The sequence below is a fragment of the Rattus norvegicus genome, chromosome 3 (assembly GCF_036323735.1).
Source record: "Rattus norvegicus strain BN/NHsdMcwi chromosome 3, GRCr8, whole genome shotgun sequence".
Lineage (NCBI taxonomy): Eukaryota > Metazoa > Chordata > Mammalia > Rodentia > Muridae > Rattus > Rattus norvegicus.
Genome location: NC_086021.1, coordinates 185,171,003 through 185,284,737, shown reverse-complemented (window position 1 = coordinate 185,284,737; position 113,735 = coordinate 185,171,003). Strand labels below are relative to the sequence as shown.

Genomic DNA, 113,735 nt, shown 5'->3' with positions numbered 1-113,735 from the left:
AATATTGATGGGTATTGCATTGAATCTGTAGATTTCTTTTGGTAAAATGGCCATTTTTACTATATTAATCCTGCCAATCCATGAGCATGTGAGATCTTTCCATCTTCTGAGATCTTCTTCAATTTCTTTTGTCATAGGCTTGAAATTCTTATCATACACATCTTTAACTTGCTTGGTTAAAGTCACACCGAGGTATTTTATGTTATTTTGGACTATTATGAAGGGTATCATTTCCCTAATTTCTTTCTCAGCTTGTTTCTCTTTTATGTAGAGGAAGGCTATGGATTTATTTGAGTTAATTTTATACCCAGCTGCTTTGCTGAAATTGTTTATCAGGTTTAGTAGTTCTCTGGTGGAACATTTGGGATCACTTAAGTATACAATCATATCATCTGGAAATAGTGATATTTTGACTTCTTTTTTTCCAAACTATATCCCTTTATCTCCTTTTGTTGTTGATTGCTCTGACTAGGACTTTGAGAAGTATACTGAATAAATAGGGAGAGAGCGAGCAGCCTTGTCTCATCCCTGATTTTAGTGGGATTGCATCAAGTTTCTCCCCATTTAGTTTAATATTAGCTCCTGGTTTGATGTATATGGATTTTACTATGGTTAATTATGGGCCTTGAACTCCTGTTCTTTCCAGAACTTTTATTAATACGGGGTGCTGAATTTTGTGAAATGCTTTCTCCACATCTAAAGAAATGATCATGTCGTTTTTATCTTTCAGTTTGTTTACATAGTGGATTAGATGATGGTTTTCTATTTATCCAACCATCCCTGCATGCCTGGGATGCAGCCTACTTTATCATGATGAATGATTGTTTTGATATGCTCTTGGATTCGGTTTGCAAGAATTTTCCTGAGAATTTTATGTCAATGTTCGTAAGGGAATTTGGTCTGAAGTTCTCTTTACTTGTTGGGTATTTCCTGCCTTCTACTCATCCTGGGTGTGTTTGCTTCTTTTTGTTCTAGAGCTTTTAGGTGTGCTGTCAAGCTGCTGATATATACTCTCTCCTGTTTCTTTCTCCAGGCACTCAGAAGTATGTGTTTTCCTTTTAGCCCAGCTTTCATTTCATCCCACAAGTTTGGGTATGTTGTACTTTCATTTTCATTAAATTCTAAGAAGTCTTTAATTCCTTTCTTTATTTCCTCCTTGACCAGGTTATCATTGAGTAGAGCATTGTTCAATTTCCCCTTATGTAGGTGTTATTTCCTTATTGTTCTTGAAGACCAGCTTTAGGCCATGCTGGTCTGATTGTACGCATGGGATTATTTCTATCTTCCTCTATCTGTTGAGGCCGGCTTTATGACCAATTATATGGTCAATTTTGGAGAAATTACAATGAGGTGGTGAGAAGAAGGTATATCCTTTTGTTTTAGGATAGAATGTTCTAAATATCTGTTAAGTAGATTTGGGTCATGACTTCTGTTAGTCTGTATTTGTCTCTGTTTAATTTCTGTTTCCATGATCTGTCCATTGATGCGAATTGGGTGTTGAAATCTCCTACTATTATTGTTGGAGGTGCAATGTATGCTTTGAGCTTCTCTGAGATTTCTTTTATGTATGTAGGTACGCTTGTATTTGGAGCATAGATATTTAGGATTGAGAGTTCATCTTGGTGGATTTTTCCTTTGATGAATATGAAGTGTCCTTCCTTATCTTTTTTGATGACTTTTATTTGACAATCGATTTTATTCGATATTAGAGTGGCTACTCCAACTTGCTTCTTCAGACCATGTGCTTGGAAAGTTGTTTTCCACCCTCTTACTCTGAGGTAATGTCTGTCTTTGTCTCTGAGGTGTGTTTCCGGTAGTCTGCAAAATGGTGGGTCCCATTGTGTACCCAGATTGTTAATCTAAGTTTTTTTATTGAGGAATTGAGTCCCTTGATGTTGAGAGATATTAAGGTGTAAGCGTAGGGTCCGGGGGGTGTACCTGGAAGAGAATGTTGGACAAGAGACACGAAGAAGGATGCCAAGACAAGAGTCTGATCAAGGTGACAATTTTATTTTTCTCCAAAGCTGAATTTATACCATACATAGCTAACAGAGGGAGGGGGGAAATATTAAATATTTATGCAGGTCAAGGACACAGTATTCGTGTGGTCAGGGAATAGGCTGCTGTTGACAAGTTGTCAGAAAGGTCACAGGTTTTTTATATCTCTTAGTCAGCAGGATGTTGGTTTTAGCTTTATAATATCATTCATCCTGACCACAAGATTTGTATTAGTCTTCTGCAGCTGTCTGGGGGTTTTCCATGAACCCAGTCATACTTAATTCTTACCATAATAACAGCGTCAACAATGGAGGGATTCAAGAGCATTGTATGTAGGCTCTAAAGGTCAACAATAGCTGAACAATTAGTGGTGTTAACAAGGTGGATATGAGGGTGGTTATCAAAGGGGATGAGTTAAAGCATGCTTTGAACCATCCCTGAGTGTTTTCACTCTTCCTTTTGGTTATCCCTTCTCTCATCTTGAGCATGATATCACAATTTGTACAACCTGAGTCCCCAAGTTTTCTCTTTATCCATCACATTAGTCCTTTGCCTTTCTGAGTGGATCTGATTATTGGTTTATAGGTAGCATTTGCACAGAAATAATCTCCTTGTGTTCCCTGGTAGAACTCCTCAGTAGTATAATTCATTTACCGAGGTCTAGTCCCATGAGGAGGAAGGGTTGTTATACGTTGCTCCTATAGTCTTAAATCTCTAAGCAGGGCAACAAAACAAAACTGGTGTTGAACCCCACATCAATGAACTCCTACCCTGTTTCTTCCATTGATGGTTAACATATGCTTGGGGTCTCCTGCAAGTGACACCTCTGGTCATGGAATGTACATTTTATCACAACCCTCCCAGCCCAGGGACCTCTTTCTCCCATATGGGCAGTTTGCTTTCACCAGCACTACCATCATGGGTTCAGATGTCCCACAACTCAAGTCGTGCTGCCAACTGACACAAATCAAAAGCCAGGTTGGGCCACCCGAGGTTGAGCATTTTGGAGGAACCCAGGGAAGTGACCTCATCTACAGATCCGGTAGAAACCACAGTCCAGGTGTGACAGACCTGCACCAGGGGGCACAGGAGTCCACAGGGAGTGAAGAGTCTGCAGATTTCACATGGGATGTATGCCCCAGGCCTGCAATACTCTCCACCATAAGGACTATCTGAGCTATTAACTGTAGGAAGAAGGGTACCTTCCACCAGGATTCCAGAGACTGTGCCTGATGCCTCTAGATGTATATCCAGTCAACAGTCTGGAAATGGTTAGGGGTCTTTGGCTTTCCTGGAGCTCATGAGGCAGACGGTTTGTGTCAAATCTCATATTGAATTGATTGACGGGTTTGGAGCCTGAAGAAGAGATTCCTGTCAGTGAGTTGGCATTCCTATAGCAAGGGCCCAGTGAACAACAAGGGCCTTTGGATATCAAACAGGATCTCAAAGGGGTTTGGTTTAAGTGGTATGGTAGGTTTTTTTTTTTTTTTTTTTTTTTTTTTTTTTTTTTTTTTTGTTGTTGTTGTTGTTGTTCAGAACAGGGCCAGGGGTAAGACCATCATCCAGTCAGACCCAGTCTCCAAGGCCAATTTAATTAAGGTTTTTAATTTTAGGTTTCTGTTCATCCTATCTGCCCTGAGCTCTGGGGACAGTTCGCACACTAGAGCTTCCAATTAGTGCCCAGTATCTTTGCAGTTGAATATTGCTGCAGGATGTTCTTTAGAGAAGCATTGGTCTCTACAGTGTTTTTCTTCAAGTCCAGGACCTCTGAGAATATTGGAGACAAATTGCTTTTAACCAAGAGGGTTGGGGGGTATTTCTTGAGTAGATCCTTGCAGGTAAGTATAAAGGGCCCTTGGTCTGAGTACCCAATGGAACCTGACCTAAAGGATTATTCCTCTACTGCTTGATCACCTGCAAGTCTTAGGTTCCTATGGGTGACCACCCTACTCTGAACATAGGCAATTTGGAGGAGCAGAGAATAACTAACCTGCCCTACACAGAATTCCTGTGGAGTCTATGATAAAGAACCCAAGTCTCTGCCCTTTCACAGACATTTTCAAATTTTCTTTAAAATATTTTGCGATTCATTCTCCATTGCATGGAGATTAATAACTCTTATCATTATGTGTTGAGATAGGCTTTCTCTCTAAGTCTTTATCTCTGCTTCCTACATTTGTGGTAAAAAGCCTGGACTACTTGATTTCATGAATATTTAAAAGCACTCACAGAATTAACTGTATCCATTTTATCCTTAACAACAATTAAACAATTCTCATTTATCTTGCTTCCTAGTTTATCTTATGCAGGCAGTTGCTACCAATTACCTCTCTCTCTGTCTTCAGAGCAGTTTGGATCTTTATGCATAAAGGGTTCTCACCCTTCAGAGTTCAAACTCTAAGACACCCAGAATCCTTTGAGAAGGACCTGGTATAAATCCCAGTCACCTGGCTTGATTTTGTGGCCTTGAAAAACTTTGCTGAGTCCCACCACATGCCATGAACCCCAGAATTATAAATAGCAGTTCTGCACTCCATTTCTTGTAGTTTCAAGCCTGCACGGCTTGGTGAAGAACTGTGTTCTTTATGCAAATCTGCTAACTTCTAATGTAATACTCTAACATCATGATGTGTGTTTTCCACTTGAAAATCTTCAGATAATGTTTAATACTCTGTGTAGGCCTACACATGGGGCACATTCTGGAGAGGTAGAATTTTGATCTTCTCTAATACCTCACTGCAACTGTCAGAGATCTTTGTTGCCCATTTAATTACCCTGGATTATCAAATCAAAGTCACAAATGCACATGCAGTTTCATTAATATGCATAAATTGCCTCAATGGCTGGATCAATCCCGAATTCCTCATTGATAACCACTTCTACCACATATGCCTGAATTATTACTTAGTAAAATCTGTGTCTTATCTTTACTTCCCTAGTCCCAGTAGGAAGGAGCAAAGAGGCCATACTCTCCCTGTACTTTCATGGCGGCTGTTCTCGCTTTCCGTGCTCTCCAGCCTGTACTACATTACTTTCTGGGCATGACAGTCCTGGATCAAAATCTTTTTGTATCGTTTCCTTAGGAATCCAAAAGTACTGCCTTTCACTCCCTGCTTAGACTCTGGCTGCTGGAAATTTTACTTACCAATTAGAAAACACTGGTGTCATGGATAATCAGCATGTGAAATGAAGGATTCTCCTGCAATTTGGGAACTGACTTAACACAAGTAGGATTAGAAACAATCCAAAACAATTGGGAACAAAAAAAAGAAACAAATCCTTAGAACTTCCTTTAAGTTGTCAGCCTCCATTTTATTAAATGGTGAAACTAAGTTCAAGTTCCTATAAGGTGTTGGAGTTGGAGACTTCCCATTAGTGGACCATCTTCCTTTTTTCACCTTTTGTTCCTGTAAACAGGACTATTCCTAACAATGCCTTCTGCTGTTTATCTTGTGCTGTTCAATACGTGAGGCGTGCTCCTAACCACCAAAGAACAAAAGGATATGACTGTAAGACTGTTACACTCACTTCCCTAACAGTTGACTCAGTGAAAATAACCTAAGAAAATTGCCATCACTAACTCCTGATTAGTGGGAGAATGTAGCTGTAACTTGGCACAGATTTACTTGTTGTTTTCAAACTTAAAAGCTCTATAACATGTAGCTCACAGTGCAGAGGTGGGTGCATGGCATGTCACACGTTAGGGTGAGGTGTGATTTCTGGCCCTCATCTAGCAGGAGCTTGATTACAATACTTTTTTGTCATTTGCTTTAGGTGAGTTTAAGATGTCTTGGATTGCGAGGACCCCATAACACAACAGCTAGTACTCATAGACTTTCTTTCTTGTATAAATACTTTCAAGAAGATGAACACTAGAAAACTGTGCAACGTGTTCAGCACATTGAATACATTCATAAGGGTTCTGTCTCGTGATGATGAAGACTTGTTAAATTTGATAGGGCTTCACCATGTTAATGTATTCATAGAGTGTACTCCACTATGGATGCTTTCATGAGGAACAAGACTATAAAAATGTACAAAGGCTTAACCATTTTAAATGAAGGCACATGAGTTCTCTACATCACAGTTTATTTTGTGCAACTGAATATGAAAAACATAGACAGGCTTTACCACATTGTTTACATTTATAAGATTTGACTGCAGAAACTGTTCAGTTACATATTCAAAGACAAACAGGATATGTAAAGGAATTGCCACATTGCTAACATACATAGGATTTCTCTATTTTTGTGGGTTTTTTTGTATTTTAAGACACATGCGACCAATTTTAGAAGAAAAGCTTTTACCACCCTGACTACATCCATAGTTTCATCCAGGTCTTCTCTATGTATTTGAGGATGATTACAATGTTCAGGGCTTTGTCCCACTGATGATACTCATAGGATTTCTCTTGCACATATCTTCTTTAATGTTCTTGCAGAGTATTGTGACTTGTAAAATTATAGACAAATTTCTTATATTCACACTGCTTCTTTCCAGGTTGTATTCTTTTAAGTGTCAGGGGATGAATGTTTGGTGCAAAACCTTTGCCATAGTAGTTACTTTCGGAGGACTTCTCTACAGTATGTGTTCTTTCATGTTTTAAAGATGACTTTGATGTTAAAATAGCCTTAACACATTGATTACAGAGATCAAATTTCTTTCCTGAATGTGTTCTTTTCTGTGTTTGGAGACTAATGCTTCATTAAAAAGTTTTACCACATTTGTTAGATCCAAGGTTCTCTCTTGAATGTGTTCTTTTGTGATATTGGTTACCACTCCTTCCTAGAAAGTCTTTGCCACACTGGCCATATCCATAGGGTTTCTCTCCTGTATGTGTTATTTAATGTATTTAGAGACCATGGCTTTGAAAAGGTTTTACTACAGTGAAACATTCATAGGATTTCTCTCCTGTATGTGTTCGTTTATATATTTGAAGAACATTGCTATATGAAAAAGCTTTACCACATTGGTTACATTCATAAATATTCTCACCTGTACGTGTTTGTTTATGCATTTGGAGATTACTGTTTTGTGCAAAGGCTTTACCACATTGAGTACATTCATAGAGTTTCTCTCCTGTGTGTGTTTTTCTTCAATACTGGAGAACACTTCTTCATGCAAAGTCTTTACCACATTGAGTGCATTCATAGAGTTTCTCTCTTGTATGTGTTCGTTTATGTATTTGTAGACTACTGCTTTGTGCAAAGGGTTTACCACATGGATGACATTCATAGGGTTTCTTTCTTGTATGTGTTTTTTTTTGACATCTCAGATCACAGCTTCGTGCTAAGGCTTTATCACATTGAATATATTCATAGGGTTTCTCTCCTGTATGTGTTTTATTTTTTTTATGACATTTCAGATCATAGCTTCGTGCAAAGGCTTTATCACATTGAATACATTCATAATGTTTCTCTCCTGTACGTGTTTTTTTATGATATTGGAGACCACCCATTCCTGCAAAGGTTTTTCCACACTGGTTACATTCTTAGGGTTTCTCTCCTGTATGTGTTCGTTTATGTATTTGAAGAACTTTTCTCCGTGAAAAAGCTTTACCACATTGGTTACATTCATAGGGTTTCTCTCCTGTACGTGTCCGTTTATGTATTTGGAGACTACTGCTTTGAGCAAAGGCTTTACCACATTGATTACATTCATAGGGTTTCTCTCCTGTATGTGTTCTTCTATGATACTGGAGAACACTGCTTCGTGCAAAGGCTTTACCACATTGAGTACATTCAAAGGGTTTCTCTCCTGTATGTGTTCGTTTATGTATTTGGAGACTACTGCTTTGAGCAAAGGATTTACCACATTGATTACATTCATAGGGTTTCTCTCCTGTATGTGTTCTTGTATGATTTTGGAGACCAACCTTTCCTGCAACTTTACCACACTGGTTACATTCATAGGGTTTCTCTCCTGTACGTGTTTGTTTATGTATTTGGAGACTACTGCTTTGAGCAAAGGCTTTACCACATAGATTACATTCATAGGGTTTCTCTCCTGTATGTGTTCTTCTATGATACTGGAGAACATGCTTCGTGCAAAGGCTTTACCACATTGAGTACATTCATAGGGTTTCTCTCCTGTATGTGTTCTTGTATGATTTTGGAGACCAGCCTTTCCTGCAAATGCTTTACCACACTGGTTACATTCATAGGGTTTCTCTCCTGTATGTGTTTTGTAGTACCATGACTGATTCATTCACCTCATTCTTCCTCATTCTCTACTGAAAATACAAAAACAAATAATAATAACAAAATGTTGCCTCTACATTTTAGAAAGTAAAAAAAAAATGACTGCATTACCTATAGCAGTGAGAATCCCATATGCCTCCAGCATCACATCTTTGTAGAGACTTCTGAGAAGGATCCAGCAAAGCCCACTCTTCCTTGGTGAAGTTCACATGCACATCATCATAGGTCACTACCTCCTAAAAGACCCAATACATGAGTACAGAAGAAAGCATGATACTGACATAAGTGTAAATGTTTACATCACAATGATTATTTGCTTACTCACCTGCCTGACCACATCATATTTTTATACAATAACAAGACAGTTAAACTATAAAAATGTAAGTTAATATAAGAGCCAATAAATGGTTCCGGGGAAACTGAAGCCTCACTATTAATATATTGGGTATGAAATGATATAGGATGATGTGAGACCTTCCAACTTACTGTTCCCAGAGACTCAGTACTCAACAGTGACCTTAGGACTGAAGCTTCCTCTCACCTGTACATGACTCCTGTAATGCAATAGACCATTTCCATCTTCCCTTTACTTCTTGACAAATATCCTTGTCTCAGCACCCAAACATGGGCAGACACCCCATGCTCAAACTCAGGCCAGGTCTAGAACTCAACAGTCTGTCCAAAGAAATATCATATTATCTGTTACCCTAGATCCAATTCTCATTGTTGCCCAAAACAGTGCAAACCAATATCAAAAAAAGCTTCTTCTTTCAGTATTCCTGTGACCAGTTCTCATCAAAGAAAGGCCCCATCTTCCTTCTTCCTCTTCCTTTTATGAGTTGAGATTATACCAGCTACATAGTTGTCCAATGAACTCAGTTCTTAAAAGGTCCCTCTTTATTTGCAATTTTTAATGCCAAAGACAGGGAGGTTCATTCACTTGTATTTTACTTCTCACTACCAAGTCAGTGGCAACATTAAAAGAAGTTGCAGAACTGTCTTCCTAGAACATTAGGTGTTCAAAGTAGCCTTAATTACATGGCACAAAAAAGGCAGAGGTATAGGAGATGTTGCTCTAGTCAGACAATTATGAAATCCCATTTAAAATATGAATGAAATTCTTTGATTTATTTTTTTTGGGGTTTGGTGGTGGTGGGGATAGTGGGGTTGAGAGACTAGTCTTTGACCACTGAGACATCTATCTTGCCCAAGAACTGAAATTACTTATCACTAGGAAAAACTGGAAAATAGAAACAAGTAAGAAATCAGAGCACCTAGAAAGTCTTTGGTCCTGTGAAGGCTTGTTTCCCCACTGTAAGGTAATGCCAGGGTGTTGAGGTTGGATTGGATGGGTGGGCATAAGAGCATACTCATATGAGCCAGGGGATGGGGGAGGAGTTTGGGAGAGAGGGGGAAAGGGAATAACATTTGAAATCTAAATATATAAAATATCCAAGAAAAATAAAATTGTACTAAAAAAGGAGGAACAATAAATATAATTTTAAAAACACATCAGTGATGTGACTTGTAAAAGAGCAGGCTCTACCTTGGTATAGGGAACGGCATAAATAAAATGGTGTTTGATCTTGCTCTTTTATGTAATGTTAGTTGATGAGAACTATAATGTGACACAGAAACCACAGTCAATGTCAGGTGTTTTAAATTTCTGAGCTGACTTAAAGGTGTCAATAAAGATTGTAGATATCTACATTAAGGCAGGTATTAAAATGGGAACCCATTATCCACTAGCTCAAGGTAACCCGCCCAAAGGAAACGCCCATGAAATATTATATTTAATCGTATCCATAAATTAATACTTGCTGTGATATTACAAAGTCATTCTTCCTGCCTGAATCAGGTCCTTCTCCATAATGGTGATCCCTGCAGCAGACTTTTCTCTGTAATCTACCTGTTTTCTGCAACATTTCTCACGACAGTATATGCAGTAAACTGTTTCTCCTGTTCTCTTCCTGCCATGTATATTTCTACACAAAAGTCTTGCCACAAAAGTTTTGTACAGATTAAGCGCCAATAAGAATGTTATTGAGAGTCCACAGCACAGTCAGGCGCAAGAAGAAATTAGGTTCACAAAGGATTTTTCAGCCTGCTAGAGATCATTTAGTTGCTGGGAAGACCCCACTACACATGCATTTTATGCTAAGCAGCTTGCTCCTCCCATTTGTGGGAGATGACTTTGTACTCACCATGTCTGGAGTTCTGAACTTCCAAGCTCCCCTCACAGAGAGTCGCAGAGGCTCTGTGAAAATATCACACAGAAATACTCACATCTTATCTGTTAAAAAAGGGAACGCATGTGCTTGGTAGCCGGAAGAGCCGCCTTCTTCTTTGACTGGCAGTTCCATTAACAGGTTCTGATTGGCAAATAAATCTGGAGTGACATGAGCATCACCCTTAGGGATAGAGGTTGCTTTGAAGGGACTGACCAACCTGGTTCCACACCTGGGACAATCTTTTTGATGTGCATATTTGCAGTTCAGGCCACCCAGCCCCTCCTCCAATTCCTTACTTGTCTGCTCTCCTGCCAGTCCCCTAGGAGGAACTAAGATTCCTGATCCCTGCTGCTCAACTGCCTGCTTCTACCTTGTATTCACTGTTTGCAAATTTGGAGTTTGCCTAAGCTCCAGTTATAGCACTCAGTAGGTATTTCCCCCTTCCTCTTCAAGGGGAGGGATCAAGCTTCCCAGCTTGCATAGCCCAGTAATAGCTTATTGGGAAACTCCAAGTCTGTCCAGAAGGGGACAGGTGTTCAGAATATTAACAAATAGGGATTTTAGAAAACAAAATTTTGTTTTGTGCCTTCTGGCTGGGTCCAAGTACAGTGCTAATACTTTTGACCTGCTAGTTATTAGAAAAGTCTCAGAGAAAAATCAGGAAACACCTGACAGATGATGTGAGGCACTCTGGTTAATCAGAATATTGTCCTCACCGGTAAGGAACACAAACATAACAAGAACAAAACAACAACAAATCCACAGCTGTATTAGCAAAAGTTCTTCAGATTAACAGAGCTGTTAGAATGAAACCTAATGACAGTGCCCTTTGCCTCACAGAAGCTTTTCAGCTTTATGAGATTCCATTTGTGGATACTTGATCTTATAGCACAAGCCATTGGTTTTCTACATAGGAAATTTTCTCAAGTGCCCATGTGTTCGAGATTCTTCCTCACTTATTCTCCTTTCAGTTTGAGTATATCTGGTTTTATGTGGAGTTCCTTGATCCACTTGAACTTTAGCTTTGTACAGGGCGAAAAGAATAGATTGATTTGCATTTTTCTACATGCTGACCTCCCGTTGAACCAGCACCATTTGTTGGAAATACTATCTTTGTTCCATTGGATGGTTTTGGCTCCTCAGTCAAAAATCAAGTGACCATAGGTCTTCAATTCTAAATCACTGTTTTATCTGCCTCTCTCTGAACCAATACCATCCCGTTCTTATCACTATTGCTCTGTAATACTGTTTGAGGTCAGGGATGGTGATTCCCCCCCAAAGTCCTTTTATTGTTGAGGATAGTTTTAGTTATCCTGGTGTTTCGATATCCCAGATGAATTTTCCTTCAGAAAATCCTACGGTGTGTGCCACTCCAACCAGCCCAGATGAATTTTCAAATTGTTCTTTCTAATTCTAGGAAGAATTGGATTGTAATTTTGATGGGGATTGCACTGAATGTAGGTTGGTTTTGGTAAAATGACCATTTTTACTATATTAATCCTGCCAATCCGAAATCATTGGAGGTCTTTGCATCTTCTGAGATATTCTCCAATTTCTTTCTTCAGAGATTTGAAGTTCTTATCACAAAATCTTTCATTTGTGTGGGTAAAGTCACACCAAGTTATTTTATATTATTTGGGACTATTATGAAGGGTGTTTTTCCCCTAATTTCTTTCTCAGCTTGTTTGTCTTTTGTGTAGAGGAAGGCTCCTGATTTGTTTGAGTTAATTTTATATCCATCCACTTTGCTCACGTTGTTTATCAGGCTTCGTGGTTCTCGGTGGAACTTTTGGGGTCACTTATGTATACTCTCATATCATCTGCAAATAGTGATAGTTTGATTTCTTACTTTCCAACTTGTATCCCTTTGATCTACTTTTGTTTTCTGACTGCTCTGGGTAGCACTTCGAGAACTATATAGAATAAATAGGGAAGCAGTGTTCAGCATTGTCTAGTCCCTGATTTTAGTTGGATTGCTTCAAGTTACTCTCCATTTAGTTTAATGTTAGCTACTGGGTTGTTGTATATGGCTTTTACTATGAGTAGGTATGGGCCTTGAATTCCTGTTCTTTCCAGGACTTTCATCATGAAGGGGTGTTGAATTTTGTCAAATGCTTTCTCAGAATCTAATGAAATGATCATGTGGTTTTTATATTTGTGTTTGTTTATATAGTAGATTACGTTGATTGTTTTCCATATACTGAACCATTTCTGCATACCTGGGATGAAGCTTACTTGATCATGATGGATAATCGTTTGGTTGTTTTCTATGGTTCGGTTTGCAAGCATGTTATTGAGTATTTTTGCGTCAATATTCATAAGGGAAATTGGTCTGAAGTTCTCTTTTTTTGTTGGGTCTTTGTGTGGTTTATGTATAAGAGTAATTGTGGCTTCAGAAATTTGGTAGTGCTCTGACTGTTTCAATTTTATGGAATAGTTAGGACAATATTGGGATGAGGTCTTTTATGAAGGTCTGATAGATTTCTGCACTAAACACTTCTGTTCCTGGGCTCTTTTGGTTTGGAGGCTTTTAATGACAAATTCTATTCCTTTACGAGCTATGGGGTTGTTTAAATGGTTGATCTGCTCCTGATTTAAGTTTGATTCCTGGTATTTGACTAGAAAATTGTCCATTTCCTCCAGAGTTTCCAGTTTTGTTGACTTCATTTTTTCCAATATGTCTTCCTAAATGCACACAGAAACAAAGTTAGTGTGTACACTCAGGACTATGAGTTTTAACTATCATACGTTGCCACTAACACAGATCCAGAACATTCGCCATCCCTGGGAATCCATACTCTGGAAGGGTTAGAGGCCAGGGACCAAGGCACCCACAGTCTGTACCATAATCCATATCAGTTCCAGGTGATCAGACTCAGAAAGATCAGTAGATATGTCCTTCCTGGTCTGACAATGATGACCCCAAAATCACAATGCCCTGGCTTTTGGTCTTCTTTACAGCTTGCTACCCATGTGTCAGTGGATATTCCAGTAAAGAACCTGCAAGCTACCTTCCACTAGTGCTCCTGATTCTTAGGACAGCAAAGACTCCCTCATTCACTTGGAAAACACTCATGGGCCTGGGAAAATAGGGGGATCACAAGCAAATGAGTCAAACAGCTGAAGCATTCCAAGCTCTGCTGTTCTACCCAACATGTAGTCAGAGCCCTAGATTGGATGTCAGGGTGGGGAGGCAGGAAGGGTTGGGTAGATAGGTGGCAGAACACTCTTAGAGAAGTAGGGCAAAGGAAGATGGGATAGGGGGTTTATGGATGGGAAACTGGGAATGGGGATAATATTTGAAATGTAAATGAAAACAATCCAATAAAATAGGAAAAGGAACTTTGTTTGCATATTCAATTAAACATGCAATATCCAGTGCAGCCATCTCTGCCTCATACTTGGAACGACTTGCAGCCAAATGCAGTCAAATTAAATCAGTTACAATTAAAAATTGAAAATAGTATGAATATTGAAGCAAGAAGAGGGTAAGAGGAGGTGGAAAAATGAAGAAATGAAAAGGAACATACATGACTGTTCTTAGTATGGTGGATTAGAAAGTTTTTTTATACTCAGAAGAGAGAACAAAACCAGAGCAAGGGATATCTGGGATAGTCTAGAGTAGACATTATTATGTATATGATGGACAGAGGAACTAGGGGTAAAGAAGAGTCAGTCAAAGAGATCAGCATGTTTAAGGATACATGAAAAAGACCAGTTTCCAAAATGGTTGGATTATGTAAGGATTGGACCTGTGAGTATGGTGGCCTCCCCTGGGCTTGAGGGTGAGGTATGCCAGAATATGTGTTAACAGGTAGGGACTGAGTACTGCTGAGGGAAGGTGAAAGCTTGGTGTCATTTCATGTGTGAACTAAGACCCTTTGCCATTTGTCCCAGGGTCTCAGATTAATAACTGGCCAGAAGGAGAAGAATGAAATGGTTACATTATACTCTCAAATACCATTTTGAAAGTTAAAATACACCTTTTTGTCCAATATTTTTCAGTGACTAAATATATAATCTAAAGGGCACCAAGTAATACTAACGTCTTTTCTCTTACATTGTGTTTGTTCTTTCTTTTTGAAATTATTATTTATTTATTATTTATTTATTTATTTATTTATTTTCATTTCAAATGTTGTGATGATTCCTACTTATACTTCTTCAAACCTCTTATCCCACACCATATACTCCTTCCTTCTATGAGCATGCTGCCCTACACACTTATCCAGTAGAACCTCACTGCACTAGCACCTCCCTAGGTTTGGGCATCAAGCCTCAAATCGACCAGAGACCACCCCTCTCATTGATGACAGATAAGGCAATCCTCTGTGACAGATGCAGATGGAGCCCTGGGTCCCTGTATGTATAGTCTCTGGTTGGTGGTTTAGTCCTTTGGAGCTCTGAAGTGTCTGGCTGGTTATCATCATTCTTTCTATGGGGTTGCGAAACTGCTTTAGCTCCTTTAGTCCTTCCCCTCATTCCTCCATTGTGATCCCTGTGCTCATCCTGATGGCCAATGTGCATCTCTATCTGTTTAGGTCAGGGTAGGTCAAAGCCTTTAAAGGAACAACTATACCAGGCTCCTCTCAGCTAGAATTTTTGGTATCGGCAGTAGTATCTGGGCTTCATTTCTGCAGATGGGATAGATCCCTAGGTGGTAGAGTCTATGGATGTACTTTCCTATATTCTCTTCTTCATTCTTTCCCCCTGCATTTCCTTTAGAATGGAACATCTCTGGAATAATATATTTGAAATGGATGGGTGGCCCCAACCCTCAACCCCGTGCCATTGCTTCCCCTTCGATGTCTATTTTGGCTAATGTAACATATAATTGGTCTGGGGAAGTCTTTTTTTTCCTGTAAACTGAGACTTTCTTCTGGCTCCCCCAGTTCCCCTTTCCCCACTTGTACACATCTTCGTTCAATTTCCTGAACCTCCCTTATCTCTTCCAACAATTGATCCTCTCCTCTTCCCTCCACCCCCCTTCTGTCTCCCTCACAGGATACTCACTCCCTCTATCTCCTATGTCTATTTTGTTTCCCCTCTTACTTTTTTCAGTTTGAAAGGTTCTAAATTTTATTACTGGACAAATTAATTAAGACACAAGTAAGTCTGTAGGTTAAAAATGTTGAAATCCACCTAGTAGGACTGATCGACGACCGCAATTCAGTATAAATCCTCAGTCTTGCCACAGTGTGACTCCTTACAGACCCAGCTTCGTTCTCCTCCAGTGTCTTCTCTTAGAGTTGTACCTGATTTTGTTACCAGGTTTCATCCTAATCCTTTGAGGAATAGGACGATTTTGCTTTCGTTTCTTTGCCAGGAATCACTTGATTCTGAAAGTCTTGTGAGTAGACATGGTAAGGATCTGAATCAGGCACAGAGTGTACGATGGCGGAGGAAAGGAGAAGAGAAAGGACAGGCCAGAAGAAAGCGATTAGAAGCTTGTTTCCCCTCTTAAGTAGGACTGAAGCATGCACACTGTCATCTTCCTACTTCTTGAGCTGCATATAGTCTATAAGCTGTATCATGTGTTTTCTGAGCTTTTTTCCAATATTTACTTATCAGGGAGTACATAACATATGCCTACTTTCATGACTGAGTTAACCTCATTGAGGACGATACCACTGTGACAATAAGTCTAGTGGTTCCTCAGAAAATTGGAAATAGTTCTATCTGAGGAACAAGATATACCCAAAAGATACTCCAACATCTAGAAAATATGCACTCTCCACTCTATTCATAGCAGTCTTTTTTTGAGAGCTACAAGCTGGACACAACCCAGATAACCCTCAAGGGAGGAATGGATACAGAAATTGTGGAATATTTAAACAATCAAGTAGTACTCAGCTATTAAATACAAAGACTTCATACATTGTGTATTTTCAAACAAGAAAAATAGCATTGCTATAAGGCAAAGGGACAGCAGTTTGGCTAGATCTTGTGTTGCTTGACCAAGTGTAATACAGAAATTTGTTTCCTAAAAATTAGTTCAATTTCTCGTTTATATTCGTGATTGCCCTGACCCCAAAATGCCCACTTTGGAATTTTCATGATTGTCTAAAATCGATTACTGATAAAATCATGGTTAATGCCAACAGTTACCAAAGCAGAGAGGCCTTCCTTCTTCCTCTTCCTTTCCGGTGCTGAAGTTATACTAGCTTAATAGTTGGTCAGTGAACCCAGTCATTACACAGGAACCTCTTTATTTGTAATTCCTTTACAACTACCACAGAGAGGTTGAACAGCACTCATTCACATGTATTTTACTTTTTACTAACCTGTCAGTGCCCACCTTAGAAGAAGCTGAAGGTCTGTCTTCCTAGAACATTGGGCGTTCAAAGTCAGCCTTTATTACATGACAGAAAGAAAGACTGAGCTACAGGAGATATCGTTCTAAACAGACAACTATGAAATCTCTGTATAAAAATAAATGACATTCTTTGTTTTTTGGGGGTGGGTGGATGGGGTTGAGAGCCTAGCCTTAACCACTGAGATGTCTATCTAGCCCAGGACTGAAATTCATTAAGTATAGGAAATACAGAGAGTGAAAACAAGTAAGAGATCACAGCACCTCTAAAGCATTTGGTCCTGTGAAGGCTTGTTACCCCAATGAAGGTTAACGTCAGGGTGTTGAGGTTGGAGTGGATGGGTGGGAATGGGAGAATCCTCACAGAACCCTGGGGACTAGGGAAAAGGAATAACATTTCAAATGTAAATATATAAACTATCCAAGGAAAATAAAATTATAAAAACAGAGAAAAATAAATATAATTTTAAAAACACACAAGCTAAATGTCTTTTAAAAGAATAAGTGCTACCCTGGTACAGGGAACAGCATTAATAAGATAGTTTTTGATCTTCCTCCAGCGTGCAATGTTAGCTGATGAGAGCTACAGTTTGTCACATAAAGTTACAGACAACTTCATGTGTTTTAAATTTCCAAGCTGACTGAAAGTTGTCAATAAAGATTGTAGCTATCTCCATAATGCAGGTCCTATAACAGAAACTCATGATCCACTGCCTCAAGGTAAACAAATTAAATGCTCATCAAATTTGTTATTTTTAATAGTGTCCACAAATTAATACATGCTGTGATATTACAAAATCATTCACCCTGTGTGATCTGGTCCGTCTCCATGATGGTGATCCCTGCAGCAGACTTGTCTCTCTGATGTACCTTTTTCCTGAACCATTTCTCATGTCAGAATACATGGTAAATAATAAACTGTTTTTCCTTTTCTCATCTTGCCATGTGTATTTCTACACACAAACCCTGCCACAATTGTTTTGTGCAGATTAAGCCCCCGTAATAAACTTGTTCATTGGCCACAGCAAGCTGCAACAAGAGGATAGGTCCACAAAGGAGTTTTCTGCTTGCTTCTTACCATTCAGCAGCTGGGAAGACCTACTACACATGCACTTTATGCTAAGCAGTTTGCTCATCCCATTAATGGGAGATGACTCCATACTTACCATGTTTGGACTTCTTTACTTGCAAAGCTCCCTTCACAGAAACTAGCAGATGCTTTCTGAAGTTATCACAAAGAAACACTCATTTCTAATGTGTTACACAGAGGATTGTGTGGGCTTGGTAGCCAGAAGAGGCTCCTTCTCTTCTGAATGTCAGGTATGTTTGGAGGTTCTGATTGGTGGAAAAATCTTGAGTGATATGAGCACCACCCTTAGGGTTGGAGGTTGCTGAAAGGACATACCCTTGTCGTTCCAGACTGGGCCAATCCATCTTCAGTCTGCAGATTTGCAACTCGGTCCACTAGTGCCTCTCATCCAACAGCTTACATGTCTGCTCTCTTGCCAAGCCCCTAGGAGGAACTAAGATTCCTGATCCCTGATGCTAAAATGCCAGCTTCTACACTGTATTCATTTCCTTGCAAATATGGAGCTTGTCTGAGCTCCTATTGCATTGCTCACTCGATAATTCCCCTTCTTTCTGGAGTCAAGCTAGATAGCTTGCATAGCCCAGTAATCAACTTACAGGGGAGCTCTGATCTGTCTGAAATGGTACAAGTGTTCAAAATATTAACAATTACATATCTTAGAAAACAACATTTTGTTTTGTGCCTTTAGGCTGGGCCCAGGTAAACTGCTAGTTCTTTTAACCTGGTGGTTATTGGAGAGACCTCAGAGAAAATCAAGAAACACATGACAGACACTGTGAGGTGTTCTTGTTTGTCAGCACATTGTCTTCAGTGGGTAGGTAACATAAGCACAACAGCAACAAGAGCAGCAGCAGCAGCAACAACAACAACAACAAGAACTATTCCACAGCTATATTAGTAAAGTTTTTCCAGATGCACAGAGCTGGTACAATGAATCTCTCTCAAGTATGTAGAAATGGATATATTAGAATGTCTCACAGGGAGGAACAGGGAGATAGGGGCACTCAGTCTGCAGGTGCCCTGCCTTCAAGACTCTACCCGGATCTGAAGGGACCCAGCCAAACAGCTCCTGGCACCCAAATCCTGTGGGAGGGAGAGCTAGACCTTCAGACGGGCAGACACACCTGGAAAGCCAGTGGAGACTACTCCCTGCCCATATCTCTAGAGGAAAAAGCCAAGTGCCGTCTGGGCCCCTTGTACACAGGACACGAGAAAAGTTGGGGCAGGTCCTTCTGGTTGCTGCCCTCACAGAGAGCTGAAACACAGCTCCAAAGAGCGACTTCAGGCCTGAGAGCAGAGATAAGACCAAATTTTCTGCTCCATTGACCTGCCTGGTGGACTCAGGACACACACACACAGGAATAGCTGAACAACAGTAGACAGGAAAGACTACACACCTGAAAGTAGAACACTCTGTTCCCATAACTGGCTGATAGGACGGTCTAGCCACTGTCAGATATAGCAGAACAAGGTAACATCAGAGACACCCTGATGGCGAGAGGCAAGTGCTGGAACCCAAGCAACATGGCATCATCAGAGTCCAATTCTCCCACCAAAGCAAACACTACATATCCAAACACACCAGAAAAGCAAGATCTTGATTTTAATTCATCATTTGATCATGATGATGGAGGACTTCAAGAAAGACATAAAGAACTCCCTTAGAGAAATGCAGGAAAACACAGATAAACAGGTAGAAGGCTACAGAGAGGAAACACAAAAATCCCTGAAAGAATTCCAGGAAAACACAATCAAACAGGTGAAGGAAATAAAAATAGAAATAGAAGCAAAAAAGAAAGCACAAAGAGAGAGAACCCTGGATATAGAAAACAAAGTAAGAGACAAGGCGCCATAGATATAAGCATCACCAACAGAATATAAGAGATAGAAAAGAGAATCTCATGAGCAGAAGATTCCATAGAAATATCGACACAATAGTCAAAAATAATGTAAAACAGAAAAAGCAACAGGTCCAAAACACACAGGAAATCCAGGACCCAGTGAGAAGATCAAACCTAAGGATAATAGGTATAGAAGAGAGCGAAGACCCCCAGCTCAAAGGGCTAGTAAATATCTTCAACAAAATCATAGAAAGAAAAACTTCCCTAACCTAAAGGAAGAGATGCCCATAAACATACAAGAAGCCTACAGAACTCCAAATAGATTGGAACAGAAAATAAACTCCTCCCATCACATAACAGTCAAAACACCAAATGCACAAAACAAAGAAAGAATATTAAAAGCAATAAGGGTCAAGTAATATATAAAGGCAGACCTATCAGATTCACACCAGATTTCTCACCAGAGACTATGAAAGCCAGAATATGCTGGACAGGTGTCATACAGACCCTAAGAGAACATAAATAACAGCCCAGGTTACTGTATACAGCAGAACTCTCAATTAACATATATGGAGAAACGAACATATTCTATGACAAAACCAAATTTACACAATATCTTTCTACAAATCCAGCCTTACAAAGGATAATAAATGGTAAAGCCCAAAATAAGGAGGCAAGCTACACTCTAGAAAAAGCAAGAAACTAATCATTTTGCCAACAAAACAAAGAGAAGAAAAGCACACAAACATAATCTCACCTCCAAATATGAATATAACAGGAAATAATAATCACTATTCCTTAATATCTCTCAAAGGGACTCAATTCTGCAATAAAAAGACACAGATTAACAAACCGGATACACAATAGGACCTACCGTTTTGCTGAGTACAGGAAACACACCTCAGGACAAAGACAGACACTTCCTCAGAGTAAGAGGGTGGAAAACAACTTTCCAAGCCAATATTCTGTAGAAGGAAGCTGGAGTAGCCATTCTAATACCGAATAAAATCGATTTTCAACTAAAAGTCATCAAAAAACATAAGGAATGACACGTCATATTCATCAAAGGAAACATCCACCAAGATGAACTCTCAATCCTAAATATCTATGCTTCAAATACAAGGGTACCTACATACATAAAAGAAATCTCATAGAAGCTCAAAGCACACATTGCACCTCCAACAATAATAGTAGGAGATTTCAACACCCAACTCACATCAATGGACAGATCATGGAAACAGAAATTAAACAGAGACAGACAGACTAACAGAAGTCATGAAACAAATGGACTTAACACATATTAATAGAACAATCTATCCTAAAACAAAAGGATATACCTTCTTCTCACCACCTCATGGTACTTTCTCCAAAATTGACCATATATCTGGTCATAAAACCAGCCACAACAGATACAGGAAGATAGAAATAATGCCATGTGTCCAATCAGACCAACATGATCTAAAGCTGGTCTTCAATAACAAGAAGGAAATAACGCCCACATATATGGAAATTGAACAATGCTCTACTCTATGATAACCTGGTCAAGGAGGAAATAAAGAAAGAAATTAGAGACTCCTTAGAATTTAATGAAAATGAAGGTACAACATTACCAAACTTATGGGACAGAATGAAAGCTGTGCTAAGAGGAAAACACATAGTTCTGCGTGCCTGCAGAAAGAAACAGGAGAGAGCATATATCAGCAGCTTGACGGCACATCTAAAAGCTCTAGAAGAAAAGGAAGCAAACACATCCAGGATGAGTAGAAGGCAGGAAATAATCAAACTCAGAGCTGAAATCAACCAAGTAGAAACAAAAAGGACTATACAAAGAATCAATTGAACCAAAAGTTGGTTCTTTGAGAAAATCAAGAAGATAGATAAACTCTTAACCAGACTAACAAGAGGACATAGATAGTGTGTCCAAATTAACAAAATCAGAAATGAAAAGGGAGACATAACATAGAATCAGAGGAAATTAAAAAAATCATCAGATCCTACTACAAAAGCCTATATTCAACAAAACTTGAAAATCTACAGGAAATAGACAGTTTCCTAGACAAATACCATGTACCAAAGTTAAATCAGGAACAGATATACCATTTTAGCAACCCCATAACTCCTAAAGAAATAGAAGCAGTCATTAAAGGTCTCCAAACCAAAACAAATCCATGTCCAGATGGGTTCAGTGCAGAAGTCTATCAGACCTTCATAGAAGACCTCATACCAATACTATCCAAACTATTCCACAAAATTGAAACAGATGGAGCGCTATAGAATTCCTTCCATGAAGCCACAATTACTCCTATACCTAAACCACACAAAGACCCAACAAAGAAAGAGAACTGCAGACCAACTTCCCTTATGAATATCGAAGCAAAAATACTCAATAAACTTCTTGCAAACTGAATCCAAGAGCATATCAAAACAATCATCCATCATGATCAAGTAGGCTTGATCCCAATCATGCAGGGATGGTTTAATATACCGAAGGTAATATCACTTTAAGTTAATGGTGCTCCCATCAATGTAATCCACTATATAAACAAACTGAAAGATAAAAAACACATGATCATTTCATTAGATGCTGAGAAAGCATTTGACAAAATTCAACATACCTTCATGATAAAAGTTCTGGAAAGAACAGGAATTCAAGGCCCATATGTAAACATAGTAAAAGCTGTATACAGGAAACCAGGCGATAATATTAAACTAAATGGAGAGAAACTTGAAACAATCCCACTAAAATCAGGGAGTAGACAAGGCTGCCCACTCTCTCCCTACTTATTCAATATAGTTCTCGAAGTTCTAGCCAGTCTGAACCCCCAATGAATGTGATTGTTGCGGGGAGGGCTGTAATGGGGGAGCATGAGGAGAGGAAAACCCATATAGAAGGGGAGAGGTTGGGGTTAGGGAGATGCTGGCCTGGAAACCAGGAAAGGGAATAACAATTGAAATGTAAATAAGAAATACCCAAGTTAATAAAGATGAAAGAAGACATAGTTAATTTTCATCAGATTATTATAAAGTCTTTAATTTTCTATTTAAATTAATTAACATTGAACATAAATTGAAAAAAAGAAATGAAAAGGGAGACATAACAACAGAATAAATGGAAATTCAAAAAATTATCAGATCCTCCTACAAAAGCCTATATTCAACAAAACTTGAAAATCTGGAGGAAATGGAAATTTCCTAGAGAGATACCAGGTACCAAAGTTAGATCAGGAAGAGATAAACCATTTACACAGCCCTATAAACTCCTAAAGAAATAGAAGCAGTCATTAAAAGTTTCCCAACCAAAAAGAGCCGAGGTCGAGATGGGTTCAGTATAGAGTTCTATTAGACCTTCATAGAAGACCTCATACCAATGCTATCCAAACTATTCTTCAAAATTTAAACAGATGGAGCGCTACTGAATTCCTTCTTTGAAGCCACGATTACTCTAATACCTAAACCATACAAAGACCCAACAAAGAAAGAGAAATGCAGACCAATTTCCTTTGTGAATACTCAATAAATTTATGCAAAAATATTCAATAAAATTCTTGCAAACCGAATCCAAGTGCACTTCAAAAGAATCATCCATCATGATCAAGTAGGCTTCATCCCAGGCATGCAGGGATGATTTAGTATACAGAAAACCATCAATGTAATCTACTACGTTAACAAACTGAAAGATAAAAACCACATGATCATTTCATTAGATGTGGAGAAAGCATTTAACAACCCCCCCCATCATGATAAAAGTCCTGGAAAGAAAAGGAATTCAAGGCCCATTCCTAAACATAGTAAAATCTGTATAGAGCAAACCAGTAGCTAATATTAAACTAAATGGAGAGAAATTTGAAGCAATCCCACTAAAATCAGGGAATAAATAAGGCTGCCCACTCTTTCCCTATTTATTCAATATAGTTCTTATATTCCTAGCCAGAGCAATCATCCAACAAAAGGAGATCAAAGGGATATAGATTGGCAAGGAAGAAGTCAAAATCACTAATTCCAGACAATATGATTGTATACTTAAGTGATCACAAATGTTCCACCAGAGAACTACAAAACCTGATAAACAACTTCAGCAAAGTGGCTGGGTGAAAAATTAAATCAAATAAATCAGTAGCCTTTCTCTACACAAAAGAGAAACAAGCCAAGAAAGAAATTAGGGAAATGATACCCTTCATAATAGTCCCAAATAATATGAAATACCTCAATGCGACTTTAACCAAGCAAGTGAAAGATCTGTATGATAGGAACTTCAAGCCTATGACAAAAGAAATTGAAGAAGAACTCAGAAGATGGAAAGATCTCTCATGCTTATGGATTGGCAGGATTAATATAGTAAAAATGGCCATTTTACCAAAAGCGATCTACATATTCAATGCAATCCCCATCAATATTCCAACCCAATTCTTCATAGAGTTAGACAGAATAATTTTCAAATTCATCTGAAATAACAATAACCCAGGATAGCTAAAACTATCCTCACCACTAAAAAGACTTCCAGGGGAATGACTATCCCTGAACTCAAGCAGGATAACAGAGCAATAGTGAAACAAACTGTATGGTATTGGAACACAGACCCACAGATAGACCCGTGGAATAGAATTGAAGACCCAGAAATGAACCCCACACCTATGGTCATTTGATTTTTGACAAAGGAGCCAAACTTTTCCAATGGAAAAAAAGATAGCATTTTCAGCAAATTGTGCTAGTTCAACTGGAGGGCAGCATGAGGAAGAATGCTTATCAACCTGTCCAAAGCTTAAGTACAAGTGATTCTCAGACCTCTACAACAAACCAAATACACTCAAGCTAATAGAAGAAAAAATGGGGAAGAATCTCGAACACATGGGCACTGGAGAATATTTCCTGAACAAAACACCAATGGCTTATGCTATAAGATCAAGAATCAACTAATGGCATCTCATAAAACTGCAAAGCTTCTGTAAGGAAAGGATACTGTTGTTAGGACAAAATGGCAACCAACAGATTGGGAAAAGAACTTTACTAATTTTACAACTGATACAGGGCTTATATCTAAAATATACAAAGAACTCACGAAGTTAGACTGCAGGGAGACAAGGAACCCTATTGAAAAATAGGGTTCAGAGCTAAACAAAGAAATCACTGGTGAGGAATGCTGAATGGCTGAGAAGAACCTAGATAAATGTTCAACATCTTTAGTCATAAGCGAAAAGCAAATCAAAACAACTCTGAGATACCACCTCACACCAGACAGAATGGCTAAGATAAAAATCTCCAGCGACAGCAGATGGTGGCAAGGATGTGGAGAAAGAGGAACATTCCTCCATTATTGCTGGGATTGCAGACTGGTACAACCATTCTGGAAATCAGTGTGGAGGTACGTCAGAAAATTTGACATTGCACTACCTGAGGACCCAGCTATATCTCTCTTGGGCATATACCCAAAAGATGCTTCAACAAATAACAAAGACAAATCCTCCACTATTTTCATATCAGTCTTATTTATAATAGTCAGAAGCTGGAAAGAACACAGATGCCTGTCAACAGAGGAATGGATACAGATAATGTGGTACATCCACCCAATGGAATACTACTCAGCTATCAAAAACAATGACTTCATGAAATTCATAGGCAAATGGATAGAACTGGAAAATATCATCCTGAGTGAGGTAACCCAATCACAGAAAATCACACATGTTATTCACTCACTGATAAGTGAATATTTCCCCAAATGCTCGGAGTACCTATGATGAAAACATAAAACACATAAAACTCAAGAAAGTTGACCAAAATATGAGTGCTTCACTCCTTCTTTAAATAGGGAACAAGAATACACTTGAGAGGGAATAGGGAGGCAAAGTTTAGAACAGTGTCTGAAAGAACACCCATTCAGAGCCTGCCCCACCTGTGGCCCATACATATACAGCCACCAAACTAGATAAGATGGATGAAACAAAGAAGGGCAGACTAACAGGAACCTTACGTAGATCTCTCCTAAGAGACACAGCCAGAATATGGCAAAGACATAAGTGAATGCCATCATTAAACCACTGAACTAAGAACAGAACCCCATTGAAGGAATCAGAGAAAGGACTGAAAGAGCTTGAAGGGCCTTGAGACCCCATACGAACAACCCTGCCAACCAACCAGAGCTTCCAGGAACTAAACCATTAACCAAAGACTATATACATGGACTGAACCTGGGCTCCAACTGCATAGGTAGCATTGAATATCCTAATAAGGCCACCAGTGGAAGGGAAAGCCCTTGGCAATGCCAAGACTGAACCCCAATGAACGGGATTGTTGTGGGGAGGAAGGTAATGCGGGGAGGTTGAGAGGGGAACACTCATATAGAAGGGGAGGTGGAAGGGTTTGGGTGATGTTGGCCTGGCCTGGAAACTGGGAAAGATAATTACAATTGAAATGTCAATAAGAAATACCCAATTTAATAAAGGTGGAGGGAAAAAAAGAATGGCTCACAGGCCATTGTTCAATTAGTAGAACAGTGTCTCTCTGCAAATAGAAAGTTAAAGTATCCAGTGACAGCTCAATCCATGTGACTGGATGTCTCAGCTCGTCTTCAGTATATTTCTGAATTCTGGAATAAATTGACTGTAATGCCTAAAAAGTACTTGCTAGACAGAGGAACAGCAAGAAGACAAATAGGAAGAACTACCATCCTCAATGTCCTTTATACATGTAGGATGTCACCAGAAGCTGTATCCTAGATTAAAGGTGGGTCTTATAACCTCTAAAGTCCCAGATTACAACACTTTTCACAGGTCCAAAATTACAGTTAAGAAAATACCCTCACACTACAGAACTCTTTGGCTTTAGTTAATTCCCAAGGTACTCAATTTGACTACCAAGAAATGCTATCACAACAGACAAGACAGAACAGCTGGGAACGATTATTTCCTGTGGCAATGACTTTCTTCAACAATGAAGCATAAGGATTTTACTTAGGAAACTGAATGCCTTCACACAGGTTTTCCTACTCCTATGCATACTGAGTTAATTCCTCTTCTGAACATAGTCAAATGTAAAAGCAGAGATATTTCAGGGTATTCAGAGCTTAATACCATCCTACAGGCTATGAAAATGATAAAAATGATGGATGCAAAGGCATCTGGAATATTCACCTTGGACTCCAAATCTTAGGTGAAATTCAAGTAAATGACATTGTGAAAATAGATTGCTCAGGGACAATGCCTACATGTTACTCATGCTCTGTGGTGTAACAAATAAATGGACCATGCAACAGTTTTCATAGAATTAAAGGACAGAGAGGAAAAATTCAGAAAACTCAAGGAAAATTTACTATTTCAGTACAATGGGCACTGATCTTAGAGGAATTGCTGTATGTCTTTGAGTTATTATTCTCTGAGGTATGGATGAACGCTGATCAACCAATGCTTGGGCAGAATCAATGAATAAGATCATAGTTCCTCTAAGGAAAGGGAGAAGAAAAGAATAGCAGCTATGCTGGCAGCAAAGAGGACTTTGAGCCAGGAAATGGTTGTTTGAAGAGTTAGATCAACAATAATATGCAAGTATTTTGGGAAGGGTTTTGGAGGTAGCCACATTAGCAAAGAAAGTAAGAGTGGATGATGTAATTGCTCAGCTATTGAGTTCTACCAAAATGTAAGTTGTGCTCTGCAGGTACTAGGGACTAAAACATGGTAAAGAGCACTGCCAGAGTAATGTACTGTTTACATTCATATTAAAAATAATTTATTATCATGTATATATGTATGCATTTAACCAGTTGTGTATGCATGTGTGTTCATGGTATTTACATGTGTCTGCAACTGGGGGTTCAGTCTTAGCAGGACCAAGGGCTTTCACTTACACTGCTGATCTTACTAGGATATTCATTGCTACCTATGAGGTCAGAATCCAGGGTCACTCCATGTATAATCTTTAGGTAGTGGCTTAGTCCCTGGAAGCTCTAGTTGCTTGGCATTTTTGTTCATAAGGGGTCTGGGGACCTTCAAGCACTTCCAGTTCTTTCTCTGATTCCTTCAATGGGGGTCCTATTCTCAGTTCAGTGGTTTGCTTCTGTCTTTTACTACATTTTGTGTCAGAATGCTTTCACACCACTAGCATGGGTTGCTAGGAAACAGAATGCCAATGTCTTGGAATAGGGCTTCCTGCTGCTCTGAGGAAGCTCCACCCTGCTCCCTTTGGAACTCTCCGGATGCTGCTGCAGTGCCCCACTGCATTCACACTCCCTTGGCAAGTTTTAGGTGACCACTCTTGGGTTCCACAGCACAGCCCTGACCCCTTGACTCCATCAATGCCACCTTCTGGTTCCTCAAAACCTGAGCTTTTCAGGTTGCAAGAGCTCTTGTCCCATGCCTATCTGTGCTTTTACATTTAACCATGTTCAGAAGAGGATTTAACTTATCATCCATAGGAGTTGGAAAAGCTATATGTTGTGAAGGCATCCAGAATTCCTAAGTAAAATCTCCATGCTTGATTGTTGAAGAAAGGCATTGCCACAGGAAACATCATTCCCAGCTGTTCTGTCTTTTCTGATGTGATAGCATATCTTAGTAGTCAAATTGAGCATCTTGGGAATTAACTAAAGCCAAAGAGATCTGCACTGTGAGGGATTTTTCTTGACTGTAATTTTGGACCTGTGAAAAGTGTTTGTAATCTGTGTCTTTAGACGTGATAGGACCCACCTCTCATCTAGGATACAGCTTCTGGTGACAGCCTACAGGTATAAAGGACATTGAGGATGGCAGCTCCTCCTATTTGTGTTCTTGTCCTACCTCTGGCTAGTAAGGCCTTTTTTGCATTTGGAGTCTATTTATTCCGGAATTCAGGAATACACTGAAGACCAGCTGAGACATTCAGTCTCGTGGATTGAGCCAATGTGGATTCCTCACCTTTCTATTGGCAGAGAGCCATTTTTCTCATAGTTGAATCAGACTGTGAGCCAGGGAATGAATCCATGTTTTACATAAGAGAGTTTCATTCTAACAGCTCTGTTAGTCTGAAGAACCTTTAGTAATACAGCTGTGGATTTGTTCTTGTTTCGATGTTATGTTTGTGTTCCCTACCCAGTGAGGACAATATTCAGATTAACCAGAGTGCCTCACAGCATGTCAGGTATTTCCTGATTTTTCTCTGAGACTTTTCCAGTAACCACCAGTTCAAAAGTACTAGCGCTTTCCCTGGACCCAGCCAGAAGGCACAAACAAAATTTTGTTTTCTAAAATCCCTATTTGTTAATATTATGAAGACCTGCCCCCTTCTGGACAGACTTTGAGCTTCCCAATAAGCTTTTACTGGGCTATGCAAGCTAGGCTGCTTGATCCCTCCCCTCAAAGAGGAAGAGGGAAATACCTCCTGAGTGCTGTAATTGGAGCTCAGGCAAGCTCCAAATTTGCAAAGCAGTCAATACAGGGTAGTAGCAGGCAGTTGGGTAGCAGGGATCAGGAATCTTAGTTCCTCCTAGGGGAATGCAGGTGAGCCTTCAAGTAAGGAATTGGAGGGGGGGCAGGGTGGCCTGAACTGCAAATCTGCACATCAAAAAGATTGTCCCAGGTGCTAAAGCAGGTTGGTAAGTCCCTTCAGCAACCTCTATCCCTAAGGGTGGTGCTCATGTCACTCAAGATTTATTTGCCAATCAGAACCTGTTCATGGACCTGCCAGTCAAAAAAGAAGGCGGGTATTCTGGCTACCAAGCACATGCGTTCCCTTTTTTAACAGATAAGATGTGAGTATTTCTGTGTGATATTTTCCCAGAGCCTCTGCGAGTCTCTGTGAGAGGAGCTTGGCAACTTCAGAACCCCAGAAATGGTAAGTACAAAGTCATCTCCCACAAATGGGAGGAGCAAGCTGCTTAGCTTAAAATGCATGTGTAGTGGATCTTCCCAGCAGCTGAATGGTCTGAAGCAGGCAGAAAAATCCTTTGCGAACCTATTTTCTTCTTGCACCTGACTGTGGCCTCTGAATAACATCCTTATTGGCGCTTAATCTGCACAAAACATTTGTGGCAGTGCTTTTGTGTAGAGATATACATGGCAGGAAGAGAACAGGAGAAACAGTTTACTGCATATACTGTCGTGAGAAATGGTGCAGAAAATAGGTAGATTACAGAGAAAAGTCTGCTGCAGGGATCACCATTATGGAGAAGGACCTGATGCAGACAGGATGAATGACTTTGTAATATCACAGCATGTATTAATTTATGGATGCGATTAAATATAACATTTCATGGGCGTTTGCTTAGGGCAGGTTACCTTGAACTAGTGGATAATGAGTTCCCATATTAATACCTGCCTTAATGTAGATATCTACAGTCTTTTTTGACACATTTAAGTCAAAGCTCAGAAATTTAAAAATCTTGACATTGGCTGGGGCTTTCTGTGTCACATTATGGTTCTCATTAACTAACATTACATAAAGGAGCAAGATCAAACACCATTTTATTAATGCCGTTCCCTATACCAAGGTAGAGCCTGCTCTTTTACAAGTCACTTCGCCTATGTGTTTTTTAAAATTATATTTATTGTTACTCCTTTTTTATTACAATTTTATTTTTCTTGGATATTTTATATATTTAGATTTCAAATGTTATTCCCTTCCCCCCTGTCTCCCAAACTCCTCCCCCATCACCTGGCTTATATGAGTATGCTCTTATGCCCACCCATCCAATCCAAACTCAACACCCTGGCATTACCCTACAGTGGGGAAACAAGCCTTCACAGGACCAAAGACTTTATATGTGCTCTGATTTCTTACTTGTTTCTATTTTCCAATTTTTCCTAGTGATAAGTAATTTCAGTTCTTGGGCAAGATAGATGTCTCAGTGGTCAAAGACTAGTCTCTCAACCCCATTATCCCCACTACCACCAACCCCTGAAAAATAATCAAAGAATTTCATTCATATTTTAAATGGGATTTCATAATTGTCTGACTAGAGCAACATCTATAGCTCTGCCTTTTTTGTGCCAGGTAATTGAGGCTGACTTTGAAAACCTAATTTTCTAGGAAGACAGTTCTGCACCTTCTTTTAATGTTGGCCCTGACTGGGTAGTGAGAAGTAAAATACAAGTGAATGAATATTGCTCAACCTCCCTGCCTTTGGTGTTAAAAATTGCAAATAAAGAGGGACCTTTTAAGAACTGAGTTCATTGGCCAACTATGAAGCTGGTATAATCTCAATTCAGAAAAGGAAGAGGAAGAAGGAAGATGGGGCCTTTCTGTTTTAGCACTTGTTGGTATTAACCATGATTCTTAAGTAATCAATTTTAGACAATCAGTAAAATTCCAAACTGGGCATCTTGAGGTGATTCCCAGGTTAGGGCAATCACAAATATAAACACGAAACTGAACTTATTTCTAGGAAACAAATTTCTGTATTACACTTGGTCAAGCAACACAAGATCTAGTCCAATTGCTGTCCCTTTGCCTTATAGTAATGCTATTTTTCCTGTTTAAAAGTACACAATGTATGAAGTCCTTGTATTTAATAGCTGAGTACTACTTGATTGTTTAAATATACCACAATTTCTGTATCCATTCCTCCCTTCAGGGATATCTGGGTTGTGTCCAGCTTCTAGCTATTATAAATAAGACTGCTATGAATATAGTGGAGAGTGCATATTTGCTAGATGTTGGAGCATCTTTTGGGTATATCTAGTTCCTCAGATAGAACTATTTCCAATTTTCTGAGGAACCACTAGACTGATTTCCAGAGTGGTATTGTCCTTAATGAGGTAACTCGGTCAAAGAAGAACACACATGTTATGTACTCCCTGATAAGTAAATATTGGAAAAAGCTCAGAAAACCCATGATACAATTTATAGACTATATGAAGCTCAGAAGTAGGAAGACGACAGTGTGCATGCTTCAGTCCTACTTAAGAGGGGAAAGCAAATAAGCATAGGAGGTAGAGGGAGTGAGGATCCTGTGAGGGAGACAGATGAGATGAGAAGAAGGGGAAAGGATCAGTTGTGGGTAGAGATATGGTAGCGTCAGGAAATTGAATGAAGGTGAGTACAAGTGGGGAAAGGGGAACTCGGGGAGCCAGTAGAAAATCCCAGAGGCCTGGGAAACGAGAGTTCCCAGGACCCATTGCATGTAAAGTTATCTGAAATTGTCATCCAAGGGGACATAATGGCATGGGGTTGAGGGCTGTGAAGCTGCATAGAGCTCTTCCCTTAGAGGCTTTACCCAGCCTGACCTAAACAGATAGAGATGCACATATTGACCATCAGGGTGAGCACAGGGACCACAATCGAGGAATGAGGGAAAGGACTGAAGGAGCTAAAGTGGTTTCGCAAACCCATAGAAAGAATGATGATAGTCATCCAGACCCTTCAGCGCTCCAAAGGACTAAACCAGCAACCATACAGACTATACATAGAGGGTCCCAGGGCTCCATCTGCATCTGTCAAAGAAGATTGCCTCATCTGTCATCAATGAGAGGAGTGGCCTCTAGTTGATTTGTGGGTTGATACCCAGGCCTAGAGGGTCAGTAGTGCTGTGAGTGTTAGTGCATGAGTGGTGGTGCAGCACCTTCATAGAAGGAAGGGGTAAAGGGAATGGGGTAGGAGGTTTGAAGATGTATAAGTAGGAATCAGCACAACATTTGAAATGTAAATACATAAATAATCTAAAAAAGAAAGAAAAAATGCAATGCAAGAGAAAAGATGTCAGTATTACTTGGTGCCCTCTAGAGCATGTATTTAATCGTGAAAATATTGGACTATAAGGTGCATTTTAACTTTCAAACATAATATTTGAGAGTATAATTTAACCATTTCATGCTTCTCCTTCTGGCCAGTTACTAATCTGAGACCCTGGGACAAATGGCCATGGGTCTTAGTTCACACATGAAATCACACCAAGGTGTCAGCCTTCCCCAGCAGTACTCAGTCCCTACCTGTTAACACATATCCCGGCCTACCTCACCCTCTAGCCCAGGGGTAGCCTTGCCATTATCACAGGTGCCAATCCTTATGTAACCCAGCCATTTTGGTAACTGGTGTTTTCATGTATCCTTAATCATGCTGATCTCTTTGTCTGACTCTCCTTTACCCATAGTTCCTCTCTTCATGATGTACATAGTAAAGTCTGCTCTAGAATATCCCAGATATCCCTGGCTCTGGTTTTGTTCTCTCTTTTGTATATAATAAACTTTCTACTCCACCATACTAAGAACAGTCATTTACATACCTTTTTGTGCCTTATTTTTCCCACCTCCCCTTACCTGCTTCTTGCTTCAAAATTCATATCATTTTCAATTTTTAATTTTAACTGTTTGAATTTGACTGCACTTTGGCTGGAAGTCTTTCCAAGTCCGAGGCAGAGATGGCTGCACTGGATATTGCATGTCTAATCAAATATGCAAACAAAGTTCCTTTTCGTATTCTACTGGATTGTTTTCATTTACATTTCAAATAGTATCATCCCCATTCCAGGTTTCCCATCCATCAAACCCCTATCCCATCTTCCCTCGCCCTACTTCTCTAAGGGTGTTCTACCACCTTTTCACCCACCCCTCTTCTTCCCCAACCTGATCCAATGTAGTGCTCTGACTACATGTTGGGTAGAACAGCAGAGCATGGAATGCTTCAATTGTTTGACTCATTTGCTTTGTTATCTCCCAGTAGAAGAGGTGCTATTCTCCTGAGATCCACATGTTTTTCAAGCTAATGAGGGAGTCTTTGCTGTCCTAAGAATAAGTAGCACTAGTGGGAAGTAGCTTGCAGGTTCTTTACAGGATTCTCCACTGATGCATGTGTAGCAAGCTATAAACAAGACCAAAAGCCAGGACATTATGATTGTGGGGTCACCATTGTCAGACCAGGAAGAGCATATCTGCTGATATTTCTGAGTCTGATCACCCGGGACTGAAGTGGATTATGGTTCAGACTGTGGGTCAGCTGGGCCCTGGCTTCTAACCCTTCCAGAGTATGGATTCCCAGGGAAGGCAGATGTTCTGGATCTATGGCAGTGACACCTTATGGTACTTAAAAGTCATTGTCCTGAGTGTACACACAGACTTTGTTTCTGTATGCATTTAGGAAGAGATATGGAAAAAACTGAAGGTTTGGTTTATAGAATTTCTGAAACCTTCTACATTCATTTTGTGTGATTAATTGTATGAGTAGTTTAGATATTATTTGGAAAGTAATGATAGGAATCATCTTTCAGAAGTATTTGAAGAGAATCCTTTCACTTCTAGTCCCAATGCAGTGATTCACAGATATTCAGTTCTAGAATATAATTGGAATTTCTGAGATGCAGAAATTTCTCAAGGGTACACAGTGTTGGGTAGGTGGATAGGGCAGATTCTACAACTTGTGACATAAACCATGTGGCAGGAAAGAGACATTTAGTTATTGTTCAACATTGTTTTGTGTGTGGGATGCCCTGGGACTACTTTTGCCTGAAAACACTAGGGGTCATGTAAAGCTGCAAAACATAGCCCACCTTTCTGATCTCTTCCATTTACTGACAGAGATCTTGAGCATGAGCCCTTTCTCTTTGGAAGACAGACAGATCATAGTGGCTGGAGAGTTAGAAACATAATTATTTGGGGTTTAGGTCTAGTTATTTTTTGTAGGAGTCTTGAATTCTTTGTTTATTTAATTTATATACACATACAAACATAGGTAATGCTCAAGCTCACATAGTTCTTGGTGAACTTCCCTTTAGGATTTTGATGAGAACTGGTCACAGGACACTGAAAGAAGAACCCTTTTTTTTTTTTGGTATTGGTTTGCACTGTTTTGGGCAACAATTAGAATTGGATCTAGGGTAACAGATAATATGATATTTCTTTGGACAGTCTGTTGAGTTCAAGACCTGGCCAGAGTTTGAGCATAGCGTGTCTGCCCATGTTTGGGTGCTGAGACAAAGACATTTGTCAAGAAGTAAAGGGTAGATGGAAAGGTAGATGGAAATGGTCTATTCCATTACAGGTGTCATGTACAGGTGAGAGGAAGATTCAGTCCTAAGGTCACTGTTGAGTACTGAGTCTCTGAGAACAATAAGTTGGAAGGTCTGACATCACCCTAAGTCATTCCGCACCCAATATATTAATAGTGAAGCCTCAGTTTCCCTGGAATCATTTATTTGCTCTTACATTAACTTAGGTTTTTATAGTTTATCTGTCTGGTTATTATATGAAAATATGATGTGGTTGTTCAGGTGAATAAGCAAATATTCATTGTGAATTAAACATTTACACCTCTGTCAGTATCATGCTTTCTTCTGTACTCATATATTGGGTCTTTTAGGACGTAGTGACCTATGAGGATGTGCATGTGAACTTGACTAAGGAAGAGTGGGCTTTGTTGGATCCTTCTCAGAAGAGTCTCTACAAAGATGTGATGCTGGAGACATATAGGAATCTCACTGCTATAGGTAATGCAGTCATTTTTTTTTTACTTTCTAAAATGTAGAGGCAACATTTTGTTATTGTTATTTGTTTTTGTATTTTCCGTTGAGAATGAGGAAGTATGAGGTGAATGAATCAATCATGGTACTAATGTTCACTCAAGTTAAAAACTTAAATTTTTCATATAAACCAATAATGTAACATACTTCCTCTCATTCCACACTTTAGGCTACATTTGTTAAGACTATAAAATTGAAGAACATTTTCAAATATCCAGAAGTCATAGAAGGTAATTTTCATTTGCATGTTGATAAGGATATGCCTCTGAAGGAATTTAAAATTTCCCACAAGTTTAAAGAAATGCAATATTGTAAAAGAAGAACTGCTTTAAGTGATGGATGGTAAATGAATCCTACACAAAAATATAGGTCAATGACTGGTATCTACTTGTGTTCATAAAGCATTCTTTTAAGTACAAATATATAGAAACATGGTCAAATAGGCATTGTACTAATTGAATCATAGCCCAGTATAGCTATGGTATAGAAATACCAGTCGGTTCAAAGTCATGCCACTTGGCTATTGCAAATGGGAAACCAATTGATTAGGTCATATGTATTTGTCCATAACTTTGGTATTAGCAAATAATCCATATTAAATCTGCTATTCACCATACACTTCTAATAACATTGCTCAGATAAGTGAGATGGACAGTTTTTGTGATTTAAGAATGCGTTTATGGTAGAACATTAATCCATATACCACATCACTATGATATAAAATTGCAAACTATTTGAAAGTAATGTGGAATCCTTTCTTTTTTATTCTTTTAAATGTGATGTCCTCTGTCACACTGCATATAATCCAAGTGAACATAGGGGATATTGAAAGAAGCAACATACCTCCCTCTATCCCAGAATAATTAGAAGAGATGCACTAGTCGTCACATATATTATACTTTCTAAACATGCTATAAGTTTTAAAATAATTAGTTTTCCAACACTATTGGGTACCTTGACATAATCAAACTGGTGAAAATCAATATGAGTAACTTTTTACCACAAATGTAGGAAGCAGAGATAAAGACTTAGAGAGAAAGCCTATCTCAACACATAATGATAAGAGTTATTAATCTCCATGCAGTGGAGAATGAATCGCAAAATATTTTAAAGAAAATTTGAAAATGTCTGTGAAAGGGCAGAGACTTGGGTTCTTTAATCATAGACTCCACAGGAATTCTGTGTAGGGCAGGTTAGTTACTCTCTGCTTCTCCAAATTGCCTATGTTCAGAGTAGGGTGGCCACACATAGGAACCTAAGACTTGCAGGTGATCAAGCAGTAGAGGAATAATCCTTTAGGTCAGGTTCCACTGGGTACTCAGACCAAGTGCCCTATATAGTTACCTGTAAGGATCTACTCGAGAAATACCCCCCAATCCTTTTGGTTAAAAACAATTTGTCTCCAATATTCTACCGGTCCTGGACTTGAAGAAAAACACTGTAGAGACCAATGCTTCTCTAAAGGACATCCTGCAGGAATATTTAACTGCAAAGATACTGGGGACTAATTGGAAGCTCCAATGTGCGAACTCTCCCCAGAGCTCAGGGCAGATAGGAAGAACAGAAACCTAAAATAGTCCTTAATTAAATTGGCCTTGGAGACTGGTGGTGACTGGGTGATGCTCCTGCCCCTGGCCCTGTTCTGAACCAACAAAACCCCCTACCACTTAAACCTGACCCCTTTGAGATCCTGTTTGATATCCAAAGGCCCTTGTTGTTCACTGGGCCCTTGCTATAGGAATCCCAACGCACAGATAGGAACCTCTTCTTCAGGCTACAAACCTGTCAGTCAATACAACATGAGATTTGAACAAACTGTCTGCCTTACAAGCTCCAGGAAGGCCAAAGACCCCTAACCATTTCCAGACTGTTGACTAGATGTACATCTAGAGGCATCAGGCTCAGTCACTGGAATCCTGGTGGAAGGTACCCTTCCTGCTACAGTTAATACCTCAGATAGTCCTTGTGGTGGAGATTATTGCATGCCTGGGGCATGCATCCCATGTGAAATATGCAGACTCTTCACTCCCTGTGGACTCCTGTGCCCCCTGGTGCAGGTCTGTCACACCTGGACTGTGGTTTCTACCGGATCTGTAGATGAGGTCACTTCCCTGGGTTCCTCCAAACCCTCAACCCCTGGTGGCCCAACCTGGCTTTTGATCTGTGTCAGCTGGCAGCAGGACTTGAGTTGTGGGACATCGGCACCCATGAAGGGAGTGCTGGTGAACGCAAACTGCCCATATGGGAGAAAGAGCTCCCTGGGCTGGGAGGGGTGTGATAAAATGTACATTCCATGACCAGAGGTGTCACTTGCAGGAGACCCAAATATATGTTAACCATCAGTGGAAGAAACAGGGTAGAAGTTCATCGATGTGGGGGTCAACACCAGGTTTGTTTTTTTTGCCCTGCTTAGAGATGTAAGAATATAGGAGCAACCTATAGCAACCCTTCCTCCCCTTGGGACTAGATCTCGGTAAATGACTTATACTGCTGAGGGGTCCTACCAGGGAACACAAGGAGATTATTTCTGTGAAATGCTACCTATAAACCAATAATCAGATTCACTCAGAAAGGCAAAGGACCAATGAGATGGATAAAGAGAAAACTTGGGGACTCAAGTTGTACAAATTGTGATATCATGCTCAAGATGAGAGAAGGGATAGCCAAAAGGAAGAGTGAAAACACTCAGGGATGGTTCAAAGCATGCTTTAACTCATCCCCTTGGATATCCACCCTAATATCCAGCTTGTTAACACCAGTAATTGTTCAGGTATTGTTTACCTTTAAACCCTACATATTGAACACGTTTAGAGCCTTCATAAAAGAGAAAATAGGTGCAGAACAGCTGTTGGTCCTGTGATAATAATATGAGACTCTGAGTAAAGGACCTAAAAACGAAGTTAGATACCATAGACCCTTGAGCATAACTCCAAGATTGCAGCTTGTACAAAAAACAAAGGGGGAGGGTACTAAATGACCCTTATTATTACTGAAGTGTAAAAACTGCTTGCTATGGCCATTTGGGGTCTCCTTCCTGTCACTCGCCATGAGGGACTGATTGAAGGAAGACCCTAACAGGCTAGAAAATAATTTTCTGGCATTTGCATTGAACTCAGTTTTCATGACTCACTTAGGGTGTCTCCATGTAGTAAAGACTCACTTTGAGCCTTAGAACTCCATTGACCACAATGCTCACAAAGCATAGATGTGAATTTGTCTCCAAATTATTTGATTGCTAGTAGATATTATAATGCTTGGCAATATTAATATTTGTAAATGAATTTAAGGCATGTTTTCCCTAATAATATGTGTTTCCAAGGACCTCTGTCTGTTCAATATTCTCCTGCTCCTTAAAGGCTAAAATGTTCCTGCTAGTTGGACAGTTAGACTTATGAAGTCCTGAGACTCCTCTTTGGGTATTCAGTGCAGTCTATGCAATGTGATCAATCCTGAAACCACATGCACTCCATGAATACAAAAGGACTCATATATTGGAACATACATATTCACTTACAGTTAAGTAGGAAGATATTGACTAGAAAGACTAAGGGACATGACAGATCTTGAAAAAGAAGGGAACGTGTGCTGTAACACATTTTAATTAAAAGATATAAAAATAAATTGAAAATAAAATCTGTGTAGAGGACTAGATTACAGTTAAGAGCAACTGATGTTCCAAAGGGTTCAGTTTCCACACTAAAAAAATGCTTTTTCTATAATTTGAGTCCCAGGGAACTCCTGTGGTTGTCTATGTAGTGTGTTATAAAATGACAAGGGAGAGAAAGAATATGATTGGTGATTCAATACTCAGGTATTGGGACAGGGGATGCCTATGCCTGGCCATGATGAGGCATCTTCATCTCATGAGGGAGTACAAACATGATGGTATAGTATAGAATGGAATTTATTCACAGCTTGGGGAGGAGAGCTGAGAGGATAGTAGATGCAGAGAAAGGAAGAGAGAGAGAACAAAGTAGAGGCCATCCATGTGCACGTGGAAAGATGGGGTCTCATGTGGAGAGAGGTGTTAGGGGCAGGAGGACAGAGTGAAAGCCAAAAGTTAAGAGAGCAAGCAACAGATGAGGGGGCAACCACACCTTTTATAGTGAGTCAGGCACACGTGGCTGTTGTCAGGAGACTGGGGTCAGAGCTTAGACAGAATGCTACCATTCCTCAGTTTTGTTTTAATTAATAAAAAATAATTAGAAATAGGTGATGATGAAAAGGTTATAGAGTGATTGAGATCCTTAGCTACATCGTGCTTGTTTTGGGGTGACATGTTTCTGCAAAACCTAGGAACATGGGTATATGGATGTTGATGCAGTGTCAGGAGAGCTATCTGTTTATTTCATTCTCACGGACAGTCAACCCATCTGTGGATAGATCATAAGAACCAGTCCAGTAGAAGAGTCTGTTTGTGTGACAGAAATTAGAATATCTGAGTGTTTATTCTCTTGAGGTGTCCCAGATATAGTAAATGCCTCAATTACACAAGATGCAGAAACACACACACACACACAAACACACACACACACACACACACACACACACGCAAACATGCATACAAACATGTGGCCATATGCACACTGTAGGTAAAGAATAAAGTTATGTATATTTGGGAAACATATTTTTTTGGTTGTTGGTGGCAAGTGAGTCTCAATTCCAGGTCACAGGAGAGGAATCCAACCATCTCTATAGGTTGGTGTACTTATCTGGACAGAGTCTATTTGGTCAATTTGAGGTAGATCTGAGTGGGTTTCCTGTAGATTATAAATTTATAAAAGTGATTAAATGAGTTAATGACATCGACATTCTTGAAAATGAGGTTTTCATGGAACAGAAGCATTAGAAAGTGATTATTTTACATCTGTCTAGGAGACTGAATATTCATGACTACAAAAAATTTAAGTTCATAATTATGAGAAAATAGAAATTCAAACCATTTACTTTGTGAGTATAGTTGATCATAACAGAAACATCTACTCTATAGTTAAAATACAATCAAATGAAACATATATTTGAGTATGATTGCTTATAATGTAGATTCAGCATTTAATTAAAATGTAGATTACATTTAGTTAAAAGACAATTTACAGACTTAGAATTAGAATTTGTCATTATATTGTTGGAACATGTAGTGAAATATTTTATTAGGGTTAGGCAAATTTATAAGAACTCCAGTAAATTTAACACAGTGACATAGCAAGTAGAGAATATAGGAAGCATTCAGAGAGTGGAAACTGAGTTTAGGTAAGGAAATAAAAGATTACATTTGTGAAAGCATATATCTGAACTTGTGCACCATTAATACTAAATTCTGTAAGAAATTTGGAAATCTCAGCTCGTTCACAAATTAATTAATGAGTAAATATAGTGCTAGATTACTTTAGGGAAAGGAGCTAAGTCTGTTTTCTAGCTGTCAAGCTACAGTTAAATAAGCTATCCACGTTTTGAGAAATCTGGGGAAGAATAAATTCCACTCTAGGAATCATGTATATTAAAAATGACAGAGTTCCTCTATAGTTCACACTATAAATAACTCCCTCCATGGCAACTTGGGTGCAGTCAGTCTCGTTTGAAGACCAGATGATGCGTGATTTTTTTTTGTCTGTAGAACAGGTATGTGTGAAATGAGAAATGACCTTGTTTTATACAGTATGAATCATTTTACTCTTCAATTTTTCTACAATGTAGACCAAGCCTGGGCAGGGCAATGGTGGTGGTTTTCTGTGTTTTTCATACCTACAGTCGAGACAGTCTCTTATAAATTTGTCCTTTATGGACAGAAAGTTGTGGAGGGGTGGAGTCAATTAGGTTTTGGGAGTCTCTTGTCATAAGCTTGAGTAATACTGATATATTAGCAGATTTCTGACAAGATCGAGAATGGTATCTATTACGCACATCTGAATTAGACAACTTGTGTTTGTTAAATTACTTCTTTGAGAATGTGTATAATATATAGAGCACACGTTAACAAAGTTGTAGTAGCAAAAATGATTTACCAAAGCAGAATATGAATGAATATCTTAATTGTTAAGTAACTTTGAGAGGTTGTGTAGTTTAGAAAAACAAATGTTCAATTAACAGAGGAATAGGAGACAGGACCACAGTGGAGTTGGACTGTAGCCACAGAAAGTGAGTGTGTCTAGACGGTTTCAGGCTTGGGAGACATGAAATGAATGGGCTTACAGGTCTTCAGAAATGGCCAGGGGCAGGGACACATAGGACTCATGAAATGGAGTGTAGAGAGAGCAGATGAGTATTCAAAGGTGCAGGTCCATTCTCAATACTGATCATGTGAAGGGTAGAACATGAAGAGGCCAGCAAGCTTGTGGCTTAATCCCTGCTGAGTTGGGGAGATATGACCAGTTATGTTTCCTACTTGGGATGATTTGTGGAGTAGAGACAGGCACAAGTGCATGAACCTGTGTGGCTAAAGCACCACGGATGTGCTTTGTAGGCTAGTAGGACAGGAGCTCTTTAAGTCTGAAAAGCTCATGTTGTGAGGAGCTAGGAAGGCAGCAGGAACAGAGTCAAGGGGTCAAGGCTATGCTGAGGGACATACCTGTGCTGGCCTGTAGCTGGCCAGAGGCCAATTGTATGCAGTGGGGCACTGTAGCAGCATGGAGGGAGGGCAAAAGCAAGCAGGGTTTTCCTTCCTCATATCGATAGGAAGTCCTGGCTTAGGAGTTCAGCATTAAGTCTCCTAGCACCCCATGCCTGTGGGAAGAAAGAATTCTGACACAAACTGTAGTAGAAGAAAATGGAAAATGTAATCACTTGGAGGGAAAGAGAAAGACAGAAAGAGGGATAGAGAGAAAGAGAGAGAGAAAGATGGAGAGAGAGAGACAGAGAAAGAAAAGAGAAGAGAAGAGAAGAGAAATGAAGAGAAGAGAAGAGAGAGACAAATGTAGTGGGGGAGGGGAAAGCAGTGCAGTCACTTGCACCAGATTGCATGAGAAGCGCATAGTGGCAGCTCCATAGCTGCTTTTCCCATGGGTATGGCAGAATGTGAGTCCAGGCAGGAGTTGTAGCAGCTGTGGAGGGTAGAGTGCAGGAATGGATTCCTAGGAAAGGAAGAGCTCAGGAGAGGGAGAGCGTGAACCTGTGAGGCTAAAGCACTAGTTATGTGCCTTGTAGGTGAATAGGAGAGGAGCTCTTGCAGCCTGAAAAGCTCAGATTGTGAGGAGGCAGAAGGCGGCACTGACAGAGTCAAGGGTTCAAGGCTGTGCTGTGGAGAACACGTGTGCCAGCCTGAAGCTGGTCAGAGGAAAATTGCAGCCTCTTGCCCCAGAATGCATGAGAAGTACGTGGTGGAGGTTTCATAGCAGTTTTTCCCACGGGTATATGCATTCAACAAAGGAATGTCCCAGTAGTCTCCCCTGCAAGAACTAGGGATCAGGGGCAGACCTGCTACAGTGAACTTGGAGCAGAGCAAATGGGGATAGAATGGGAGAGGGAGAGGGAAAACCTATGCTACAGATTGCTAGTGAGAGAATTGTTTAAATGTGCCAGATGAGTGCCCATGCAGAGACATTTCTTGCTGCATACTATGAAATAGACTGGGAGATCCCAGTAGGATGTGACACAAAGCAGTTAAGATCAACCTTTTCATCGATGATACGGTTATTAATTACCATAACAGCTTCCAAAGGATACAATTAATAACTAGACAATTGCAGATGGGACAGATCACCAATCATCACATGGTGAATTAGAGGCTGAATTTTGAGCCTGTGCTAGGAGTGATAGAGGGAAAGAGGGTCACCTAACTCTAGGTTCTCAGAAGCGAGAAAAGACTTGTCTTAGAGGAAAGAGCAAAACCTCACCCAGTGGAAAATGACCTAGAAACAGGGTCAGTGAAAAGGCTAGTCATAAAGACTGAATATCTCTGTCCTCAAGGTAAGCACAGCAGTGGCTAGGAGAACAAGAATTCTCCCCTTGGACTTGTGGATGTTTATGATGACAACTTTGGGTAGGGGAGGTTAGCAGGTCTCCCATAGTTTGGCTAGAAATCATTGGGTCTCCATTGGGTAACAGGAGAGATGCTCAGTCATGAAACCAAATTGTATTTCATTAAACAATGATAGAGAAGGAATATGTTGCTGGATGTGTAATCAGTTGTGGTGAAAGGGGTTCCTTTTAGGTCCATTCTGAGGCATTCCTTTCCCATGAGGGTTCAACCACATGGTGGTATAGTATAGAGTAGGGTTTTTACAGGGCATGGGGCGGTGAGTTGAGAGGGTGGTAGAGATAGAGAAAGGTAGAGGGAAATGTTAGAGAAATAGAGGCCGGCCATGAGCATGCAGCATATTGGGTGGAATGAGGTAAAGCCTTTGCACCAAACAGTGATCTCCAGTACCATGAAAGAACACATACAGGAGAGAAACCCTAAGAATGTATCCAATGTGGTAAAGCTTTTTTGATATAGCAGTGTTCTTCAAATACATAAATGAACACATACAGGAGGGAAAAATTTATGGATGTATCCAGTGTGGTAAAGTCTTTACAAAGCAATGATCTCTAATTACATAAAAGAACACATACAGGAGAGAAACACTATGAATATAACGAGTGTGGTAAAGCCTTTGCAGGAAGGAGTAGTCTCCAATATCATAAAAGAACTCACACAAGAAAGAACCTTGAATCTAACCAATGTGGTAAAGCTTTTTAATAAAGCAGTGGTCTCCAAATATAGAAAAGAGTACATTCAGGAGAAAATCTTATCACTGTCATTAATGTCTTAAAGCCTTTTTACATCACAGTCAACTTTAAAACATGAAAGAACACATACTGGATAGAAGCCCTCTGAAAGTTATTACTATGGCAAAGGCTTTGTGCCAAACATTCATCTCCATGACACGTAAAAGAATACACCCTGTACAGAAACACTGTGAATATAAGAAATGTGCTAATACATTTACAAGTCACAATATTCTACAAGAACATTAAAGAAGACATATGCAAGAGAAATCCTCTGAGCACCATCAGTGGGATAAAGCCCTGAACTTTGCAATCATCTTTAAATACATAAAGAAGACATGGATGAAACTATGAATGTAATCAGAGTGGTAAAAGCTTTTCTTGTAAAATTTGTCTCATGTGTCATAAAAATACACATAACACAAACAGTGGAGAAATCCTATAAATGTTAGCACTGTGGCAATTCCTTTACATGTCATGGTTATCTCTTTATGTAACTGAACACCTTCTGGAGCGAAAACTTATGAATGTATACAATGTGGTCAAGCCTTTCTATCTCATTTATATTCAATTGCACAAAAGAAACCATAATCTAGAGAACTCATGTAAGTTTATTTAATACGGTTAAACCTTCAAACATTTTATAGTCTTGTTCCTCCTAAAAGAATCCATAGTATAGATAAACTCTATGAATGCATTTAATATGGTGAAGCCTTTACAAATTTCACAAGTCTTCACATCAGGAGACTGAAACTTTATGACTGTATTCAATTTGGTGCAGACTTTGCATAGTTCTCTAGTCTTCATCATCATGAAAGTGTTTATACTAGAGAGAAAGTCTATGAGTGTAAGCCTTTGTGTTATGGGGTCCTCGCAATCCAACACAACTTAAACTCAAATAAAGCAAATGACAAAAATGTAATAAAATCAAGCTGCTGCTGGATGAGGGCCAGAAATCATTTTCAGCACCTAATGTGTGACATGCCATGCACCCACCTCTGCATTGTGAGCAAACATGTTATAGAGCTTTTAAGTTTGAAAACAAAAAAAAAATCTGTGCCAAGTTATAGCTACGTTTTACCACCCATCAGGGTTTACGGAAATGGGGCTTTCCTTAGGTAGTTTACTAAGTCAACTGTTACAGAATGTGAGTGTAACAGTCTTACTAATTGTATCCTTTTGTTCTTTGGTGGTTAGGAACAGGCCTCAAGTTTTGAACAGCACAAGAAAAACAGCAGAAGTTATTGTTAAGGATAGTCATGTTTTCAGCAACAAAAGATGAAAAAAGGAAGGTGGTTCACTATTGTGAAGTCTGCAGCTCCCACTGCTCATGGGAACTTGAACTTAGGTTGGCCATATAATAAAATGGAGTTTGATGACATGAAGTCAGTACTAAGGCTTTGTTTTCTTTTGCTTGTTCACAATTGTTGTGGATGGTTTCTAATTCTACCTGTGTTAAATCAGTACCCAAATTCAAGGAGAATCCTTGATTTAAAACATTGAGTGTCCATGTCGCTGAGCAGTTTATAATTGGTAAATAAAATTTCAAGCAGCCTGTATCTAGGCAGGGAGTGAGAGGTAGGACTTTTGAATTCCTGAGCAAAGGGAACAAAAAGAATGGATTGAGTATTGTCATCCCCAGAAAGGAACATAATGCATGCTTGAGAGCAGTGGAAGAAAGAATACCAGCCATGAAAATACAGGGAGAGCGTGGTTTCTACTGGAACTGGAGATGAGGTTGCCTTCCTGACTGCCTCCAAGCCATTCAAAGCCTGCTGGCCCAACCTCACTTTTGACCTGTGTTAACTGGTGGCAGGACTTGACTTCTGGGACATCCCCAACCATGGTGGGTGTGCTAGTGGAAGCAAACTGCCCATATGGGAGAAAAAGGGTTCTAGGCTGGGAGGGGGTGATAAAATGTACATTTCCTGCTCAGAGGTGTCACTTACAGAAGACTTTCCACTTACATTTACCTGCAATGGAATTAACGGGACATAAATTCATTAATGTGGTGGTCAACACAAGTTTTAGTGCCCTGCCTGTGGATGTGAAATTATAGGAGATACTGGAACCCCTCCCCCTACTTTATCACAGTAAAAATTACAATACTGAGGGTCCCTAACTGGGGAACCCAGGAAATAATTTCTGTGCAAATGCTACCTATAGCCCAATAATCAGATTCACTGAGAAAGGCAAAGAACCAATGAGATGGCTCAAGAGAAAACTTGAGGACTCAGGTTGTATAAATTGTGATATGATGGTCAAGGTGAGAGAAGGCCTAGCCAAAAAGAAGAGAGAGAACACGCAGGGCTGGCTCAAAGCTTGGTTTAATTCATCCCCTTGGAAAACCACCCTCATATCCACCTTGTTAAGACCCCTAATTGTTCTGCTATTGTTGACCTTTAGATCCTGCATACTGAACAAGTTTATAGCTTTTATAAAAGGGAAAATAGGTGCAATACAGCTGTTGGTCCTGTGCCAACAATATGAGACTCTGTGAACAGGACTTAAAAAATAAGTTAATCACCAGTGACCCCTGAGCATAGCTCCAAGACCAGACCTTGTACAAGAAAAAGGGGGAATAAAGGACCCTACTGCTTACTGAAGTATAAATCTGTTTGTTTTATCCATTTGGGATCACCTTCCTGTCACTTGCCACCAGGGACTGATTGAAGGTCGACCCCGACACACTAGAAAATAAACTTCTTGCATTTTCATTGAACTCCATTCTCCTGTCTCATTTGGGATTTTTTCTCGTAGTTAAGACTCACTTTGAGCATTATAACTCCATAGACCACAAATCCCACAAAGCATAGATGTGAATTTTTCTCCAAATGATGGGATTGATAGCACATATTATCATACTTGGCAATATTAATATTTGAAAATGATGTTAAGATAGGGTTTCCCTAGTAACCTGTGTTTGCAATGAGCTCTGTGTGTTCAATGATCTGCTCATTAAAGAGTAGAACACTCCTAGTTGGACAATTAGCCTTAGGAAGTCCTTAGGCTCCTCTTTGGCTTTTCAGTGCAATCAATGCAAGTGGTCAGTCCTGAAACCACATGAACACAACCAACACAAAAGAAGTCAGATATTAGAACATACTTATTGGGGTTGGGGATTTAGCTCAGTGGTAGAGTGCTTGCCTAGCAAGCGCAAGGCCCTGGGTTCGGTCCCCAGCTCCGAAAAAAAGAAAAAAAGAAAAAAAAAAGAACATACTTATTCACTAATAATTATTAGGAAGAATTTGACTTAAAAGACTTAGGCACATTGCAGAGCTAGAACTAGAAGGGAAAAAGTGATGTAACACATTTTAAATCAACAGTATAAAATTAATTTAAATTAAAAAACTGGGTAGAGGATAAGCTTAGAGTTAAAAGCAACTGATGTTGTTGCAAAGGGTTCAGGTTCCACTGCTAAAAACTGCTTTTTCTATCATTTGAGCCCTAGGCAACTCCTGTGGTTGTCTGTTTAGTGTTTTATAAAATAATAAGGGAGAGGAATACAATTGGTGAATGTGTACTCAGGTGTTGCCAAAGGGTGTGCCTATTTATGCCCATGGTGAGGTATCCCTTTCTCATGACAGATTACACATGTGATAGTGTAGTATAGAATAGAATTTATTTAGGGCATGGAGAGGACAGTTAACACAGAGGAGGCAGAGAGAGAGAGAGAGAGAGAGAGAGAGAGAGAGAGAGAGAGAGAGAGAGAGAGAGAGAAAGAGAGAATACAAAAGTAGATGTGAGTCATGAGCACGTGGAGGGAGGAGTGTCTGGTGGGGAGAGAGGTGTTAGGGGTATGAGGACAGAATGAAATCAAAACAGCAAGAAAGCAAGAGAGAGAGAGAGAGAGAGAGAGAGAGAGAGAGAGAGAGAGAGAGAGAGAGAGAGAGAGAGAGAGAGGAGGGGATGAGCAGCCCCTTTGATAGTAAGTCAGGCACACCTGGCTGTGATCAGGTAACTGGGGGACAGAGCTTAGACAAGATGCTAACATTCTTCAGTTTTGTTTGAATTAAAAAAGAAAAATTGGAAATACAAGATAATGCAGCAGTATAGAATCATTGAGATATTTAGCTACTTTCTGCTTATTTGGGATAATGTGTCTGTAGGAAACGTAGAAAAATGGGTATGGGAATGTTCTTCCAGTCTCATGAGAGCTAGCTGTTTCCTTCTTCTTCAGGGTCTGTCAAACCATCTGTGGATATATCATAAGGACCAGGCCAGTAGAAGCATCTGTGTCTGTGACAGAAATTGGAACATGTGAGGGTTGCTTCTCTGGAGCTATCCTTGATGAAGCAAATGCCTGGATTTGACAAGTTGCAGAAACACACACACACACACACACACACACACACACACACACTCACAGGCACAGGCACAGGCACCTACACCAGCACAAGCACACACGCAATCATGTACATTATAGTTAAAGAAAAAGTTTATGTACATTTGGGAAAATTTTTTATTGGTGGTTGAGGGTGAATCTCAATACCAAGTCACAGGAGCAGAATAGAGCACAGGAGAGGAATTCCATCCTCTGAAAGAGGTAGTTATACTTATCTGGATGGAGTCTATTTGTTTCCTTAGAGGTAGATATGAGTGGGTTTCCTGTAGATTAGAAGTGTACAAAAGAGATAACATGAGTTAAGAACATGAACAGTCTTGAAGATGAGGTTTTCATGGAACAGAATTAGGAAGTGATTCTTTTCCTCTGTCTAGGAGACAGAATATACATGACTAGAAACAATTTTAAGTTCATGATTATTGGACAAAGGAAATTCAAAACCTTGACTTGGTCAATACAGTTGATCATAAGAGAAACACCTTAAGTCTATAGTTAAAGTACAATCAAATGAAACATATATTTGAGTATGATATAATGTAGATTCAGCATGAAACAATTTACATTAAGTTAAAAGACAGTTTACAAACTTAGAATTCAAATTTATCATTATATGGTTGCATCATGTAGTGGAATGTTTTGTTAGGGTTATCAAAATTTATAAGAACTCCAGTAATTTAAGGACAGTGACATAGCAAGAAGAGGAAATATGAAGCATTTAGAGAATGGAAACTGAGTTCATAAAAGGAAGTAAAAGATTACATCTGTGAAAGCAAATATCTGAACTTATGTATCATTGATAATGAACTCTGTAAGAAATATGGAAGTCTCAGCTAGTTAACAAATTTATTAATGAGTAAATATAGTGTCAGATTACTTTAGGGGAAGGAGCTAGGTCTGATTTCTAGCTATCGAGCTACAGTTAAATTATCTGTCCATGTTGTGAGAAATCTGAGGAAGAATAAATTCTAATTCAATATGTATGATATATCAAAGTTTAATTTGTGAAATTAGGTCAGCTGGCATTATAAATGAGACCCAGTTCTCCCAAAAAATAAATCAAAATTTTGTTTGATAATGGACAGCGGAATATTTTTCTTCCTGTTTCTAATCATTAGTAAGATAACATTTGATTAATTTCCATATTGTTAATTGGTGATTTCTTTAATCACGTACCAACTTTAAGATCAACTTGTCATGGTGACTTGTTTTGCTTCTATAATCTTGAAATTTACATAGTGTAAATTGTTTCCACTGTTCATGGTATGTTTCTAGAAGTGGAAGATCTTTAATTAAATTTCCTTTTTTTTTTTTACATTTCTTTTTTTTTCTTTAATAAATTGAGTATTTCTTATTTACATTTCGATTGTTATTCCCTTTCTAGGTTTTGGGGCCAAAATCCCCTTAACCCCTCTCTCTCCCCTTCTATATGGGTGTTCCCCTCCCCATGCTCCCCCCATTACCACCCTCCCCCCAACAATCATGTTCACAGGGGGTTCAGTCTTAGCAGGACCAAGGGCTTCCCCTTCCACTGGTGCTCGTACTAGGCTATTCATTGCTACCTATGAGGTTGGAGCCCAGGGTCAGTCCATGTATAGTCTTTGGGTAGGGGCTTAGTCCCTGGAAGCTCTGGTTGGTTGGCATTGTTGTTCATATGGGGTCTCGAACACCTTCAAGCTCTTCCAGTCCTTTCTCTGTTTCCTTCAAGGAGGGTCCCGTTCTCAGTTAAGTGGTTTGCTGCAGGCATTCACCTATGTATTTGCTGTATTCTGGCTGTGTCTCTCAGGAGAGATCTACATCTGGTTCCTGTCGGCCTGTACTACTTGATTCATCCATCTTAACTAATTGCATGGCTGTATATGCATGGGCCACATGTGGGGCAGGCTCTGAATGGGTGTTCCTTCTGTGTCTGTTTTAATCTTTGCCTCCCTATTCCCTGCCAAGGGTATTCTTGTTCCCCTTTTAAAGAAGGAGTGAAGCATTTGCATTTTGATCATCCTTCTTGAGTTTCAAGTGTTCTGTGCATCTAGGGTAATTCAAGCATTTGGGCTAATAGCCACTTATCAATGAGTGCATACCATGTGTGTTTTTCTGTGATTGGGTTACCTCACTCAGGATGATATTTTCCAGTTGCCTCCATTTGCCTATGAAATTCATAAAGTCATTGTTTTTGATAGCTGAGTAATGTTCCATTGTGTAGATGTACCACATTTTCTGTATCCATTCCTCTGTTGAAGGGCATCTGGGTTCTTTCCATCTTCTGGCTATTATATATAAGGCTGCTATGAACATAGTGGAACATGTGTCTTTGTTATATGTTGGGGCATCTTTTGGGTATCATCAGATCCTACTGCAAAAGCCTATATTGAACAAAACTTGAAAATTGGCAGGAAATGGACAATTTCCTAGACAGATACCAGGTACCAAAATTAAATCAGGAACAGATAAACAATTTAAACAACCCCATAACTCCTAACGAAATAGAAGCAGTCATTAAAAGTCTCCCAACCAAAAAGAGACCAGGTCCAGACAGGTTTAGTGCAGAATTCTATCAGACCTTCATAGAAGACCTCATACCAATATTATCCAAACTATTCCACAAAATTGAAACATATGGAGCACTACCGAATTCCGTCAAGGAAGCCACAATTACTCTTATACCTAAACCACACAAAGACCCAACAAAGAAAGAGAACTGCAGACCAATTTCCCTTATGAATATCGACGCAAAAATACTCAATAAAATTCTGACAAAACAAATCCAAGAGCACATCAAAGCAATCATCCACCATGATCAAGTAGGCTTCATCCCAGGTATGCAGGGATGGTTTAATATATGGAAAACCATCAATGTGATCCATTATATAAACAAACTGAAAGAACAAAACCACATGATCATTTCATTAGATGCTGAGAAAGCGTTTGACAAAATTCAATACCCATTCATGATAAAAGGCCTGGAAAGAATAGGAATTCAAGGTCCATACCTAAACATAGTAAAAGCCATATACAGCAAACCAGTTGCTAACATTAAGTTAAATGGAGAGAAACATGAAGCAATCCCCCTAAAATAAGGGACTAGACAAGGCTGCCCACTCTCTCCCTACTTATTCAATATAGTTCTTGAAGTTCTAGCCAGAGCAATCAGACAACAAAAGGAGATCAAAGGGCTACAGATTGGAAAAGAAGAAGTCAAAATATCACTATTTGCAGATGATATGATAGTATATTTAAGTGATCCCAAAAGTTCCACCAGAGAACTACTAAACCCGATAAACAACTTCAGCAAAGTGACTGGGTATAAAATTAACTCAAATAAATTGGTAGCCTTCCTCTACACAAAAGAGAAACAAGCCGAGAAAGAAGTTAGGGAAACGGCACCATTCATAATAGTCCCAAATAATATAAAGTACCTTGGTGTGACTTTAACGAAGCAAGTAAAAGATCTGTACAATAAGAAGTTCAAGCCTCTGAAAAAAGAAATTGAAGAAGACCTCAGGAGATGAAAAGATCTCCCATGCTCATGGATTGGCAGGATAAATATAGTAAAAATGGCCATTTTACCAAAAGCGATCTACAGATTCAATGCAATCCCCATCAAAATACAAATCCAATTCTTCAAAGAGTTAGACAGAACAATTTGCAAATTCATCTGGAATAACAAAAAACCCAGGATAGCTAAAACTATCCTCAACAATAAAAGGACTTCTGGCAGAATCACTATCCCTGAACTCAAGCAGTATTACAGAGCAATAGTGATGAAAACTGCATGGTATTGGTACAGAGACAGACAGATAGACCAATGGAATAGAATTGAAGGCCCAGAAATGAACCCATACACCTATGGTCACTTGATTTTTGACAAAGGTGCCAAAACCATCCAATGGAAAAAAGATAGCATTTTCAGTAAATGGTGCTGGTTCAACTGGAGGTCAACATGTAGAAGAATGCACATCAATCCATGCTTATCACCCTGTACAAATCTTAAGTCCAAGTGGATCAAGGACCTCTACATCAAACCAGATACACTGAAACTAATAGAAGAAAAAGTGGGGAAGTATCTTGAACACATGGACACTGGAGAAAATTTCCTGAACAAAGCACCAATGGCTTATGCTTTAAGATCAAGAATCAACAAATGGGATCTCATAAAACTGCAAAGCTTCTGTAAGGCAAAGGACACTATTGTTAGGACAAAAGGGCAACCAACAGATTGGGAAAAGATCTTTACCAATCCTACAAAAGTTAGAGGTCTTATATCCAAAATATACAAGGAACTCAAGAAGTTAGACCGAAGGGAGACAAATAACCCTATTAAAAAATGGGGTTCAGAGCTAAACAAAGAACTCACAGCTGAGGAATGCCCAGTGGCTGAGAAACACCTAAAGAAATGTTCAACATCTTTAGTCATGAGGGAAATGCAAATCAAAACAACCCTGAGATTTCACCTCACACCAGTGAGAATGGCTAAGATCAAAAACTTAGGTGACAGCAAATGCTGCCTAGGATGTGGAGAAAGAGGAACACTCCTCCATTGTTGATGGGATTGCAGACTGGTCCAACCATTCTGGAAATCATTCTGGAGGTTCCTCAGAAAATTGGACATTGAACTACCTGAGGACCTAGCTTTAATTAACTTTAACTGCAAAGCAATTCCAGTTTTGTAATCACTTGCTACAGATCTTAGCCTAGAGTTTAAACATTATAGTATTTCTCTGTTTTTTTTTTCAGGACTGCTTCCCTCTCCTAATTCTTAGGAAACTACAGGATTGTCCTGGAAGTAAAATGAAATTTTACTTGACTCGTTTTGGTCATTTCTTCCTGTTTTTTGACAGCACAACCACCCTTTAAAAATAGTTCTATTTGAGGTTGGTTATATCATAATCCCCTCATCCATGGATGTGAATTTGTCCTCCAAATGATGGATTGATAGCACATACTATCATGTTTGACAATATTAATTTTTGAACGTAATTGTAAGGTACTCTTTCCCTAGTAACCTGTGTTTGCAAGGGATCTTTGTGTGTCCAATATTATCCTGCTCATTAAAGAGTAGAATACTCCTGTTATTGGGAAAATTAGCCTTAGGAAATCCTGAGCTTCCTCTTTGGGTTTTCAGTGCAGTTATAAAATGTGTCAGTCCTTAAACCAGATTCATACAACCAATACAAATGATTCATATATTTGAATATACTTATTCACTTATTTTTTTTCAAAAATTTTCTTCCATTTTATTATATTAGATATTACTTATTTACATTTCAAATGTTATTACCTTTCCATGTTTGCAGTCCATCAGCCCCCTAAGCCCTCTCCCTCCCCCTCCCCTACTATATGGGTGTTCCCTTCCCATCCACACCTCCATTACTCCCCCCAACAATCTTCTACAGTGGGGGTCCAACCTTGGCAGGACCAAGGGCTTCCACTAACACTAGTGCTCAAACAAGTCTATTCACTACTACCTATGAAGTTGGAGCTCAGGGTCAGTTCATGTATAGTCTTTGGGTAGTGGTTTAGTCCCTGGAAGCTCTGATTGGTTGGCATTGTTGTTCTTATGTGGTAGCAAGCCCCTTCAGCTCTTTCAGTCCTTTCTCTAATTCCTTCCATTCTCAGGTCAGTGGTTTGCTGCTGGCATTTGCTTCTGTATTTGACATGTTCTGGCTGTGACTCTCAGGAGAGATCGATATCTGGTTCCTGTCAGCACGCACTTCTTAGCTTCATCCATCTTATCTAGTTTTGGTGGCTCTCTCTCTCTCTCTCTCTCTCTCTCTCTCTCTCTCTCTCTCTCTCTCTCTGTGTGTGTGTGTGTGTGTGTGTGTGTGTGCCACATGTGGGACAGGCACTGAATGGCTGTTACTTTATTGTCTGCTCTAAACTTTACCTCCTTATCACTTCCTATGGATATTTTTGTTCCCCTTTTAAAGAAGGAGGGAAGCATCCACATTTTGGTCATCCTTCTTTCGTTTCATGTGGTCTGTGCATTGCATCTTGAGTAATAAGAGCATTTGGGCTAAAATCCATTTATCAATGAGTGTATACCATGTGTGTTTTTCTGTGATGTGGTTAACTCGCACACGATGAGATTTTCTAGTTCCACGCATTTGCTTATGTATGGCATGAAGTCATTGTTTTTCACATCTGACTAGTAATCCATTGTGTAGATAGACCACATTTTCTGTATCCATTCCTCTTTTGAAAGGCATCTGGGTTCTTCCAGCCTCTGGCTATTATAAATGAAGGTGCTATGAACATAGTGGAGCATGTGTCTTCGAAGTATTTTGGAAAATCTTTAGGGTATATGCCCAGGAGAAGTAGAGCTGGGTCCTCCGGTAGTGCAATGTCCAATTTTCTGAGGAACCTCCAGAATGATTTCCAGAGAGGTTGTACGAGTTTGCAATCCTACCAATAATGGAAGAGTGTTCCTTTTTCTCCACATCCTCGCCAGCATCTACTGTTACCTAAGATTTTTATCTTAGCCATTCTGACTGGTGTGAGGTGGAATCTCAGAGTTGTTGTGATTTGCATTTTCCTGATTACTAATAATGTTGAACATTTCTTTAGGTGCTTCTCCAACATTAAATATTCCTCGACTGTGAATTCTTTGTTTAGTGCTATACCCCATTTTTAATAGTGTTATTTGGTTCTCTGGAGTCTAACTTCATGAGTTCTTTGTGTATTTTGGATATTAACCTCTATCAGATGTAATTGGAGATTTCTCAAACTGTTGGTTGGTGTTGTGTACTAATGACAATGTCCCTTGACTTACAGAAGTTTTGCAGCTTTATGAGATCCCATTTGTAGATTCTTGATCTTAGAGCATTAGCCATTCTCCTGTTCAGGAAATTTTCTCCAGTGCCCCTGTGTTTGAGAATATTCCCCAATTTTTTTTTTCTATTAGTTTCAGTGTATCTGGTTTGATGTAGAGTTCCTTGATTCACTTGGACTTAAGCTTTGTACAGTGCCACAAGAATGGATCAAGTTGCATTCTTCTCATGCTAACCTCCAGTTGAACCAGCACCATTTGTTGACAATGCTATCTTTTTTCCATTCAATGGTTTTGGCTCCTTTGTCAAAAATCAAGTGCCCATAGGTGTGTGGGTTCATTTCCGGGTCTTGAATTCTATTCCACTGGTCTATCTGCCTGTCTCTGTACCAATACCATACAGTTTTTATCACTATTGTTTGTAATACTGCTTGAGGTCAGGTATGGCAATTCCTGCAGAATTCCTTTTATTGTTGAGGATTGTTTTAGCTATCCTGGGTTTTTTGTTATTCCAAAATTTGAATTTTCAAATTGTTCTTTCTAACTCTATGAAAAATTGCATTGGGGATTGCATTGAATTTGTAGATTGCTTTTGGTAAATGGCCATGTTTTTTCTAAATTATTCCTGCCAATCCATGAGCATGGGAGATTTTTCCATCTTCTGAGATCTTCAATTTTTTTCATCAGAGACTTGAAGTTCTTATCATACAGATCTTTCACTTGCTTAGTTAAAGGCACACACAGGTATTTTATCTTATGTGGGACTATTATGAGGGGTGTCATTTCACTAATTTCTTTCTCAGCCTCTTTATGGTTTGAGTAGAGGAAGGCTACTGATTTGTTTGAGTTAATTTTATACCCAGACACTTTGCTGAAGTTGTTTACCAGGCTTAGTATTTCTCTGGTGGAAATTTTGGGGTCACTTATGTATACTATCATATCATCTGCAAATAGTGACATCTTCCCTTCCAATTTTATCCTTTTGAACATTTGTTGTCTGACTGCTGTAGGTAGGACTTTGAGAACTATAATGAGAAAGTAGTGAGAGAGTTAGGAGCCTAGTTTAGTCCCTGATTTTGGTGGGATTGCTTCAATTCTCTCTCCATTTATTTTAATGATAGCTACTGGTTTGCTGTATATGGCTTTTACTATGTTTTGGGATGGTCCTTGAATTTCTGCTCTTTCCAGGACTTTTATCATGAAGGGGTGTTGAATTTTGTCAAATGCTTTCTCAGCATCTAATGAAAAGACCATGTGGTTCTTATTTTTGAAGTTGTTTATATAGTGGATTACGTTGATGGTTATCCATATATTGAACCATCTTTGCATACCTGGGATAAAGCCTACTTGATCCTGATGGATGATCGTTTTGGTGTGTTCTTGGATTAGTTTTGTAAGAATTTTATTGAGTATATTTATATAAATATTCATAAGGGAAATTGGTCTGAAATTCTCCTTCTTTGTTTGGTCTTTGCATGGTTTAGGTATAAGAGTAATTGTTGCTTCATAGAAGGAATTTGGTAGTGATCCACCTGTTTCTATTTTGTCGAATAGCTCGAACAGTATTGGTATGAGATCTTCTATAAAGGTCTGATACAATTTTGCACTAAACCCATCTGTTCCTGGGCTTTTTTGTTGGGACACTTTTAATAACTTCTTCTGTTTCTTTAGGAGTTATGGGGTTGTTTAAATGATTTGTCTGTTTCTGATTTAAGTTTGGTACCTGATATTTGTGTAGAAAATTGTCCATTTCCTCCTGATTTTCAAGTTTTGTTGAATATAGGCTTTTGTAGTAGGATATGATGATTTTTTGAATTTCTTCAGAGTCTGTTGTTATGTATCCCTTTTCATATCTGATCTTGTTAATTTGGACACACTCTCTGTGCCCTCTGGCTAGTCTCGCTATCATATCATTTACAAATAGCGATGGTTTTTGTTTTTGTTTTGTTTTTTTTTTTTACCTTTTCCCTTCCAATTTTATCCCTTTGACCTCCTTGTTCATTTTCTCAAAGAACCAGCTCTTGCGTCTGTTGATTCTTTGTATAGTACATTTTGTTTCTACTTGGTTGATTTCAGTACTGAGTTTGATTATTTCCTGCCTTCTACTCCTCTTGGTTATATTTTCTTCTTTTGCTTCTAGAGCTCTTACATGTAATGTCAAAGTGCTGATGTATGCTCTCTCCTGTTTCTATTTGCAGGTACTCAGAGCTATGAGTTTTCCTCGTAGCACAGCTTTCATTGTGTCGCATAAGTTTGGTTATGTTGTATCTTCATTTTAGTTAAATTCTAAGTAGTCTTTAATTTCTTTTTTTATTTCTTCTTCAGTCAATTTGTCACTGACTAGAGGATTGTTCAACTTCAATGTAGATGTGGGTGTTCTTACCTTTTTCTTGTTATTGAAGACCAGCCTTAGTCCGTGGTGGTCTGATAGGTTGCATGGGATTATTTCCATTTTTCTGTATCTGTTGAGGTCTGTTTTGTCACCGATTATATAGTCAATTTTGGAGAAAGAAAGGTATATCTTTTGTTTTTAGGATGAAATGTTCTATAAATATCTGGTAAGTTCACTTGGTTCATAACTTCTGTTAGTCTCTCAATGTCTATGTTTAATTTCTATTTCCATAATCTGTCCATTGAAGAGAGTGGGGTGTTGAAATATCCTACTATTATTGTGTGAGGTTCAATGTGTGCTTTGAGATTTACCAAGGTTTCTTTCATGTATATAGGCACCCTTGTATTTGGAGCATATTTAGGATTGAGAGTTCATCCTTTGATGAATATGAAGTGTCCTTCCTTATCCTTTTTGATGACTTTTGGTTGAAAGTCGATTTTATTTGATATTAGAATGACTAGTTCAGCTTGCTTTTTCAGACCATTTGATTGGAAAGTGATATTCTAGGCTTTTACTCTGAGGTAGTGTCTGTCTTTGTCTCTGAGGTGTGTGACCTGTAGGTAGCAAAACGCCGGGTCCTCTTTATGTATCCAGTCTGTTAATCTGTGTCTTTTGATTGGAGAAGTGAGTACATTGATGTTGAGAGCTATTAAGGAATAGTGATTGTTGCTTCCTCTTATTTTCATATTTGGAGATGGGATTATGTTTGTGTACTTCTTTTCATTTCAGTGCAAGGAGATTACTTTCTTCCTTTTTCTAGTGTGTAGTTTACCCCCTTGTGTTGGCCTTTGTCATTTATTATCGTTTGAAGGGCTGGATTTGTACAAAGATATTTTGTAAATTGGGTTTTGTCATGGGATATCTTGGTTTCTCCCTCAATGTTAATTGATAATTTTGCTGGATATAGTAGCCTGGGCTGGCATTTGTGTTCTCTTAGGGTCTGTATGACATCTGTCCTGAAACTTCTGGCTTTCATAGTCTCTGGTGAGAAATCTGGTGTAATTCTGATAGGTCTGCCTTTATATGTTACTTGACCTTTTTTCCTTTACTGCTTTTAATATTCTTTCCTTGTTTTGTGCCTCTGGTTTTTTGGCTACAATGTGACAGGAGGAATTTATTTTTTGGTCCAATCTATTTGGAGTTTTGTAGGCTTCTTGTATGTTTACGAGCATCTCTTTCTTTAGGTTGGAAGTTTTCATCTATGATTTTTTGAAGATACTCACTTTCCCTTTAAGAAGTTTTCATCTATGATTTTTTGAAGATACTCACTTTCCCTTTAAGTTGAGAGTCTTTCCTCCCTTATATGCCTATCATCCTTAGGTTTGATCTCATTGTGTCCTGGATTTCCTGCGTGTTTTGGACTAGGAGCTTTCTCCATTTTACATTATCTTTGAGAGTTGTGTCTATGTTTCTATGGTATCTCCTGCTGCTGAGATTCCTTCTTCTATCTCTTGTATTCTGATGGTGATGCTCGAATGTATGAGCTCCCGATCTCTTCCCTAGGTTTTCTACCTGCAGGGTTGTCTCTCTTTGTGCTTTCTTTATTGCTTCTATTTCCATTTTAAACTTCTGGATGTCTTTGTTCATTTTCTTCTCCTGTTTGGTGTTTTTTTCCAATAGTTCTCTAAGGGATTTTTGTGTTTCCTCTTTAAGGGCTTCTACTTGTTTACTCGTGTTGTCTTATGTTTCCTTAAGGGAGTTATTTATGACCTTCTTAAAGTCCTCCATCCTCATGACAAAATGTGATTTTAAAATAGATCTTGCTTTTCTGGTGTGTTTGGATATCCAGTGTTTCCTTTGGTGGGAGAACTGTGCTCTTATGATTCTGTGTAGTCTTGGTTTCTGTTGCTCAGTTTCCTGCTCTTGCATCTTGCCATCAGGTTGTCTCTGGTGTTAACTTTTCTTGCTGTTTCTGATGGTGGCTTGACCTTCCCATGGGTTGGTTTGTCAGCATTCCTGTAGACCTGTTTTCCTCTTTTCTTTCAGTCAATTATGGAAACAGAGTATTCTGCTCTTAGGCATGTAGTCGATCCTGGTAGCTTTCAGTTCTCTGTGAGGGCAGCAACTGGAAAGGTCGTGCCCCTACTTCTCTTTGGCCCCTGTGCCCAGGGGGCACAGATGACACTAGGCATTTTCCTCTTGTGTTTGGAATTTGGGCAGAGAGTAGTCTCCTCTGGTTTCACAGGAGTGTTTGTAATTCTGAGGGTGTAGCTCTCCCCAACCATGTGATTTAGGTTCAGTAAGCTGTTTGACTGGTTTGGTGTACATCTTGACTCCTGAATCTGGACTGCTCCTATATGCCTGTGTCCAGAGGCACTATGCCATTTCTTCTTGGGCCAGGGATGTGGGTAAATGTGGGCAGAAGTGGTAATCTGTCCTGACCTTCAGTTTCAGGATTGCCTGCACTTCTGTGTATTCAGCTCCCTCTCCCACTGGATTTGGGAGCAGATGACTGTGGGCTGGGATCAGAGAAGTTCAGACCATAGCCTTATTTACTTATACTTATGTAAAATAAATTGACTGGAAAGACTTAGGGACATGACAGAGCTAGAACTAGATGGGGCCGAGTGAGGTATCACATTTTAATTAAAAGTATAAAATAAATTTAAATTAAAAAACTGGGTTGAGAATTAGCTTAGAGTTAAAAGCAACTGATGTTTTTGCAAAGGGTTCAGGAAATTGATTTATCTGTAATTTCAGCTCTAGGCAACTCCTGTGGTTGTTTTGTGTAGTGTTTTGTAAAATGATAAGGGAGAGAAGGAATATGATTGGTGAATGTATAGTTAGGTGTTGGGAAAGTGGGTGCATATGCATGCCCTTGATGAGGCATCCCTTTCTCATGAGAAACTACACACATGATTGTATAATGTAGAATGGAGTTCATTGAGGGCATGGGGAGGACAGTTGAGAAGATAGCAGAGACAGAGAAAGGCTGAGAGGGAGAATAAAGAAGTAGAGATAGCCATGAGCACATGGTGAGGGGAAGGTCTGGTGGGGAGAGAGGTATTAGGGGCTGGAGGACACAGTGAAACCAAAAAAAGCAAGAAAGCAAGAAAGAGAGGAGGAGGCAAACAGCCCCTTTTATAGTTAGTCAGGCACACCTGGCTACTGTCAGGGAAGGGAGTGGGCAGGGCTTAGACAAAATGCTAACGTTCCTCAGTTTTGTTTTAATTAAAAAAGAAAAATTGGAAATATGTGATGATGCAAAAGGTATAGAGTCATTGATATCTTAACTACTTCATGCTTACTTTGGGCTGACGTGCCTCTAGAAAACTTAGGAAAATGAGTATGGGGATGTTGGTCCAGTCTCATGAGAGCTAGCTGTTTGTTTCCTTCTTCTTCAGGGTCTGTCAAACCAACTGTGGATCGATCATAAGGCTCAGGCCAGTAGAAGCATCTGTGTCTGTGAGAGAAACTGGAACATCTGAGGGTTACTTCTCTGGAGCTGTCCTGGATGTAGTATATGCCTGGATTGTACAAGATTCAGAAACACACACACACATGCACATGCACACACACACTCACTTGTGTGCACACACACACTATGGGTCAAGAGTAACGTTATGTACCTTTGGGAAATTTTTTTTTTCTGGGTGGTTTCGGGTGAGTCTCAATTCAAGGGTACAGGAGAGGGATCCCACCCTCTGCAGTAGGTAGGTGTACTTATCTAGACAGTCTATTTAGTCCATTAAAGGTAGATCTCAGTGGACTTTTTTATAGATTATAAGCTTACAAAAGGGATAACATGAGTTAACCTGAATAGTATTGAAGATGAGTTTTCATGAAACAGAAGAATTAGAAAGTGATCCTTTTCTTTCTGTCTAGGAGACTGAATATACATGACTAGAGACAATTTCAAGTTTGTATTTATGAGACAAAAGAAATTCATAACCTTGACTTTGTGAATACAGTTGATCCTAAGAGAAAGACCTTAAGTCTATATTTAAAGTACAATCAAATGAAACATACTTGTATATGATAGCTTATAATGTAGATTCATCAGGAAATAATTTACATTAAATTAAGAAACAATTTACAAACTTAGAATTTGAAATTGTCATTATGTGGTTGGATCATATAATGGAATGTATTATTAGGGTTAGGAAAACTTATAAGAGCTCAAGTAATTTTAGGACAGTGGCATAGCAAGAAGATGAAATATGAAGCACTTAGAGAATGAAAACAGAGTTTAGTAAGAATATAAAAGATTATATCTGTGAAAGCACATATCTGAACTTGAGTATCTTTGATAGTGAATTCCATCAGAAATCTGGAAGTCTCAGTTTGTTAACAAATTGATTAATGAGAAAATATCATGGTAGATTACCTTATGGAAAGAAGTTAGGTCTGTTTTTTAGCTGTCAAGTTACAGTTAAATAAGGTGTCCATGTTGTAAGAAATCTTGGGAAGTATAAATTCTAATCTAGGAGTAATATATTAATTAAAAATGACAGAGTTCCTCTAGAATCCACAATCAAAACAATTCTCTCCATGGCAACTTGGGGGGTGTCAGTCTCGCCTTGAAGACCAGAAGATGGGGAGCTTTTTCTTTGTGGAATAGATACTTGTGAAATGAGAAATGACTCACCATGATTTAGATCATATGAGTCATTTGACTTTTCAGTTTTTCCACAACGTATACCAAGCCTGAGCATGGAAATGGTGGTCCTTTTCAGTGTTTCTTATACCACAATCCAGGCAGTCTCTTGTAGATGTGTCCATTGTCTCCTGATAGTTGGTGAAGGGGGGGGGGTCTGTTAGCTTTTGGGAGTCTCTTGCATAAGCTTGAATAATACATATATATTAGCAAATTTAAGTCAAGATTCAGAATGGTATCTATTAAGCATATCTGAATTAGACAACTTGTGTATGCTAAATTACCTTTTTGAGAACGTGTATAGTAAATAGAGAACACTATAACAAAGTGAGAGTAGCAAAAATGATTTACCAAGGCAGGATAGGAATGAAAATCTTAATTGTTAAGTAGCTTTGACAGATTGTGTAATATAGAAAAACAAATTTTTCATTAGATGATAAATAGGAGAGCTTACAACACTGGAGTTGGACAATGGCCACAGAACGTGAGTGTATCTAGATGGTTTCAGGCTTGGGATATGAAGTGAGTGGGCATACGAGCCTCGAGAAAAGCTCGAGTTAGGGGCATAGGAAAATCAATCATCCATTCTTGCTTTCTATGCTAATGTGGCTACCTCCAAAACCCTTCCCAAAATACTTGCATATTATTATTGATCTGGTTCTTCAGACAAACTTTTTCTGGCTTAAATTCCTCTTTGCTCCCAGCACAGCTGCTATCCTTGTCTCCAGGAATGGAGGAGTGTTCCTCTTGCTTCCCATCCTTACAAGCACATACTTTCTCTTTTGTATTTGATCTTAGCCATTTTAATGGGTATAAGAGAGAAACGAAGATATTCCATGACAAAACCAAATTTACACAATATCTTTCTACAAATCCAGCCTACAAAGGAAAATAAAAGGTAAAGCCCAATATAAGGAGGCAAGCTACACCCTAGAAAAAGCAAGAAACTAATCGTCTTGGCAACAAAACAAAGAGAAGAAAAGCACAGAAACATAATCTCACATCCAAATACAAATATCACAGGGAGCAACAATCACTATTCCTTAATACCTCTCAACATCAATGGACTCAATTCCCCAATAAACAGACATAGATTAAGAAACTGGATATGCAATGAGGACACTGCATTCTGCTGCCTACAGGAAACACACCTCAGAGAAAAGAAAGAAACTACCTCAGAGTGAAAGGCTGGAAAACAAATTTCCAAGCAAATGGTCTGAAGAAGCAAGCTGGAGTAGCCATTCTAATATCTAATAAAATTGATTTTCAACCAAAAGAAATCAGAAAAGATAAGAAAGGACACTTCATTTTCATCAAAGCAAAAATCCACCAAGATGAACTCTCATCCTAAAAATCTATGCTCCAAATACAAGGGAATCTATATACATAAAAGAAACCTTACTAAAGCTCAAAACACACATAGCACCTCACACAATAATAGGAGATTTCAACACCCCACTCTCATTGGACAGATCATAGAAACAGAAATTAAACAGAGACATAGACAGACTAAGAGAAGTCATGAATGAAATGGACTTAACAGATATTTATAGAACATTCTATCATAAAACAAAAGGATATACCTTCTTCTCACCATCTCATGGTACTTTCTCCAAAAACTGACAATATAATTGGTCATAGAACAGGCCTCAATAGATACAGAAAGATAGAAATAATCCCATGCGGCCTATCAGACCACCACGGGCTAAAGCTGGTTTTCAATAACAGTAAGGGCAGAATGCCCACATATACATGGAAATTGAACAGTGCTCTACTCAGTGATAACCTGGTCAAGGAAGAAATGAAGAAAGAAATTAAAGACTTCTTAGAATTTGATGAAAATGAAGGTACAACATACCCAAACTTATGGGACATAATGAAAGCTGTGATAAGAGGAAAACCATAGCTCTGAGTGCCAGTAGAAAGAAACAGGAAAGAGCATATATCAGCGGCTTGACAGCACACCTAAAAACTCTAGAAGAAAAAGAAGCAAATACACCCAGGAAGAGTAGAAGGCAGGAAAAAATTAAACTCAAAGCTGAAATCAACCATGTAGAGACAAAAAGGAGTATACAAAGAATCACCAGAACCAAAGCACGAAAATCAACACGATAGATAAACCCTTAACCAGACTAACCAGAGTACACAGTAAGTGTATCCAAATTAACAAAATCAGAAATGGAAAGGGAGACATAACAACAGAATTAGAGGAAATTCAAAAAATCATCAGAACCTACTAAATAGCCTATATTCAACAAAACTTCAAAATCTGGAGGAAATGGACAATTTCCTAGACAGATTCCAGTTACCAATGTTAAGTCAGGAACAGATAAACCATTTTAGCAACCCCATAATTCCTAAAGAAATAGAAGCAGACATTAAAGTTCACCCAACCAAAAAGAGACAAGGTCCAAATGAGTTCAGTGCAGAATTCTATCAGACTTTCATAGAAGACCTCATGCCAATACTATCCAAACTCTTCCGCAAAATTGAACCAGATGGAGCCATACCGAATTCCTTCTATGAAGTCCCAATTATGCTTATACCTAAACTACACAAAGACCCAACAAAGAAAGAGAACTTCAGACAAATTTCCCTTATGAATATCGGTGCAAAAATATTCAATAAAATTCTTGCAAACCGAATCTAAGAGCACATCAAAACAATCATCCATCATGATCAAGTAGGTTTCATCCCAGGCATGCAGGGATGGTGTAATATACGGAAAACCATCAATGTTATCCACTACATAAACAAACTGAAAGATAAAAAGCAGATGATTATTTCATTAAATGCCGAGAAAGCATTTGACAAAATTCAACACCCCTTCATGATAAAAGTCCTGGAAAGAATAGGAATTCAAGGATTCAAGGCCCATACCTAAACATAGCAAAAGCCATATACAGCAAACCAGTAGCTAACATTAAATTAAATGGAGAGAAACATGAAGCAATCCCCCTAACATCAGGGACTAGACAAGGCTGCCCCCTCTCTCCCTACTTATTCAATATAGTTCTTGAAGTTCTAGCCAGAGCAATCAGACCACAAAAGGAGATCAAAGGGATACAGATTGGAAAAGAAGATGTCAAAATATCACTATTTGCAGATGATATGATAGTATATTTCAGTGATCCCAAAAGTTCCACCAGAGAACTACTTAACCTGACAAACACCGTCAGCAAAATGGCTGGGTATAAAATGAACTCAAATAAATCAGTAGCTTTCCTCTACACAAAAGAGAATCAAGCAAAGAAAGAAAATAGGGAAATAACACCCTTCATAATAGTCCCAAATAAAGTCGGTGTGACTTTAACCAAGCAAGTGGCAGATAAAAACTTCAAGCCTCTGAAAAAAGAAATTGAAGCATATCTCAGAAGATGGAAAGATCTCCCTTGCTCATGGATTGGCAGGATTAACATAGTAAAAATGGCCATTTTACCAAAAGCGATCTTCAGATTCTATACAATCTCTATCAAAATTCCAACCCCATTCTTCATAGAGTTAGACAGAACAAATTGCAAGTTCATCTGGAATAACAAAAAACCCAGGATAGCTAAAACTATCCTCAACAATAAAAGGACTTCCGGGGTAATCACTATCCCTGAACTGAAGTAGTATTACCGAGCAATAGTGATAAAAACTGCATGGTGTTGGTACAGAGACAGACAGAAAGACCCGTAGAATAGAAGTGAAAACCCAGAAATGAAACCACACAACTATGGTCACTTAATTTTTGACAAAGGATCCAAAACCATCCAATGGAAAAGATAGCATTTTCAGCAAATGGTGCTGGTTCAACTGGAGGTCAGCATGTAGAAGAATACAGATTGATCCATGTTTATCACCCTGTACTGACGCGTCCAGAGGATCCAGTTATTCAGGGTCCCGAAGAGGTGTTCTACCTGTAAGTTAAGGGGGTGGATAGAAGAAGGAGACCAAGCAAAGTTCTGTTGTCAAGGTCTCATTTATTAAGAGGAATATACAGCATTTAAAGCTTTGAGGCAGGAATAGAAGCATGAACTGAGTCTTAGGGTGGGGCAGTATTGGGAAGTGCCCAAGGATATAAGGTGAATCACTAAACTGCAAGATATCCTCCTTAAAGAAAGAGGCAATAGTCTTCAGGGGACATGTTCTTTGTAAAGGTAGAACCCTTCTCAGGAATCTGCTCAGGGACAATCGGTGTTTGCTCAGGCTGAAACATCCTGTGATTGCTTCTGGAATCTTCCTGGAAGAGGCTTTTGTCCAACAATCTCATAATCTTACAGCAGCCACCTAGGGGTGAGCTTCTGTGGCCATACAGCCCAGAGTCATGTAGCCACCTTGAGCTATGCAGTTACAAAGCTGCCAGGCCCAAATCCAATACAGCTCCCTACAGTGTACAAAGCTTAAGTCCAAATGGATCAAGGACTTCCACATCAAACCATATTCATTCAAACTAATAGAAGAAAAAGTGGGGAAGAATCTTGAACACATGGGCACTAGAGAAAGTTTCGTGAACCAATGGATTATGCTCTAAGACTAAGAATTGACAAATGGGATCTCATAAAACTGCAAATCTTCTCTAAGGCAAAGGACACTGTTGTTAGGACAAAACAGCAACCAACAGATTGCAAAAAGAATGTTACTAAAGCTACAATTAATAGAGGGCATAAATCCAAAATATAAAAAGAACTCAAGAAGTTAGACCACAGGGAGCCAAATAACCCTATTAAAAAATGGGGTTCAGAGCTAAACAAAGAATTCACAGCTGACAAATGCCGAATGGCAGACAAACACCTAAAGAAATGTTCAACATCTTTAGTTATATGGGAAACGTAAATCAAAACAACCCTGAAATTTCACCTCACACCAGTGAGAATGGCTAAGATCAAAAACTCAGGTGACAGCACATGCTGGCTAGGATGTGGAGAAAGAGGAACACTCCTCTATTGTTGGTGGGATTACAGACTGGTACAACCATTCTGGAAATCATTCTGGAGGTTCCTCAGAAAATTGGACATTGAACTACCTGAGGACCGAGCTATACCTGTCTTGGGCATATACCCTAAAGATGCCCCAACATATAATAAATACACATGCTCCACTATGTTTATAGCAGCCTTATTTATAATAGTCAGAAGCTGGAAAGAACCCTGATGACCTTCAACAGAGGAATGGATACAGAAAATGTTATACATCTACAGGATGGAATACTACTTCGCCATCAAAAACAATGACTTTATGAAATTCATAGGCTAATGGATGGAACTGGATAATATCATCCTGAGTGAGGTAACCCAATCAGAGCAAAACACACACGGCATGGACTCATTGATATGTGGATATTAGCCCAAATGCTCGAATTACCCTAGATGCACAGAACACATGAAAGTCAAGAAGGACGATCAAAATGCAAATGCTTCACTCCTTTTTTAAAAGGGAAACAAGAATACCCTTGGGTGGAAATAGGGAGGCAAAGTTTAGAACAGAGACAGAAGGAACCCCCTTTCAGAGCCTGCCCCACATGTGGCCAATACATATACAGCCACCAAACTAGATAAGATGGATGAAGCAAAGAAGTACAGACTGAAAGGAAGTGGATGCAGATTTCTCCTGAGAGACACAGCCAGAATTTGGGAAATATATAGGCGAATGTCAACAGCAAACCACTGAACTGAAAATGGGACCCCTGTTGAAGGGATCAGAGAAAGGACTGGACAAGCTTGAAGGGGTTTGAGACCCCATATGAACAACAATGCCAACCAACCAGAGCTTCCAGGGACTAAGCGACTACCCAAAGACTATACATAGACTGATCCTGGTCTCCAATTGCATAGGTAGCAATGAATAGCCTAGTAAGGGTACCAGTGGAAGGGGAAGCCCTTTGTCCTGCCAAGACTGAATCCCCAGTGAACAGGATTGTTGGGGACAGGGAGGCAAGGGGAAGATGATGGGGAGGGGAACACCCACATAGAATTTAGGGGGTGTAGTTAGGGGGATGTTTGCTTGGAAACCGGATAAGGTAATAACAATTTAAATGTAAATAAGAAATAACCAATTTAGTAAAGAAGTATTAAACAAAAAATAAGAGTATTTCACTCTAAGTAGATGGCTTTAATTCACATTTCACATCCACATGTATGTGCACATACATGCAAACACATACCCAATTAACGATCTGGCAAAATGTCCACAACTTCTACAGCTCCTGCAGTAAATAAAATCTCTTCATATCAAGTATCAAAAAAATATAATATTCTCTGGCCATTCATTTGGGAACCTTTGCTCGCTCCTATACTTATGATTCTGAGGTTTGGTCCTTTCATTGTGTCCTGGACTACCTGGATGTTTTGGGTTAGGATCTTCTTTTTGCATTTTCTTTGACTATTGTGTCAATGCTTTCTATGGAATCATCTGCCCTTGAGATTCTCACGTCAGTCACTTATATTCTGTTGGTGATGCTTGTATCTATGACCTAGGTTTTCTATCTCCAGGGTTGTCTCACTTGCTGATTTCTTTTATTGTTTCTATTTCCATTCTTAGATACTGGATGGTTTTGTTGAATTCCTTCACCTGTTTGTGTGTGTTTTCCTATATACCATCAAGGAATTTTTGTGTCTGCTCTTTAAGGGCTTCAATTTGTTTACCTATGTTCTCCTGTATATCTTTAAGGGAGTTTTTTATGTCTTCCTTAAAATCTTCTATCATCATCAAAAGGTGTGAATTCAAATCCAAATCTTGCTCTTCTGGTGTGTTGGGATATCCAGCATTTTCTGTGGTGGGAGAAATGGGTTGTGATATTGCCAAGTATTCTTGGCTTCTCTTGCTTAAGATCTTGCACTTGCCTCTCACCATCTGTTTCTCTCTGATGTTAGTTAGTCTTGCTGTCTCTTACTGGAGATTGTCTGTCCTGTGGGCTTGTGAGCCTGTGAATATGACAGTATAATACATTGTCCAAAAAAATTCCTGCAGAGAAATTTTAAACCAGATAAACAACTTCAGCAAAGTGTCTGGATATAAAATTAAGTCAAACAAATCAGTAGTTTTCATCCACTCAAATGATAAACATGCTAAGAAATAAATTAGGGAAACTCCTTACAAGAGTCACAAATAATATAAAATACCTTGGCATGAATCTAACCAAGCAAATTAAATATCTGTTTGACAAGAACTTCAAGTTGCTGAAGATAGGAGTTGAAGATTTCAGAAGATGAACACATCTCATACGCTCATGTCTTGGCAGGATCATGTAGTAAAAATGGATATCTTGCCAAAAGTAGTCTACAGGTTAAATGCAATCCCCATCAAATTCCAACTTAATTCTTCAAAAGGTAGAAAGGGCAATTTACAAATTAATTTGGAATAGTAAAATGTCCAGGATAGGGAAAATTTTTCTCAACATTAAAAGAACTTTTGGGGGAATCGACTTCCTTGAACTCAAGCTATATTACAGAGCAATAGTGTTAAAAACCGTATTGTATTGGTAGAGTGACAATCAGTAGGGTCAGTGGAATTGACATGAAGACCAAGAAATGAACCCACACACCTATGGTTATTTGATCTTTGACAAAGTAGCTAAATCCATCTAGCAAAAAATAAAATAAAATAAAACAAACAAAACCCCCCAGCATTTTCAACAAATGGTGCTGGTTCAACTAGAGGTTATCCTGTAGAAGAATGCAAATTAACCCATTCTTATCTTAATGTACAAAGCTCAAGAACAAGTAGTTGAAAGACCTAAACATTAAACCAGATACAATGAAAGTAATAGAAGAGAAACTCCGGAAGAGACTTGAATACATAGGCACTGAGGTAATGTTAGTGAACAGCACAACAATGGCTTATGATCTAAGGTCAAGAATCAACAGATGGGACCTCAAAAAATTGCAAAGCTTTTGTAAAGGAAAGAACACTGTCAGTAGGAGAAAACAACCAACCTACTGTTAAAAACATCTATACCAATCCTAAATCTTATAGAGGGCTAAAATTTAATATATACAAAGAACTCTAGAAATCAAGACTACAGAGACCAAAATTTTATCAAAAAGGGGGATATAGGACGAAACAGAGAATTTTCAACTGAGGAATATCGAATCTCTGAGAAGCACCTAAAGAAATGTTCATCATCCTTAGTCATCAGGGAAATGAAAATCAAAACAACCCTGGAATCCCCCCTCACATCAGTCAGGATGGCTAAGATCAAAAACTCAGGTGACAGCAGATGCTGGCAATGGTGTGGAGAAAGACGAACACTCTTACCATTGTTGGTGGGATTTCAAGCTGCTACGATTACTGTAGGAATCATTCTGTCAATTCCTTAAAAGTTGGACATAGTACAACGTACGACACAGCTATACCACTTCTGGGAATACACCCAAATGATTCTCCAACGTATAAGAAGGACACAAGCACAGTTATGTTTATACCAGCTTTAAAATAATTATATGTATCTCAGAGATATGAGTACACTGTTGCTTTCTTCAGCACAACAGAAGAGGGCATAAGATCCAATTTTAGATGATTGTGAGTCAAAATGTGATTGCTGGGAACTCATCTCAGGACCACTTGAAGAGCAATCAGTGGTCTTAACCACTGACCCACCTCTCCAGCCCCCAACAGTAGCCTTATTTATAAAAGCCAGAAGCTGGAAAGAACACAGATGTTCTTCAATAGAAGAATGGATACAGAAAATGTGATACATGTACACAATGTTGTACAACGTAGCTCTTTGTTTTTCTTGTTTTTTTTTTTTTACAACTTAGCTCTTAAAAACAATGACTTCATGAAATTCTTAAGCAAATGAATGGAACTACAAAATACCATCAAGAGTGAGGTAACACACACGGTATGCACTCAGTGATAAGTGAATAGTAGGCCAAATGCTCCGAGTACCCAAGATACAATTCACAGACCATATAAAGCTCAAGAAGAAGGAAGATCAAAATGGAGCTACTTCAGTCCATCTTAGAAGGGGGAAGAAAATATTCACAAGAGGAAATACACGGACAAATGTGAAGCAAAAAACTGAAGAACAGGCCATACAGGGACTTTCCCACCTGGTGATCCATCCCATATTCAGCCACCAAACCCAGTCACTATTGCTGATACAAAGAAGTACTTGCTTGCCTGATATTAATGTCCGCTGAGAGGCTCTGCCAGAGCTTTACTGATAGAGATAAGAATGCTTACAGATAACTGTTGCTGTAAAATTGTAAAAAAAAAATGCTGTCTTTTACCACTAGATCCGGCACTGCCATGCCCCAAGATTCCTGGTACATATCTTCATCTCAATCAGCAAAGCATCTCACCCGCTCTGCTTCATCCCATATCACACTGCCGATGGTTTCTCTCTGAGTCTGGCAATAATCTCTCTATCCATCTAGTTCTCCAGGCAGGTTGCCACTATGCCAGAAATATAGATTCCCAATCCTGTGGCAGCTTAGTGTCTCTGGCCACCACATACTCATTCCAAATCAAAATTGCCACATGAAAGAACACACAACACAATAACTTCTGATCCAATTGATAAGATATAATTGCCCACCTAAACATACAAAGTCCTGTACACATCCATCCCTTAAGAATATTCATAATAACCTGTATATGTGCACAGAGGAATCTTGACATAAGCCTCCCTGTTCTCTCAGCTGCTTCTCAGCTTGCTTCATTCTCCTCCTCTCTCTAAAACTTTTCTCCTGCCCATTCTTCCTTCTTGTCCAGTGACAGGCCTTGTTCTATCCTGTACCTGTCTAGACCTGTATGATGCCATCATCCTACAGATATCCATTGGACTGAGCATGGGTACCCCAGTGGAGGAGCTAGAGAAAGCACTGAAGGAGCAGAAGGAGTTTGCAATCACATAGGAAAAACAACAATATCAAAAAACCTGACACCCCAGAGCTCCCAATGTATAAACCACCTACCAGAGGAGGGACCCATGACTCCAGCTACATATGTAGTGGAGGATGGAACTGTTCTGCATCTATAGAAGGAGAAGCATTTGGTCCTGTGAAGGCTTCTTTCAACAGCATAGGGGAATTCCAGGGTGTTGAGTTGGGAGTAGGTGGGAGGGAGAGGGTAGAAGTGGGACCATCTGTATGTAAGCAGAGGGAGGAGGGAAGCAAGAGGGGAGGAAAGGGGATAGCATTTGAAACATAAATAAAGTGAATATACACTAAAATATATTATAAAAGAAACATATCTTTAGCATGTTATCTATTCTCTATATGCTTAAAAGACTCAGCGTTTGACCCAAGTTTCAAGTTCTGTCTAAAAGGCTGGATCAACTGTATTTTATGAGTGAGTGGCAACTCTTGAAGCTCTTTTGAAAGGAAGTCTTTGAAAACAGCTCCAGGGTGCAGGTAGCTAAAAGCAGGTCATCTCAGTGTTCCTGCCAATGTATCTTGCAGACCTGAACATTCTGCAAAACATGAATCTAACATCCAAAATCTTAGTATGATTAAGGTATCTGCATACATTGTGCAATGTGCACAAATCAGTTAAGGATGAATTTTTCCCTTGTTTTAGCAGGTGAAACGAAACTATGCTTTCATGACTTAATATAAAATTACCAATTTTAATAATAATAGATATAATATTGCCATGCAAGTGATGGCAAGATGAATTGTAAGGGTTCTCTAAATAGCATGAGGTATTTTCTAATCTTAGCTGAAGATTTGGGTAGAGTAATTTTGATGTATAAGCCAGGAATAGGGTTATTCCCATGAGGAGGAAATGTTCATCAAGTCTTCTGTTTGCTTTTCTCATTTTTTTTCTTTTTTGTAGCCAAAATCTTTAGGGTATCTTCTCCTGTCATATCTGATACCTCTCACTCTGCAAAGGGTACAAAGCTTTGTTCTTCTCCGATGAGCACAAACAAATAGTTTCTCTTCCAATTTGCACGTCCTTGCTCCAGTAACCCTAAATCATCAATTGTACATACTTTGATTCAATTAACAGCCTCCTTTCTATTCAGGCTTGTCCTATTTTGACGTCTTTCCCCACGTATTTTTAATATGATAACCACCAAACTTTTAACTTGAAACATTTTGATAATTACAACAATTCAAACAATCACAGCAATATAAACGCTTGATATTATCAGTTGAGACAGTGCTCCTCCAACGTCTCCAGCCTTGTTCTTTCAAGAGATCGAGCATGAGGACCGGACACTTCCGGTTTTAGCGGGAGTCCCAACCTCCAGGATCCATGCCTGCAGCAGCTCACTGCTCCCAAACCCCATGGGAGAGAGAGCTCACTGCCCGGACAGGTGGGCACTCCTGAGACTGCAGAACGGAAGAGACCACCAACACTGCCCACCCTTGCCCATATCCCTGACCCAAGAGGAAACTGTATATGGCCTCTGGGTTCCCGTAGATAAGGGCACAGGAGCAGCAGGTCCCCTGCATCTGAGACACCACCAGAACCTGAAGGGACCGACCAGATAAACAGTTCTCTGCACCCAAATCCCGTGGGAGGGAGAGCTAAACCTTCAGAGAGGCAGACACGCCTGGGAAACCAGAAGAGACTACACTCTGCCCACATTACTGATTCCAGAGGAAAACACCAAATGCCATCTGGAACCCTGGTGCACGAAAGCTCCCGGAAAGGGCAGCGCAAGTCCTCCTGGTTGCTGCCCTCACAGAGAGCTCATAAGCAACACTCCACTAGCAAACTTGAGTCTCAGGACCAAAGGTAACACCAAGATTCCTGCTCCAAGCGACCTGCCTGGTAAACTCAGGACACAGGCCCACAGGAACAGCTGAAGACCTGTAGATAGGAAAACTACACGCCCGAAAGCAGAACACTCTGTTCCCATACCTGGCTGAAGGAAACAGGAAAACAGGTCTACAGCACTCCTGACACACAGGCTTATAGGACACTCTAGCCACTGTCAGAAATAGCAGAACAAAGTAACACTAGAGATAAACTGATGGCGAGAGGCAAACCCAGGAGCCCAAGCGACAGAAACCAAGACTACATGGCACCATCGGAGCCCAATTCTCCCACCAAAGCAAACACGGAATATCCAAACACACAAGAAAACCATGATCTAGATATAAAACCACATTTGATCATGATGCTGGAGGACTTCAAGGAAGACATGAAGAACTCCCTTAGAGAAACACAGGAAAACATAAATAAACAAGTAGAAGCCTACAGAGAGGAATCACAAAAATCCCTGAAAGAATTCCAGGAAAACACAATCAAATAGTTGAAGGAATTAAAAATGGAAATAAAAGCAATCAAGAAAGAACACATGGAAACAACCCTGGATATAGAAAACCAAAGGAAGAATCAAGGAGTTGTAGATACAAGCATCACCAACAGAATACAAGAGATAGAAGAGAGAACCTCAGGAGCAGAAGATTCCATAGAAATCATCGACTCAACTGTCAAAAATAATGTGAAGCGGAAAAAGCTACTGGTCCAAAACATACAGGAAATGCAGGACTCAATGAGAAGATCAAACCTAAGGATAATAGGTATAGAAGAGAGTGAAGACTCCCACCTCAAAGGACCAGTAAGTATCTTCAACAAAATCATAGAAGAAAACTTCCCTAACCTAAAGAAAGAAATACCCATAAGCATACAAGAAGCCCACAGAACACCAAATAGATTGGACCAGAAAAGGAACTCCTCCCGTCACATAATAGTCAAAACACCAAATGCACAAAATAAAGAAAGAATATTAAAAGCAGTAAGGGAAAAAGATCAAGTAACATATAAAGGTAGACCTATCAGAATCACACCAGACTTTTCGCCAGAAACTATGAAAGCCAGATGATCCTGGACAGATGTCATGCAGACCCTAAGAGAACACAAATGCCAGCCCAGGTTACTGTATCCTGCAAAACTCTCAATTAACATACATAGAGAAACCAAGATATTCCATGGCAATACCAAATTTACACAATATCGTTCTACAAATCCAGTGCTACAAAGGATAATAAGTGGTAAAGCCCAATATAAGGAGGCAAGCTACACCCTAGAAAAAGCAAGAAACTAATCGTCTTGGAAACAAAACAAAGAGAAGAAAAGCACAAAAACATAACCTCACATCCAAATATGAATATAACAGGAAGCAATAATCACTATTCCTTAATATCTCTCAACATCAATGGTCTCAACTCCCCAATAAAAAGATAGATTAACAAACTGGATATGCAATGAGGACCCTGCATTCTGCTGCCTACAGGAAACACACCTCAGAGACAAAGACAAACACTACCTCAGAGTGAAAGGCTGGAAAACAACTTTCCAAGGAAATGGTCTGAAGAATCAAGCTGGAGAAGCCATTCTAATATTGAATAAAATCAATTTTCAACTAAAAGTCATCAAAAAAGATAAGGAAGGACACTTCATATTCATGAAAAGAAAAATCCACCAAGATGAACTCTCGATCCTAAATACCTATGCCCCAAATACAAGGGCACCTATATACGTAAAAGAAACCTTACTAAAGCTCAAAACACACATTGCATCTCACACCATAATAGTAGGAGATTTCAACACCCTGCTCTCATCAATGGACAGATCATGGAAACAGAAATTAAACAGAGAAGTACACAGACTAAGAGAAGTCATGAACCAAATGGACTTAACAGATATTTATAGAACATTCTATCCTAAAGCAAAAGGATATACATTCTTCTCAGCTCCTCATGGTACTTTCTCCAAAATTGAATATATAATTGGTCAAAAAACGGGCCTCAACAGGTACAGAATGATAGAAATAATCCCATGCGTGCAATCAGACCACCACGGCCTAAACCTGGTCTTCAATAACAATAAGGCAAGAACGCCCACATGTACATGGAAGTTGAACAATGCTCTACTCAACGATAACCTGGTCAAGGAAGAAATAAAGAAAGAAATTAAAGACTTTTTAGAATTTGATGAAAATGAAGGTACAACATATCCAAACTTATGGGAAACAATGAAAGCTGTGCTAAGAGGAAAACTCATAGCTCTGAGTGCCTGCAGAAAGAAACAGGAGAGAGCATATGTCAGCAGCTTGACAGCACACCTAAAAGCTCTAGAACAAAAAGAAGCAAATACACCCAGGAGGAGTAGAAGGCAGGAAATAATCAAACTCGGAGTTGAAATCAACCAAGTAGAAACAAAAAGGAGCATAGAAAGAATCAACAGAATCAAAAGCTGGTTCTTTGAGAAAATCAGCAAGATAGATAAACCCTTAGCCAGACTAACGAGAGGACACAGAGAGTGTGTATAAATTAACAAAATCAGAAATGAAAAGGGAGACATAACTACAGAATCAGAGGAAATTCAAAAATCATCAGATCTTACTACAAAAGCCTATATTCAACAAAACTTGAAAATCTGTAGGAAATGGACAATTTCCTAGACAGATACCAGGTACCGAAGTTAAATCAGGAACAGATACACCATTTAAACAACCCCATAATTCCTAACGAAATAGAAGCAGTCACTAAATGTCTCCCAACCAAAAAGAGACCAGGTCCAGACGGGTTTAGTGCAGAATTCTATCAGACCTTCATAGAAAACTTCATACCAATGCTATCCAAACTATTCCACAAATTGAAACAGATGGAGCACTACCAAATTCCTTCTATGAAGCCACAATTACTACTATACCTAAACCACACAAAGACCCAACAAAGAAAGGGAACTTAAGACCAATTTCCCTTATGAATATCGGTGCAAAAATACTCAATAAAATTCTGGTAAACTGAATCCAAGAGCACATCAAAACAATCATGCACCATGATCAAGTAGTCTTCATCCCAGGCATGCAGGGATGGCTTAATATACGGAAAACCATCAACATGATCCATTATATAAACAAACTGAAAGAACAAAACCTCATGATTATTTCATTAGATGCTGAGAAAGCAGTTGAAAAAATTCAACACCCCTTCATGATAAAAGTCCTGGAAAGAATAGGAATTCAAGGCCCATACCTAAACATAGTAAAAGCCATATACAGCAAACCAGTTGCTTGCATTAAACTAAATGGAGAGAAACTTGAAGCAATCACACTAAAGTCAGGGACTAGACAAGGCTGCCCACTCTCTCCCTACTTATTCAATATAGTTCTTGAAGTTCTAGCCAGAGCAATCAGACAAGAAAAGGAGATCAAGGGGATACAGATTGGAAAAGAAGTCATCAAAATATCACTATTTGCAGATGATATGATAATATATTTAAGTGATCCCAAAAGTTCCACCAGAGAACTACTAAAGCTGATAAACAACTTCAGCAAAGTGGCTGGGTATAAAATTAACTCAAATAAATCAGTAGCCTTCTTCTATACAAAAGAAAATCAAGCCGAGAAAGAAATTAGAGAAATGACACCCTTTATAATAGTCCCAAATGATATAAAATACCTCGATGTGAATTTAACCAAGCAAGTGAAAGATCTGTATGATAAGAACTTCAAGCCTCTGAAAAAAGAAACTGAAGAAAAATTGAAGACGATCTCAGAAGATGGAAAGATTTCCCATGCTCAAGGATTGGCAGGATTAATATAGTAAAAATGGCCATTTTAGCAAAAGCGATCTACAGATTCAATGCAATCCCCATCAAAATACCAATCCAATTCTTCAAAGAGTTAGATACAACAATTTGCAAATTTATCTGGAATAACAAAATTCCCAGGATAGCTAAAACTATCCTCAACAATAAAAGGTGTTCCGGGGGAATCACTATCCCTGAACTCAAGCAGTATTACAGAGCAATAGTCATGAAAACTGCATGGTATTGGTACAAAGACAGACAGATAGAACAATGGAACAGAATTGAACACTCAGAAATGAACCCACACGTGTATGGGCACTTGATTTTTGACAAAGGAGACAAAACCATCCAATGGAAAAAAGATAGCATTTTCAGCAAATGGTGCTTGTTCAACTGGAGGTCAACATGTAGAAGAATACAGATCAATCTATGCTTATCACCCTGTACAACGCTTAAGTCCAAGTGGATCAAGGACCTCCACATCAAACCAGATACACTCAAACTAATAGAAGAAAAAGTGGGGCAGCATCTCGAACACATGGGCACTAGAAAAAATTTCCTGAACAAAACACCAAAGGCTTATGCTCTATGATCAAGAATCGACAAATGGGATCTCATAAAACTGCAAAGCTTCTGTAAGGCAAAGGACACTGTTGTTAGGACAAAACGGCAACCAACAGATTGGGAAAAGATCTTTACCAATCCTACAGCAGATAGAAGGCTTATATCCAAAATATACATAAAACTCAAGAAGTTAGACCGCAGGGAGACAAATAACCCTATTAAAAATTGGAGTTCAGAGCTAAACAAAGATTTCACAGCTGAGGAATGCCGAATGGCTGAGAAACATCTAAAGAAATGTTCAACATCTTTAGTCATAAGGGAAATTCAAATCAAAACAACCCTGAGATTCCACCTCACACCAGTGAGAATGGATAAGATCAAAAATTCAGGTGACAGCAAATGCTGGGGAGGATGTGGAGAAAGAGGTACACTCCTCTATTGTTGGTGGGATTGCAGACTGGTACAACCATTCTTGAAATCAGTCTGGAGGTTCCTCAGAAAATTGGACATTGAACTGCCTGAGGACCCAGCTATACCTCTCTTGGGCATATACCCAAAAGATGCCCCAAAATATAAAAAAGACATGTGCTCCACTATGTTCATAGCAGCCTTATTTATAATAGTCAGACGCTGGAAAGAACGCAGATGCCCTTCAACAGAGGAATGGATACAGAAAATGTGGTACATCTACACAATGGAATATTACTCAGCTATCAAAAACAATGCCTTTATGAAATTCATAGGCAAATGGTTGGAATTGGAAAATATCATCCTGAGTGAGGTAACCCAATCACAGAAAAACACACATGGTATGCACTCATTGATAAGTGGCTATTAGCCCAAATGCGCGTATTTCCCTAGATGCATAGAAAACATGAAACTCAAGACGGATGATGAAAATGTGAATTCTTCACTCCTTCTTTAAAAGGGGAACAAGAATACCCTTGGCAGGGAATAGAGAGGCAAAGATTAAAACAGAGACAGAAGGATCGCCCATTTAGAGCCTGCCCCACATGTGGCCCATACATATACAGCCACCCAATTAGGCAAGATGGGTGAAGCAAAGAAGTGCAGGCCAACAGGAGCTGGATGTGGATCTCTCCTGAGAGACACAGCCAGAATACAGCAAATACAGAGGCGAATGCCAGCAGCAAACCACTGAACTGAGATCAGTACCCCCGTTGAAGGAATCAGAGAAAGAACTGGAAGAGATTGAAGGGGCTCGAGACCCCATATGAACAACAAAGCAAAGCAACCAGAGCTTCCAGGGACTAAGCAACTACGTAAAGACTATACAATGGACTGACCCTGGACTCTGACCTCATAGGTAGCAATGAATATCATAGGAAAATCACCAGTGGAAGGGGAAGCCCTTGGTCCTGCTAAGACTGAACCCCCAGTGAACGTGATTGTTGGTGGGAGGGCGGCAATGGGGGGAGGATGGGGAGGGGAACACCCATAAAGAAGGGGAGGGGTAGGTGTTAGGGGGATGTTGGCCCGGAAACCGGGAAAGGGAATAACACTCTAAATGTAAATAAGAAATATTCAAGTTAATAAAAAAAATTTAAAAAAAAGAGATCGAGCACTACCTTTATACTGTTTGGGATAAGGTTATTCTCCCTATCCCCTGCACTTGTCCTACATTTCAAAATTAAAGGAAACAACGTATTTATTTATCTATGCTTACTTAAATTCTCCCTGCAATGGAGCTTAATATCTCTCTATATAACTTTCTCTTTATATAATTTGAATAAACAGACTTTCCCATGGATATAACTTTGAATAAATCCAGTTTTTCTTACTGCATAAATCTACTTCCAGGTTCTTAATTTGTCATACCAGGCCAAGCAATACGAGAATTCCTGTATAGTCTATGATCTAAGTACCCAAGTGCCTACCCTGGTGTTGGGGACCGGGACCAGACTGCCAGACTGGGCAAAGCTAGAGACCTGCTCTCAGCAGATTCATGAGAAGGTCTTGAGAATATCTTGTGGTTTAATGATTCACCTTATGTCCTTGGGCACTTCCCAGTACTCCCCCGCCCTAAGCTGCAGCTCCTGCTTCAATTCCTGCTTTAGACCTTTAAATGCTATACACTCCTCTCAATAAACAGTCCTTGACAAGGACACTGCTTGGTCTTGCTCCTCTTTCTTGCCAGTTCTCCCGCAGGTATGGGTCCCCCTTGACCCCCATGAATAACTGACTCCCCGCTGGTGAGAGCAAGTGGCCCCAATGTGAGGCTTGAAGTACAGACACTCACCAGACAGAAAAAGAAATTGAGGACCCTGGTATTTGTCCAGAAACCGATGCAGATACAGTGAAAGTAGCTGTGCCAATCTGGTGTTCATCGCCATGCGCTCTCACTGCTAATGAGAGAAAAATGTAGCAGGTAAGAGTTTTCTGTCTAATTGAGAATGGGAAAAAAATGTCTAAGGACGTGGTCTTTATCAAAGACCTTAAGGTTTCTCTCAGGGAAAGGGGAGTAAGAGTTAAGAAAAAGGATCTTGTTAAATTTTTTTGTCTTTGTGTCAGAAACTTGTCCTTGGTTTATTATTGAAGGATCAAAAATTAGCTCCTATAGTTGGGACAAGGTTGGAAAGTGTTTAAATGACTTATTGTAAGAAAACGGATCCGAGGCGATTCTGATTCAGGAGATAGCGTCTGTGTCTTTGTGTCTTTGTGTTTTGTGCTGGCTGAACTCTGCGTCTGTATTTACTACTTTGGGTCTGTATTTGTTCATGAGTTCTGGAGTTCTGGTTTTGCAGTTGCTCCCATCTTGGGCTGAGAGGGAGGCTCGTGTCTCAGGAGAGAAGTGAGTGTGAGCGGTAGACGTGCCAGGGGCTCACCGATTGCGCTGCCCTGGGAAATGTCCCAGGAGGTGTAGGAACCCAGGAACACTGAGAGATTCCCGTCTGGGTGCCGGTGAGGATTCGGTAATTCTCCTGGATTGGAGAAAAGACCCGCCCCCCTGGCCGTCTGTATTTTCAGAGTGGTCTTTGTGTGTCTTAGGTCTTTGTTTTGTGTTACTTTTGCCTTTGACAATGGGAAGATTCTGGTTGGAAGGAGGAGTAATGTGGAATCCACTCCCCTTCATCTGTCTTTGGTGAGCGCATAGAAGCTCCCATCTGAATCAGTTCAGTTTTGTGCCAATCTTGTGGCAGTTGCTTGTTTTTTGTTTTTGTGTGCACTTCATTTATTTATTTATTTATTTATTTATTTATTCATTTATTTTTTGGTCTGTTACTCCTTTGATTGTCTTTCTATGTGACTGAATGCTATTTGCCCTTTTCAGACCTCTATTTTCTGGACTCTCTTCTTGTTTTCTCACCATCCCACTTGAGATGCTTGTTAGTAGCTGTCACAGGAAATCTATATTGCTCACTTGAGGAGTGTGCTTTAGAAATAAGTATTTCATGTTTGCCCTGGGTTCCATCGGGATAGGTATGGGGATAGGCTTGATTTCTATTGCAAATGATGTAACATTGCATATGTTAGTACTCCTAACACTTCTTGGGACTGTGCCTCAGGGATCACAACCTGTATAAGTTTAGAAGTTCTAAAAGGCAATCATGACCTTTGTGTGTAGGTTCAGATAGTGTCCAGATTGGAATCCTGATGCTAAAGACTTAGTAAGACACAAAAGAGAGTTGAGAATTACTTAGGGCTATCTTAAGGCTGAGTCTAGGTCCTACAAGGGCAGCTACAAGGACATCTGCTGTTGCCCTCAACACAAGGATTATGGAGAATTCAGAACTGCCATTGACTTAGATATAAAAAGAGTAAAAAAGACTTTTTAGCTGACCTCCAGGAATCCCTAACCTCCCTCTCAGAGGTAGTCCTTCAGAATAAGAGAAGATTAAACCTGATATTCCTTAAAGAAGGAGGTCTGTGTGCTACACTAAAAGAAGAATGTTGCTTCTATGTAGACCATTCAGGAGTAATTAAAGACTCCATGGGTAAAGTTAAAAAAAGGTTAGACAAAAGACAGAGAGATAGAGACCATCAGGGATGGTTCGAGAGCTGGTTTAGTAGATCTCCTTGGATGACTACTCTCATATCTTCCCTTATGGGACCCTTCTTAATTTTGCTTCTGTTTCTGATTATAAGTCCATGTGTGTTAAATAAACTAGTTAACTTCATTAGAGAAACAGTAAGTGCTGTTCAGATTTTGATGTTACATCAGCAATATTATGTTTTAATTTAGTTCTATTATTAGAACTAGCCACTAGAAGAAGTGGGGAATGAAAGGTAGAAGTTTTAAGGTTGACTCCCCCCTAGACAAAGGTTCAGAGTAGAAGAAAAAAAATTGATTAGGCCCTGGAATTGTATGTTCCAGGAAGCTTCTGCTAGGACTGTAGAATGGGTAACTACATCGTCCGGTTTGACAACTCTCTCCCAGGAATTAGCTGACCATAAAGTTAGATTAAAACCTTAGAGAACAATCTTGAGAAGGAGGAGGCTTCTCCCAGGAACTAGCTGGCCATAAAGTTAAACAATCTTGACAAACAGGAAGTTCCTCCTTGTGATTTTTCACTGGTATTCTTGACATTGTCCAATGATGTCCTTCCTACCCCCTTTTCCCCAACAGTAGTTTTTTGGCAGCAGTGTCCTCTTTACTGGATATATTTACCCACCTCCTCAACTAGGGTCCTTCTCACCTATCCTTTGCTGGTGGCACAAATCATACGTCTTGGAAGAAAACAGTCCCATAAGCTCTTTGGAATGGACCCTGATGCTTTAATCTTACCCTGTAGCCCCTCCCAGTTCTCTTGCCTCAGTCAACATGTAGACAAATGGACAATTAGCTGCATTGCCTTTCAGGGTAAGATAGATAATCATTACCCCTCAGATAAGTTGATACAATTTTTTCACAAAATTACAGTCCCAGTGGTCTTTCCAATAGTAACTCATCATCATCCTATGTCGGGAGTCCACCTTGTTTTTACAGATGGCTCCTCTAATGGACAAGCTGCATTTTCCATTGATGGTCAAATACAACAATTCTTTACCCTTTTCGATTCCACTCAGCTGGTAGAGCTTCAAGCCATCCTCACAGTATTTCATGCTGCCCAATGCACCCTTTAGCCTATATACAGATACCTCATATCTTGCCTTTCCTATCCCGGTTAGAAACAGTGCCCTATATTCAGCCTACCACCAATGCTGCCTGTAGGGAGCCATATTGGATTTGGGCCTGGCTGCTTTGTGACTGCATAGCTCAAGGTAGCTACGTGATTCTGGGCTGTATGGCCACAGATGCTCACCCCTAGGTGGCTGCTGTAAGATTATGAGATTGTTGGACAAAAGCCTCTCCCAGGAAGACCACAGGAGCAATCACAGGATGTTTCAGCCTGAGCAAAACACCAGATGTCCCTGAGCAGATTCCTCAGAAGGGTTTGACCTTTTCAAAGAACATGTCCCAGGAAGACTGTTGCCTCTTTGTTTAAACTGCCTCTTTGCAGTTTAGTGATTCACCCTATGTCCTTGGGAACTTCCCAATACTCCTCCACCCTAAGCTTCAGTTCCCGCTTCTATTCCTGCCTCAGAGCTTTAAATACTGTACATTTCTCTCAATAAACAAGACCTTGACATCGGAACTTTTGCTTGGTCTCCTTCTCTTCACCCACACTGACCCAAAGATAGGAAGCCTCTTCAGGACTCTGAATAACTGGACCCGCTGGAGGGGTCAGCTGCCCCCCTGCATGCCACCTTACAAAAGTATATTCAGAGGCATTCTTGCCCCTTCTTTTGGGACACATCCGAGCACATACTGGATTGCCAGGCCCCTAGCCGATGGTAATGATGCCATTGATCGCATCACCTGGCTTGTGGTCTTGGCCCAGGGGGCCTTCTGTACGCCCCTTACACTTGCCCAAAAAGCACATGACTTACAGCACCTTAATGCACAAACCCTTAGCATTAAATATAAGATCACCCATGAACAGGTTCGCCAAATAGTCCGTAATTGCAAAGGCTGCGTGACCCTACTGCCTGACCCCCACCTAGTGGTCAACCCCCTTGGGCTGGTTCCTGGAGAGCTTTGCAAATGGATGTCACCCATCTTCCCTCCTTTGGTAAATCAAAATATATTCATGTCACCATTGATACCCTTAGCGGCTTTATCTCTGCATCCCTGTAGACAGGGGAGGCCACCAAACATGTTATAAGTCATGTTCTGGCTTGCCTCACAGTTTTACCTCAACCTAAGATTGTTAATACAGATAATGAACCCGGATACACTAGCTCTAATTTTAAAGACTTTTGTTCCCAACTCGGAAATAAACATGTCACAGGCATTCCTTATAATCCTCAGGGACAGGGTATAGTTGAAAGAGCTTACCAAACCCTTAAAAATATGATCCATAAATTACAGTCAAATGGAGGAATATTGTTCCCCCTCCCCAGTAATCACAAAAATTTAATAAATCATGCTCTCTTTGTCCTTAACTACCCTGTCATGGCCAAGGATGGAAAAACTGCAGCAGACCGCCCGTGGCACCCCCATACTTCTTATGATTATGCACAAGTTTTATGGAAGGACCTGTTAACATCCCAATGGTATGGCCCTGATCTGGTCCTCATTTGGGGACATGGATCAGCCTGCATTTATGATTCAAAGACTGGGGGTGACCGTTGGCTACCTGAGCACCTTGTTAAGACCTTTAACCCACCCAGGGACAACCCTGAGGAAAAGTCTAACTATGCTTAATTACAGACCATGCTGACCATGTTCCCCCTCATCTGGATCCTTGGAAGCATCATCAAGTCTGTCCATGCTACATCGCCTCACCAGATCTTCAACTATACCTGGGTGATTCTTAATGGCGCCGGAGATGTGGTGTCTGCCAACTCCACTGCTGCAGGAGTTCCCTGGTCCAATCTTGAGAAACAGGGAAAAAGTTCCTGCAGTTCTGGGAAAGAGGCACCTCCACACGTATGAAGAGAGAACCCATCACTGCTGTGATCCTAGGCCTGTCAGCTGTGGGGACAGGAACTGGGGTTGCCTCCCTGATCACCTCCTAATAAAGCTATTATCAGCTCAGTGCCACCATAGACAGGGATATCAGTGAGCTTCAGCAAGGAATAACCTATCTTAAAGGCTCAGTCGCTTCCTTGGCTGAGGTTGTTCTACAATATAGAAGGGGATTAGATCTTCTCTTTCCCCAACAGGGAGGACTCTGTGTGTCCCTCAAGGAGGAGTGTTGCTTTTATGCTGAGTAGAAAACAGAGTACAAAGAGTTAGAGAAAGTCTTCAAAAGAGACAAAGAGAAAGAAAAGAGTGAGGCCTGGTATAAAAATTGGTTTTCTGCCTCTCCCCTGCTCACCACTCTTCTACCCAGTATCCTGGGTCCCTTTATAGAACTCCTGCTATTCTTCTCCTTTGGTCCATGGGTGCTTAGAAAGTTAACTGATTTTATCAAGGCCCAGGTGGATTCAGCTACCAAGCAGGTCTCCGTCCATTACCACCAACTCCATTGTGAGGAGGCTGAGACAACCGGGAAGTGTGATACTCCCCTTGAGTCACCCATGTCTGGCCTCGACTTCTCCACCCTAAATACAGCCTGTAACTCAGGCTGGAAAATCAGTCGCTGGTGGAAGTTTCAATGACGGGAATATTATGGTGCCTCATACCAGGCGCACACCTCACTGCTGTGAAGTAACCCTACAACGGGATTATCACGGATCCAAGATCTGGGTTGCCCACTCTCACAAAACACACACATATAGCCCACTACAGTGTGTTAAAGCATAAGATTGTTCCTTGCCATTGGGGTGCAGTCCTAACTGCAAGAGTGGCTCGCCATGGCCGAGCTGGGCACTCTGTAAGGCATGTCTGACCTATCTCAGACCACTACTTCCACCCTGTCGGAAATAATGAAACCTAAGTGAGAGTGCCAGACATGGGGGCAACCTATGTAGCCTAAGACACGGGGCTTCACTGATTCCTTATAGGTGCTTGTCGTGGATGCACACCATATAGCCCAGACCTTCCTCCCACTGATAGTTAAAGATAGGGGGAGATGTTGGGGACCTGGACTGGACTGCCGGACTGGGCAAAGCTAGAGCCCTGCCCTGAGCAGATTCCTGAGAAGGGCTTGACCTTTTCAAAGAAAGAACATGTCCCCGGAAGACTGTTGCCTCATTGTCTAAGGAGAATATCTTGCGGTTTAATGATTCACCTTGTGTCCTTGGGCACTTCCCAGTACTCCCCCTGCCCTAAGCTGCAGTTCCTGCTTCAATTCCTGCTTCAGAGCTTTAAATGCTGTACACTCCTCTCAATAAACAGGCCTTGACAAGGACACTGCTTGGTCTCGCTCCTCTTTCTCGCCCGTTCTCCCGCAGGTATGGGTCCTCCTCGAACCCCACGAATAACTGAGTCCCGCTGGCGGGGGCACGCTGGCATAGACATTTTCAAATTTTCTTTACACAGTTTTTCCATTCATTCTCCCTTGTATGGGTACTTTTCCATATATACTTAAAAACACTTTCAGAATTAACTGTACCTATTTTATCCTTAACAAAAATTAAACAGTTCTCATTTATCTCTCTTTTTCTTTATCTTATGCAGGCAGTTGCTACCACCTACCTCTCTATTTGCCTTCTGAATAGCCTGGCTCTTTATACAACAGGGCTTCCCAGCCCCAGAGAGCTCAAATTCTGAGACAGCCAGAAACCTTTGAGAAGGGTCTGGGATAAACCCCAGTCACCTGGCTTATTGGTTGGGCTTGAAAAACTTTGCTGTGTCACACCTCATGCCATGGACCCTGGAATTACAAATGGCAGTTCTTCACACCTTTTGTTCTAGTTCCAAAACTGCACAGATTGGTGAAGAACTATGCTGCTTAAACAAAACCTTCAACTTTGCTAAGAAACTAAATTTCCCCACCGCATAATCTCACATCATATTGTGCATTTTCCACTTGGGAATATCCAGGTAATTATTAATACTGTGTTCAAACCTACAGGTGGGACACGTTCTGTAAAAGTGGTTGGTTAATCTGCTCTAATCCCTGACTGCAACTGTGAGAGATCTTCCCTTCTCACCTAATTGCCCTGGATTATCAAGTGAAAGTCACAAATATATATGCAGTTTTGCTTAATATGCCTAAATCACATCAATGGCTGGGTCACTCCCAAACTTCCACATTGATAACTCCTCCCAGGGAATACTCTTAAAATTTTATTTATTAAATTCTTTGTCCCATCTTGACTACCCTAGACTCAATAGGAAGGGGCAAAGGGGCCACACTTCCCTGTTCTTACATGGCTAGTATTTTGTCTTCCACTTCTCTCAAGCCTGCATTTATATTTCTTTCTGAACATGACAATCTTCATTTCTTTCTCTTTGTTCCCTTTTCTCATGAATCTAAAGTTCTACCTCTCACTCCCTACTCAGACACAGGCTGCTGAAAATTTTATTTTTCATTTAGAACCAGCCGTGGGACATGGACACTCAGTGTCTCAAATGAAGCATTCTCCTGAAAATTCGGAACTGATTTAACACAAGTAGCATTAGAAACTATCCACAGCAATTGGGAACAAGCAAAAGAAACATGTCTTTAGAACTGACTTCATGTCCTCAGTCTCCATTTTATTACACGGTGAACCTAAGTTCAAGTTCCCATGAGCTGTGGGAGCTGGAGACTTCCCAATGGTACACAAACTTCCTTTTTTCCATCTTTTGTTCCAGAAAACATGACAATCTCTGACAATGCCTTCTGTTCTTTATCTTGTGCTCTTCAAAACAAAACACTTGTTCCTTACCACCAAAGAACAAAAGGATATGATTAGTAAGAGTGTTACACTAACATTCTGTAACAGTTGACTTAGAAAACAACCTAAGGGAATGAATGCCGCTATTCCCAAATTCTGATTGGTGGGAAAATGTAGCTGTAATTTGGCTCAGATGTTTTTCATTTTCAAACTTAAAAGCTCTATAACATTTTTGCTCACAATGCAGAGCTGGGTGCGCGGCTTCTCACGCCTTAGGTTCTCAGTATGATTTCAAGCCCTTAGCCAGTAACAGCCTGATTGCAATAAAATTTTGTCATTTGCTTTACTTGAGTTTGAGTTATATTGCATCGCAGAGGACCCCATAACAGAAAGTCTTTACCATATAGCTTGCAGACATCAACTTTTTCTCTAGTATAAATGCTTTCATGATGATGGAGACTGTAGAAAATTGCAAAGCCTTCACCATATTGAATACCTTCATACGGTTTATGTCTCGTGATGATGAAGACTTGTGAAATTTGAAAAGGCTTCACCATCTTAAATGCATTCATAGAGTTTCACTCCACTATGAATTCTTTCATGAAGAACAAGATTATAGATATGTTCGAAGGCTTAACCATAAGCTCTTGTGAGTTCTCTACATTATGGTTTCTTTTCTGCAATTGAATTTGAATGGCATGAAAAGGCTTTACCACACTGATTACATTCATAAGATTTCTCTCCAGAAGGTGTTCTTTTATATATTCAAAGATAACCATGATATGTAAAGGCATGACCACATTGCTAACATTCATAGGATTTCTCAACTCTTTGTGATATGTGTTCTTTTATGATACAGGAGACCAATTTTACATGAAATATTTTACCCCTCTGATTACATGCAAAGCTTCATACATGTCTTCTTTATGCATTTGAAGGTGATTGCAATGTTCAGCACTTGATCCCATTGATGATATTCACATGATTTCTCTTGCATGTGTCTTTTTTTATATTCTTGCAGAGTATTATGACTTCTAAACATATTAGAACATGACTTATATTCACAGGACTTCTCTCCTGGGTGTATGTTGTATTCTTGTTAGTGTTAAGAGATGAATGAGTTCAGCAAACCCTTTGTCATATTTGTTACTTTCAGAGGGCTTCTCTCCAATATGTGTTCTTTCTTGAATTAAAAGTGACTATGATGTAAAAATGGTTTTACACATTGATGAGAGTCATAGGACTTCTCTCCTGAATATGTTCTTTCATGTATGTGGAGACCACTGCTTCATTTAAAAGCTTTACCACATAGGTTAGATTCAAGTTTCCCTCCTTTATGTGTTCTTTTATGATACTGGAGACCACCCCTTCCTGAAAAGTCTTTACCACATGGATTACATTCATAGGATTACTCTCCTGTATGTGTTCTTTATGTTTTTGGAGATCATTGCTTTGTACAAAGGCTTTACCACATTGGGTACATTCATAGGGTTCTCTCCTGTATGTGTTCTTATATGTCTTTGGAGAACACAGCTATATGAAAAAGCTTTAACACATTAGTTACATTCATAGGGTTTCTCTTCTATATGCATTCATTTATGTATTTGGAGATGACCACTTTGTGCAAAGGCTTTACAACATTGGTTATATTCATAGGGTTTCTCTCCTGTATGTGTTCTTTTATGTTTTTGGAAATCACTGCTTTGTGCAAAGGCTTTACCACATTGGTTACATTCCTAGGGTTTCTTTTCTGTATGTGTTCATATATGTCTTTGAAGATGAGTGCCTTGTGCAAAGACTTTACAACAGTGGTTACATTCATAGAGTTTCTCTCCTATATGTATTCTTTTATGTTTTTGGAGATCACTTCTGTGTACAAAGGCTTTACCACATTGGTTACAAACATAGGGTTTCTCTCCTGTATGGGTTCTTTTATGTATTGAGTGATAACTGCTTCTTACAATGTCTTTACAACTTTGGTTACCTTCATAAGGTTTTTCTTGATTATGTGTTCTTTTATGTGTTTTGAGTCTACTCCTATGTGCAAAACCTTTACCACATGGGTTGCATTTATAGGATTTCTCTCCATTATGCCTTTGCGTATGACTCTGATATACAAAGGTTTTACCATATTGAATAAAATCAGAGGGTTAGTTTTCAGTAAAACTTCTTTCATGCCTGCAAATACAATTGACACATATAATTTTTCTCACATTGATTATGTTCATGAGTATTTTTTATCTCTATGAATTCATTTCAAATTTGGTTTAATTGTAAAGAGCAATATGATCTTAAAATAATATCAGCTTGTTTATATTCAAAGGTCTTCCCCTTTATTATGGGTTATCTTGTATGTTTGAAGATACATGAACTAGGAAGAGCATAAATTATGTAACTTGCATGTATCCCATAATTTTTCTACAAGAGATTATTCACATATTTGAAGAGAATGCAATGAACTTAGAACTTTTGCACTCTGATTGCAAACACAGATTTTGCTATCATAGGAGTAATACTACATTTGGAACATGAGCCAATGTAAACAGAAAGGTTTCTTTTTTAAAATTTTTTATTAGATATGTTTCTTTACTTTCATTTCAAAGGTTATTCCCCTTCCTGGTCTCCAGTCCATAAGCCCCCATTCCCTCCCCCCCCACTAGCCCATATGGGTATTCCCCCTAAAGATCCCCCTTATTGCCCCCCCCCATATTCCTCTGCACTGGGGATCCAACCTTGGCAAGACCAAGGGCTTTCCCTTCAACTGGTGCCCCAACCAGGTTATTCTCTGCTACATATGCAGTTGGAGCCCAGGGTTAGTCCATGTATAGTCTTTCAGTAGTGATATAGTCCCTGGAAGTTCTGGTTGGTTGACATTGTTGTTTTTATGGGGTAGCAAGCTCCTTCAACTCTTTCAATACTTCCTCTAATTCCCCTCAAGGGAGTGCTATTCTCAGTTCAGTGGTTTGCTGCTAGCATTGACCTCTGTATTGGATATGCTCTGGATGTGTCTCTCAGGAGAGATCTATATCCATTTCCTTTCAGCATGCATTTTTTAGCTTCATCAATTTTATCTAGTTTTGGTGGCTCCATATATATACGGGTCATATGTTGGTGTTGGTCAGGCTCTGAATGGCCATTCCTTGAGTCACTGCTCTAAACTTTGCTTCCATATCCTGTTCTATGGATATTTCCCCCCTTTTAAGAAGGAGTGGGAGCATCTGCATTTTGGTTATCCTTCTTGAGCTTGCTGTGGTCTATGGATTGTATCTTGTGTAAGTTGAGCATTTTTGCTAATATCCACTTATCTACGAGTTCATACCAAGTTTGTTTTTCAACAGAAAGATTTCTACAACCCTAGTTCTCATAAAGAGATTCAGCAATTTGAACTTATAAATGATCCCGATAATGGTGAAAAACTAATTATTTATAAAGTTATACCACATTGAGAAACTCTACTCAAAGTGGGGTGTATGTACATCTTCTAATTGTTCTGGAAAAGAGAGAGGTATGTTGCTTCTTTCAGTATCCCTATGCTCACATGGCTTATACAGATAGTGACATATGACATCCATATTAGAAGAAGAATAACAAGTAACAGAGTTCCAAATTACATTCACACAGTTTTGACTTTTTTTCCTCATACAAATGTGTTACAGGGATTAAGGTTTCTCCACAAAACCATTCTTGAATCAAATAAACTGTCCATCTCACTAAATTTAGCAGTGTTAGTACAAGTATATGGTTAACCACAGATTTACTATTGATTATTTGCTGACTACAACTTTGTAGACATATACTTATGACCTAATCAATGTGTTTCATTTTTGCAATAGCTAAGAGGTGTGAGGTAGTGCAATGTCCAATTTTCTGGGGAACCTCCAGCCTGATTTCCAGAATGGTTGTACCAGTTTGCAATCCCACCAACAATGGGGGAGTGTTCCTCTTTCTCCACACCCTTGCCAGCATCTGCTGTCACCTGAGATTTTTATCTTAGCCATTCTGACTTGTGAGAGGTAGAATCACAGGGTTGTTTTGATTTACATTTCTCTGATGACTAAGAAAATTGGACATTCCACTACCTGAGGACACAGCTATATCTCTCCTGGGCATATATCCAAAAGATGCCCCAACATATAACAAAGACACATGCTCCGCTATGTTCATAGCAACCTTTATAATAGCCAGAAGCTGGAAAAAACCCAGATGCCCTTCAATAGAAGAATGGATTCAAAAAATGTCATAAATCTACAGAATGGAGTACTATTCAGCTATCAAAAACAATAACTTCATGAAAGTCATAGGCAAATAGAATGAACTAAAAAATAATTATCCTGAGTTAGGTAAGTCAATCACAGACAAACAGACTTGGTATGCACCCATTGATAAGTGGATATTAGCCAAAAAGTTCAAGTTACCCAAGATGCAATCCACAGACCCCAGGAAGCTCAAGAAGAAGGATAACCAAAATGTGGATGCTAACACTCCTTCTTAAAAGGGGAAAAGTATTCATACAAGGGGATATGGAAGCAATATTTAGAGCAGTGAATGATGGGCTGGTCATTCAGAGCCTCCCCCACATGTGGCATGTGTGTGTGTGTGTGTGTGTGTGTGTGTGTGTGTGTGTGTGTGTGTACAGCCAGCAAAACTAGATAGGATTGATGGAGCTAAAAAATGCATGCTGGAATGGACTGGATATAGATATCTCTTGAGAGACACATCCAGACCATGTCCAACACAGATGTCAGTGCTAGCAACAAACCACAGAACTGAGACCAGGACCCCCTTGGGGGGAATTAGAGGAAGTATTGAAGGAATTGAAGGAGCTTGCAACCCCATAAAAGCAACAATGTCAACCAACCAGACCTTCCAGGGACTAAACCACTGCCAAAAGACTATGCATGGACTGACCCAGGGCTCCAACTTCATATATACCCAAGAATAGCCTTGTTGGGGCACAGGAGGAAGGGGAAGGCCTTGGTCCTGCCAACGTTAGACCTCCAGTGCAAAAAATATGGGGGGGGCAGTAAGGTGGATATATGGGGGAATACCCATAAGGGAGAGTGGGAGCAGTGGGGATGGGGGTTTATGGAGACGAAACTGGCTAGGGGAATAACATTTGAATTGTAAGTAAAGAAATATATCTAATAAAAAATTTTAAAAACAGAATTTAATGAAAATGAAGGCACAACCTACCCAAACTTATGCGCCACAATGAAATCAGTGCAAAGAAGAGAACTCGAAGATCTGAGTACTGCCAAAAAGAAATGGGAGAAAGCATAAACTAGCAGCTTGACAGCACAACTGAGAGCTCTAGAACAAAAAGAAGCAAATACACCCAAGAGGAGTAAAAGCAGGAAATAGTGAAACTAAGTGCTGAAATATACTAAGTAAGAAAAAAAAGAAGTAGATACAGAATCAGTGCAACCATAACCTCATTCTTTGAGCAAATCATGAAGATGGAAAAACACTTAGCCAGACTCACCAGAGGGCAAAGTGACAGTATCCAAATTAACAAAATCAGAAATGGAAAGCAAGACAAAACAACAGAAACTGAGAAAGATTAAAAAATCACATCTAACTACAAATAACTCAACAAAACTGGAACACCAGGAGAATGTGGACAATTTTCAATACAGATACCAGGTACCAAATTTAAATCAAGATCATATAAAGCATTTAAACAGTTCGATAAGCCCTGAAGAAAGAGTCATTAAAAGGCTCTCAAAGCCCAGAACCAGATGGGTTTAGTGCAGAATTCTTTCAGACCATCATAGAAGACCTTATCACAGTACTTTCCAAATTACTCCACAAAATAGAAATAGAAGAAACCTTACCCAATTCCTTCTATGAAGCCACAATTATGCTTATACCTAAACCACACAAAGACCCAACAGAGAAAGAGAACTCCAGAACAATTTCCCTTATGAATATCTATGACAAAATACTCAATAAAATTCTCACAAATCAAATCTAAGAACCCATCAAAATAATCATCCATCCTGTTCAAGTAGGCTCCTTCCCAGGAATGCAGGGATTTTTCAGTATATGTAATCCCATCAATGTAATCCACTATATAAACAAATTCAAAAACAAAAACCACATGATCATCTCATTAGATATTGAGAAAGCATTTGGCAAACTTCAACACCCCTTCATGATAAAAGTCTTGAAAATATCAGGAATTCAAATCCCATATCTAAACATAGTAAAAACAATATACAGCAAACCAGTAGCCATCATCAAGCTAAATGTGGAGAAAATTGAGGCAATCCCACTAAATTCAGGATTTTGACAAGACTTCCCTCTCTCCCTAACTATTCAATATATTAATTGAATTCCTAGCCATACCAATTAGACAACAAAAAGTGGTGAAAGAGAATCAGATTGGAAAGGAAGGAATCAAAATATCACTAATTGCAGAGGATATGTTAGTATATTAAGTTACCTCAAAAATTCAACCAGAGATTTCATAAATCTGATAAACAATTTCAGCAAAGTGGCTGGATATAAAACTAACTCAAAAAATCAGTAGTCTTCCTCCCCTCAAAGGATAAACAGGCTGAGAAAGAAATTAGGGAAACAACCCCCTTTACTATAGTCATAAATAATATAAAATTGGTGTGAATCTAACCAAGCAAGAGAAAGTTATGTGTGACAAGAAATTCAAGTCTCTGAAGAAATAAATCAAAGAAAATCTCAAAATGTGGAAGATTGTCCCATGCTCATGGATTGGCAAGGTTAACATACTAAAAATGGCAATCTTAATATAATCAGTCTGCCAAATCAATGCAGTACTCATCAAAACTCCAACTCAATTCTTCATAAAATAGAAGCATGAATTTGCAAACACATTTGGAATAACAAAAAACTCAGAATAACAAAAAGTATTACCAACAATAAACTATGTTTTGAGGGACACTTAAGGATAGTGGTCAATTAACTCTGTTGGTTTACTTTTGAAGTTCTTATTACCTCCAGATTACTCAGTTCCTCCTAGAAATATTCCAAAAAAATCCTGGAGCTCCTTCCACTCCTTTCACCATATTGTACAGCTGCAGCCTGGAGCCTCTAAGAGGACAGATATGCTAGGCCCCTGTCTGTAAGCATGCTTAGTATCATTAATGCTGTCACGGATTGGTTCTTGTCCATGGGATGGGTCAGAAGTTGGACCAGTCATTGGTAGGCCATTCCCTCAGACCCCACTCCTTCTTTGTCCCTGCACGTCCTGTAGGCAGGAAGGTTTATAGATGGGTTAGTATGATCGTTCCTTCATTGGGAACCCTGTCATGCTCAGGAGGTGGTCAATTCAGACTCCATATCACAAACTCCTTGGAATGAGTCTCAGGTACAAACACTCTCATACATTCCATGGAGCATCCCCCATTCCTGGTTCCTGGCACATCCTAGAGAAGCCCTTCCCCAGGCTTCTATTCCTTCTGGAGATGCCCTCTACCTCCTCACATATGTCATCTATTGTGTTGGGCTTCCTTGGTAGGGTCACAGCACTCAGGACACTGGGGAGGCAGAGAAACTGCAACACTGCATACATTTTTTTAATTCTCCAGCGCCATTTATAGGCAAGCAGAATAAAAATTTCTCAAAGTTTCTAAGTCACAACAGATTCTATTACACAAATTTTTTAAACGGAAAAGGAGAGGTAGGAAAATTAGAAAAAAATTGGCTAGAATTAAGAAAACTGGCTTTACCATTTGTTTTCCAGTCTCTGCATGCTTTGAAGTCTCAGGGTTGGATTGAAGTTCTGTCTGAAAGGCTGATGAACTGAGTCCAGTTTGAGCCTGCAACAATTTCTGAAATTGTTCTGGAAGCGAGTTTCTGGAAACAACATAAGGCAGGTAGGTAGAATATCAGGTCATCTCAGTTTCCCTGTAAATGATTCTTGTCAAAGCTGAATACTATACAATATATGAATATGTCAACCAAGATTTTAATACCATTAAGATCTTTGTATGCATTGTGGAAGGCGCACAGGTCAGCTAAGATGAAACTTTGCTCCTTGTTTGAGAAGCTGAAAGAGAACTATCCTTTTATGAGCTAATTTGCTCAGTAGTCAATTTTAATAAATCTTCATTAATGCTATGTGAAGGATTTCATTATGAATCTTAACTGCTACACAACCAACAACATGTCTAATTTTATCTGAAGTTTTGTGTAGAGACATTTTCATGTCTAGACCAGTTACAGGGCTTTTCCCTCATGGAACAATCAGAAAATCAAGTTATCTGTACTGTTTGATTTTCTCAAAATTACCTTTCTTGTACCCAAGACATTAACGGTGTCTTTCCCTGTCTATTCTGCTCCCGATCATCCTGGAAGGGGTCCTAAGACTTTCTTTTCCTGCTGTGAACTCAAATATACAGGCTGTCTCCCATAATAGCATTTTCTTGGTCCAGTAACCCCAAATCATCAATGGTTTGGATTTTTTCAATTAGTAGTCTCCTTTTTCTTCAGCCTTGACCTCTTTTGAACTCTTTCCCCAGGATTTTTAATATCTACACCAAATATATAATGACACATTTTGATAAAGAATTCAAAACAATCTCAGTACTTGTTATCATTCTTGGAGGCAGTGCTCCTCCACTATTTCCATTCTTGTCCTTACATGAGAAAAAGGCCTAAGTTTATAATATTTGTGTGGCATAAGGTTATTCTACCTATGCCCTGTTCTTCATACACATTTTGAGACCAAAATACTCTGTGTATTTATCTATGCATACTTTAATTCTCCACTCTATGAAATTTAATATCTCTATCAGTATGGTTATCTATATCTATAAGTATATATTTATACACCCTTTCCCTTTATATAACTTGTTACACATCCTTTCCTGTGGATTTAGCTTCAGTTAAATTCCCTTCTACTTCCTATATAAGCCTATTTGCAGATTCTCAATTTGTCATAACTTGCCAAGCAATTCCAGCATTTTTGTGTAGCTCTTGGTCAAAGAACCCAAGTGCCTTCCCTGGCAAAGCCTTTCTCAGATTTTATTTAAAGCATTTTTCATTCATTCTCCATTCTGTGGAGATTAATACCATTTCTTATTAGTTGTTGAGATAGGATTTCTTTCTATCTTCCTGCCTTTGTTTCCTATGTCTTAGCTCAAAGGCCTGGATTACTTTATTGCAGGTATACTTTAAAACACTTAAACATTTACTTCTATATTTCTTTTATCCTAAAAAAACAACTAAACCAATATCATATAACTCTGTCCTTTGCTTATCTGATAATAACAGGCAGGCAACCTCCACCACCTACCTCAGTCTCTGCCTTCTGAGCAACCTGTCTCTTAGTACAACAGGGGCTCCCAGCACTTCTGAGCTTAAACTCTCTGAGTCACACAGATATCTTTTCGAAGGGGCAATGGTAAACCCCTTCACCCGAGCTTGCCTGTGTCATCTTGGGGAACTTTGCTGTTCCGAGCTTGTGCCATGAACCCCAGAATGATGCAGAAGTTTCAGCACACCTTTTGTTCTAGGTCTGAATCTGCACAATTTGGTGAGGAACCAGGTAGCTCCAGCGAAACCACCAACTCTGGTACCAAACTGTTTTTTTCTACCTCCTAATCCCCCATTATGGCCTGTGTTTTCCATTTCAGAATTTCCAATTCAGTTTTAATACTGAAATCAATCCTACAGTTGAGACATATTCTGTGGAGGTGGTTGGTTACTCGGCTCTGCAATGGATACTATGTGCAAGAGTTCCTGGCTGCCATGGCAAATGCTATGTATTCTCAAATGAAAGACAGACAGAAAGACAGACACACATACACACACATTTTAATATGCATAAATCACATTTTAATATGAATAAATCAGCTCAGTGCCTGGGCCATTCCCAATTTCCACATTACTAATACCTCCCCTGTGACAGTCCTGACTGACTGCTTACTAAAATCTATATCCCATCTTTGATACTCAGAATCAACCTGGGGAGACACCACTGAGGCTCCTCTTCAGTGACACTTACATGGAGGGTACTCTGTCTTTCTCAGCTCTCAAATCTGCATCCAATTCCTTTCCTGACTTGGTGATCCCTGTTTGTCCCCTTGCCCTTGAATCCAAAAGTGATTCCTCTGTCTCTGCCTAGACATTGACCCCTGGCAATTTTATCAATTATAACCAGCTACAAATAGGGAATCTCAGTTTCTCAAATGCAGGATTTGGGAACCAATTTAGCACAAGAGTGCATTAGAACCAATCCATACCAATTGGGAAAATGCACCAAACAAGCAAAGCCCCAAGTGTATCCTTTTCTTTTAATCATTCTCCATTTAATCCTATGGTGAAACTAAGTTTCAGTTCAAATGCTGAGGTGAGTTGTGTACTTCCCATTGGTGGCCACCTTTCCTTACTCATCATTTTGTTTTTGAAAACATAATAAGTGTCTATGATAATGCCCTAGGGTATTTATCTTGTGCTCCTCAAAATATAACACATGTTCCCTAACACCAAAGAACAAATTAATATCATTGACTAAACTGTAACACCCACATCTAAATACAGTTGACACTGTAAACTACATAAGCACTGATCCCTCAATCCTGAACAGTGGAAAAATGTAGCTGAACTTGGCACAAATGTGTTTTCTCTTTATTTTTTTTTATTTATTGTTTAATTTTTTCTCATTCCACACTTATCCCCTACCAGTCCATCCCTACTGTTCCACATACCACACCTCCTCCCACATCCCTAGAAGGATGTCCCCATCCAACCATTCCATTTTCTGTTGCCTCAAGTCTCTTGATGGATGTGTGTATCTTCTCTGAACGAGTCCAGACACAAATGTCCTCTTCTGTACGTTTTTTTTTGGGGGGGGCTCACATAAACACGTGTATGCGACCTAGCTGGTTGCTCAGTGTCTGAGACATCCTAGGGGTTCAGGTTAATCGACACTGCTGGTATTCATATAGGATCACTCTTCAGGTTTTTCCAGGTATTTCCTAATTGAACCACAGAGGTCACCAGTTTCTGCCAATTGATTGGGGGTAAATATCTCCATCTGACTCTTTTAGCTGGTGTTGGGCCTTTCAGAAGGCAGTCATGATAGGCCCCTGTTTGTAAGCATACCATACAATGAATAATAGTGTCAGACCTTGGTTCCTCCACTGAGCTGGAACCCAATTTGGACCTCTCTTTGCTCAGGCTCTTCTCCATTTTTTGTTCTTCAAGTTCTTTCGACAGGCAAAACTCTGTGTCAGATATTTGGATTGTGGGATGGCAGCCCAATAACACTCTGGCTCACAGTAGTTAGGCAGGTGTCTTGTCACAGTTTAGGCTCTGAGTGCATTTTCTGGCCATAATCCAGGAGCAACTTTATTACAGTAAATTCTTGCCATTTTCATCACCCATGTATAAGTTCTGTTGGGTTTGTGTGGACCCCATTCCACAAAATTGGACCCCTTTACCACATTGTTTCCAGTTACATCTTTACAATATGATTACTTTCATGATGCTAAAGAATTTAGAAATGTGCAAAGGCTTCACCATGTTCAATGCCTCCTTAGTCTTTTTTTCATGATGATGGCGTGTGAAAATTGAAAGGACTTCACCATATTAAATACATTCACATAGTTTCTCTCCAGTACAGATTATTTCATGTTGACGAAGACTATAGAACTACCTGAAGGCTTCACCTTAAATGTGCTCACAGGATTTCATTAAATACACTCACAGCATTTCTCTAAACTATGGTTTATTTTGTGCCTTTTAATATGACTGACATGTGATGGGTTTACCACTTTGATTACATTCATAGGGTTTCCCTCCTGTTTGTCTTCTTTTATGTATTTGAAAGATGATTGCTCATTCAAACACAGAGGCTTAATCCCATTGATTATATTCACAGGGTTTTTCTTGAGTGTGTCTTCTTTTATTTACTTGAAGAGTACTGTGGCTTACAAAAGGTTCACCACATTTCTTACATTCATGGGGTTCCTATGCAGTGTGTATTATTTTATGTGCTAGGAAATGACTCTTTCATGCAAAGGCTTTACCACATTAGTTACAGTCAGAGCATTTCTTTCTAGTACAAATTCATTTATGCAGTTGAAGATGATTGTGATGTGAAAGGTCTTCAGGATATTTAAGACATTCATCGGGTTTTCCTGCTGTTTATGTATTTGGAAGTCACTGCTTTGTGAAAATGGTTAAAAACCACATTGGTTTCATTCAAAAAGTTTCTCTCTTGTATGTTTCTCTCTTGATTTTAGAGACCACTGCTTTGTGAAAAAATCTTTGGCACATTGGTTACAGTTAAAGGGTTTTGCTCCTGCATGGTTTCTGTTATATCTTTGTAGATGCCTCTTTTGTGCAAAGGCTTTAGCACATTTATTACATTCACAGGGTTTCTCTCCTGTATGTGTTCTTCTATGTCTTTGGAGTTGACCACTTTGTGCAAAGGCTATACAACATTGGTTCCATTCATAGGGTTTCTGTCCTATATGGGTTCTTTTATGTTTTTGGAGAATCATGGTTTTGTACAAAGACTTTACAACATTGTTTACATTTATAACATTTTTCTCCATTACATGGTCTTTTATATCTTCTGAAACTACTCCTTTGTGCAAAGGCTTTACCATATTTATTACATTCATAGAGTTTCTCTCCTTTGTGTGTTCTTTTATGATTTCAGGAAAACACTGCTTCTTACAAAGTCTTTACAACATTGGTTATATTCAGAAGATTTTTCTCCATTATGTGTACTTTTATGTCTTTTGAAACTACTCTTTGTGCAAAATCTTTACCACATTGGTTACCTTCACAGGGCTTCTCTCCATTATGCCTTTGGATAAGATTCTGAAATGCAAAGACTTTACCATATTGAATAAAATCAAAGGTTTGCTTTCCAGTAAAACTTTCATACCTGCAAATACAATTGGCACATGTAAATTTTTTCTCAGCTTGATTATATTCATGAATCTTTTTATATTTGTGAATTTATTTCAAATTTTGTTTAATTGTAAAGAGCAATATGATCTTAACAAAACGTCAATTTGTTTACATTCAACTCTGTCCCTTTCATTATGCGTTGTCTTGAATGTTTGAAGATACATGGAATAGGAAGAGAACTGATTACACTACTCATATTTATTCCATAATTTTTTTCTTAAAGAATATTAACATATTTGAAGAGAAGAGGATGAACTCAGAGTTTTTGTAGTCTGACTGTGAACATAAATTTTGCTATCTTGTGAGGAATACTACATTTGCAACATGAACCAATGCAAACAGAAAAAAACTTCTATAACCATAATCTCATGATGTGATTCAGCACTTTCAATGTGAAAATGTCCCCAATAATGGACAAAAACTAAATATTTATAAACTTTTACCACATTAAGACACTCTCCTCAAAGTGGGGTGTACTGTACATCTTCTAATTGTTCTGCAGAAGAGAGAGGTATGCTGCTTCTTTCACTATCGCTGTGTTCACATGGCTTGCATCCATAGGGACATATGACATTCATATCAAAAGAAAAATAACACATTACTTTCAACACATTCCAAAAGAAGGGTTCTACATTACATTCACACAGTTTTACGTTTTTTCCTCACAGAGATTTGGTACAGGGTTTACGTTTTCTCCACAAAACCATTCTTGAATCTCGTAAACTGTCCATCTCACTAAATTTAGCCATGTTGTTATATGAATATGGTTCACCACAAATTTTCTATGGACTATATGCTTATTATAAGGTTGTAAACATATAATGACAACCTAATCAATGTGATATGCAGAGCATATTTTACCCTGTTGCATTTCTTTAAAAGTTGCTGGACTTATTAAACCTTCTTGGGAGGCATTTTCTTATCATTTTGCACATGAAAACTACCTTCCATGTCTTCCAGAACTTTTACAATATTTTTCAGTAGTATGGTCTTCCCAAATGTAGCCTAAAAATGATATCAGAGAAAGTATGTTAAATTATTGGAATTAGGCAACATTTAAATTACTATCTTTAGTGAACTTTAGAACCATGACTGATTTATTCACCATATTATTCCTCATTTTTAAGTGAAATTAAAAATCAAGTAACAATAAACAAAGCAAGCTGTGCCTACATTTTACAAAATGAATGATAAATTCATTACATTACCTACAGCACTGAGATTCCTACAGATCTCCAGCATCAAACATTGGTAGAGACTCTTCTGAGCAGGATCCACCCATGCCCACTCTTTCTGAGTGAAATTCACATGCACTTCATCATAGGTCAGTACATCCTAAAAGATCCAATACATGTATACATAATACAGCATGATACTGCCTTCCAGTCTCCATTTGTGCTCATAGATGGGGATGTCCCAAAGTCCTTCAGACTCAACACCTGCTTTCAGAGGTGGTTTATCAGGAGCACACTCATTCCTAAGCCCACAGGTGAGACCCCACTTTCTCTCCACTGACTGTCCAAAGGAATACACACCCAGAGCTCACAAGGCACAGGGATTGCAGAGCAACCTGGGATGGGACACTTCTGTTCTCCATTTGCTCCCAGACCTGGGGCTGTCCTATTGCTCTCTAGACCAAAAACCTACCCACAGAGAGGTGGTCTCTCAGAAGCACTCTCACTTCTAAGCACACAGATGGGACCACACTTTTGCTTCATAGTTGTCCAAAGAGAGACCCGCTGGGAACATTCATGGCATTGGAGCTGTGGGGTGGCCTGGAAGAGGACCCACCTGGGCCGCCCACCCGTGCCCAGAGCTACGGTTGGTCATAGCCTTCCAGAACCAAAACAAGGCCGGAGAATATTGGTCTTCCAGGAGCATTCACATTTCTAAAATCACAGGCTTAAGAGTCTGGAGGAGGAACAATCTACAGTCAGAAACAGCAAGACCAACTAACATCAGCACTAATCAGACGGCAAGAGGGAAGCCCAAGAACTGAAGCAACAGAAACCAAGATTACTTGTCATCATCACAACACAGTTCTCCAACCACAGCAATTGCTAGATATACCAACATACAGGAAAAGCAAGATTTGGATTGAAAATCATATCTCATGGTCATGATAGAGGATTTTAAGCATGACATAAAGAACTCCTTTAAAGCAATACAGAACACATGTAAACAAGTAGTAGCCTTAAAGAGGAAACACAAAAATCCACTAAAGATTTACAGAAAAACACTAAGAAAAAGGGGAAGATATTGACCAAAACCATCTAGGATCTAAAAATGTAAGTAGGAACAATAAGGAAACCACAAAGAGAGACAAACCTGAAGATAGTAAACATAGGAAAGAGATCAGAAGTAATAGACATAAGCATCACCAACAAAATATAAGGGATTGAAGAGAGAATCTTACGGGCAGAAGATTCCATAGAAAACATTGACACAACAGTCAATGAAAATGCAAAAAAAAAAAAAGCACAAATCTTCTAAACCAAAACACTCAGGAAATTTAGAAAACAATGAGATGGGCGAACATAAGGTTAGTAGTTATAGAATACAGCAGAGATTCCAAACTTAAAGGGACAGTAAATATCTTCAATTTTTTGAAGTTAAACTTCCCTAACTTAATGAAGGAGATGCCCATGAACATAAAAGAAGCCCACAGACTCAAAATAGAGTGGATCATAATAAAATTTCCTCCCATCACATACATAATTTAATGTCTGTTTCCTGCTATATGGAGTATGTTACAAGATGTGAAATTTGTACTATTTACCTACCCAGCATCATGAGCACATGAGAAAATTTTGTATCTCAGAAGCTCCTTTTGTAATTAAGAACTGAATTTCTGTGAATCATGCCATTGACTGGAGGGTATAGAAAAATAAAAGGATTCTAACGAAATACTTCTGAAGGAACCCTATTACCTCTTTTCTACTAATTTCTAAACAATTTATAAAATTAGTCAAACAAAACTGAATGTAGAACCTTCAGAAATTCAAGAAATCAAACCTTCACTTTCCTAATCTTGTTCTACTTAAACAAAAAAATAAAGCAACACCTGTGTGTATATCCTGGATAGTGAGATGTAAGTACCACACCTGGACTCTCCAACGGCTACAGAGTCCCACCAAATCCACACTCAGGAAGGATCAAAATCAAGAGTCTCTGCTAAAATTATCACATGGACAACAGAACCAGAGTCTGACCCATAGTGCATCTTAGTACCAGCAGATCACAGTTGGATATGTCACCAGACTTGCTTCTCCTCCCATGATAATTGAGATCCCCACAGTCATCAAGGACTGTCTTTTGGTCTTCCTTATAGCTTGCTACAGATGCATCAGAGGAGAATATTATAAAGAAACTGAAAGATACCTTTCACAACTATCTCTGAATGACAGGCTTGCCAGAACCCCTCATTAGAATGGAAAACTCATGTGTGCCTCATATGAGTAGCAGCTCCTCTACTGGGGGATCAGAGAGCAAATGACTCAGACCGCTGAGGCCTTCCCAGCTCTACAGTTCCATCATAGGTACAGACATAGCCCTAGGCTTGGAAGTTAGCATTTAATAGAATGTCCCAGTCTCCCAGAGCACTCATTTACCTTTTCAAAGGCACAGTGTCCTTTCATTGCATATTCAATAATACATGCAATGTATAAAGTAAAGGGCATCACTGCTCCTATGCATGGTGGAATAGAAAGTTTATTATACACAAAAGAGAGAACATAGAGAGATCTAGGTTTATCTGTGACAGCCAACAGTAAACATGACCTTGAAACTTGATGAGAGAAGAAAGAGGGAAGAAGCAAGAGCCAGACCAAGGGGTCAGAATGATGATGATAAATGAGAAAGATCAGTTACCGAGTAGTTGGATTACATAAGGAATTGCAGCTGGGAGAATGGCATCCTTACTCTTGGGCTAGAGGACGAGGGCCAGCAATATGTTCTTACAGTTCTGAACAGAGTTCTGATGAGAGAATCAGAAGGCCAGGTTTGCTTTGATTTGATAAATAGGGCCCCCCAGCCATTTTTCCCAGGATTTCAGACTTAAGACTAGGGAAAAGGAGAAGAAAGAAATGTAAAATTCTAAACACACTGTATTTTCTGATATTTTTCAGGGACTAAAGTATGTACTAGAGCACACCAAGTATTATATCTTTTCTCTAACATTGTGTATTTTCAAACCGGAATAATAACCATCCTGGTTAGGCACAGCCACACTTTTCTAGATCTTCTTTTCTTGAACTAGTGGAAATACAGATATTTGGTTTATTCATATAAGTTCAGTTCCTCATTTAGGTTCACCATTTCTCTTATCTGGAAAATACCCCAAGATGCCAACTTTGGAAATTTATTGATTGTCTAAAATTATTTGCCTAATCATGGTTAATGCGAGCAACTTCCAAAGCAGAAATGCCTCACCTTCTTTATTCTTCCTCCTTTTTTGAACTGTCATTTGACCCTTACACTGGTAACCTCCTGGATTTAATTCCAATGGATTTCATAGTTCATAAACTAGCTTAAAATAGAGTTACATGAGAGCTTTTAGAAAACAATATTGTATTTTGTGCTTTCAAGCTGGTAAAATGTAGCTTCCCTTGATGGTTATATGAGAAGCCTCAGAACATATCAAGTAATATCTGACACACTGTGGAGTACTCTGGTTAATCAGCTGATCAGCCTCAGTGAATTACTTAAATGAACATAACAACAGCAACAACAACAACAACAATAACAATAACAACAACGAATCCACAACTACATTTGTACAGTTTCTCCAGACAAGCAGAGCTGATAGAATGAATCTCTTACTATGTAGAAAATGCATTTATTAGAATGGCTCACTGGTTGCAGCTCAACTAGTCCAACAATGGCTGTCTACCCATGGAAAGATGAAGAATCCAAGAGGGGTTCAGTCCATGTGGCTGAATATCTCAACTGTTATTAAGCAGATAACCTGAATTTTGAAAAATAGATTTTAATGACATAAACACAAAAAAGAAACAAACAAAAAACAATGAAAAGTTGCTAGACAGAGCTAGGGCCATAGGACAAAGAAAAAGACTTACCAGATCCATCTTTATCTGCAGGCCATTTCCATAAACTATAACCTAGCTTAAAGGTGCTTCTTATCACCTGAAAAGACACAGATTTAATAATACTTTTTTCAGGTCCAAAAGTATAATGAAGATAAATCCCTCACAGTTCCTAACGCTTTGGATTTTTGTTAATTCCAGATGTGACTACCAAGAATATCAAGCTCAATAGAAAGGCAGAAGAGCTGGGAAAGATTGTTTACTGTGTCACATAAGATAAGCATAGGAGCCATTTCAAAAGCAATGCCTTTCTCAAAAAAAGGGAGCACTGAGATTTTACTCAGGGATTCTGGATAAGTTCCCACATAGGATCACCTAGGAATATTGTTTCCTCTTCTGAACATGGTCAAATATAAAAGCATCAATATTTAAAGGCATTCTTACCTGAAAGTCATGCAGAAACACATGTAAATTATAAAAATGGTTCACAGACATGCCTCAGGAATGTTCATCTTGTACTACAAGGTATTATCTGAAAATCAAGTAAATGACACTGACAATAGATTGCCCAGGGGCCAGTCCTACCTTTTAATCATAATCTGTGATGTAATATATAAATGTATCAATGCTAACATTTTTAAAGATATAAAGGACAAATAACACAAATGCAGAAAACTTCAAGGAAAAGTCACCTTTTCAGCATAGACACTGCTCATAGAGGAACTGCTATTTCTCTGAGAGCTATGGCATTATTGTATAAACATTCACACACACATACAAACACTCACCCAGAGAATCACACACATACTCTCTCTCTCTCTCTCTCTCTCTCTCTCTCTCTCTCTCTCTCTCTCTGTCTCTCTCTCTCTCTGTCTCTGTCTCTCTCTCTCTCTCTCTCTCTCTCTCTCTCTCTTTCACACACACAGGCAGAGAGAATACGACGAAGAGTGACATAGACATATATATATATATAGGCATAATATATTCATGGTGAATAAAATCTACATTTGTGTGATTTAAATGCTGATATCTTAAATCCTATTTAAATCAGGAAGGTGCATTGTAACAATTATATCAAGAATCTCCTGTTTCAAGTTTGTAAGTTTTTTTTGCAGGATTCTTATAACATATTCTCTGCCTTGCGAATAAATGCTGAACAATGAATCCTGAATAAATGACAGGGCAGAATCAGAGATCAGGGTGGGAATTCCACCAGGAAGAGGAAGGAGAGATGGGGAGCAGATGTGCTGTGTGGAAAAATGAATTTGATTCATGAAAAAATGGTCAGAAGAGTCAAGTCAATAATTATAAATAAGTACCACAGGAAAGGGTTTGGAGGTACCCAGGTCAGCATCGCAGGTCAGCATAGGTCCTTAATTGTTTAGCAATTGAGGTGCAGTTGTACGTAAATCTAAGTTTTGTTGTGCAGGTACTGGGGACAAACCCAAGGTAAAGAAATACCTCTGCCAGATTAATACACAGTTTACATTTATGTTACAATTAATTTATGATCACATATGTATGTATGTCTCTAGAGAAAGCCTAGAACATGTGTGTGAACATGAGCAAGTGGGTTTTCATGTGTTTGCATGTGTCTGCTCCCACAGAGGATATAAAATCAAAGGAGAAGCATGGGACTGGAATTACAGCAAAACCAATTTGTAGGGATGGAACATTAATCTTTGGCAACAACATAAATTACTCTTAGCTCTAATTTAGCACACTATAGACATTTTTTTAATTCAAAATTATTTTTATCCTTAATGAACATCTGCTACATCGGTTGTCCCATTTATTCCTTGGACCATCATTTCCCAAAACTTTACCAGTCAATTTCTTACTACTTTTAACTATGTGTGAAAAAGTATGTTCACATACATGAATAAAGCATGATGAGTCCATTTCAGGTGCTGTGTGCATATGGTGTCAGGACTGATCAAACTGGACTAATTGCACTGAATGGTGACAGAGGGAAGTCAGGTTTTTCTGAGTCTAATTGTCCAACTTGCAGGAGAGTTCTACTCTTTATTGAGAAGCAGGATGTTGGGGGTACAGATTCCTTGCAAACAGAGTACTAGGGAAACCAGGAACATCAAAATCTTGGAGTAGTTTTGTTTAAAGAGCTTCTAACCTCTTTGCCATCTGTGGAAACAGACTTCAACTTAGATTTCCTACATGGTTGGCTTAACTAAACCAAATTCCCGAAAATGATTATTCCACACTCTTTCCTAGAGGCATCGGCACACTCTGTGGAGATGAAGTTTGTGGTTAGCTGCCCTCCATGCTATTGGTCAGAGGCCATATTCAATTCGAGGTCTTTCAGCTATGGAAACCACCCTGGTCACCCGTCCTTTGGAAAAGAATTTCTATGTAGTCACACCTTAAGCTTTATTCTATCCCTAGAAGTAGACTGTTTGGACTGATTGTTGCCTGTAAATCTTTTCCACAATTCTACTCTGTTCTAAATATGCTGGCAAAGATTCCACATGTATTAGATTTTCCAAGTATGATGTAGTTTAACCAAATCAATATCTACTGTGTTTCCAGTTTCACATGTTTGCTTTCCTATGTGATACTTGCAGGGATTCCTATAAGAGAAATTAAACCACGAGGTGTCCTAGAATGGCTTGTACAGGAATATTATCAGAAATAGAAAACTTGGGGATGGAAAATACCTGTAAAGCTAAGAGCACTGCAGTTTCTTTCACAGCCCATGGGCTCCAGTCCCAATACTTAAAGCAGCCACTTCTGTTTGTAAATAAAGTTCCTGGAGTTTCAAAACCTTGTCCTATCCTTCCTGGTTTTCCTGGACAACAAGCATGTGCAGGACACAAAAATACACACAGAGGCAAAAAAAAAAACTATACAAACAAAAATAAAAGTGAAAAGTGTTTTTACAAGAGAGAGGAGGAGGGAGAGAAACAAGGATAGATAGACAGACAGATAGATAGATAGATAGATAGATAGGAAGAAAGATAGATGATAGATAGATAGATAGATACATACATACATAAGCTAGATAAATATGTAGGTAGGAAGAAAGAGAGATAGATAGAAAGATAGATAGATAGATAGATAGATAGATAGATAGATAGATAGATAGATGATAGATAGAAAGATAGAAAGATAGGTAGGTAGGTAGATAGATAGATAGATAGATAGATAGATAGATAGATAGATAGAACTTATTCACAAGCTGAGGATAGCAATGCATTTCTTCAGTCCCAGAAATCAGAACACAAGGCAGTGAGATCACTGAGTTTTAAAATAGCCAGTGCTAAATAAGAACACACACACACACACACACACACACACACACACACACACACACACACTTACAGGAATGAAAAAAATTTACAACACAGAGAAAGAGAGGATTTGAGAATTGGGACAATAACATATATATATATATATATATTTAAATATATACATATATAAAATATATATACATATATATATATATATATATATATAAAATCCTGTTCTTTTGGACCTCCATTCACTACATGACACTTTTAAATAAAAGATAGACCAAATACATTATTTGGTGTTCTTTGGGTAAGAAGTAAAGGAGAGTGTTCTTCAAGGGGTTGCCTCTTTAGGAACGTTTATTAATAGTCAATCTTCAGATAACTTCAACTTCAAAGGCATGGAACAAATCATTAGTACTCCAGAGATAAAATTTGGAAAATATTCCTCCCTGGTTTCCATATTTGGAAGGGAATATTTTCTGTATTCTGATCTTCAACAGAACACTACTGTTTATTTATTTACCTTTCGATTGGTATCATGAAACACAGCATGAACAAAGCAAAATGTAATTGAAGGCATCAAAATGGGTTTGCAGTTCCAAAGTGTCAGATTCAATAATGGCACCGTAAACACATACCATCAGGCAGAGCTGAGAGCTCAGAGTTTGAACCTCGGGTAAGAGGTTGCTAGCAAAATGGACATGGTCAGAAGATGTTAAAGCATAAAAATACACGCATGTGACACACCTCTTTCAAAACGGCCATATCTGTGCTCCTTCCTAAAGAGTTCCAACAGAGGGGTTGGAGATTTAGCTCAGTGGTAGAGCACTTGCCTAGCAAGCGCAAGGCCCTGGGTTCGGTCCCCAGCTCTGGAAAAAAGAATAATAATTAAAAAAAAAAAAACCTCAAAGAGATTGTGAGCTCTCCTTCAAATCACCTTTAAAAAAAAAAAAAGAGTTCCAACAGAAAATTAGTATGTGAACATATGAGGCTATGGAAGCCAGTTTCCTTTAACTACCATATTTTCTTAAAACATGGAAACTACATTTTAATCTGACCACACTGCTCCATATCTTTTAGAGAGGCTGTTCCATTTACTAGTTATTATGTCTCCTAAAAATGATCCTTCCCAGAAAGATCACATCATAAAAAAGAAAGGGCGAACAGAACAAATACGACCAAAATTTATCAGGGAAAACAAAAGTAACAGGTCTTCGTTCAGCAACTTGAGATTATGGTGAAATTGTCTTAGCCATAAGGTCTTAAGAGCTGCACTCCTCCAACTCTGTCACCTGCTCCACACACATCTTCCTTTTTGCAAAACTCCCAACCTGTTTGCTGCTTTACTTAAAATTGGTCCTTGTATATCTAACATCTTGTGCACAGTATTCTCTTTTATTTATTGAAAGTGGGTTACAGGGCATGCAGGGATAATTCATTGTCAAGAGCACTGTTCAGACCCACTTCATATCCTACACTCACATGGCAGATCACCATGGACTTTAACTACATGTCCATAAGAAACATAAATCATTGACTTGGACGTTTATATAAATGAGACCTCTTCTGTAAGTCCTGATATATAGATATAAAAATAGTGATATAAAAATATTTCTGTTGCCAATATCCATGTCTGGCCTCGGAGGAGTGTTCTGAGGGAAAAGGTATCTGGAAGCAGCAAAAATAAATGACTGGCAGTCAAATCATCGGTACAGAAGGGCAACCTCTTTTCAGCTGGAAAAATTTCCTAGTCTGCTTTTATTCTGTTGTGATCTCTTTTTCCTGGATCTACCATCTATGGATATCTTTAGAAACCACTCTATGCTATCCTGGGGACCATTCTCTAAGAAATTCTCTCTTGGTGTTCAAAAAAAAATTCTCTGTGTAGCTCATCTCATGCAGATCATAAACCCAGTCTTTTATTTTACATATCAATCCAGTCATTTACTCAAAGTTTCCTTTTGATTATTTTAAGAATGAGCATCCCATGACCATAGGCCCTTAATTTTTTAGTAGACAACAAGGACATATTTTCTTTTAACACTACAAAAGTACTTAACAGAGATCTATCTCTGTTAAGCACAGATGTTAAGAGAGTTTGGTGGGAATGTCCTGAAATTACCATTTCAAAAACTCCTGGGTCCTGGGCTTAAAATGCTGTGTCCTACAAGGGAACCTGAAAATATTTTGTTAATTACTGTCTTGAGACAGTAACTGCAATCTTTTGAATAAATAATGCAAGGTATATTCTCTCTCTCTCTCTCTCTCTCTCTCTCTCTCTCTCTCTCTCCATATATATATATATATATATATATATATATATATATATATATATAGTATTATATATGTTATATCTCTACATCTATCTATCTATCTATCTATCTATCTATCTATCTATCTATCTATAATTAAGGTCTAACTTGATTCAGTCTGCAGGATGATTGCAAATTTAGATTGTGGCCAGGCAAAGGGGGTCTTTCGCTGGGAATTTAAAAGAGATATTTCAAACAACCAGGAAGGTAAATTACTTTGTAAACTAATCTTTAATCATTTTTTAAAGTTCAGTCCTTATCCCCCTCCTCTTTGCCCTCCAACAGTTCCTCATCTCATTCCTCCTACCCCATCTGCAAGAGGATGTCCCCAAACAGACATATACACAATATCCCACCAGCTCGTCCCACTCCCATGGATATCAAGGTTCTCAAGGGTTAGGTGTGTCTTCTTTCACTGAGTCCAGACCATACAGTCCTTTGCTGTACTTATGTTGGGAATCCCAGGCCAGCCCATAGACGCTGCCTCTTTGGTGGTTTAGAGCTAGGGAGCTCTCAGGTGTCCAGGTTTGTTGAGACTCCTGGTCTTCCTATGATCACATGTCCTCCTCAATGCACTCAAGCCTTATCCTAATTCAACCACAGGGGCTCCCAACTTCATACATTGGCTGGGCATAATATTTGCTTCTGTCTCAGTCAGCTGTTTTGCAACGCCCACCTCATCCAGCAAGGAAGACGCAACACCGTTGGATTCTTCTCAACAGCCGTTATTGCAGGAACTCCTCATTATTGATACGGGGACCCCGAGCAACAAAGGTACCAGCCTTATATACAAAACAGGCTATGGCTACATACTTGTCCTCTAGGGATTGGTGGAGCATGAAATACCTCATTAGCATGAATATCACTCCAGCCTGAGCTGCCGGAGAAATGCCAGGACAAGCGCTTTGTGGGTGTTAACCACAAACGACCACCCGATGTCAGCGCCATCTTTTATCTATATGTGCCGCTCCCTACAACTCCTCCTTTTTTGTATTATATAAAAAAGAAGCCATTAGATGGAGGTAGTGGTCTGAGAGAGATCAGACATGTCTCACAGAGTGCCCAGCTTGGCTATGGCGAGCCACTCTTGCAGTTAGGACTGCACCCCAATGGCAATAAATGAAGTTATGCTGTAACACACCGTTCTGGGCTATACATGTGTTTCTATTGGGGGAGAAACTGGGCAGAGGAGCATTTGACCAGCCCGTATGTTCAAACGGGGTGTAGCCACCTCTGTCTATGACTGCTCTAGATCAGGGTGTCACATCAATATTGTCATGCTCCTGTCTTAGGTCGTTCCTCTTTGCACTCAGACTTACCCTTCATAGGGTTACTCTATTGCCACCGGGCCCAGTGACTTAGGTTGGTCCGAGCCCGAGGAAATTTGCCCATCTCTGGATACAAGGACTTCACATGACAGTGACAAAATATGATCTAGGGCGAACTCTTAATTTTTCAAAGAGGCCAGCCATATGTTGGGAGAAGCACCACTTTCAATGGCGACCATAGCCTGGTAAACAATCGCTTTGTGTCTGGCATGTTCTCGTTGTAAACGGCAGAAGAGCCATAGACATACTCTGCATCCCAAAAGGACAATGCCCCCCCAGGCAAATGTGCCAGCCCATTCTTTAAAAGAGGAGAAAGGATTGGTAATCCATGAGGTGAAATCTCCAAACATGATAGGTTCCAAACTAGTGTTGTTAAGGACAGTAATCTGCATCAGCAATTGTCTCGATAGTTGCTCTGCTTTCATGGATCTGTATCCTTTCAGATAATTCGAGATTTCTTTGCTCTGCTGAGAATACTGAGAAAAATTAGCTTGCAAAGGAGTAATGCATAAACCTCTAAGGGAGGAAACGCAGGACAGCTGTGTCATATGATATAGTGCTTCAATTTGTTCTTGGATTAAATCTATTTGTATATTAGCTAATAGAAAGCCAGATGCCAAGTGGGCATTAAATAATTCTTGTATCTTTAATGCCACTGTGGTTCTTTCCACAATCTGATTGATAGTCTCAGCTGTCTGTACTTGATTAGTCATAGCAATCACGGCTGTTGTCAATCACGGCTGTTGTTGCTGCAGCGGCTGATAGTACAATGGCTGAAATTATACCTGCTGTAATACCCAAATCCCTTTTGGTTCTTAGTAAATGAAGTATGGGAAAATTATCTGGGTTGGCCTCTACTGGGATTGGCACAAAGGAGGGAATCTTGACCATCACTATGGTATCATTGGTGCCATCCCAGCATTCAGCTAAATAGCAGATAATCTGACTACATCAGAGTTATTACAATTTAAAGCATCATCACTTACATTAGTGCTTATCAAAACGAAGAAAGGTGGTCTAACACATACTGAAGCTCCAACAGCAGTATCATTTGCTAAAAGGCCATTAATCTTTACATTTACTAAACTGGTTTTGCTATTTGTTCTCGTGGCTGAAATATTATACAATGTAAAGTCTTCACCTAATAATCTGGCAAAAGGAATTAGAGATGTGTATGCTCCCTGCTCATTTGATAATAGCCATTGATACCCAGGCCAAAAATTACCCTTGCCAGTCTTATTTTTTCCCCTGATCAT

The 113,735-nt window shown here is 39.2% G+C and overlaps 2 pseudogenes; both read right to left on the bottom strand.

Annotated features, from left to right (window-relative positions):
• Positions 1-6,078: 6,078 nt before the first annotated feature.
• 3300002I08Rikl2 (RIKEN cDNA 3300002I08 gene like 2) lies at positions 6,079-111,121 on the bottom strand (annotated as a pseudogene).
• On the bottom strand, positions 15,601-15,791 carry Rpl39-ps3 (ribosomal protein L39, pseudogene 3; annotated as a pseudogene).
• Positions 111,122-113,735: the final 2,614 nt, after the last annotated feature.